Genomic DNA, 139,757 nt, shown 5'->3' with positions numbered 1-139,757 from the left:
ATACAACACTAGAATAAGTGGAAACAAAGTATCTCTTCGTTCTTTTATCAATGGAAATAACACTGGCGTTTAGATAAAGGAAGTTTAACCATTTAAAGACAAAACCTTTTTCTGACATTTGTTGCTTGCAAGTAAAAAAATCATTTTCTGCTAGAAAATTACTTGGAACACCCAAACATGAGATATATATCTTTTGTTTTTAACATAGACCCTAGAGAATAAAATGGTGGTTGTTGCAATATTTTATGTCGCACTGTATTTGCGAATTGTAAAAAAACTAAACTGCAAAGTTAGCCCAATTTTTTTGTATAATGTGAAAAAAGATGTTACACTGCGAGAATCGTGATCTTTATTCTAAGCAAACAAATTGTGATTCTCATTTTAGCCAGAATCGTGCAGCTCTAGTTCAAATGGTGTGCAAAAAAAAAAAAGCAGCAAAACCGCGCAAATGTACGTCACATGCGTCTGTTAAATATGCCCAGCAGCCGGGGGGGGGTAGTATGGGTTGCACTTTTGCCTGGCAGCAATAGGGCACTAGGCTTGACTCCAAATTGAAACACTGTCTGCCTTATAATTGTATGATCTCCCCGTGTTTTGTGTGACTTCCCCTCTTGCAGCCCATAAATATCTTGCTAGATTAATTTTCTACCCTGCACTGGCTAGTCCCAAAACCTAAAAGAGGGTAAAGCTGGGTGCACACAGATCAGATTCCTGCATCCACACAAGCGAGGTGTATGCAGGGATCCCCCTGCAGGGACTCCCGGCTGTCAAAGTACAGTGATCAGTATTGCAGTGCTGCAGGCAATGATTCAATCGTTATCAATTCGAGAGAGGCTGAACTAACATTTGGCTTCTGGGAAAGGATGGCTGCACAGATCAAAATTCATCTGGCCCCTGCTGAATTTTGATCCGCGTTTACCCAGCTTATGGCACTAATGTACAGGACTGTGAAATGGCTTTAAAGCTGCACAAAAAACGTTTTTTTATATACCTTCATAGACACAAAGGATATAAATGCATTTGCAAACTGAGAGATTACCTTACAAATGTATTAGTGCAATGATCACTGTGTTGTGCAGAGAACAGAGCTGTAGGAGGGATCCTACAGGTCTAGCCATTACAGGTTGCCTGCAGAAAACGGGAGGGGGTGGATTCCAGACTGGTCGCTGCACCAAAGGCGGATCCAGAGTCTAGTCTCGGGAGGGGCACTGCCAGAAAATAAAGTGTTGCTTACAGAACTGTGATAGTCTCAGAGGTCCGTTTAAAGCGCAGAGAGCATCATGAAGAACAAGGAACACACCAGGCAGGTCCGAGATACTGTTGTGGAGAAGTTTAAAGCCAGATTTGGATACAAAAAGATTTCCCAAGCGTTAAACATCCCAAGGAGCACTGTGCAAGCGATTAATATTGAAATGGAAGGATTATCAGACCACTGCAAATCTACGAAGACCTGGCCGTCCCTCTAAACTTTCAGCTCATACAAGGAGAAGACTGATCAGAGATGCAGCCAAGAGGCCCATGATCACTCTGGATGAACTGCAGAGATCTACAGCTGAGGTGGGAGACTCTGTCCATAGGACAACAATCAGTCCCTGTATACTGCACAAATCTGGCCTTTATGGAAGAGTGGCAAGAAGAAAGCCATTTCTTAAAGATATCCATAAAAAGTGTCGTTTAAAGTTTGCCACAAGCCGCCTGGGAGACACACCAAACATGTGGAAGAAGGTGCTCTGGTCAGATGAAACCAAAATCAAACTTTTTGGCAACAATGCAAAACGTTATGTTTGGCGTAAAAGCAACACAGCTCATCACCCTGAACACACCATCCCCATTGTCAAACATGGTGGTGGCAGCATCATGGTTTGGGCCTGCTTTTCTTCAGCAGGGACAGGGAAGATGGTTAAAATTGGTGGGAAGATGGATGGAGCCAAATACAGGACCATTCTGGAAGAAAACCTGATGGAGTCTGCAAAAGACCTGAGACTGGGACAGAGATTTGTCTTCCAACAAGACAATGATCCAAAACAAAAAGCAAAATCTACAATGGAATGGTTCACAAATAAACATATCCAGGTGTTAGAATGGCCAAGTCAAAGTCCAGACCTAAATCCAATTGATAATCTGTGGAAAGAACTGAAAACTGCTGTTCACAAACGCTCTCCATCCAACCTCACTGAGCTTGAGGTGTTTTGCAAGGAGGAATGGGCAAAAATTTCAGTTTCTCGATGTGTAAAACTGATAGAGACATACCCCAAGCAACTTACAGCTGTAATCGCAGCAAAAGGTGGCGCTACAAAGTATTAACTTAAGGGGGCTGAATAATTTTGCACGCCCAATTTTTCAGTTTTTTATTTGTTAAAGTTTGAAATATCCAATACATTTCGTTCCACTTCATGATTGTGTCCCACTTGTTGATTCTTAAATTTTTATTACAGTTTTATATCTTTGTTTGAAGCCTGAAATGTGGCAAAAGGTCGCAAAGTTCAAGTGGGCCGAATACTTTCGCAAGGCACTATATATGTATTTAAGATCTAAGTACTAGAATTATAAAATCTCTAAAGTGCCTATGCAATGAGATCTATAAAAAAAAAAAAAAGGGGGAGGAAGTAAATATAATTTAAAATGTGTATAAAATATAGGTCCTGACTGTTAGAGTCAAGAGTCCATTGTAATAATGATGATTAGAGTTTAATTACTTAAAGTGGAGGTTCACCCAAAAAATCTATGTTTAACATTAGATTGAGGCTAATTTTACTAAGCAGAATCGTTTTTTTTTTTTTGTTTTTTTAAATCAATGCAGTACTTACCGTTTTAGAGATAGATGTTCTCCGCGTCTTCCGGGTATGGGCTGCGGGACAGGGCCTTCCTGTTTGATTGACAGCCTTCCGATGGTGCGTCACGAGTTCCCGAAAGTAGCCGGTTGTCGGTGCGCAGGCGCTGTATAGAGCCGCACCGACGTTCGGCAACTCGTGATGCGCTGTATGCGACCGTCGGAAGGCTGTCAATCAAATAGGAACGCCCAGTCCCGAAGATCATACCCGGAAGCCACGGAGAACATCTATCTCTAAAACGGTAAGTACTGCATTGATTTAAAAAAAAAACACCCGATTCCGCTTGGTAAAATTAGCCTCAATCTAATGTTAAATTTTTTTTTTTCGGGTGAACCCCTGTGTTCCTTGAAACAACTTTCAAGTGTTTGTATTTATATAACTTATATGTTTTATCCTATTTATTAGTCCCACACCTATTGTGGTCGTAATTTAAGTAAACTGACGAAAAAAGGGGGATGGGGAGCCTCATTCCCCGATACCCACCACCCTCCTAATGGCTCAAAATATTTGTAAAAATTTGTTTCCCTAAACTCTCTCCACCCTCTCCATGTCTTCTCAAATCTTGGCCTACATTCATTTTGGATTGACAATAGCTCCTCCATAACTCCGATTTTACCCACCTCCCTGATCCACTCACCCACCGATGGAGCATTTTCTTTTTTCCAATTTCTTGGTATAACTGCCTTAGCTCCATTCAATAGGTGAGGGACCAGGGACAATCTATATTTTTTCCTTGATATCCCCATGCCATGGAACAGGCACATCCAGGGGTCCCATTTCACCTCTATACCACTTATCTTTTTTTATCAAGCCTAGGACCTCTCTCCAGAATATCTGTATCAGTGGACACTGCCACCAAATGTGGGCGTGGGTTCCCTCCAGCTCACATCCACGCCAACAAAGAGGGGACGTCTCCCTGTCTATTCTGTGAAGTCTCCATGGGACAAAGTACCATCTAGTCAAAAGCTTGCAGGTCATCTCTTATATTTTGGCGTCTATAGAGGAGGAGTGAACATAGTCAGGGGCGTACCTAGAGCATTTGGCACCCGGGGCGGATCCAATATCTGGCACCCCCACACAATAAAATGTAAAAACACCCCACTGTGCCCCCTGCATACCTCTGCATCCTTCAATATCTTTTTGTTACTACTGTGTACCCCTCTCCACAACTGCACCTCTGGACTTCTTTACATTACACAGCACCCTGCATCACTGGACCCCTTTACATTACACAGCCCCCTGCATCACTGGACCCCTTTACATTACACAGCCGCCTGCACCTCTGCACCCCTTTACATCACATAGCCCCCTGCACCTCTGGACCCTTTTACACTACACAGCCCTCTGCACCCCTTTACATTACACAGCACCCTGCACCTCTGGACCCTTTTACATTACAAAGCCACCTGCACCTCTGGACCCCTTTACATTACACAGCACTCTGCATCACTGCACCCCTTTTACATTACACAGCACCCTGCATCACTGGACCCCTTTACATTACACAGCACCCTGCATCACTGCACCCCTTTTACATTACACAGCCCCCTGCACCTCTGCACCCCTTTACATCACATAGCCCCCTGCACCTCTGGACCCTTTTACACTACACAGCCCTCTGCACCCCTTTACATTACACAGCACCCTGCACCTCTGGACCCTTTTACATTACACAGCCACCTGCACCTCTGGACCCCTTTACATTACACAGCACCCTGCATCACTGCACCCCTTTTACATTACACAGCACCCTGCATCACTGGCCCCCTTTACATCTCATAGCCCCCTGCACCTCTGGACCCCTTTACATTACACAGCACCCTGCATCACTGCACCCCTTTTACATTACACAGCACCCTGCATCACTGGCCCCCTTTACATCTCATAGCCCCCTGCACCTCTGAACCCTTTTACATTACACAACACCCTGCATCACTGCACCCCTTTTACATTACACAGCCGCCTGCACCTCTGCACCCCTTAACATCACATAGCCCCCTGCACCTCTGGACCCTTTTACACTACACAGCCCTCTGCACCCCTTTACATTACACAGCACCCTGCACCTCTGGACCCTTTTACATTACACAGCCACCTGCACCTCTGGACCCCTTTACATTACACAGCACCCTGCATCACTGCACCCCTTTTACATTACACAGCACCCTGCATCACTGGACCCCTTTACATTACACAGCACCCTGCATCACTGCACCCCTTTTACATTACACAGCACCCTGCATCACTAGCCCCCTTTACATCTCATAGCCCCCTGCACCTCTGGACCCTTTTACATTACACAACACCCTGCATCACTGCACCCCTTTTACATTACACAGCCACCTGCACCTCTGGTCATGTCAGCTAAAAAAATCGGGATGGTGTCACCCCTCTAGTGGGTGTCACCCGGTGCAGCCCGCACCCCCTGCACCCCCCTAGCAACGCCACTGAACATAGTCCAGGATTTGTCTTTTCTTGTCCTCTGTTAGATTTTGTTTTAGTTCTAATTCCCAAGCCCTCACTGATTTCAGCGCCTCCAATCCTCTCGTCGGGGTCAGTATGCCATATATTTTCGATATCTCTTGTCCACCCAAACCCCTCCGGTCTATGAGCTTCTCCCATGGGTTCCGCTTATTCAAGGCGCACAGGGGCTTCGGTAGGGAGTCAACGAAGTGCTGGACCTGTCTGTACCGCCAGTCGTCACCTATGGCAGCTCCGAATCTTTCTTGCAATTCTAGCAAGGGACACAAGGTGTCCCCTTTTCAATATGTCCCCTAGTTTCAGTGTGTCCGCAGCTGCCCATCTCAGGAATCGGGCCCCCTCCTTACCTGGCAGGAAGTAGTCCGTTCCCGTGAGGGGCAACTGAGGGCTGTTGTAGGGCCACTTTTTGACTTTACATACTCTATCCCATATTCTAAAGGCTTCTTTAGTTTTATGGTGGGGTATCCCTAGAGAGACCCCTATATTGTTTTGGAATCCATATTCTTTTTCCCAGGTCTTTTCCACTCAGGTTTTCCTCTATACCCACCCATCTTTTCCTTTTGACCTTCCTCTTGAAACCAGTCGGTTATCCTTTTTAGTACCGCTGCCTCATGGTATCTTTTAAAATCTGGTAGATATAGTCCTCCCTCACTTCTAGGTCTGGACAGGGTCTCCGCTGAAAGGCAAGATTTCTTATTTTTCCATATATATCTCATTATTTTCCCCAGTGTTTTAAAATAAACCTCTGGGATTTTAATTGGGAGTACTTGAAATATATACAGAACTTTAGGCAATATCATCATTTAATAGTATTTATTCTCCCAAACCACAATATTTTATCTATCCGATATCCTTTAAGTTCTACTTTAATTTTATTTAACAGGGAGATATAGTTATCTACATATAGGTCCCTTTCTGAGTTTGACAATAATACCCCTAAGTACATAGCCTTGTGTTTTTTTTTTTTTTTTTTTTTTCAAATAACCGTTTTTTATTTATTTAAAACTGTTCACAAGATGCAGTAAAATGCAGGCATTAAAAGATCAAAGCAGATATTTATCCAGGAAAGTAATTATTTTCCGTGCCCACAGTGGGCAAAAAGGGAGTTAAGCTCTCGGCCAATAGGGCCCAGTTCCTAGAACTGGCTTCTCCAACAGTCATGTCAATAAACATGGCGTATCGAACCGTTTTCTATACTCTAGGGCAGGGGTCTCCATACTTTTAAAGCAAAGGGCCAGTTTACGGTCTTTCCGACTTCAGGGGGGCCGGATTCTGACCAGCTGGGGTAGAAAATGCCCAAGGGCCGAGCATCAGTGAGAATAAACATGGCCCCAGTGTTGGTGGGCAGTAGGAGGAGGAATAGTGCTACATCATTGCTATTAGTCTAAGAAATAGTGCCCCATTGGGAGGAATAGTGCCTCATATCATTGGGAGCAATACTGCCTCAAGAGCCGGATGAAGGCCAGCAAAGGGCAACATCCGGCCCTTGGGCCGCAGTTTGGAGACCCCTGCTCTAGGGTCACAAGTGACAGCAAAACAATAGTTTGTAAGAAAGGAAAGGGGAATCAAAGAGAGAAAAGAAAGAAAAAAAAAAAAGAAGTCCAGAACAGAAAGGGGATTTAGGTTACCACGTCTGCTTCCTCGCCCGCTCCCGGCGTGTCCTCCCGCTGATGCCACTTACTCCATACCTCGTTGTGGGCGTCCATGCCATCGCGTATCCTGGCTGTCATCCGTTCTATCAGCTCCACGTCCTTGACCCTTGCATAGAGGGCTTCCTGGGATGGGGGTGTGGATTTCTTCCAATTAAAGGCTATCAAGCACCTAGCTGCCGTTAAAATGTGCCTAAGTAGGTTTTTGTATGGCTTGGCAAGTCGGGGTTGGGAGATGCCTAGCAAAAATAGTTTAGGGGTCAGGGGGATTGGTGTCCCAAAAAGACGGGTAAGTAATTGTTGCATGGACTGCCAAAACGGGGTAATAAGGGGGCACACCCAATAAATGTGGAAGAGAGAGCCTCTGTCTTGATGGCAGCGCCAACATCTATCGGAAGTGGAGGGGTATATTTTATCGAGTATGTCCGGGGTTTGGTACCAAAAAAAAAAGGATCTTATATGAGTTTTCTTTATACAGGGTACATAGGATTTAGCAGCCTGCCTCCAGACGGCCCGCCAGGCCTCCATCGGCAGTGACTCTCCTAGCTCCCTCTCCCACCTCAACATGTACGCATGCTTCCCCCCCCCCCCCCCCCCCCCCGGCCAATCACACGCATTCAGGAGCTGGTAAATGTCTGTGATCAATCCCCGTCTGTGGCGCCCCTCCAGAACAATACGTTCAAATGGGGACGGTTGTGAGAATTGGAGCCTTGGGGCTATGGTTTGGGCATAGTGTCTTATCTGTAGGTAGCTGTAGAATACCTGTCTGGGCAAATCGTGTTTCGCCTGGAGCTCCGAGAATGTCAGCAGCTTACGGGACCTAGGGTTGACTAAGTGCCCAAAGTGGAATAAATCCCGAGAGGCCCAGGGCCAGGACATCTGGTGAGTTAGGCTGTCTGGTATTTTGGGGTTGCAGACAAAAGAATTCAGCACTCGGACTTGAGCACCACCTCTTGGGACATCTTGCGCCAGAGCCCCCGAAGTAAAGACATCGAGCCCAGCATTCTGTCAGGTTCTACCTCCACATTTGCATCCCACAAGAGGCTATTTGGGTGGACCGGGGCTAACCATATTTTTTCTATTTCCGTCCACTTATTAAAGGACCTCTGGGGGAACCAAGAGACTATCGCGCGCAGCTGGGTGGCTTGGTGGTATCTAACGAGGTTAGGGAATGCCAGACCTCCGTCCCCCCGCGATGCTGTCATGACCGACCCGTGGATCCTATGTTTCTTGTGGTTCCAGACAAACTTCAACATGTCACTCTGGAGTCTACGAAGGTGGGCATATGGGATCGGGATGGGTAACGTCTGGAACAAATAGAGGAGCTTGGGAAGAATGACCATTTTAATGGCCGCTACGCGGCCCAGGAGTGAGATGTGATGTGCCTTCCACTTTTGGAGAAGGCCTCTAAACGTTCGGTAGAGGGGGGGGGGGAGTTAGCCTGGTAAAGGGAGCCGAAGGATGGTGTTGTATGCACCCCCAGGTATTTAAGGGATGAACTCTCCCAAGTGTAGGGGAAGTTCGACTGCAGATGCTGGACTTCAGCCTCCGGGATGTTGGGAGGGCCGCTGACTTTGAAACGTTGGTCTTATATCCTGACAATATCCCGTATTTATCTAGTTCGGCATGCAGGTTAGGTAGGGAGATTCTGGGTTGGGTCAGGATGAGAATGATGTCATCTGCAAATAGAGATGTTTTAAATTCCGTTCCCCTCACCAAAATACCCCTAATATCCGGGTTCCCCCGTATGGATGCTGCCAGGGGCTCAACACAAAGGGCAAAGAGCAGGGGTGAAAGTGGGCATCCCTGGCGCGTGCCATTCGCTATCTGAAAGGGGGAAGATGTGGCAAAGGGTCCGGTCATTAATTATTAGGCCACAGTTCTTTCTCTATACTCATTCCTGTCCTTAAAGGCCCATTAACTGAAGCCTTCTTGGCCCTCTGATGGAGCAAAAAAAAAACAGGAAAAAAATCAATCTGTCCGTTTATAATGAAGTATGATGAGATACAGCAGAATGCAGTAGATTGAAGAAAGTGGGTATATATTATGTTTCCAACTCAATTTATGTTCATCGTATATACTCCTTACAGCATTAAATTATTTACTGAGTCCACAAGCAGTCTCCTTATTCCTTAATTTTATTTTATTTCCTGGGACTTTCACTTTTAGAGAAGGAGAAAAAAAAAAAGTCTGACCCACCTGCTACCTGCAACCTGCCCCCTGTCTGAAAGTCCTCCAGACCCATACGTCCGCTTAGCTGCTCCTACGGTCCGTGGGAGACCGGCTCCATCCAGCTCCGGCCAGCCTGTATAGAGAGACGGCGGTGGTGGCAGCCTATTCTTTAGCCCCTTCTAGAGACCTTCCAAGACCGGATGAAAGGGGGGAGGGCTGCAGCTACGGAGTGCTCCCCCGCCTTAACACAGGAGCCAAAGCTGACTGCAAGCACCGCCGACCCTTCTCTCGTCGGGGCCCCGGACCTCGATCCTCTTCTCCAAGCCGGACCGCTAGGTTCCACTGCTGCCTTCCAGCACCCTTTAGCTACGAGCGCCTGGGTGCCTCCTTCTCGGCTCCTCACTCCTTTGGGTTCTCCGGTCCCGGTATTATACTCCTGAGCTGCCCCGAGCTGGCTGTGACACACGTGTCGGCTAACTATCCTGCATAGGAGCTCCAACGTAAGAGCCCGCCGCTTCGTCCTCCACGTTCAGCCACCGGAAACCTCAACCCTTCACAGGACACTCAGCGCTAAAAGGATCAGTCGTTCATCTGGCGTTTTTTATCCTTCTCATTTTGGGCATATTAGGCACATTAGGCTGTGGACATCCATCCGCTGCCTTCTTAGGAAAGATCCCTGGGGAGGTACAAGGGGCCCGGAGCTCAGAGCTGACACAGCCCTACGCCGCCATGTTGCTAGCCACAAAGACTTAAGGCAGTTCTGAAGGCAAAAAGGAGGTCCAACCCGGAACTAGCAAAGTGTACCTAATAAAGTGGCCAGTGAATGTATGTCTCCAAAGCTAAATGAAACTCCTTTTTACACAACACACTCCTGTTTTCAAAATATTGGTTCTTGGAGCCTACCTTGTACAGTCACTGGCCTCACGTGGAAAAAATCTTCATCCCTCTAAAACACTTTGTTTGACAATACCTTGTTAAAGAGGGGTGCTGTGCCTTTTGATAGACATCACCTGTTTGGCAACTCCTTGGATGCTTACATCAAGGGAAGGGGAAAAAGCGTACCCTCTTACCCCAGAAGAAGCGGATTAATGCCCCTGCAGGAAATAAAGCTCCCGAGGTAAGAAAAGCTCATTTCATTTATCTCAGGCAGGGCCGTCATCAGGGAGGTACAGCTGATACAAATGTAAGGGGCCTCGGGGTTTGCGGCCAGAAGAAGGCAGGATGGGTGAAGGGGAGCCATGTTGTGCACTATAGAAACAAGCTTCTCCTGCTCTCTGTGTCATTGAGCTCAGACATCAAGCTCTTTACTGCCACCTCTGGCTACTATGTGCATGTGCACCCCTCATGTGAGTTGTCTGTACTGTGCTCCTCTGTGAGAGCAACATATTAGCTTTGTGAAAACGAGCTAGGACCAGGTAGGATGATTTCCTTTACAAGAAGGGGCTGTGAAGAAAATAGAGGGGGCTGTTTGTGTACATGGAGGGGCCAGAGGCTTGTGTGTTTACAAATGTGTGTATGTGTAGGGCGGACATATATACACAGGTTTGTGTGGGGGGCTGGCATATATAGAGGTGTGGGAGTGGAGCTGGCATATATAGAGGTGTGGGGGGGTTGACATATATACAGGTGTGAGGGGGCTGACATATATACAGTGGTGGGTCTGACCTGACATATATACAGGTGTGAAGGGGCCTGGCATATATTCAGGGGGGGCTGGCATATATACAGGATTGAGGGGAGGCTGAGTGCGTACAGGTGAGGTGACCAGTGTGTGATTCGGTAGGATGGCCCGTGGGCAAGCCCTGGGGAATGTTAGTGGTCAGGGTCGGGGGGGCCCAGGCCTAAAGCTGTGTAAGGGACCCAAACATTTCTGATGGCTGCCCTGATCTCAGGCATCAAGCCCAGCTCACAGTTTTGATGCAGTTTGAAACCAACCACACTAAGCCTGGGAACAACTCTTCCCCATATTGAGGGGAGACTGTCTCTTGCCATAGTGTGTGGGGCCGTGTTCAGTCACTTGTCAGCCTTCTCAGCTCAAGTTAGGCTGATTTCACAATGAGGCGTCCAGCCGCGGTGACGGTATAGCCACGCTATTTGTAGCGTGGCTATACAGTCGTATTTACCGTGATATTTGGGCACTAGCGGTGAGGTTTTAACCGTTGCGGGCGGTATTACCGCGCTTTCCCATTGATTTCAATGGGAAGGCGCGGTATAGGAGCGGTGAACAGGACATTAAAATGCAATAATGTGCAATGATATGCAATAATAATGAACAATCTTCCTATGACTGTCCAAATATATATATATTTTGGGTGTGGGTATGTTTTTTCTATTGCCTCTTATTTTATTAGTTGCACCCTTTGATAGATAATTTTCTTCAAATCATTTTTTAATTATTTCATCACATTATTTTATTCAATTGAATATAATTTTTTTTGCAAGTTCACTCACACACACCTAATTTAATAATAAAAAAAAAATAATAATTATAAAAATAAAACAAACAAAAACAAAATATAAAATGAATAAAATAATAAAAACACCACAAAAACAAGATAGGAACATTGGTTAAGTTGCTGGACCTGTGTACAAGCACTGCTCCCAAGACACAGAGATTGATAATACTATTTTAGACATTTAATTGATACCTCCCATATTATTGGTTCTAGCGAATATCATAAAATTAATTATTTACATATAAACACACTCATATATATTATACACACACACACCAAAATGTTGGTTATAATAAATTCCATTAAATTAAGTACTATACACATACAACAAACCAATGTCATTCGACCATGTGCATTCACCCCTGTATCAGCTACAAGATCATAAAATATAACAACTATATTAACCAGAGACCGCACTGTCATTGACAGACAGAGATTGCAAAGCCATTATTGATCTGTTTTCAGCATCCCCTGGGCTATAGTAGAATAACAGTAATTTTTAAATCTTGTAATATAGAAAACTGTGGGTGCCCTTCCATCTCCCTTGGTTCATTCCCCAGTCCAAATAGGGGGTGACTTCTTGTAAGTGATGTGAAGGCGGGGGCTCGTCCATGGACGAGCCCCCGCCTTCACATCACTTACAAGAAGTCCAACATTTTGGTGTGTGTGTATAATATATATATGAGTGTGTTTATATGTAAATAATTAATTTAATGATATTCGCTAGAACCAATAATATGGGAGGTATCAATTAAATGTCTAAAATAGTATTATCAATCTCATTGTCTTGGGAGCAGTGCTTGTACACATGTCCAGCAACTTAACCAATGTTCCTATCTTGTTTTTGTGGTGTTTTTATTATTTTATTCATTTTATATTTTGTTTTTGTTTGTTTTCTTTTTATAATTATTATTTTTTTTTTATTATTAAATTAGGTGTGTGTGAGTGAACTTGCAAAAAAAATTATATTCAATTGAATAAAATAATGTGATGAAATAATTAAAAAAATGATTTGAAGAAAATTATCTATCAAAGGGTGCAACTAATAAAATAAGAGGCAATAGAAAAAACATACCCAAACCGGTGTTGGTGTGACCAAGTGCAATTAAATAAAATAAAATAAATACAAAAAGTTTTTTAACCTTAGAACATTTGAATTGTTAGCACAGCCAACATAAGGCAGTGTGTGTTATATTGAAACAATGGAAGAAAGTTCATAAACTTCTGTGTTTGTTAAACTTCAGAAAGGGAGCTCTATTTAGTACAAGGCAGATTGTGCAGGATTAAAAGACAGATAAACGGGACATACAAATTACGGTACAAATAAACAAAAAGAAAAAATACTGCGCTATCTCATAAAGGTATTATGAATAAATAAAGCCGCTAACACAGCAAAAGAGATCAAACGTTGCTAGTAAAACATATGTGGAAAAAGTGTAGCGCTAACAGTGAATCAATTGTGATAAAACAATCTAAATTGTATCGTGCAACCCCACATGTGAACTAATGGTATCGGTGATAATTAAAGTCCATAAATCCTTGACTGGATAAATGAATTAAATCCAAATATGTTGAAAGACGTTCAATAACTGGATAAATAAACAAAATCCAACGGTGAGAAGTGAGAAGTCCACCACCACTTATGACAAGGGGCTTACCGGATGGATTAGACCCAGAAAGGCATATACCTACTAGGCCAATCAAGCTTTGTTAAAGATGATACACTGAAGAGGGTACACCATACACGTCTTGCGATTCGGTATTATTGAAAAAGAGACCTCAGGCAGACAATTCAGGAGTGGTTCCCAGCAAGCAGCGATATTCAACAGATCACAAGGAGGGCATATCGATTATTCAACCGATGAGTATGTAAAAGAAAAAGTGGGGCGCACATAGCATAATTCCGTAAAAATCAATATTTATTTAAAAAAAAGAGTAACTCACATTTTGCAGTGATAAACCAAGCTCATAATGATAACTCTCATATTGAGGCTTGGTGGTGCGATCATGTGACCGCAATCCACCAATGAGGACCTGGAGCACTCAGCCGTTTCCCTGATATGAGAATGAGGCTTGGTTTCTAGTTCATGTGTTTGGTGGTGCGATCATGTGACTGCAATCCACACATGAGAACTTGGAACGCTTAGCCGTTTCCTCAATATGAGAATGAGGCTTGGTTTCTGGATCTTGTGAAGTGTTGTGACGCGCGTCAGCGGCGCGGAACATAGGGGACTTTATCATGATAGACTAATATAATGGCATATTGTATTTTACTGGCTGAAGCCAGCAGCGATTTAAGCCCTATTGACTTACTGCTCTAGCTTTTGGCAAATTGATTCATTTTTTGGTTTGTTTATTATTTATTTATTTTTCCCTCACTGACACACTTCCGGTAGAAGAAAGAAAGTCACCGCTCCAGGTGGGTCTACTATACGGTCACACACTGTTGCAGGATTCCAAGGGTGCTGGCGGTGCACTAGGCAAGCATAAAAGATAGATGAAGGATGGATGGCCGCACTCCAAAAACCGTACAGGTTGTCTTTTATTAAATGAACAGCAGATACATCACCAGATCAAAACAACAGAAACAGCCGACGTTTCGCCCAAAATCCATGCTTATTCATGGCTGAATAAGCACTGATTTTGTGCGAAACATCGGCTGTTCCCCTGTTCCTGTTGTTTTGATCTGGTGATGTATCTGCTGTTCATGGAGTGCGGCCATCCATCCTTCATCTATCTTTTATGACACACTTCCGGTATTGAAAGTGAGGCTTGACCCACACGCCACAGTCTCCATTTTTTCACTAACCAGGAAGTGATATGTGATTACTACCAGCTTCCTATTGGAGCCATGATGTGAACATGAGGGTCTTCTGATGTATTTAAGGGTAAGTGTAGCAAGATGACAGCACCCCAGATGAAGTTCTTATTGTAACGAAACATGTCGGGATGGACTGCTGTTGTTCCTGCTACCCTAATTTTATGAGCTCGGTTTATCATTGCAAATTTGCAAAATGTGAGTTACTCTTTTTTTTAAATAAATATTGATTTTTACAGAATTATGCTATGTGCGCCCCACTTTTTCTTTTACATACTCATCGGTTGAATAATCGATATGCCCTCCTTGTGATCTGTTGAATATCGCTGCTTGCTGGGAACCAATCCTGAATTGTCTGCCTGAGGTCTCTTTTTTAATAATACCGAGTCGCAAGACGTCTATGGTGTACCCTCTTCAGTGTATCATCTTTAACTAGTAGCCGACCGCGCACCGTCATTATACGGCGGCAGGTCGGCTCTCCTGGGCGAGAGCCCGTAGCTATACGTCCTATCGTATAGCCGCCACTAGGGGGCGCGTGCGCGCCGCCGGAGGCGCGCGCGTGCGCTCCCCGCTCGCCCCCGACTCCCGTGCGTGTGCCCGGCGGGCGCGATCGCCGCCGGGCACACGCGATCGCTCGGTACAGAGCGGGGAACGGGAGCTGTGTGTGTAAACACACAGCTCTCGTTCCTGTCAGCAGGGGAAATGCTGATTTTCTGTTCATACAATGTATGAACAGAAAATCAGTGTTTCCCCTAGTGAGGCCACCCCCCCCCCACAGTAAGAACACACCCAGGCATACTTAACCCCTTCCCCGCCCCCCTAGTGTTAACCCCTTCACTGCCAGTGGCATTTTTATAGTAATCTAATGCATTTTTATAGCACTGATCGCTATAAAAATGCCAATGGTCCCAAAAATGTGTCAAAAATGTCCGAAGTGTCCGCCATAATGTCGCAATACCGAAAAAAAAATCGCTGATCGCCGCCATTACTAGTAAAAAAAATATTAATAAAAATGCCATAAAAATACCCCCTATTTTGTAAACGCTATAACTTTTGCGCAAACCAATCAATAAACGCTTATTGCGATTTTTTTTACGAAAAATATGTAGAAGAATACGTATCGGCCTAAACTGAGGAAAAAAAATGTTTTTTTATATATTTTTGGGGGATATTTATTACAGCAAAAAGTAAAAAATATTCATTTTTTTCAAAATTGTCGCTCTATTTTTGTTTATAGCGCAAAAAATAAAAAACGCAGAGGTGATCAAATACCACCAAAAGAAAGCTCTATTTGTGGGAAAAAAAGGACGCCAATTTTGTTTGGGAGCCACGTCGCACGACCGCGCAATTGTCTGTTAAAGCGACGCAGTCCCGAATCGCAAAAAGTACTCTGGTCTTTAGGCAGCAATATGTTCCGGGGGGTAAGTGGTTAACAAAGCTTGATTGGCCTAGTAGGTATATGCCTTTCTGGGTCCAATCCATCCGGTAAGCCCCTTGTCATAAGTGGTGGTGGACTTCTCACTTCTCACCGTTGGATTTTGTTTATTTATCCAGTTATTGAACGTCTTTCAACATAGTTGGATTTAATTCATTTATCCAGTCAAGGATTTATGGACTTTAATTATCACCGATACCATTAGTTCACATGTGGTGTTGCACGATACAATTTAGATTGTTTTATCACAATTGATTCACTGTTAGCGCTACACTTTTTCCACACATACAAATTACGGTAGTCTGTTGATAACACTTACCATATAGCAAAGCAATATTTGTAAGACTAGCAAAGTTTTAACAGCCATCCAGGGATCACTCTAGGATCCAAATGAAAGCTGTGGTATTTTGTAGAGTTTCATGTAGGGCTGCAACTAACGATTATTTTCATAATCGATTAGTTGGCCGATTATTGTTTCGATTAATCGGATAAATTTGAAATTTTTTTTGGGCCAATTTGTTGTTGGGCAGATTACAAAACACAAATTGCCGCAAAAAAACACATTACATGCTTTTCTGCAGCTTCTCCATTGAAGTATATTGAACCCAAAAAAACAAAATAGCACCGTTTTGCTTGCCCTTTCCAAATACGCAGCAGCTGAAAAAAAATCATGGATGTGAACGTGTCCCATAGGAAAACATGTGAATGAACTGTAGTGTGTTTCTGCAAAAAGCACCAAAAAACAGAGGTGTGAACCCAGGCCTGAGATGTTTAGTAACATAATGGGGTTAAAAAAAAAATAAGTAAAAAAAGAGCAAATAATCGCTACTGTAAGGGGTTCATTTTTTTACTGTGGGACAGTGAAAGTAATATTTACAGTAGCGATTTGCTTTTTTGTACTATAAAGGACTAATTTTAGTTTTTTTTAACCCCATTATGTTACTGGCCGATTAATCGATTATGAAAATTGTAATCGATTAATTTCATAATCGATTAGTTGTCGATTAATCGATTAGTTGTTTCAGCCTTAGTTTCATGATTGAGCTGATGAGAATCAGCTGAGTCAGTGCTCCTAACCCACTCCCCCATGTCCTAGGAGGGTTAACCCCAACAGCTGCCATCATCACTGTGGCAACAGCGTGACGCTCTGACGTCACGCGCATGCGAGATGAATCACAGGTGCGTGCGACATTCGTGGCGTCCAGAGACTATCACGGGACGCTGCTGGCACACCAAGGCTCCATCTAGCGGCGTATAGATGGAATGCGCCACTCGGAGCTGTAAGAGGAGAATCGCTGGAATAAAGAGGAGGTTGGAATAAAATTGGTTCTGGAGATTGTACCCACTCGGGCCTTGCTAAGAAGTGAAGGGCGAATTCCTGTCAGTGTGCAGAATGTCAGTAGCTATCCGACCAGCCTAAAGCCTCAAATGGTGATCGGGAAAGTGAGTGCTGCCACTCCGCTGGCAGGGAAAGAGGTAGCCCAGAAGGGAGATGGAGGAAGCACCACTGTCCACTGCCCAAATCTTCCTCCTGCCTGGGAAGAAAGGATTCAAACTCAGCTCGATGGGAGAAAATGTTCTCCAAGAATGACTTTGATGTGGGCTGTGCTAAGAGCGCTCAACATCAAATTCGACTTACTGAAGATAAGCCATTTCGAGAGAGGGCAAGGCAAGTCCCCTTGTGTGACTTGGAGGATCAAGAGCAACTGGCTGAACTCAAACTTTGAATAGAAAGACTATCCCAGATCAATACACAACTCCTCGCATAGAAGAAGTTTTACAATGCTTATCTGGGGCCGAATGGTTGTGTGTTGAATCTAAAGAGTGGATACTACCAGATTCCTATGCACCCAGAAGACAGTGAGAAGATGACTTTTATTAGCCCATTGGGGTTTTTCGAGTTTGATCAGATGCTACGTGGATTAACTGGAGCTCCTATCACTTTCCAGCAACTGATGGAGAACACGGTAGGTGATATGAACTTGGTAGAATCATTAGTCTACCTAAACGATAACAATATCATGTTTGGCCGAACGTTAGAAGAGCATGGGGTCCGATTAGAGAGAGTTTCCCAGTGACTACATGATGAGGGGTTGAAGCTGTCGTTTGAGAACTGTCAATTATACCAGACTTCAGTCGCATACCTAGGACACCTGGTATATGCCAAAGGGAGATAGCCACTGACCCCCAAAAGCTGGAGGCGGTCACTTCTTGGCCTCGTTTAACTACCGTCACCGAACTGAGGTCATTCTTGGGCTTCTGCTCCTACTATAGATGATTTGTGAAGAAGTTCTCAATGATTGCTCGACCGTTGAATGAGATGTTACAGAAGCAATCAGTAGGGGAACAGCAGAAAACCCAGAAAGGGGGAACCAGGAAGACTCAAATCTATTCAGGAACAATGGACATTGAAGTGTGAGAGGTCCTTTGAGCGGTTGAAGGAGAGCCTAGTTGAAGCCCCGGTGCTGGCCTATGCTGATTCCGTGAAGCCATATGAATTACATGTGCATGCCAGTAAAGATGTTATTGGTGGAGTGTTGTACCAAGAGTCAGAGAAGAGAATTTGTCTAGTGGTCTATGTGACCACTAGACAAAGAACTATCCTGTGCACAAGTTGGAGTTCTTGGCTCTTAAGTGGGCTGTAGTGGATAAACCATGAGACTATCTGTACAGAACCACCTTTGTGGTGAAGACTAATAATCCCCTGACTTATTTATACTTATATCAACCGGGAGTGGGAAATAGAGACCCTCACGCTCTTTCCTGAAGATCTCACTTCACCCAGAATAGCTAGAAAAGTTGGGTTCATTTACCTCTTGAAGGAGTACAGGCTGTATGTCAGGGAGTGGAATTTAAACAAAGAGGAGCCATAGGGGCTAAAGCAGTGGGAGTCCAAAAGTACTACTGCAATCTGACCCAAGTATGCAGCCAAGAACTGCCTTAATTGACCAAGGAGGACATGAGAAGTGATCAGCGGGAAGATCCATTAGGGAATCTAATAAAGAAGTCGTTGTCAACCAAAGACCCTCAAATATTTGATAAATAGCCCCATTGAGGGAGCCAAGGTGATTCATAGAGAATGGAAACAAATGAAGTCGGAGGAGAGGATCATATATCGAAGAGGTCCCTTTGAAGAGGCAGAAGGTGTGAGCAAGCTGTTCCTTCCTGCTTATAAGAAAGTCAAGGAAGCTTCCACCATCAGAGAACAAAGGAGTAAGCTGGCGCTGCTGTCAATCACATCCGATGATGCGGCGTGCCGGGGGCGGGGCCGAGTGATACAGTCGGCGGCTATGCCCGCCCCTGTATCACGGGAGCGTGCCCGCAAAAGCTTTCCACCATGTGAGCTCGCTCGCATGAAGGTAGAAAGCTTTTGCGAGGAGGAGCCGAGACAGCCGCCGAGGGACCCCAGAAGACCGGATTCGGGGACACTCTGTGCAAAACGAGCTGCACAGTGGAGGTAAGTATAACATGTTTGTTATTTAAAAAAAAAAAAATCTGCCTTTAGTGTTCCTTTAATCTCTTGCTCGGAGAGACCGAGGGTCAGAAGTAACTGTCCACCTGCACTTCCGGAAGAAGAGAGTGCCGATGATGAATTAACGATGGATTGGCTATGGGTTCTCTCTTTGGAAAATGATTCCATTGTTCCTGATGCTGAAGAAGAAGGCTGTCCAGGGATCGGCTCCAAGTTGCCACTACTCCACGTCCCAGTCAAGCACTTGCCTCCTTTACTGAGCCTTTAGCCAGCGGATCAGTATGACAACCAGACAACCTAAAATTACACCGGGAAAATGATGTCATCTGTAACCAGTCTCCACTCCCCCCAACAATCACTCAGACTATGCATTGTAGCTTTCCAGTAAGCCGGCTAAAATAGGTATGTAAATATACATTTTCCTGATGTAATTTTAGGTTGTCTGGTCGTCATACTGATCCGCTGGCTTCAACGTTTTCTGATCACAAGACTGCAGATCAGATGTCCTAGTTTCACCCTGACCCCATTAGCGTGATTATTCCAGTCAAGAACCCCCAACCAACTGCAGTGGAAATGTAAAAATCAGGAATTTCCTTTTATCGGATGGCTGTAGTGAAAACAACTTAAAGCGGGAGTTCACCCATTTCTAAAAAAAAAATTTTCTTCCCCTAGATTCCTGCTCGTTCGGTCTAGGGGAATCGGCTATTTGTATTAAAATATGAGCCGTACTTACCCGTTTTCGAGCTGCATCTTCTTCCGTCGCTTCCGGGTATGGGTCTTCGGGAGCGGGCGTTCCTTCTTGATTGACATTCTTCCGAGAGGCTTCCGACGGTCGCATCCATCGCGTCACTCGTAGCCGAAAGAAGCCAAACGTCGGTGCGGCTCTATACTGCGCCAGCGCACCGACGTTCGGCTTCTTTAGGAAAATCGTGACGCGATGGATGCGACCGTCGGAAGCCTCTCGGAAGACTGTCAATCAAGAAGGAACGCCCATTCCCGAAGCCCATACCCGGAAGCGACGGAAGAAGATGCAGCTCGAAAACGGGTAAGTACTGCACATATTTTAATACAAATAGCCGATTCCCCTAGAGAAAACGAGCAGGAATCTAAGGGGAAAAAGTGCCCTCTAAGGGTGAACCCCCGCTTTAACTGAACTAAGGGAAAGCTGAAAGCAAGTCAGATTCAGGCTATGCATTGGCGAATCTGAGGACTCTGTTATTGGGACGATCCATTGCTCCATGCTGTATACAGCCCCTCTGCTTTATCCGATCCTTAGGGATCAAGGGCTCTGATCGCATCAAGATACAGGCCTCCTTTGCAGTTCATGTGTTTGGCTACTTGCTCTTTCCGATCCGTTAGGATCTTTCATTGCGGTAAGGGTCAGCAATATCAGTGAGCGGTGATCCCAGATTATTATTTTCACCTATGTAGTAGTGCGCTACTACACAGATTTGATACATTGTTGGACTTCATCTATATTTATTTTTTGTCACTTATTGGACTATTATATTTATATTCATGGTCCTTTCACATATGTTTATATGACCTGTGAAGGCATATTCATTTTCTAGCGCAACTCCACCTTTTGTCAAAAAAAAATATTAACTGCACTTTTTTTTTATTATTAATCAATATGGGTGTATTTATTTGCAAAAGGTGGCCTTTAACAAGTATATTGTGCCTCCCTCTATATGTCCTGCTCTGAAAACATCCAAAGGTTTGCAAGGCCGCCATCTGGTCTTCAGTTTACACATATGTTGAAGCAGTTGTAAACCGCGGTTGTGTGGCTTGTGGAAAAAAAAAAACAACACCTGCAAGGCAATGGCATAAAGCGCTAGTATGCATTGCATACTAGGACATTATGAAATACTCACCTTGGAACTAAGCCCTCCAGCGCTGTACTGTCACCGTTGAGCGGGTTCCCCTCGTCTTTTTTCCCGGGTTTGCGTGCTTCAGCTATGTAATTGCCCAGAGCCACGATTACGTCACTCCTGCACATGCGCGCAGGAGCCCTCAGTTCCAGGCATGAAGCTTTAGAGTGCATGTGCCGGTGACTTTCTGGCTGCATCCAGGGTGAATATCTCCTAAATGGTGATCGTTAGGAAATATTCATTTTACCTACAGGTATGCCTTGTTATAAACTTACCTGTAGGTAAAAACAACCAAGCAGGGTTTACTACCGCATTAAGTTGTACCAGGTTGATGTTCAGGCCCCTTCTGATGCCAGTTTTGGCCATAAAGTGTTTCTGGCTGTTCTGAGATTTTAAGCCTCTCTTTGCTAGTTTTTTTCCTGGGTTTGTTAGCATTAGTTGCTGTGTTGCCCACTCTCAATTGCATTGATTTTGGACTCAATTGTACAATTAGGCTGCATTCACACCTCAGCGTTTCAAAGTTGCGTGTTTTTGACTGCAATTTTGTTTAGGTCACCAATGTAGAAGGCAGAAAAATGCTTGTAATCTGCCCCAAAAAAGCTTGTTCTTTTTTGAGCTTAGGGCTTTTTTCAGGCGTTTTTGCTTCAGGTGACAAAACTCTCAGATGTGAACAGACGCCAATGAAATGAATGGGATTTTTCTTGTTGGGCGTTTTTGAGGGGTTTTTTGGGCGTTTTACGAGTGTTTTATGAGCTGAAAGCGCAGCCTAAAGGCCCGTACACACGATCCAATTTTATGACAATAATTGTCTGATGGACGTGTTGTGTCGGATAATCCAACCGTGTGTATGCTCCATCAGACAATTGTTGGCGGAATTAATGACAACAAATGATGACTGCTCATGCTCCCCAACTGTCTGTCAAATCTGTTAAGACGGATTATCCGATCGTGTGTACACAATTCCGTCCAACTAAATTCCAAAGTACAAACACGCATGCACGGGACCAATGCTAAACATCAGACAACAATAGCAGAAGTTGCCTAAAGGGTGGAGGTATAGAGCTTAAAAACCATGTGGTTTGGTGAATGTTAGATGAAAATGTTGGGCCTTGTGTATGCATACCAAGTTCATGGCCAACGCCCTTCGGACCAAAATCCACGGAAAAGTCTGATGGAAGTCCGATCGTGTGTACGAGGCTTTAAAGTCCCCCACAAAAAAAATTAGGTCAACAGCTACAAATGCTGTAGTTGCTGACTTTTAATAAAAGGACACTTACCTGTCCAGGGATCCAACGCTGTCTCCACCCAGGCCAGTTTTGCCAGTCTTTCGGTACCCGGTGCCGCCATATCTAGTGTGGAAAGCTGGCTATGATAAGAAGGTGTAGACGAATCCCCTCTCAATGATGTTTTTTCACTTAAAGGGGATGTGCCATGAAAAAGAAATATTAAAAGTCAGCAGCTACAAATACTGCAGCTGCTGACTTTTAATATTAGGACACTTACCTGTCCTGGAGTCCAGCGCCGTCCGCAGCAGAGGACGAGCGATCGCTCGTCACTCTGCTGCTCCCCCCGCCATCCTCAGTGAGGGAACCAGGAAGTGAAGCGCTCCGGCTTCACTACCCGGTTCCCTACGGCGCATGCGCGAGTTGCCCTGCGCCGCTGATTGGCTCCCGATGTGCTCTGGGAGCCGAGTGTTCCCAGAGCACAACGGGGGGAGGACGGGAGGTGACGTCATGCCCGCAGTTTTCCCGAAACTGTGTGGCCGGAAGTGGGTGCAAATAGTCTTTAGACAGGTATCTGCACCCCCCTCCCCCTGAAAGGTATCAAATGTGACACCGGAGGGGGGGAGGGTTCTGATCAGCGTGAGTTCCACTTTAGGGTGGAGCTCCGCTTTAAGTTTTACAATTTACATTCTAGGGTGTTGCAGTAATGTGCCTTACCGAAAAGGAATGTAAACATACACTATGAACACTGTCATTCACTTTAAATAGCTTCTCAATGCACTGACGAAGTAGCTGTGCATGCCAAGAAACGCGTTACCACCCACAACGTTCACCTGCTGTCACATCGCCGCGTGCATTCCAGCTTGGTTCCAGAACCCGGGCCACCTCATCGCATCTTCACCTCCTCACCAATCCACATCACCAGGGACAGCTGCAGGATGGCTCTCTCTCTCCCCGGGACAGACAAGGATTACAGCGATCCGCATGAGGGCAAATCATTATATGTCTATGACCTCTTACTATCTTGTAAGTGTTTTTAATCCCATTGTGCCTGTAATAAATCTTTTACCCACTGCACTTAGAGGCGCCTTTCTCTTTCCTTTATTTAGGAGCTGTCTGTTTGGGGTGCTAGTAAGTCATGAGCAAGGTCTTTATGGCGGAAACGCGTTGACTGTTTGTGCTGTATACACCGATGTCTAATAAAGCCGGTGTCTTGCTGCATTTGACCATGATGCCAGTGATTTTTTTTTTTTATATACAGTCTATTTAACACCCTGGCTCCTAGGTTTGGCATGCATTTTACGCATGGCTAGAGTCCACTGACCCATGTCAGGGACAGTCTTAGCGACAGGGAGAGGTTCCAGTTGAGTAGGGAAAGTGTAGGGACCATACTTCCAGGTGAAGCCTCAGTCTGTGGGAGGGGTGCAACGTGTAGGTCCACAGGTTGTTTCCATCTCAGCTATGTTGATCACCTGCCAGCATCAGTGAATCCATGTTGGCATGCATCTCCACTCAAAAGAGAAAGGTTCAAGGTATCCACACAGTGCTATACAGCTGTCTGGGAATCTGCAAGGAAGCAAATGCTTTGGAAGAACTACAACTATCAGCGTTCAGCATCTAAAATCAGACTTCTCTTATATCGTGGAGATTCATTTACAGCCACAAGTAATTGTAGGAAGTGGTGAGTGGCCGACAATGGAGAGTGTTGGGACAAGCGGACTTTCACTGTCAATTGCAGACTGGAAATATCTCTTACACCCTAGAATTTATGGACTCAGCCAACACTTTAACTATTTTAATCTGGGATCATTTTAGATGCAGTGCATTTACTAGGAAGACCTACACATGCAGATATATGTCCAATCTCAATTTTTCCTGAGCACCACCCCCTGATTTGAGGTCAATCAGCTGTTCAATGCTCACACAGCACAAGCAGATATTGCATAACAGACTGGACTAAACAGGAGGGAGGACAAGCATATTGAGAGATACAAGTTTGTTTGGAATAATGGGCAAGCATAGTATGCTGTTAAATTTTGATTGCAACTTTGTAGTCCTATACAGTATGTCAATCTGTGGTTTTCATTTCCAACAATCCACATGTACACACTACGGGGAAGTCCCTACACATGCAGATGGTTGGTTATAGATCCCTAATTAGCACCATCTCCCTGTGAAAGTCAATCAGCTGCTGAGTGATATCTGACATCGATGCTCAGCAGACTGGACCAAAAGGGAGTCAATGGAAGCATGTATGAGAACTATATTTATGGGATTACCAATCAGCATGGTATGAAAGGACACCAACCCATATATGTACACTTTGGATGACAAACCAATACTATCGTTTATTGTGATGCACGCTCATCACCCCAACCAACGAGTCTTTAATCCTGCCAATATCTCCATTGATATATGAAGCTGCGGCCCCTTGTAGTCCATTTACAACTCCCATTTGTCGTGGTTCACGTTAACATTGGTTTGAGTGGGTTGGACACGGTTTCACTTGCAGATGGTCGAACCAGGTGAATAAGCAGGCAGACTTACTTTCATTACAGACATTTAGCCATCCAGTCTACATAGATCACTTCATACAGATAACTGATACAACCAGACCTTTTACCATCAGAAGGGGGAGCATATTCACTTGAGTGGGACATAGAGAGATGGCAGTGATTTTGGGGGCTAGAATCTCAGGAGATTAGAGTGGGGTGGGTTGTGTTGGGTGGGGGGCCAGGGGTGTGTGGTAGGGGTTTCCCATCTTTGCCATGGTTGCTTTTTACATGTATGTCCAATAATTACAATAGTTTTTTGGAAAGCGTAGAGACATGCCATCCTACATGGAAGCTTCCCCACTTGTGTATGGACCAGTGGTGGCTGGTGCTCAACATTTTTTGGGGGGCGCAAACAAACTGAAAAAAAAAAACCATCAAGTGCAGCCACTGTGCCCATAAATTGCAGCTACTGTACCCATCAATTGCCGCTAGTGTGCCCATTAATTGCTGCCAGTGTGATCATCAATTGCTGCCAGTGTGCCCCATCAATTACTGCCAGTGTGACCCATCAATTTCCGCCAGTGTGCCCCATAGAGCCTATGGCTCTAATCAGGATGCCTATTAGAGCCGACGTGTGGACTTCGACTTTGCCGCTCCCCCCCTCCCCCCTGGTGAAGACAGTGAGAGAAGTCCTAAGATGGAAGGAACAGGTAGTATCCCCTCCTAAGCAGAAATTTTTTTTTCAAGCAACTAAACAAGGAGCACCTACATTTTCCGTATCTTGATGAATTGGGAGAAGTCCTCATGGATGAGTGGAGCAAAGTAGAGACGAAAAACTTTATCCCTTCAAGGAAGATGTTAAGCACCTAGAGTCAGTGCCTCTCATGGATGCAGCCGTGATGAGGCTGGTCAGAAATGTGACCCTTCAGCTGGAAGAAACCACTTATTTCAAGGACACCCTGAAGAGACGGGTCAACACAGACCTTAAGAAGATTTACCTAATGGCAGGCATGGCCTGCAAGCCAGCCCTAGCCGCAATGCCCAAAGCAATGGAAATTTAGACAGTCAGTGTGGATGAGACTCTGAAGAATGTCTCAGAAGAGGTGGCCAGAGGTTAGCCCATTCAGGAGCTGAGACTGGCGTCAGCCTTTTTGGGGGAGGCTTCCATTGACGTCAGCCACCTGGTGGCTTGGGTTATGCTTTCTGCTGTTACTGACAAATATGCACTGTGGCTCTGGCCATGGTTGGCTGACCCTGCTTCCAAACAGGTGGGGTGCCAGGTTCCCTTTCAGGGCTCGTCCCTCTTTGGCAATAAGTTAGATAGCACCATAGTCTGGGTCATGGGAGGTAAGTCAGGGTTCCTCCCCCAGGACCGGCACCTGCAGAACCAGAGACGGGCTTAACCAAGGAAAATGAATCCGAAGTTGAGGCAGCCTTCTTTCAGGAAGCCCGCCAAGGGCGGATCCACTGGTAACTGGGAGGCCACCAAGTCTTTTTGAGATTGGGCCTGCTCAGACATGCCAGGTGGGGGCTCAGCTTCTACGCTAGCAGCATGTCTGGGCGGTCTCAATCCAGGACTTCTGGACCATCCGAACGGTCTCTTCAGGCCATGCCTGGGTCTTCAGCAATGCTCCTAGGCTCAAGTTTGTCCCCACATCCTTTCTGCTCTCAGAAGAAAAAAGGCAGATGCTGTTGGCCTACGTTGGCTCTCTGGTGGAACAAGGTGCCGCTATACCCATCCCAGTCAACAAACGTGGCCAGGGGATCTACTCTCCTCTCTTCATGGTACAGAAGAGGAATGACTCATGGAGGCCCGTCATAGATCTGACCCATCTGAACTGCTTTATCATGAAAGAGAGGTTCAAAATGGAGACACTGTCCATGATCCAGCAGTCGGTCCAGCCAGGAGACTGGCTGGTGTCTATAGATTTAAAAGACGCTTACTTCCATGTTCTGGTAGCAGTAGGCTTTCAACAGTTTCTCAGTTTTTCCATAGGTCAGCTTCACCTACAGTTCACCTGTCCCCCCCCCCCCCCTTTGGGCATTCAACATCTCCTCGCATATTTTCAAAAGTCTTATTGGCTGATGTAGCCCTATTAAGAATTAGAGGTATTTGTTTACACCATTACTTGGACGATCTCCTCCTGTTGGCACAAGACAGAAGACAACTTCTGGAAAACAGGGGTCAGGCCATCTCCACTCTCCAAGAGCTCAGGTGGCTCCTGAACATAGCGAAGAGTCGCTTGGAGCCCACATAGTCCCTTGTGTTTCTCAAAGCCCACTTCGACTCCGTGAGGTGCACCATCTCTCTGCCTGAGGAGAAGGTTTCGGTGGTGTGAGACAGAATACTACGTCCGACACTCTCTTCGTCTCATCTTCGTGCCCTACAGTGTCTGAGGATTATCGGCACAATGGTTGCCATGATACCCATGGTGAAATGGGTGCAATGGAGAATGCGACCTTTCCAGAAGGGTTTCCTCCAACAAAGGCTCAATGCATCTACTTAACACAGTCTATGAGGGAATGCCTCCCTTGGTGACTTCAACAAAGGAATCTACTCAATTGTCACTCCATTCCCCCCATTACATGGGTCACAATAACGACAGATGCCAGTAATGTGGGCTGGGGTGCCCACTGCCTAATCGAAGTGGCGCAGGGCAGATGGGACTTCCCCTCTCAAGGGATAGTAGCAAACATTCTTGGGCTCCAAGCACTACAGGTGTTCCGCCAACTAATGACAGGATCCTCAGTGATGTTTAGATTAGACAACACAACAGCAGTGACCTACATAAGGAGACAGGGTGGAACCTGCATCCAGTTCCTGCTATGAGAAGTAGAGCCGATCATGACCTGGTCTCAGAAGAATTTGCCCAACATATCAGCAACCTATCTACCCAGAGTCCAGAATTTTTAAGCAGACTTTATCTCTTGAGTTCAGCTGGACAACAAGGAGTGGGCTCTCCACAAGGAGGTATTCAAGTGGGTCCTGACCCTGGGGATTTCTCCAGAAGTCGACCTCTTTGCATCTTAATGCAACAACAAACTGGTAAAATATTACTCAAAGTTCAGAGACCCCCAGGCCTATGGGGTAGATGCCCTCACGGATCAGTGGAGGTTTCGCAGGGCCTACGCCTTTTCTCTGATCCCAGTCATTCTCCAGTTCCTAAGGAGACTCAGAACAGAGAAGGTGAAAATAGTAGTGATAATCCCATACTGGCTCATCAGGCCATAGTTTCCCCTACTGTCACTACTCAGTTACTGGGATCCGATTCCCCTGCCTCTCAGACCAGACCTGCTGTCTCAGGGCACTGCCCTATATTTTTGCCCAGCTCACCTGCACTTGAAAGCCTGGTTCTTGAGAGGGGAAGGCTCGAGGCTCTAAGCTGTCCAGAGGAAGTCATCCCTATACTCTTGAGCGCTAGGAGGAAAAGCACCAACAGTGTCTATGAAAGAATATGGTCAAAATTCACGGACCATATGCGCTCCTGACCCGTTCGGGAACAGTGCCACAGCAGTCCGGGATATCCTAAGCTTCTTACAGTCGGGCCTAGACCTGGCCCTGTTGGTCAGCTCTCTTCAAGTGCAGGTGTCTGCTATATCAGCTTTCACTGGAGTCTCATGAGCCAGGCATATGCTGGTTTGCCTATTCTTCAAGGGGCAGTCAGTCTCAGGCCCCAAGGGAAGCCTAGATTCCCCAAGTGGGATCTTTCGTTGGTCCTCGACTTCACAGCTCGGGTCAGAACCTGGCAAGCCACTCGATCAAACAGCTTGTTCTCAAAACTACCTTTTTGGTGACCATCACATTAGCAAAAAGAATATACGAAATCCGAGACCTAGGCTCAAAGGAGCCTTACCTAACCTTCTTCCTGGACAGAGAAGTTCTAATTCCTATGCTGGGGTCGAACCCCAAAGTTACCTCAGACTTCCATGAAAACCAGGAAATTATGCTTCCCACCTTTAGATCAGCTGAAAATTCTGTCCATCCTCTTGATGTGGGAGACACCTTGAAACAATATCTGAAGGCTATATCTCCTTTTCATCAGTCTGAATACCTTTTTGTCCTTTTCCACAGGAAAAACAAGGGGTGCATGCCTCAGATAGATCCATTGCTGCATGGATCGTTTAGTCTATCCAGCGCATTCATCCAGAACAGTCTCAGCATCGTGGGCAGCCTCGAGACACGTTGCCCCCAAAGTGATCTGCAGGGCAGCCTCGTGGTTTTCAATTAACACATTCATGTCTCATTATTGCGTCGAACCGGCTGCTCTATCTTCTGTTAATTTTGGTTTACAAATCCTGTTGGTTGATGGTGTTAATTAAATCTTTTTTTACTCAGCAATTGCCCACCCGGGTGTGTATGGCAAATTATTTCTCATGTGTTTTGAATCATTGTTATGTTGGAAAAGTGCACGACGACCAAGGGCACGGAGTGATGGTAGCATCTTCTATAATCAACTGTCTGCTGGACACCTGTTTAATGAATAGTCTCACCTGTAGTTGAATTCTCGTTAATTAGGATTTTGTTGTCTAAAATTTAGCTTTGCTACTAAAGGCTTGTACACCCGATAAGAAAATTGGGCAAATATTTTCATCCAAAGAATTTTTGTACAATTTTCATATAGTGTGTACACAACTTTCGACAGACGATTTTAGATGTTTCGATGGAAAATTCCAGAAGGGACAAACTCCAAAATGTTTCTTGTACGGGAACAGAACAAATGATTTTCATTTAACCTCTTCCATACAGGGCTTTTATACACACCTCCATACCAGGCCTATTCTGGCACTTCTCTCCTACATGTACAAATCATAATTTTTTTGCTAGAAAATTACGCAGAACCCCCAAACATTATATATGTTTTTTTAGCAGACACCCTAGGGAATAAAACGACGGTCATTGAAACATTTTATCTTGCACGGTATTTGCGCAATAATTTTTCAAACGCCTTTTTTTTTTTATTTATTTTTTTATGAATTAAAAAAATAACAAAACAGTAAAGTTAACCCAATTTTTTTGTAAAATATGAAAGGTGATGTTACACCGAGTAAATAGATACCTAACATGTCACGCTTTAAAATTGCGCACACTCATGGAATGGCGCCACACTTCGGTACATAAAAATCTCCATAGGCAACGCTTTGAAAATGTTTACAGGTTACCAGTTTAGATTTACAGAGGAGATCTAGTGCTAGAATTGTTGCTGGCACTCTAACGCACGCGGCGATACCTCACATATGTGGTTTAAACGGCGTTTACATACGTCGGTGGGACTTGCGTGTGCGTTCGCTTCTGCGCGCAAGCTACTGGGGACACGGGCGTTAAAAAATTTTTTTTTTTTTTTTTTACATATTTATTTATTTTTTTACACTTTTTTTTATTATCACTTTTATTCCTATTACAAGGAATGTAAACATCCCTTGTAATAGGAATGTGTGTGACAGGTACTCTTTATAGAGAGATGCGGGGTCAATAAGACCCCACATCTCTCCTCCAGGCTGGAAAGCATGAAATTGGTGAAAAAAAATTCACCGATCTCATGCGTACTGTTGCTTAGCAGCCGCAATTGCGGCTTTGTTTACTTACGGGGACCCGGGCGTGACGTCATCACATCGCGCCCGGGTCCTCCGATGGTCATAGAGATGACTGGTGACCATCTGGTCACCAGTCATCTCTATGCTTCCTGCGAGCGCCGGACGATTCGTTCTCCGGGCCCCCGATGGCACGGGAGAGCCCGGAGAAGCACCGGATGGCGGCGGGAGGGGGGGGATGTCCCCTCCCGCCGCCTGTAAGAACGATCTAGCGCCGCTATGATCGTTCTTACGTTGTGCAGAATCGCCGGCAGAAGAGAAGGATATCTGAATGATGCCTCTAGCTGCAGGCATCATTCAGATATCCACCCGCAAATCCCAGGACGTCATATGACGTCCACTCTGAACGGTAGAGGTTCTTTGTGGACGTCATTTTACAATGGGCCGGTATTGAAGTGGTTAATGTGTACTATTTTCATACAATTTTCGTACAAGAAAAATCAGAAAAGAAAGACTGCATGATCAGAAAAAATAAAACAAAAAAAAAAAAAGAATTCGTCATACGAGAATTTTCGTTTATCAGTTTTGATTTGCTGTGAAACAACGAGGAAAATAGGAAGAGTGTCACACTCGTCCAATTTTCCTTGTTGTTTCGCAGCAAATCAAAACTGATAAACGAAAATTTGTACGAAAATTCTCGTATGACAAATTTATTTTTTGGTTTATTTTTTCTGATCATGCGCAGTCTTTCTTTTCTGATTTATCTTGTACGAAAATTGTATGAAAACGGTACACATTAAATGAAAATCGTTCGTTCGTTGAGGTGTATTTATTTTTACAACATGGTCTTGAATGAATTTGTTAGAAAAAAAAAAAATTGTGTGTGCAAATTAACAAATCTTAGTTGCAATTATTGGCCCGCATTTATGGGAGTATTTTGTGGTATAGCGTCCCAAGGAAAAAGTTGATTCTGAAAGGAAAGTAAACGTTTTCTGACAAATCTGGTGGGGTGTACTCATTTATGCTGAGAACTGTATATATTTACATTTATTATTATTATACAGGATTTATAAAGCGCCAAATGTTTGCGCAGCACTTTACAACACGAGGGCAGACAGTACAGTTACAATACAATTCAATACAGGAGGAATCAGAGGGCCCTGCTTGTTCAAGCTTACAATCTTGGAGGGAGGGTCAAGTAAAACAAAAGGTAATAGCTGTGGGGGATGATCTGATGGAGAAAATAAAAGTACAGTTGTTAGGGGGGGGGGGGGCCGGATCGGCTTGTGAATGGAATCAAGGCATGTGAATGGAGGCACGGAGGGATGCTGCACTGAGGCCCTCCATACCGCACACTCTGTCCTTAGTGCATGTTCAGCCCCAAGGCTGTTATGGTGCAGGGAAGCTGCCTGCACCATAACAACCACTGATCCTGTCCAAAAAAATGCCTCTCTGTGTACATTCAGACACCCCAAGTCTCCTGCCATGTGCGGGAGTCTCCCACATTTGGTAGCAGGCTCCCGGAAACACCCACGAGTGCCCTGCGATCTCTCGGCTGATCCTGGGCGGCAATGGTGTCATCCATGTGTCCCCCTCCGTTCTCCCCTGGCCTGCTGTCCTTCTCTGCATTCCCCTCAGTTCTCCTCCAGCCCACTGTCGTCCTCCGCTCCACCTTCCGTTCTCCTCTGGACCGCTGTCCACAGTCGGCTCTCTCCTCTCCTGCCGGCTGCGGGGGGTAAGTGTCAGGATGGAGAGAGGAGGAAGGAGCCAGTAAATATGTCATTTACCGCCCCCTTCCTGTTATGAATTGGACAAAGTGAGCAGGGAAAACCGCATCCAATTCGCATGATCGGCAAGTGTGACCGGCTCTCAATGGAGCCGGTTCACATGTGTTTGGGTCCATGTTTAGGTGTGAATTTAGGCAACAATTTGGACCTGAATCACACCTGAACCGGTGAACAGAAACACACCAGACCCCAAGGCACAAACTCACGGCCGCACATGTGTGGACCCGGCCTGAGTTCACACTGGTAAACACAGTGCAAGACAGTGCATTACCCTGGGTTACGGTGCGCTACACAAAAAAATAGTGCATGTCGCTCTTTTTGATGCGATAGCAACATACATTTACGCACTGCGGCACTGTAAATGCAGCCATATTGGCCAACTCCAGCCAAAACTGTTCATTTCATTTTGGACACAGTGATTTGCCTTTAATGTCTCCAATGAGAGTTCACTTTACTTCCAGTCAAAAAAGGAATAAATAGGAAGTTTCCCAATGGGGACTCACAAATGAAAAAAAAAAAAGTTTAGTAAATAGATGGAAAGGGTTGGAATAACTGATTTATTTGTTTGTCTGGCTTCTTGTTCTGGTGACACCTATGTCCCCATTTCTTGTAGGGTGTCACAGAAAGAGAAAGTGAGGGAACATTATCGAACCCAAAACTTGGGTTGGAGTTAGACTTTAACATGCAGAGTGTGTGTGACATTGGCATAATAGGAATGTTTTTAGAATACTATATACACAGGCCTCTGTGTGTGACATTGGCATAAGAGGAATGTTTTTATAATACTATATACACAGGCCTCTCTGTGTGGACCAGAGCTGGAGATGCATCAGTGTTGTCCACAGTAACCATGTATTTTGTATCCTTTGTTGCACTAACATTCCCACCGTCTTGTATTAACCTTTTACTTCACAGGAGGAAATATGAGCATAATTCTGCAGCTACCGCTTATTTACAGTGCAGCCAATATATAAATATCACCTTTGCACCGTCGGGTGCTGCACCACACATCGAATGAATGAGGCGCCATTACACGCTAACAACGAACAAGATGGCGGCTCGTCACCTCCTCACGCCTTCTGGCTTTAGCAAAAGGCAACCAATCCCAGAACAGGCGTGCCTGTTATTGGCGTCTGCTTCCACCAATCAAATCGCGATCTTTTCCAGCCCGCCTCTTCTCGTTTACTTTGATATGATTGGCTCGGGTATCGGAGTCGCATGCCATAGTAAGCCAATAGGAAGAGGTCTTTAGGGACCGGTGTTATTGCGGACCTATCGGGATAGAGTAAGTAGGCGGGGTATGGAGGGTTTTTGCCCCGGCGCCATGTTACGGGATTCTCAGTCCCGGCGGATCTCTGAAGATGGCGGCAGCTGCAGCGGTGGGAGGAAGGTCAGCTTATTACGGGACGGAGGGCGGACGAGCCCCGAAGAGACTGAAGACTGACGGGACGGACGACAACGTGGCGGCCAGTGCGGTAAGCGAGGGGGTCGCGCGGAGGCTGAGCGAGCTCTATTGTGCCTTATGTGGAGGACTACGAATCCCAGCATGCACTGCGTGCCTTTTGTCCAGGTGGGAGGTTGCAGTTCTCTGCACAATGGAAGGCCTCACCGGGATTTTCAATATCATCTCCCGCAATATGTACTCATCACTTCTACTAGTGCTGCCGCTCATACCTGATGGGAGAATGAATGGCTGGACCAGTGCAGGCTCTGCTATTATTCTCACCGTCCGGGAGTTCAGGGCTGATGTGTGAATTGCCCCGAGGCCTCAGGGGGCACTGGAGGGCCCTCAATCAGTGTGATCAGTGCCCCAGGTTGCTGCTGCTGGGGGGGGGGGGGGGCGTGATCCGTACCCCAGTCCTCAAGGACTGGTGCTCAATCCTTCGGGGCCATGATCAGTGCCCCAGTCGGGGGTGGGGTGAGTGGTGCCCCAGTTAGGGGGGGGGTCATGATCAGTGCCCCAGTCGGTTGGGGGGGGCGGCATAGGAGAGTGCCCAATCCTCAGGGGGGAGTGATCGGTGCCTCAGGGGGTGCTCAATCCTTGGGGGGGGGGGGGGGGGTGATTGGTGCCACAGTCGGGTCCTGGAGGCATGATGGTGCCCCAGTCCTCAGGGGGGTGCTAAATTCTCGGTCATGATCAGTGCCCCAGTCATGGAGTGCGTAGGGGGGGGGGATGTTCGGTACCCCACCCTCCGGGGCACAGGAGGGTGTTTAATCCGCAGGCGGGTACTGGGGGGGGGGGTGATCGGTGCCCCAGTCCCCAGGGGGGGTGGTCCTCAGATGGGATGATCTCCAGGAGTGTGCTCTGGGGGTATGATCAGTGCCCCAGTCCTCGGGGCACAACAGGGTAGTTGGGCCCAGTGAAGTTCAGTAGGATGTCACCGGTGATTGGTACCGCAGTCCTTGGGCACTGCAGGGTGGTCAGGGCCGATGAAGATCGTTACCCCAGTCCCCGGGATAGGAGGGGTGATGGGCACAACAGGGTATTCAGGGTTGTTGACTGGCACCATAGTCCTGTGAAGACACAGGAGGATAATCGGGGCTGATGTGAATTGTTCTGTAGTCCTCAGGAGGTTGTTCAGGGGTAATAATTGGTACCCCAGTCCTGAGAAGACACGGGAAGATGGCCAGGGCTGATGAAAATGGGCCCCATCCAGTCCCGCGGGGATGATGCTTATTGGATTTGGTTGATGTCCTTGGGGGGGGGGGGGGCACACAGGGTGATGTAAATCTGCACCCAGGCTTAGCCAAGACTCACACCTGAGAGATTTGGGGATAGACCTGCAGATTTGGTCTTCAGTGGGGGAGCATCGTTGTAACATGTGTTTTGCAAGGTTTCCATTGACTAAAAATAAAGCCATGTGCACAAAAATAGCTTGAAGCAGTTAGCGTGGGAACCCAGTGCACTCATTCACACTTCTGCATAAGATTTGAGTGTATTTGTGGGTGGGTTTGTAGGTTTTGGGTGTTTTTTAGGCTTGAGCATTTGTTTTAGGCCATTGATGATAAGCTACTGGGGGGAGGAAAGGCAAGTAATTGTGGAAAAACATGTGCTATTGATGTCTCTACATGACTGTCCCAAAGAAGTTCAGGTACTTTCCTGAGATATAAACAGCTGCACATGTATGGATGCCGCAGAGCTCAAGAGGGAAACATACAATCACAGTATAGGAAAGACGCGTCTTGGAACATTTTTTTTTTGCAAGAGGTCGCACAAAATCAATCCCTCAATTGTTTTGCATCTCGCAGTAGTATAAATTGGCACCATGGCACCAGGGGTGTCACTCGGTTTCATCGTGGGCCGCATCAGCATTATGGGGCCGGTTGTATCTGTAAGATTAGATGTCCAATGCATCCCCTCCCTTACATTAGACGTCAAGAGTCACCCCACCATCAGAAGTTGAGTCCCCCACTCTCCCTTACATTACAGTGCACCCCCCTTTCCTTATGCTGCTGCTGGGAAGAAGCTGGATACATTGCTTGAAAGTAAGGGTCCGGAGCTCCCCTGCGGCAGCAGGGCCACATGCAATGGCCTGGAGGGCCAGATTTGGCCCCTGGGCCTTGTGTGACACACCTGTGATGTACCGGTAATCTGTTTTAATAGCCTGGGTTTGTTGGCAAGTTTTACTTGATTCACACTTGGGACTGAGGCTAGTTTAGTTCTATAGAGAAATAGCCTAGTTTCTGGACAGATGGTGTAAGGGTTGTGCACGTACCTTCTGGCTATCAAATGATCTGCATACTCAATGTGCATTGTTGACTCAGCTGTGCAGGTCTTGTGGAGACGTCTTCACACCCGTACCTTGGAGGGACAATGGCAATCTAATGTTTCCTAAGTGGGCTTGCCCAGTGGCAGCTGCTGGTACTCGGTGTATCTGAATATTGATCTTAGGCAGGCTGTACATTCAAGCTGTATGTTTGTTTGTTTTTTTCTCCACATCAGCACAGTCGATGTTGATGATCTGCTGGCGGGAAGGTCCCCCCTCCCCAACCGGCAAAATAAAAAATGTATTGCTGGCTATAGCCAACAGCACTAATCATTTGGGGGGGACATGGTTGTACGCAAGTCGATCAATGGTTTAACTTGTGTACAGCCAGGGTTGCCCATACTTGGATCAAAATTCTGCCGGTCCCTGTTGAACCAAGGAATTTTGATCGGCTTTACCGATCCAGCCAACAGCAATTTAGGAGATGATGTAGGTGTTTTATCTCCCCTGCATAAGTAGTAAGGATTGCATTCATTGTTGGTATTATACAACCATTTTCTGTATCTTCTTTGAATGTGGGTCCTGCCCATTCTTATCATTTTAACTGTAAAACATCTGACTCTGTTCTGCTAGAGAGGTAGGCACTTTTCAAATTGTGGTTTCCTTAAAGAACTGCAGTCTGCTCACATAATTTGTAATAAAATAAAAAAACCTTTGCCATTCTGAAGCTTCCCTCTAACCACTTTGCATATTTTATATATGCTCCACTGAGTCTGGCTGCAACCATTTTAACTGTGGGCACACTATCTGGATTTACACACACCTGCAGCTCTTATGACTCGCCCCCCTCCCTCCTGGCAAAATCACGAGAGATGTGCATGTCATAAGCCTAGGCTTTTTACCATGCAAAGGGGAAGTGGCCCGTATACGGTATTTACTGACAGAAAAAAATTATATTTTTACTATCCAAAGTTAAAGCGGGGGTTCACCCAAAAAAAAAAATTCTTGGTCTACCATCCATTCCAGCATACTAGCGTCAGCTATAGTATGCCTTTATTTTATTTTTTGGCGCTGTACTTAGTTTAATCCTTTAGTTTAGTTTCAGACTCCCGCGGAGAGTAGGCGTTCCTATGAAGAGGGGAACATGATTGACGGCCAGCTATGGCGCGTCACGCGTTACGAAAATAGCCGAAATAGGACTCGGATCTATACGGCGCCTGCGCAGTCAGCTCCTAGTCTGTGCGCAGGCGCCGTATAGAGCCGAGTCCTACTCCGGCTATTTTCGTGACGCGCCATAGCCGGCTATCAATTGTGTTCCCCTCTTCATAGGAACGCCTACTCTCCGCGGGAGTCTGAAACTAAACTAAAGGATTAAACTGTAAGTACAGCGCAAAAAAAGGCATACTGTAGCTGACTCTAGTATGCTGTATGGCATGGTACATAGTTGTTTTTTAGGATGAACCTCCGCTTTAAAACAAGGGCAGGGGATTTCATAGATGGGGGGGGGGGGGGGGGGGGATTGACTGAAGTTCCACTTTAATCCTAATTTCTGTAAAAAAACATAAGCGTTCTCCTCATGGCGGTACCCAAAAATTACTTTATAGCATCAGTCTGTAAATAGGAGAGAGCAGTTAGGAGAAGTAAGGGATTTGTTTTAAATTACCTTTTCTAGTTGGATGCTGCATTGGTTCCCTGCTGGCTCTAACACTGAGAACCGACCAATCAAATACTGCTGATCACTCCCCCACAGCTTTGTGAGGAGAGAGCTGGTGACTTGGCAGTCACCAGCTCTCTGCACCCGCCGCACTCACTGGAGCTGGGGGGATGTCCTGTTTAGGTTTAGCTGCTTCCTGAGGGGCTGAGCCGGGTACCAGTGAAGGCGCAGGAAAGATTGAGGCCATATGGTCTTGATCAACCCACATGCCTGGACCGATCCAGACTGACGTCGGCAGACAACGGGCTTCGGTTCAGTATATTTTGGGAAGGAATAGAATAAAGGAAAATGCACACTATTGTTTTTAGGCTGTACTACATGTACATACAATAAATAACATACACTTGGAATCGCTGCAATCGGTAGGAGAATTTTATTTTGAGGGATTTATTGGCAAGTTTTAAGAGAAGGAAATGTACAGCTACCGGTAGATTGAAAAGAAAATTGTACTATCTTGGGCCAGTATTTCTTTTGGGGGGGGGGGGGGGTTGGAAGATCAGGAGCATTTACCACCAAATGAAATCCTAAGGCCCCTTTCAGACGTCCGCTCCGTCTGTCCGTTCATTACAAGTCCGTTAACGGACTTGTAATGAATCCCTATGGGGACGCGTCCGTTAGCGGATGGAGCATCCGCGTCAGTCGTGATCCGCTTTTCCGAACGGAAGAAACCCTATTTTTCTTCCGTTCGGCGGAGCGGAACTGATGCAGACGGACAGACGGTCCGTCTGCATCAGGTTCCCCATAGGGGACAGCGGAGCAGAGACAGGGCGGTCCCTGCACTGTGTGCGGGGACCGCTCTATCTGCCGAGCTGAGCCGACGGAGACACACGGAGCGGAAACGGTCCGCTCCGTGTGAAAGAGCCCTAATTTGTCTTGGAGGAAGAGGTATAATTCACCTAGATATACTAAGTGATTGTGGTGATATGTACAGTTTTATGAACACATGTCCAAATTTGCTAAATTGGGTCTGGTTAAGGTTTACTCTTGGTCATGAAGGGGTTAATAACAGCCTAGTTGACATCTTGCAGAGGCCTCATAGCACATTGAATCACCACAGTGTGAATGGGGCCCAAAGACTAAGATCCATTTCTTTGGCCCAACTGTAACATTGACAACTTTTCTTTCTGCATGAGTAAACTACCAGGAAGCTCATACGAGTTTTACAAAAGATCCCATTGTTTGAAACTGGTCATGAGTTTTTTTTTTCCTCCACTCTGATTTTGAAGCGTAAGCTTTCTCTTTTGATTGTGCGCTAAACATTTTTGATTTGCTGCTTAACCACTTACGAACCACCTCCCACTGTGGATATACGTTGTTGCATAGTCAGGTTGAAAAAAGACATGAGTCCGTTAAAAACGTATGTATGTACACATACACACGTTATGGCAGAAGCTAGCTGCTATAATGCCGGTATAACTTTTTTACAGTGGCCGATCCTTTCGCATAAAAATGATCCTAGTGGATTTGCTGCGAGATTACTTTTATGCTTCCTGGTAATTTTCCGCCGCTTATCGGAGAGATAGGCAGAAACGATTCGAGCCATGGTGGTGGGCAGGAAGTCAAGTGAGAGCAAAATGGCCCCTACTTGACTCTATGCTCTTGTCTTTTGACAGTGTAAAAATAAAGTAATGAGCAGAAAAAATGTAAAGCAACCCTGTCCCTCTGAGCTTGCGCGCAGAAGCGAATGCATACACAAGTCACGCCCACATATGTAAACTGTAATCAAACCACACGTGAGGTATTGCCACGATTGTTAGAGCGAGAGTAATAATTCTATCCTAAGGCCTCCTCTGTAAAACCTTTCACACTGGGGCGGTTTGCAGGTGCTATTGTGCTAAAAATGGCGTCTGCAAACTGACCTGAAACGGCGGCTGCTGTCTCCAGTGTGAAAGCCCTTGGTGCGCTTGTAGGACTGCGCCAAAAGTCCTGCTAGCCGCATCTTTGGAGCGCTGTGTTTACCGCTCCTTCCCATTGAAAGCAATGGGAAACCACAGGTATACCAGAAGAAAAGGCAGCCTCTGCACTCTTCCCAGAGCTATACTCTGCTGTACTTTATCCCATTAAATCTCACATTCTGCCTTTTTGTTTTTCAGGAAGGCTACGAGGACCCTCACAAGACCCCGGCTTCCCCGGTGGTCCACGTGAGGGGACTAGTCGATGGTGTGGTAGAAGCTGATCTTGCAGAGGCACTTCAGGAGTTTGGAACTATAAGGTATTATGTTCATGAAATGGATGATGGCATGATCTTTCACTGTTTCTGCAGTGAGGAAATGCCTTATTGTGTTCTTGGTAATGTTCTCCACTATTTGGTGGAAAATGCATAGGGAAAAAAAACTGTTAATGTGTGTGCATGATAAATGGCTGATTGTAAAACCTTCATTCACACCATGTACAAGGCTGCATAAAAGTGACCTTTTGAGTCAGCCCTTGAAATGCAGCCTCTGCTTAAAGCAGGGGGTCCTCAAACTACGGCCCTCCAGTTGTTCAGGAACTACAATTCCCATCATGCCTAGTCATGTCTGTGAATGTCAGTTTTACAATGCCTCATGGGATGTGTAGTTCTGCAACAGCTGGAGGGCCGTAGTTTGAAGATCCCTGGCTTAAAGGGTACTGTCCTTTGTGCACTTGCTTTCCGGGTTGATGTAAGACTGTCACCCACTGTGTAAAACCTCTTTAACTTGGTTGTAAACCCACTGTTACAATTTGCACCTACAGGGTAAGCCTAGATTAAGGCTTGCTTGTAGGTGCAAGAAATATCTCCTTAACCTATACGGCTAAGGAGATATTTTCACAAAAACGGGCAGCGCTGTCTAGGTTGCATGCGCGCCCTAGACAACGGCGCACTGAGCGGTGCCGTTTTTTGTGAATGCCGTGTTTTCAGGCATGCGCAGGGATCTGCAGGTCCCGCGCGCATGCGCCGGAGTGATGTCATCGCCGCTCCGGCCAATCACAGCGCTGGAGCGGCAGACACAAGGAAGAAGCTCCAGGGGACATGGCGGTGGATGGGACCGAGGCATACTTCAGGGGCTTTGTTCTTGGGGAAGTGACACATAATGAGCTAGTATGCTGTGCATACTAGCTCATTATGCCTTTCTCTTGCAGGTGTATTTGTAAAAAAATATATATATATTATATATATATATATATATATATATATATATATTTATTATTATTTATTTATTACAGAGGGTTTACTTCCTCTTTAAATGCCATGTGCTGGTGTGGAGTATTGGTGCATTCAGCTTTGCCAGTAAAGTGACCCTAAAAATGTCATCTTTGATTCTAGCACAGATTTTTGGTTCTGACTTTTTACCCACCTTCTTGGGCATAGAAGGCATGAATAGTTTGCACCAGAAGCCGTTCACTAAATTAGTTTGTGAATATTGGTAAAAAGATGAGGGATGGACAGCCGCACTCCAAACCAGACAGGTTGTCTTTATTCAAATCAACAGCAAGAACACAGCAGATCACAGCAATAGGAACAGGAGTATTCTCCTGTTCCTATTGCTGTGATCTGCTGTGTTCTTGCTGTTGATTTGAATAAAGACAACCTGTCTGGTTTGGAGTGCGGCTGTCCATCCCTCATCTTTTTACCAATATTTGCCTTAGTGCATTGCCTGCACCCTTGGAGTCCTATATTTTTGAAACGACCCTACAATAGACCTACCTTGAGCGGTGATCTTCTCTCTAAATTAGTTTGTGGCTTTCCTGGTGAAAGCATGGACAAATGTAATGAATGCACCCACAGTACTAAAAGTGCACTTTTCTAAAGGTTGGCATTGAAGCTTGCATTGCAACCACGATTAATGCATCACAGGGGACAATGAGCAGCCTCCTGCAGACTGTTTTTTTTTATTTGCTGTCTGTCCCCTTTGAGGAGACTCTCCCTCTTTGTCCTGTTGACCATTATTAAAAAGAAAATCCCAAATTTTGGGTTGCCATCAGAACAATAGAGGGGAAATCTTCCAGTGGGGACACTAGCTCTGGTGAATCTGACACCCTGGGATTCCCTCACTCTGGAGAGATTTCCCCTCACTTCCTGTTTTGGCTATGGGAAATCTCCTCCACAATGGCAAAAAACTTGTGGGTAGAACCCTCACTTTATCCAAAATGGAGGGGGGGGCAATGTTACCTCAACATTTCATATTCCTGATATGTCTGCTGTACGCTGATTTACATCCGGCTCGCTTTTTGTATTGCTTCCTTTTTAAATTTAAAGACTTGTAATGAGCTGGGCATTTTATAGTGTGTTTTTTTTTCTCTCACTAAATTATGATTTTCTTATAGCTATGTGGTGGTGATGCCAAAGAAGAGGCAGGCACTGGTAGAATTTGAGGATATTCTAGGAGCTTGCAATGCTGTAAACTACGCTGCAGACAACCAGATCTATGTGGGTGGGCATCCTGCCTTTATTAATTACTCCACCAGTCAGAAGATATCTCGCCCTGTGGATACAGGAGATGATTCCAGAGGAGTCAACAACATCCTTCTGTTCACCATCTTAAACCCAATCTATTCAATCACTACAGTAAGTTAAAAAGCAGTCCTTCCCACTTATTTTGCCGTAGTCTTTCATTTTTATTCTTCGCCAAAAAAACTTGCCAACTGCCTGTGAAAATGTCATGACTTTGAAGGTAAATACTGGGGTTGTGGCTGCAGCTAGATGCCATAACCCTGGTATTTTTTCCCTTAGACGGCTGGCTTTCAGATAAACTGTCCTGGGGATCACGTTTAGACCCTAGATCTCTCCCTAAAGAGGGCCTGTCCTGCTGTTTTTTTTTTGCAAGGGATGTTTACATTCCTTGCGATGGCAATTAAAGTGATCACGGCTTGAAAAGTAAAAATATTTTAAAAAATAAAAACAAAGCATGCTTGCGCGCTGCTGTAGTGAACGCATATGTAAGTTGAACCACACGTGGGGGTATCGCCGCAAACTGAGCGAGAGAAATAATTTGAACGCTAAATGGGTAACCTGTAGAAATGAAGTAACCTGGTTTGGTGTAGTCTGCCGCGATCCTGGGAAAAGGCTGCGGACTAGGCCGAAGCCGCGGCCTTGCTTAGAAAATCCTGCTCGCCGCGATCCTGGGAAAAGGCAGCGAGGCTTCGGCCTTGCGGCCTTTTCCCAGGATCGCTGCGGGCAGGATTTTTTAGGAGAGGCCATGGCTTCGGCCTCTCCTAAAGCCCCGGTCATATGGGGGGGGGGGGGGGAATCGTTTTGGTCAAAATCTGAATCGATTTGACCTCCCAACTCGATTAAAACTTTTTTTTTTTTTTTTTTTTTCCCAGCCCTACTTTACAATTGTACAAAAAAATGGGGTGTATATGTTGTGCGTGTTTCCCCCCCCCCCCCCAAATTGCGTTTGAAAAACTCAAAAACCATGTAACATAAAAAAAAATATTATCCAGGGTCTCTGCTAAGTGTTTTTTGGGGGGTTCTAAAGTAATTTTCTATCAAATCGTTAAAAAAATTTTTTTATACTTGTAAGCAAATGTCAGGGTCCTTAAATGGTTGAATAAGACCATGCCGTCTTTTAAAGTATTTAACTGGCATTGATACAGCGTATTTCTTTCCTATAGGATGTGCTCTACACTATCTGTAATCCATGTGGACCAGTACAGCGAATTGTGATCTTCAGGAAGAATGGTGTCCAATCTATGGTGGAATATCCTTTTTAATGTGTTCTGCTCAATAAATGTAATGCATCATGCACTTTGCACCTAGAGTGTCTGTCTTGACAAAGCTGGTAAACCTTGATTGATAAATCCATAGGTTTAGACGCTTATGTCTGAATAAATTGTAAAATTGTGGTATGGTGGGAAATGAAATTTCCCAACAAGCTGACATCTGACTTCCTGACTGTTCTTCCTTGAGGAATACTGGCAGCTTTAAATTGTAAGCTTTGTAGGACAAGTTTGGCAGCTCATTGAAGCTGATGTCATTGTTCACTTTTTGCTCTGATGTGGGAGCTTCTATATACTGCATTGTAACATTAAGGAACTCATAAGGTAACACATCTCTCTTGGTACATTCAAGTATTTACTTTAAGGAATATAACTGATTTAACATTGGATGGCTGTGGTATCTCGGCATGCTCTTCATAAATAGATGGGTAAACACTGGGCAGTATCAATTAATGCTGACCTTCTGTTAATGCCTGTGGGATACTACTGGTCAACACTATGTAATTACACACTCCTGTCAGACTTGGTGTTGCAGAGACATTTCAGTGACGCTTAGCAGTTAGAATTGGTCTTTACCATTTGTGCTGCAATACTTTGGTTGTATGGAACATGCAAAGCAATGTAAAGCCTGCTGTTACAGGGCAGACATTACTGCAGCTATGCCAGAGACTGAATTGACAAATGTAAATAAATGCAAAAGGAAACATTGTCTATTTTTGCAACTTGTCTTTTCCTTTACTTTCTGTACATTCGACTCTGTTCAGAGTGCTCAACGTGCTAAGGCCTCCCTTAATGGGGCTGACATCTATTCTGGGTGCTGCACACTAAAGATTGAATATGCCAAGGTAAGCAGCTCACTTTTATTTTTTGTTATTCCTGGCCAGAGACAGATTAGGGGAGAAATAATTAATTGGGACCCGTTTGGATGCAACTCCTAAACACATAAAAGTTTTTAGTAGGCCTGGTTCAATGAAATATCTATGATGCATTTATTCTCAAATAGGCTGTTGGCCACCAATGTGGTATCTTTGCACACCATGGGAGACGTTATAAACTTCCATGCCAGAGTTGGATTTCTATAATTGCACTGAGGATTTTTCAGTCCACATGCAAAAATTACTAAGCTCGGCTGTTTGGGCCACATGAATACCCCTTGCTAGTAACATTCACCAATTGGTGAGTAATGGACACATACATCATGCTTTGGTTAAAGCGAAGTTCCACCCAAAAGTGGAACTTCCGCTTTAAGCACTCCTTGCCCCCGACATGCCACATTTGTCTTTTTGTGTGTGTGTGTGTGTGTATATATATATATATATATAATTTTATTTTTGGGGGGGGGGGGGGTCCTCTCCCACTTCCTCCTTACTGTCCTCAGCCACCTAGGCAGCCCCTCCCTGCCAGAGATCTTCTGGGACACAACACTGGTCCCAGAAGATTAACTGGCCAATGGCAGCGTGACTCGCCCGGTCGCAAAGCTGTAAGCCGTTACGGCCGGGTGCCCACAATAAATAGATATGGCAGGGCTCCGTGGGGGCAGGTAAGTGTCTGTTTGTTAAAAATTAGTAGCTATGCTTTTTGTAGCTGCGGACTTTTTTTTTAATAAACTAAAAACGGGTGGAACTCTGCTTTAAAGGAAAGTGGGGAATTCAGGGTTGCAGCACGGAGGGTGTTAATTGTCCATAGTTAAATGTTTATATTTGGTTAAAACTTTGGTGCCAGCTAACATTTTTTTTTTTTTTCTCTCTAAGCCTACCAGGCTGAATGTCTTTAAAAATGACCAGGACACTTGGGACTACACTAACCCGGCATTGAGTGGACAAGGTAAAAACTCGTCTTGTATATGTCTATCTATACATGCTTTATTCACTAGTCTGATAAAATGCACCAGACTGGCACGTCACACTTTGTAATGTCACCGACTTGTCTCTTGGTCATCAAGAAACTTGGTTGCTTTACCAAAGCAAGTCAGACAGCTTAAGTATATTGCCTGTTGGTAAGGGCACCTACAGAATACTGTCTGTCTGCAGTCACGTTCAGATAACATTTGCCCTGTCTGAAGGATTACACTGATTTATTTTTTGAATTGTTTAGCACCAGGCAGTTTCTCCCTAGAGCAAACGGTGGCATTACAAGAGCAAAGCTAACACATTTCTTTTCCAAGATACATATACTAGAATGTATGTGCAGGGGCCAGTTCAGTGCTGCATATCATGAGGGCATTGTCTCCAGCTGACCCAAGAGATGGTGATGTTGGCTTTTTTTTTTAAGCCTCCCTCTAGTGGGAGGTTTTTTCCCAGCTCCCTCTTGTGGTCCAGGACTGAAGGCCCCCGTCTGCACATTGTTAAATAAACACACAGTGTAGTGAGTCACCACGGAGACATGCATCGCAGAGCTTACCAGGCCTTCTGCAGAGGTCACACACGACGAACATCACATGGTGATCCAAGAACAAGTCGCTGAATCTGGGGCTTCAACACGTCACAAGTACAAAGATGCTCCCCAACACGCTGCAGGCATGACCAGTACAGAGAATGATCTCAACATTACAACAGACATCTTTTTAGAAGTACAGTGAACTTGAGTGCCACATGCCATAGCAGTGTATTTTCACAGTGAACACAGTCATGTAATGGGCACAGAAGTGGGTCGGCACACGCCACGGCAGGCAAGGACGGGACATGCTACAACATTAACACAACGCGATGCTCAAAAACTCTCCATACTACAAAAACAGTTCCTTCTCACCTCAACCAAGTCCAGAAGAGGCGAACATAAGCTCACACCCCCAACAAGATACAGGACGTGTGACGGGGTCAGACACCAGCTAGCAGCATCACCACCACCACAAGAGACCACACAAAGCACATGGAGCACACAGAACATGGAGAAACATGTTAGCAACATGTGATCCTTTTACAGAATGCCAATTGTTGCGTTGTCTTTGCCCTTCGATGTAACTCATGACTGAAACCATGTGATGCAGGGTCGCTGCGTGTGTGTGGCGGGGCGGCACCTTTCAGAGCTCTGCTTACGCACAAATGAGGTACCAAATGGTAAGAAATGTTTTTGTCAATGGGACTCAGCAGTAAGTAAATTCTTTTCTCAATCTTTGTGCTCAATCTTTCCAATGATATGTCTTTGGGCTCAGTAAGGGTTGGTGTTTTGATTGGGGGAGGGATCTGTATATCAAGGACTATTTGTGGTAGAACGTGGTAGGGTTTGTAGCTTGGGGAGGTGGTATAGGATGGGAATCTCGCTAGAATTTGGCTTTGTCTAGTAATGGGGAGTACTTTAAAAGCCTTGATACACAGTTCTTTTAATCAGTATATTGGGGAGGGGGCTGTACTTTCACTTTCTTTGATTAGCCAGTGGGGATTTGACGCGGCACTCCATAGGGTACTCATTGCTCCTTTATTTTCGAATATTTTAGTTGATGCTGGAGGTAACCCTAACAAACGCCAGAGGAACCCACCGTTGTTGGGAGACCACCCTGCAGAGTATGGTAAGGAAATCCAATCTGGATGGCATATTCCAAATTCTCATAAATTAACCAGAAGTGCCCCTGGGGGTGCATGTGCCACTGGTTGAGAATCTTTGTTATGTAGAATGTGTTAGTGGGAGCGCTTTTGGTTCCTCTTTGGGCTCCCTTACCATAAACTGACTGGTTAATCCTGTCTTGATGGTGATGTAAACACTCTCTAAACTTCATAAAAACTTCATTATATTTCCTTGCAGGTGGTGGTGGTCCTCATAGTGGATACCATGGTGGACCCTATCATGAGGATGCATATGGCCCTCCACCCCCACACTATGAAGGACGTAGGATGGGTCCTCCTCCAGTTGGAGCTCCCCGCAGAGGTCCAGGACGCTATCCGCCACAGTATGGCCACCCTCCACCTCCCCCTCCAGAATATGGTCCTCATGCTGATAGTCCAGTGTTGATGGTATATGGTCTCGACCCCAGCAAAATGAATTGTGACCGAGTGTTTAATGTATTCTGTCTGTATGGCAATGTAGAGAAGGTAAGCTGCATATTTCTGGAGAAGACTACTGGGATACAACAAGCTATAGGCTTCCGCTAAATATACAATAATGCTTTTTTTTAGGTCAAGTTCATGAAGAGCAAGCCTGGGGCCTGTATGGTGGAAATGGGTGATGGATATGCGGTTGACAGAGCTCTTACCCATCTGAACAACAATTATATGTTTGGGCAGAAACTTAGTGTGTGGTAAGCTACTTTTATTTAAAAAAAAAAAAGACCTTTTTCGTTTGCTTTGTTCTCTTACGATGTAAGAGTTAACTTTAGCTGCCTCCTTTAAATCTTCTAGTGTATCAAAGCAGCCGTCTATTGTGCCTGGTCAGTCCTATGGCTTGGAGGATGGATCCTGCAGTTTTAAGGTGTTTAGCGGCTCCAGAAACAACCGTTTCACTTCTCCAGAACAAGCTGCAAAGAATCGCATTCAGCAGCCTAGCAATGTGTTGCATTTCTTCAATGCTCCTCCAGAGGTGACTGAGGATAACTTCTTTGAGGTAAGAGTTATGGTCATGGTTTAATTCATGGTCTTTAACATTCCCGGCTTTCTAAAATCTTGAAATATTAGTGGTGTGAAGCGTGGAAGGCCGTCTCATGACACTAGGGGGTTTATTTACTAAAGCCTGGAGCGTGCAAAATCGGGCTCCCTTCTCGAGTCTGTCTTTGCTGCTCCTGGCCCCTCCTGCCTGTCAAGTGCCCCCACAGCAAGCGGCTTAGTTCCAGATGGCCGAGGGACTTGTGGCTAGAGATATGGGGGGCTGTTGCACACAAGGTGTTTGTTATATATATTTCCTCTACAACCCCTTAAGGCATGGGTCCTCAAACTATGGCCCTCCAGGTGTTCAGGGACTACAATTCCCATCATGCTCAGTCATGTCTGTGAATGTCAGAGGTTTACAATGCCTCATGGGATTTGTAGTTCCGCAACAGCTGGAGGGCCATAGTTTGAGGATCCCTGCCTTAAGGCCTCAGTTTATGCCCCACTCAAATTGTTTTCTTTGTAGCTGTGAGCATCATCCATGGACAGCGAGCTGGACACCTGTGCTCTTAAAATATTCAACTCCGACAATAGCTGTTCTTTAAGTAAAGCCGGCAACTCGGTGTGCTTTCAAAAAAAAAAAAATTAAAAATATTGTCTATCTATATAAAGACACACATCCTATATCTATAGTGTCAAACAAAAGTGAGTACACCCCCTTACATTTTTGTTAATATTTTATATCTTCACATGACAACACTGAAGAAATTACTTTGTAACAATGTAAAGTAGTGATTGTACAGCTCGTATAACTGTAAATTTGCTGTTCCCTCAAAATAACGTTATAGTCATTAATGTCTAAACTGCTGGCAACAAAAGTGAGTACACAGCTAAGTGTAAATTTCAAAATTAAGCCCAAGGCGTCATCTTCCGTTTTTGAGGATGCTCCACAGATGCTCACTAGGGTTTTGGTCTGGAGACCTGTTTGGCCAGTCCATCACCTTTACCCTCAGCTTCTTTAGCGAGGTGTGTTTGGGGTCGTTGTGTTGGAATACTGCCCTGCAGCCCAGTCTCCAAAGGCAGGGGATCATGCTCTGCTTCAGTATGTTGCAGTACATGTTGGCATTCATGGTTCCCTCAATCTAGTCAGCAGCACTCGTGCAGCCCCAGACCATGACACTCGCACTACCATGCTTGACTGTAGGCAAGACACACTTGTCTTTGTACACCTCACCTGGTTGCCGCCACACACGCTTGACACCGTCTAAACCAAATACTCTTCCCCGCTTGACACCATCTGAACAAAATAAGTTTATCTTGGTCTCTTCAGACCACCACAGTACATGGTGGTCTGACCTCTGCAGCAATACTGGCAGCACTCGAACGTTTATTTCCAAAAGACAACCTCTGGATATGACGCTGAGTACTTGCGCTCAACTCTGGTCGACCATGGCGAGACCTATCCTGTTAAACCGCTGTATGGTCTTGGCCGCCATAGTATACTGCAGCTCAGTTTTAGGGTCTTGCCAATCTTATAGCCTAGGCCATCTTTATGTAGGGCAACAATTCTTTATTTCAGATCCTCAGTTCTTTGCCATGAGGTGCCATATTGAACTTCCAGTGACCAGTATGAGAGAGCATTGACATCAAATTTAACACACCTGCTCCCCATTCACACCTGAGACCTTAACACGAACGAGTCGCATGACACCGGGGAGGGAAAAGGCTAATTGGGCCCAATTTAGACATTTTCACTTGGTGTACTCTTGTTACTAGTGGTTTAGACATTAATGACTTATTTTGAGGGGACAACAAATTGACACCGTTATACAAGCTGTACACTCGCTACTTTGTAGCAAAGTGTCATTACTTCACTGCTGTCACATGAAAATATATTTACAAAAATGTGAGGGGTGTACTTTTGTGAGATGCTGTAGATAGTATAGAACAGGGATATGCAATTGGTGGACCTCCAGCTGTTGCAGAACTACAAGTCCCATCATGCCTCTGGGTGTCATGCTTGTGGCTGTCAGTCTTGCTATGTCTCATGGGACTTGTTCTGCAACAGCTGGAGGGCCACTAATTGCATATCCCTGGTATAGAATGTAGATGTGTTTTTATATACATACACATATATATATATATATATATATATATATATATATATATATATATATATATATATATATATATATATATATATATATATATATATATATATATATATATATATATATATATATATATATATATATATATATATACACATCGTTTATAGATGTAGCCAATAAAGGATTTATTTTGAAAGCGCACTCTGAGTTGCCGGCTTTACTTGCTGACAATTGGCTATTGTTGGAGTTGAACACTTTAGTCAGAGCACTGGTGTCCAGCTGCTGGACTTTAAATAATGATGGTAGAGCTTGGGTTCATTTTCCATGGTTCTAGTTCAGCAAACCTACCCCCTGAAAACATGGTATTGGTTAGCTTCCCTACCTGGCTGCTATATAGATTGGGCAGTAAATAAGCAACACAACAGAGGTGAGCTCGCCTATAAGCCAATTTTAAACGTTTTTATTTAGGGGAGCAACACTAGGAAGCGTGCCAGTGGGTTTACTGAGGGTTAAGCACTGGAAAGTTGGTTGGGACAGAGGCGGCTATACATTTTTTAAAGTTCTACCTGTCGAGGGGTAATTTTGTACCAGTTTATTTTAATTAAGCTGGATGTGTGTTAACTTTCATACAATAGTGTGTGTATTTTAATCTGTACAGTTGCTTTTTAAATTGGTTTCCACAGTCAACTTAAACTGTTTTGTCTTTTTTAGATCTGCGAAGAACTGGGTTTGAAGAAACCATCTTCTGTTAAAGTGTTTTCTGGCAAAAGTAAGTCTTGTGCAATAACAAAACTTCACTTTCTACACAATGTAAGGTAGCAGAATAGTCTGCGGTCAGCCATGGATGGGGCAGCATGACCTTAACACAGCATTTCTTCTTTTATATCAGCCACAGGAGTAGATTTACTAAAGCTGGTGCAGCTGTACATGGCCTATCGGCTTCTAACCTCAGCTTGTTCAATTTAGGTTTGGCAATAAAACCTGGAAGCTGATTGGTTTCTATGCAGAAGTGAGCCTGATTTTGCGCACTCCGGCTTTAGAAAATAAACCCCACGGTTCTGTTGTCCCACTTGATCACATGCTGTGGAATTGCAAACTTTAACCGATTGCCAACCGTATAAACTAGATGTACCTAGTACATGATCTGACACTTCCGGGTAGGGGGCTTGACCCGGCCGTGCTGTGATTTCGACACAGCTGATGTTGCTCACCAGGTGCTGGCCAACGGATTACTGCCGGCGATCGTCATTAATTTACACAGGACACGTCTCTGCTTATGTAAACAAGGCCCCCCAATAGTGAAAGCACCACAAACTAGCTAGGCACACGTGTAACCTTTTTGATTGCACTAGATGTTTAACCCTTTTCCCTGTGTTATTAGTACAGTGCATAGTTTTAGCAATGGTTCCCAAAATGTCAGTGTCCGAATGTCTGCTGCAATATTGCAGTCCCGCTAGAAGTTCCTTGATCGCATTTGCTAGTAAAAAAAATTGAATACAAATTCCAGTATATATCCCATAGTATACGCTTATATGGGGGGGGGGGGTGATCGGGCGCAATGGTGATCATTTACCACCAAAATAGCTTAATTTGTGTGTGGGGGGGGGGGGGGGGTAATTTAGATACAATGTTGCACAACTGCGCAATTGTCGGTTAATGTAATGTCATTTAGTGAAAAATGGACTGGTCGTGAGGGGGGTAAATCTTCCAGAGATCAGGGGATTCAAGGAGAACTTCACTTTTTTAATGCACAACTTTGCCCAAAAAATTGTTGCATTCTCATGTTTGTTTATTTTGTTTGTATTGGTATGACACACAAAATGGAGAAACAAAATGGCAAATCTGACACCTGCCATGCAAAACTCGAAAAATGGATAGACCATTTTATTGGCACCCTCAATTTTATTTGGTAGCGTACCCCCCTTGGAGAATGAAATCAATCGCTACCTGTAACCACCAATGAGTTCTACACCTCCTGGAATTCTAGATCACTTTCGCCAACTGCTCCAGGTCTTAGATTGGAAGGGTTTATTTTCCCAGCTGCTGTTTTGATGTCTCTGCACAGGTGCTTCTAAGGAATTTAGGTCTGGACTCATTGCTGGCCAGTTCAGTGCTTTGTCTTAAACCATTTCTTGGTGCTTTTTGACGTGTGCTGTGGGTCATTGTCCTGCTGTAAGACCCCATGAGCTCTGATGGAGAACCAACTTTCTGACACTGGGCCCTACATTGCACCCCATAAATCTTTGGTAGTCTTCAGATTTCATAATGCCACGCACACGGTCAAGATATCAATGTCTGAAGCAGCAAAGCAAGCCCAAAACATCAGTGAAACCCGTCCACCATGTTTGATTGTAGGGACTGTATTCTATACTTTAAAGGCCTAGTTTTTCTTCTTCTGAAAATTACCAAAAAGCTATAATTTTTGTTTCGTCTGTCCACAGCACATACTCCCAAAAGGATGTCGTCTTCCTCAGGTGGTAAGTCTTTTTTTTTTTTTTTTTGGCATACTTTAGCTGGCTTTTTTTTATTTTTTGTGTAAGCAGTGGGGGTCCTCCTGGGTCTCCTACCATAGCATCCCCTTTTAATCAGATGGTGACGTATAGTGAAAGCTGACAGTTGTACCCTGTGCCTGAAGGTCAGCTAGAATTTGGAATTTGATTTGAGCTTCTTTGGCCACCATTCAAACAATCCTTTTGTTGCAACCTTTGACCAACCCTTTTTTTTTGGGGTCCAGGTAGATTGGCTACAGTGCCATGGGTTGTAAACTTCTTGACCAAGTTGTGCACGATGGATACAGGAACACTAAAATCTCTGGAGATGGACTTGTAATTTTAAGATTCTCCATGCTTTCCCACAATTTTTTTGTTCTCCAATCCTCAGTCAAGTCTCTGCTTTTTTTTTGTGTCATACCAAAAAAAAAAAAAACGCAAGATTGCCTAAACATTTGTAATTGCAACGATTTTCTGGACTTAGTGGTGCATTATCTGACCAATGCAGGGGGTATATGTGTGTGTGTGTGTGTGTGTGTGTGTGTGTGTGTCTCCTGAACACTGTCGGTTGTCTGCTCGTACATTGTACAGCCAGGCCGTTGTTTAATACTGATGTGAAGACTCGATGAACTACCATAGTGCTGTAGTACATAGAGAACTATAAGCCGACAGCCACAAGGGATGTTGGGACTTGTAGTTCATACACAGAAATTTTGTGTATTATGCAGCCACGTGTTTGGTTGGAGTCCCGCATGGCTGTGCTGTTTTCAGAAAGTGACCGCTAGTATGGGAAACTTTTCCTTGTGCTACTGTCACAAGGAAAGTTGGGAAGCCAAATACAGCTGCAGCAGTGGGAACGTGTTGCATGTTCCACCCTAAGGCTCCATTCACACCTAAGCAGACAAATTTGCGGCGTTTTGTCGCCGCAAATCGCGGTACAAATAGCGGAGTTTTGTACCACAATTTGTGGCGACAAAACGCCGGTATTGTCCGCCTAGATGTGCCCCAGATTGACCCCCTCTATGGAGATGGTTGCCATCTCCTAGCCGAAAGCCGCCTGAAAAAAAGGTCCGGGACCTTTTTTTCAGGCGGCAGGCGTCCGGTGTCCAGCGTGGAGATGTGAACCATCTCCATAGAAGGACATGTTTTCATCCCTCTGGCGGCAGCGGCGTAGCACTACAGGCGTAAAAACGCCTAGGTGTGAATGGGGGCTAAAACCAGGTGACCATGTAACTCCCAAAGGTGTTTGAACGTAACCTTTAACTTGTAATCAGGTATTTTATGGAAGTGATTGTAATGTGTTAGCCAGAGTTTTGAAATCCGTTTTTTAAAGGTTTGCATTTACATCATCTCTGTAGGTGAGAGGAGCTCCTCTGGTTTGCTTGAATGGGAATCTAAGAGCGATGCCCTTGAAACACTCGGCCTTCTGAATCACTTCCAGATGAAGAATCCTAGTAAGTACTCTTGTGGTTTTAGATGGGATAACATGCAAATGGCTTGTAATTTTAAGAAGGGGAAAACTACTTCTGATTTGGGGAGGGATGTTGTTGGTTTAGCCCACACTGCCATAAGTTGACAATTCTTCTTTGGTAGCCCTACTTCATTAACCCAAATAGGCTTATACAGCTGTATTCACTTTGGCTTTATGGGCCCATTAATCTTTTTATGCCATTAACCAGATATTCTGGGTGAAATTTCTATAGCAATTTAATGGTCTGCATGGTTCCACTGTCATAAGTACTTGTATAGTCAACCCACCATGCATTTGTCACTTGACAGATGGTTTCAATCGCATTTGTTCTTTATAGGTATAAAATCTTTAGGCTGTGTGTACATGAAACCACCTTTGACTGCGGCAAAATCGTCTCTTCTGCATTCAGGGGAGGGAGGTTGAGGCTCCCCTAACCGCAACGCTCCTAAACTCTGCTAAATGCCTAATGTGTACCACCTATTTCAAGGGGGAGCTGACTTGTATAGAAATGCAAAACCAGCTTAAAACAAAGGGTATCTGTCAACACAGGCTCTTCAACTGTTGTGATTTTATAATTTGCATGGCAGAACTTGTTTAATAGCTCTACATGTGAGACAATGTGACACCTTTATGTCCTTTCTACTTTCAGGTGGGCCATACCCATACACCTTGAAGCTGTGCTTCTCTACTGCCCAGCATGCATCGTAACATCAAGACTTGGCAAGATAATTCCCTTCCTGCAGTTCCTGTTTAGTACAAGTTGAGCTTCTTGTGCTAGTTTTTATTTTTTGAAAACCTTTTTTTTTTTTTTTTTTTACGTGTTTGGTTGTGTGCGCCTTGTTTTTAGCACATGTTTAATAAAATGTTTTGAACATGGGTTTTGTTCCCCTTTTTTTTTTTGTTTCTTGTTACTATAGTTTCAAAATGTAGCATAAGCAACTTTTATGCTCATGTGATTAGTTGAAAAAGTTCATGGACTCATTTTTAGAACATGTACCTCCCCTAAAACGATGCCTTGTCTGGAAATGGTTAAGCATTCTATAATGCTGCATCAGATGTGTGGGAAGTATGGCTGAGCAATGCAGTGTTGGATAATACAGACATTAGTCAGTGGGAAAAAAAAAAAAAAAATGCAGTATATAGCTGCGCAATATGTTAACACATCAATGGTTTTTTGCCTTTTTTATAAAAGGCCTTGCGAGTACAGAAAAATACTGGTTGATCCTGGCATCATTGCCTCTTACTGGTTCCCTAGGGCACAGAACCATGTGCGCTCGCAGGCTCCTCTAATCCAATGACCATTTCAGCAGAATGCTGCTGCAGCAGCCTCTTGTATAAGTGCCTGGCACAGCAGGTATTTATGGACACTGGGGTGACATGCCACACAGGTGTTCTGGCTTAGGCTGACACTCCCCCGCTGGCTGGTCCTTTACAGGCCTATTGACCACTGGTCACTTAAACCCCCTTCCTAATCAGACCAATTTTCAGCTTTCGCTCACAATTTAAAAATTGGTCATGCACACTGTAACCATATGGTGTGTGTGTGTGTGTGTGTGTGTGTGTGTGTGTGTGTGTGTGTGTGTTTTTTTTTTTTTTTCACACAAAGCTTTTTTTTTTTTTGTGGTATTTTATCACTGCTGGGTTTATTTTCTGCGCTATAAAAGATTGAAAATTCTGTAAAAAAAAAGTTTGTTATAAAAATTTAGCAAATTTGTAATTTTCATAAATTTTGCCCAGCATTTATATACTGCTACATATCTGGTAAAAAAATAACCCAAATTGATATTTGATCTTTGTGAAAGTTCACAAGCTATGGTGACAATCTGAAAATTCATCACACCTGAAGTACTGATGGCCTATCATTTCTTGAGACCCTAACAAGCCAGGAAAGTACCCCCTTTTGGAAAGTAGACATCCAATGTATATTAGAACCCTGCAAGTGCAGCAACTGATAATTATAAAGTTATTTTACATTTTGCCCATGGACACAGACCAACAGCAGAAGTGACCACTAGAGTCCCACATTACCTCTGGGGGTGGCCATCAGTATTCCCCCTTTATATCCAGGGTTTCCCATCAAAGTTCCCACTTACATTCAGAAGTGCCCACCAGAGTACTCCCTTACACTCTGGACTGTCCATAAAAGTCCCCCATTACATCCAGGAGAGCCCATCAGAATCCCCCTTCAATACAGAAATGCCCTGCAGAGAAATTCCAGAGTACTCCTTGCATTCAAGGGTGCTCATCAGAGTTTCCCTTTATATCAAGGGGTGCCAACAAAGTACACATTTACATCCAGAAGTGCCCACCAATGTCCCCCTTTAAATCCAGGAGTGGCCATCAAAATCCCTTCCTATATCCAAGAGTGCCCTCTCACAGCGCTCCATCATACAGAGGTGGCGAACCCCCTTACATCCAGGAGTGCCCATAAATCCCCCTGGTGTGTCGAGTTGCTGTGAGGAATACTCACCATGTTCAGCTGTCTTTACACTATTACTGGCTAGTCTTATTACTTCTGGGGCGTATCACTGCGATTTCCTGCATAATGAGATGTTATATGTAAATAGAATAATACAAATCCATGCCTGCCAACATAGGAAAACGCTATAAAAAGTAGTTACTGAATGAATGACTTGTATAGCGCAACGCATGCGAACTGAATCGCCTCTGGGCGCTTTTTCCAGCCAGTATCTGCTTGGCTTGTGCGGTCATTTTTACCCCGTAGGATCATGATACGCTAGGGACACAGTCGTACACACATATATACTGGGCCAATTTTGGACGAGATCCAATTTACCTACCAGCATGTCTTTGGAGTGTGGGAGGAAACCGGAGTACCCGGAGGAAACCCACCCAGACACAGGGAGAACATGCAAACTCCAGGCAGATGGTGTCGTGGTTGGGATTCGTACCAGCGAACCTTTTTTGCTGCTAGGCGAAAGTGCTACTCACTGTGCTGCCCTGTGCAGTTACTGAGTCACTGGGCGGGGGTAGGGTGAGGAGGTGGAGATTACAAGGAGTAAAGATGATGGGGTGGGCATAGGAGCTGCAAGGAATAAAGATGACATGAGTGTTGGGGTTACAAGGAGTAAAGAAGATGAGTGGGAGGTGGTAGGAGTTGCAAGGAGTAAAGGTGACGGGAGAGTAGGGCTTACGAGAAGTAAATATGGGGGGCGGGGGGGGGGGAATAAGAGGTTGCAAGGCCTAAAGATGACTAGGGGAGTTGGGGGTTAAAAGCAGTAAAGATGATGTGGGATGTAGGGGCTTCAAGGAGTAAAGATGACAGGGGGTAGAGGGTACAAGCAGTAAAGATGGCGGGGGTTACAGGAAGTAAAGATGACGGGGGTAGGGTTTACAAGGAGTGAAGATGGGGGGGGGGGGGTACAAGGAATGAAGATGAGGGGGTATCGAGAGTACAGATGACAGGGTGCAAGGAGGACAGGTGACTAGGTCGTTCAAGAGATATTAATAAACAGATACACAATGATAGATGGATTTGTATTTGTGTTCAGTAAAGATCTCTGTGCACTGGTAGAATTTCTTTGGAAAATGTTTGTTCAAAAAACGTTTGTTCAATTTTCTAACACCCTTGTCTTGTGATTTTTGGATATCGGTCACATGACAAGTCATATCTCATTTTTTCCTATTTTGCAAGTTAAAGTTGCAGCGACTTCAAAGTACTTCATGCACTACTTTGGTCTGACTTTCATGCAACTTGAGGGCAGTAGACTAAAATTTTAACCCTCAAAATCTGCATGAAAGACATACCTGAATGTTTTACATACAACAGTGGGTCTAGCTTTGCAGAGGCACAAAAAGTCACATCCAAGTCGCACCCATCCAAAGATGCACCAAGCTTTAGCTCCAAAGTCCCTTCAGCTTTGGAGTCGTAAGCCCCTTAATTCCTCCTCTGCATTTAAAAGCATTCTAAAGATCTTTTTTTTTTTTTTTTTTTTTTTTTTATATATAATGCATTTCATTATTTGAAAATGGCGCTGAAAACATCCACGTAAACCGGAAATGACGACATGTTATCCCAGGTTACCATTACGGACAGCCCATCACAGCCGATATCGGCTTTGTTGGGCTAACCATCCTAACTTTAGAGACAATGTTCATAATGGCTACTATGTCCCTAGAGAATCTCAGCCACATCTGAATTCTTCAGAACAGAGGGGAGAAGTTAGAGGCACCTGGCATTTTAGACCTCATCCCTATAATTCCACCAATTCAGTTAATGATTCCAGAGACTATCATACAGATCCACGGGATCGCTGGAACCTCAAACCAGCAATACAGGGATATAGGGATCAAAGAGCTGAAGGAAGAAATCAAACTCCAGGATGCATTCCCCTCGAAAACCGCTTTGCTGCACTCTCCAACCATCAATTGGATACATATGAAGATAATTATGTTATTACTCAGCATCCGGAATATCAAAATAGCCTCCCAGTTCAGAGAGACTACTATATTGAATCTCCACGGGAGTATGGGATTACTAGTCCTCCTCGTTTTTTTCCCATGACACGGAGTCAGAGCATAAAGGAGTACGACGACAGAGAGGCATCAGAGGGGGGAGGCGAATTCGGGCCAAAGAGAGGAAAACCACGGACCTAGCTGGTATTTTTAATCTTAGCTCAGCCTCATTAACAGTCGGCGAGCAAAATGTTTTGAGTCACGGTCTTAAATATGCCCCCCCACATCAACTCAATAAATTTGAGACCTTTATTGATGTTAACAAATTCATCCGCAAGATGAATATTAAAAGACATTTCATTTTAAATCCAATTGGAAATGGCACTCAGGTTATCCATAGGATTCCCCCATCTTCTATTCGACGATCTGGAGTCAATTCAGACGACGTTCCACCTACCATTTGTGCTCCTATTCAACATAGCAATCTGAGGAATGCATCACTATTCAATCCACCAGGCTTTGTTGCTCCTGCGATACAAGTATTTAAAGAACTGGTTACAAAAGATCTTCTGTCTCTTAAAATTACTAAACCTAGAGGTGTTTTCCCTATTCAGACTAACATCAAGAAGATCTGTCAGCGGAATGAGATAGTAATTAGACCTGCAGACAAAGGGGGGGGGATTGTCATTTTAGACAAGTCCCAGTATGTTGAAGAAATGAATCGACAATTGTCTGATAGTTCAACATACACCCCCCTACCTTCGAATCCTACAGTAAAATATAGGAAGTTGTTATCCAATCTTGTGGATCAAGGCCTACATAAGGGGATTCTTAACAAAAAAGAACATGCCCATCTCATACCCATCACACCGCGAGTACCGGTGATATACTATTTACCTAAACTTCATAAAAGTTTAGTTAAACCCCCTGGCCGTCCAATTATAAGCGGAATAGATTCCGTCACGGCCAGGATAGGTAAATATGTAGATAGTTTTTTACAACCCTTAGTGAAATCGACTCCTGCTTTCCTTAGAGACACCACTGAAGTCTTGAATTTATTAAAAGAGGTCCAATGGAAGGATGGCTATATCCTTGCCACTGCTGATGTGGCTTCTTTATACACGGTTATCTCACATCAACATGGTCTGCAGGCAGTGGACTTTTACCTCCAGCAAGAATCTGATATACCACCCTTACAGAAGGAGTTTATTTTGGAGTTGTTAAGATTTGCAACTACACATAACTATTTTTGGTTCGGTGGTACCTTTTTTCTTCAGATCTGTGGCATGGCGATGGGGGCTAAATTCGCCCCCAGCCTAGCCAATTTATTTATGGCTCATTGGGAACGAGAAGCTATTGATGATCAACCACCCTCACAATTACGACTTTGGAAACGCTATATAGATGACGTGTTAGTCATATGGGAGGGAGACACAACATCACTTGAGGAATTCTTTTTTAAATTAAATTCCAATACGAGGGGTATTTCTCTTCAATATGATATTAGCACCTCCCACATCCATTTTTTGGATCTAAACATTTATGTAAAAGAAGATAAACTGATTACCAACACGTTCTTCAAAGAGACAGATAGGAACGCTTTTATTCCTGTCACAAGCTGTCATCATAGCTCATGGTTAGCCGCAGTACCTAAAGGTCAATTTCAACGCATAAGGAGGAACTGCACTGATATTAAGGACTACCATGAACAAGCACACGTTCTGAAACAAAGATTTTTGACTAAAGGATATCAAGAAGTTTTGATTAACGAAACCATGAGAAAGGTGGAACAGATGGATAGAGAATCCTTATTGGTAAAAAAACAGTAGTAAGAACCCTATTCCTTCAGAAAAATTTAGCTGGTCCCTAACTACCAAATATTCAAATCAGCATTTTTCAATTAAAAAAATCTTAAAAAAGCATTGGGACATTCTTAAAAGTGATAAGATTATTGGATCACTTATCCCTGATAATCCAATCGTGATTTTTAAGGGGGCACCTGCTTTAAGGCTAAAAATTGCACCAAATGCTATAGATCCACCAAGAACTATGTCATTTTTCCAGTCCCTTAAAGGTTTTTTCCCATGTCGCAGATGTAATATCTGCAAGGTGAATTCCTTTAGGGAACGGAAATGTACTAATTTTCAATCAACAGCTACTGGTACAATTTATGACATAGATTCATTTATGACTTGCTCAACAAAATACGTTGTTTACATGATTCAATGTCCATGCTCAAAGCAATATATCGGCCGTACTAAGAGAGAACTGCATATACGTCTTAGTGAGCATGTGGGCAGGATCAAAAGCGGGTTCCCTAAACATAACCTCTCGAAACATTACGATAAATTCCATGGGAGACAATTAAAGGGGACAAGTTTTTTTGCCATAGATAACATTCGTCCTCATTGGCGTGGTACTAATATGGTTCGGGCCATATCTAGGCTCGAAACTCGCTGGATTTTTTCTATGAAATCTTTTATTCCGTTCGGACTTAACGTAGATTGGGATATAAACTGCTTTTTAAATAATTCATAATAATTTTTTTTTTTTTTTTTATTATTATTAATTTTTTATTCCAATTTTAATTATCATAATCATTATCAAAATTTAAATTAATTTATAGATCTTCTCTAATTAAATATAGATGATTTTTATGATATAGATCTTTTCTAATTAAATATAGATTGATTTTTATGATTATGCAAATTTATGATACAATCTTTTTACATATATTGTTAACCTCCGATCTTATTTTCATTATTCGATGCTCCGCTACCAGTTATTAAACACCCCCGCGTTCTGTACTAATATATATCGTTATTTAATCTGATACGTTATGTACAACATGATTAGAACACTTTTCCATTTCTCGCTACTCAATTATTTTGCCCTCAGTCACTATGAGGACTCTCCCCGAGTTTTCCAGTATCAAACATGGAACCCGTGGGTATTTAAACACCTAGCGCGCTGACGTCAACATCCGGCTTACTCCCCCGTTGAAGTCCATTAGCGACGAAACGATCGTAGGGTGCCGTGACGTCATCGCGTTCCGTCCTGAACGCCGGTTGTGTTTTCCTGACCGAGTAGCGAGAAGCATCGGAACAAGAGATCGGAGACGTTTTGCTATCCATGCTGTATTTATATTGCCTAATTGTAAGTGCAATTTTTATTAAACCCTCTTCTATTTTCAAACGTTATACGCTATGAGAGGTCCTTCTTCTTTTTTTTGGTTTATGACTCTTCGGATTGTATGCTGAGCTATACCGTGGTTATCTTGACGGCTAAGGTATTGGGAGACCAGACTTCCCACAGGCCCTATTAGACTGATGCAAAACAGTCTTTTCATCTGGTAAGCAGGCAATCTTATCCTTCCTCACGGGTGTATTGGTGACAGCTTACCTCACATCAATCAAGAGTCTTTCACATTGTCTGCACAATCCACTTCTCTTTCACAAGGAAAATTACTGGATAGAGTCATATGAACTTTGTTTCGTGGCTTTTTAAGACTTTTTCTTCATATATCCATCTGCATTTTTATGTTTTTTCCTATTCTGGCTATATTTTCAGTTTATTCCAGAATGACTTTTTTTGTTTATTATTAATTTATATGAGCACAATATCACTCACTAGCGCTGCACTGTTTTTTTCTTTTCTTTTTTATGTAACCAGCCGGCAGGCATGCCGACTGGTTGCCTGGTTCTCACGGTGGGTCAAGATTGTTGCGGAAGGCAGAGGGGATATCCTCTCCCGCTGCTTGTAACGGCAATTGGGCAACTAGTTAGCCACCCCAGTTGCTATTAGGGTTGCACCGATACCACTTTCTCTTCCGTTAATGGAAGGACACAGCAGCAATTGACCTTAGGGTATTATCCTCCCTTTTAGGAGATTGACTAGGCAGAAAAACAGCATGTTAAGTGTTAAAACACTCCACACAGTACAGTACCTCCCAGGGGGCGGATCCCCCGGGTACATCCCTCTCTGCATCATGCAGCCTCAGTTTTTTTTTTTTTTTTCTGCCTAGCAAAAGGAGATGACATGGCTCTTCTGGGCCCATGTGCTCTGGAGATTTTTTTGCAATTTTCTCGCTTTTTTCTTTTTTTGGATCCTGGGATCTACAATCAACTGCCGACTGGGTGACGGGCTGGATCCTCGATCCTGGTAGTCCCCCCTCATGTTCGGCCATCGAGCGTGTGCCGGCCTTTAGCTACGCGCTGGGCCGTCCACGACATGCCCCGTTGCTCCAGGGGTGGCCGGTGAGCTATACGCTCCAGGGCACACATATGACCGGGCTCTGTCCGTGTCAGTGTGCCGGGTCGACAGCCATGCCGTAACTGCACGGACGTTGGTTCTGCCCGGGATGTCTCCAGCCGGTGGTCACAGGACGGGTAAGTAGCAGTCCCCCTTGCCTTGGCATGGTGGGGAGGCTGGTGCATTCCTGGGGAGGTCGATCGGGGGTCCGCCCTGCTTTCCTCTCTCCATTCCTCTCCCTCCTTCCCTGCATTTTGGGGGCTCCGTCCTGCGGCTGTGTGGGCTTATTGTTGCCGTGTGTGCGGGGGGGGCCTTACTTACTAAAACTCCTGGGTGTTTTACTCCCCCCCCCCCCCCTGTCCCAGATCTGTCAGGATGGAGAGGAAGGAGGTATCAGGGCTCTGTTTAGACCCCTGACATCTCACCAAACACTGTTTCTCTCTCTGCCTCACCCCCCCCCCCCCCCCCGCCCCACCAAAAAAAAGAAGAGCATTGAAAAAAAAAAAAAACAACAATGAAATAATATAAATTGTAAAGTAAAATTGCTGCCTCCCTGTGCCCCATCAAATGCTGCCTCCCTGTGCCCCAATAGAGTTGGAGACACTACCTGCTCCTCGCCTCTGTGACGTTGTTCCCCTACTAAAGGTAGCAGGAGAAGCAACACTATCTCCCTCTCTCTCTGCAGTCTGGGAGTTGTAGTCTCTGCAGTGCACAGGCACCAGATGGCCAAATTGAAGTCTGTGCTCTGTGGGAGAACTACAACTCCCGCCATGCACTGGGGCTGCCATCGCCGACTTTTGGGGAAAGGCAGTGGAGCCTACTATTGCACGCAGGCAGCCTGAGCCATGCCCACCTCCATCCATGATCGATTGTAAGTATTCTCCCTCGTCGACCGCGGGGCGGTGGCTCTGCTCAGTCTGCGGCTGTGTGCTGCGCGCCCGCCGCTTGCGAGTCCCACAACACCTGAAAGGCAAATCGTGAGGCCCTTTCTGTGGGCGAGGCCTAAGGTGATTGCCTAATTAAAGAGCCGCCTCTGACTATTTGCGCAGTGGTTTTTTGATAAGCTTCAGCCATAATCATAGTAAACCACAAAGCATATACAGGTATTGCAGTCGGCAAGTGATTAAATAAAAACTCTTAAAAATATGTCCCCTAATTCCACTTTACAAGCTAATCTGAACAATTTCATGCTGCCTGCAGAGTCCGATGTACAAACCTGCTCCAAGGTAACAACTAGAAAGGTATGCTGTGTGAATGAGAACATAATATAACAAACATACAGCGGGGGTTTTCAAATTCGACTGCAACCGTGCAATACATCTTAAGAGTTTAGCAGAACAAATGCATCTCTGGGTGCTTAAAAGAGAAGCATGGGTATTGGTTTTTTTTTTTTGTCAGAATCATAATTACCTAGATGGATGCTGCATCGGTGCCCTCCTAACTCTAATGCCGCGTATACACGATTGGATATTCCTTGGATGGTTTTTCCGACAGAATTACGCTCAAGCTTGGCTTGCATACACACGGTCACACAAAAGTTCTCTGAACTTTCAACTGTCAAGAACGCGGTGACGTACAACATTACGACGAGCTGAGAAAACGAAGTTCAATGCTTCCGAGCATGTGTCGGATTTTCTGCATGTCGGAATTGCTACAGACGTTTGGATTTTCCGATCCAGCTCTCTATCTTTTGTTGGTGGAAATTCCGACAGCAAAAGTCCGATGGAGCCTACACACGGTCGAAATCTCTGTTCAAAAGCTCACATCGGACTTTTGCTGTCGGAATTTCCGATCGTGTGTATGGGGCATAACACTGAAAATCAAACATCGCCGATCGCTCAGTTCTCAGGCCTCCCTGAGCAGAGAGCTAGTGACCGTCAGTCACTGCTCTCTGCTCAGCACCTCTACACCCCCCCCCACGGTCGTGGGAGCGCTGGGCTGTGGAGGGGGCAGGAGCGGCCAGCTCAGGCTCTCAGTGGCTCGCTGAGAGGCTGAGCTGGTCCAGGCATGTGAGCGGATCCTGACTTCATTGTTGCGACCTTGCCCGAGCTTGGACCGGTTTTGTGACATCAAAAACAGCGGGCTTCAGCCTGTTTAGTGAAAACGGATCACAGGAGTGCAGAACAAACTGTACTCCTGTGATCTACAGGAGAAGTACACACAAAGGAGCTATGGCTGTACTTCTCCTTTAAGGCTAAGAATTTATGTCCATGAATTTTGCATATTCTTGAGTGTGCCTGCAGAGGGAGCACTTGCTGCATTTCTTCCCTTACACATCCGTGTGTTGTATCTGAGGTACTGTATGACATTGCTTCATCTCTAAAAAGTTACTATCCCATGATTTCTTCAACAGGTTATAGAACTTCATCCCAATTACTCAAAGATAAGAAAAGATGTTCTTGACAAATCCAGAGCTGCCTTAAGAGCTTAAACACAATACCAAAGATAATTATGACAGCTGAATACGGTACCCAGGCAGTAGGAATTGTGAGTACTAGGCACAGCCTGGCACACAGCACCATGGCCAGCTAAAGCAATTTCCTGGGAACTTGTCCATTTATTGTACAAAGCAAGAATAAATGACCACCGCCTTGTTTACTCATGAACACCAGGCTAATAGAAAAGGATATTGTTTTGAAAGGAGGAGTAGTTGACGTCACTATTGAGACAGCTAACAATTTCATTTACTTGCCTTGAATTGTGGGTGCAGCCAATATGCTGTTAAGGGGCTGACACTGAAAGATTCTGTATGTGTGCCTGCACCATCCACTACATCAGGGGTAGGCAACCTTGAAGTGATTGTAAAGGTTTAATTTTTTTTTTTTTTTTTAAATAACAAACATGTCATACTTACCTCCACTGTGCAGTTCGTTTTGCACAGAGTGGCCCCGAAATGTCCTCCCTCGGCGGCTCTCTCAGCTCCTTCCCGCAATAGCTAACCCCCTCTGGGAAGCTCTATCCCGAGGGGGTTAGCTTGCGGCCGCTCTCCCTGTCATACTTGCTGCGTCCATAGATACAGAGTGTATGACTCGGTCCTGCCCCCCAGCGGCCACATCATTGGATTTGATTGACAGCAACAGGAGCCAATGGCTGCGCTGCTATCAATCTATCCAATCAACACAGAGAAGCAGTTGAGAAGAGGACGCCCGGGGACACGCACAGCAGATAAGTAAAACGGGGGGCCCGTGAGAGTGAGGTTTTTTTTTTCACCTTAATGCATAGGATGCATTAAGGTGAAAAAACACAAATTTTTACAACCCCTTTAAAGCCCCTTTCACACTTATACCACGATTTTGGACTGCAAAATCGCATGACAAGTCATTCCCCATGATTTTAAATGAATACCATTCATATTGGCACAACTTTAAGTCGCGCCAACATCAAAGTAGTTCCTGCACCAGACCGAATGCTCATAAAAGAGGAGTGGAGTGGAGTTCCCCCTAATTATTGGGGGATCAAAGTCGCGTCCCTGGTCATTGAAGTCGTACGGCAAAGTCGGATCCACAGTCGTATCGCGGCAAATCGCGCGACTTTGGAGTGGCACAAGTGTGAAAGGAGCCTAAAGAGGTAGAGATCTACCTGAACAACATGGAGAAGTCAAAGATCACAGAGCACAGTGTCGCCTCCTCAAACCTGATTTAAAAACTTTAATTGCAGTCATGGGCGTCCACTCCATAGGGCAGGGGGGGGGGGGGAATTGAACCCACCTGGAAAATCGAGAATGTGTTGAAGAGTCTTGCAGCTGCAGGCTGTCTGAGCAGTCCCGGGCCGGATGTCACACAGGCACAGCATGCAGAGTGAAGCCACCTCCCCCTCCAGTGTTTAGGGGGAGGGAACCTGCTGCCTGTGCCGCACTGATGGCTGATCTGAGATACTGAATGGGAGGGGGGTTCCGTCTGTGCTGAAGGGGGGGTTTGTGCTGAATGGGGGGGTCCATCTGTGCTGAAGGGGGGGTCTGTACTGGAGGGGTATGTGCTGAAGAGAGGGGTCCATCTGTGCTGAAGGGGGGTCTGTACTGAAGGAGAAGCGGTGCAAGATGCGGACGAAAAGACCCAAGAAAGAAGCAGAGGAAGAAGAAGACGGAGGAAGAAAGCCGAATGAAAGCAGAAAAGAAGAAGATGGAAGAAGGAAGAAGAAGAAGCGCGGAAAGAAGATATTAATAAAAGAATTGTCAAAAACCGGCTTTTTTACATTTTTTTTAGCCCCCTATAAAGCTGCTTTCACACTGATGTACTGTAGTTTAGCTGCCCCATGGGTGCAGCACCATGCATTTGTGACTTTCCTGGGTTACCTCCACTTTGCCATAGACTTCTATTATATCTTGTAGGTGTGGTTTGCTTTCAGGAAGTGTTCAAAACCTGCAGGATATAACAGAAGTCTATGGCTAAGCGTAGCAAACCTGCAGGAAAGCTGTAGGTACAATGCACTGCACTCAGGGCAGGACTTAGGGTGGTGGGGGCCCCTGGGCTTGAGTGTTGAAGGGGCCCCCTGGAGCCGAGAATTGGGGGGGATCGAAGTTGTTGAGCGGGGGGGGGGCGAATTGAAGTTGTTGAGCGGGGGGGGGGGCGAATTGAAGTTGTTGAGCGGGGGGGAGCGCATTAAAGTTGTTGAGCGGGGGGGGATTTTGCAGTTGTTGAGGGGGGGAGTGCCTCTCACCTGTGCCAACAACCGGGGCCACAGACTGTCATTAGCCCGGCTGTCGGCTTTCTTCCCTTCAGCAGCCACAGTCCTCCACACACCACTCCGGTTCCTCCTGCTTCCGTGCTGCCTCCTCCTCTTGCAGTGCGGGAAAATTAACCCTTTTGCGGGACTGCGGGAAGAAGCTGTCTGTGCGGGAAAGTCCCACAGAATCCGTGCGTGTTGGGAGGTATGCGCAGGGCCGCCATCAGGAATTTTGGGGCCCCTTGCACAGCTTAAGGCATGGGCCCCCTGAAGCAGAGAACCTAGGGGGGGTGGGGGTGCTGCCGCCTGAAATTGAGAAGCGTGGGGGCTGCCGCAAATTGAGAAGCGGGGGGCCTTTCCAAAAAAAAGAAGAAATAAAGAAGAAAACAAATATATATAAATATATGTAGCCATCCGGGGCCCTGGGGACCTCTGGGCCTTTTAATAAAAAGAAAAAATAAACCTCTGGGCCCTTTAATAATAAAAAAAAAAACATTTATAAAAAATACATAAAAAAAGGGAGGTTGCCAAACCCGGGGGCCCTGGGGACCTCTGGGCCTTTTAATAAAAAATAAAAAAATAAACAAAAATAAAAAAATAAACAAAAATAAAAAAAATAAAAAAGGGGGGGTTGCCACATGGGGCCCTGGGGACCTCTGAGCCCTTTAATAAAAAAAAAAATATATATATATATATATATATATAAAAAAATGTAATTTTTTTTATAAAAAAATAAAAAAGGTGGGTTGCCATCCGGGGGCCCTGGAGACCCCTGGGCCCTTTAATAATAATAATAAAATATATATATATATATATATATATATATATATATATATATATATATATATATATATATATATATATATATATATATATATATATATATATATATATATATAATATTATATATATAAAAATAAAAAATATATAAAAAAAAACATTTTTTTACAAAAAATAAATAAAAAAAAGGGGGGTTGCCGTCCGGGGCCCTGGGGGCCTCCGGGCCCCTGGGGACCTCCGGACCCCTAAAAAAAAAAAAAAAAAAAAAGTTTTTTTTTTTTTTTTTTTTTTTTTTTAAAGGGGGCCCCCTATTGGGTGGGGCCCCTGGGCTTGAGCCCAGTCAAGGCCAATGGTAAGTCCGGCCCTGACTGCACTGGTGTGGGGAAACAGCAGCATATCAGTGTGAATGTACTAGGGCGAGCTACTGGTAGATCATGATCTACTGGTTGCAGACCCCCGCACTACATCAATCCAGCTCAGCTCACACAGAGCACGGTTAAGCACAGTTAAGGAGATACTTACAAGAAAGATGGCGCAGATGTCTACCGCGCATATGTCGTAGACAACGGCGCGCAGGCGCACTGAGCGTGCCGCTAGTGGCGGATCCCGTGCACATGCGCGGAAGTGACATCACCGCTGCTCCGGCCAGTCACAGCGCCGGAGCAGCGATACCCGGAAGTCACTCCGGGTATCATGGCAGAGGAGGTGTCCGAGGACTGCTGCGGGGGCTTCGTTCTCGGGTAAGTAATTATTATTGTTATTATACAGGTTTTATATAGCGCCAGGGGCGTACCTAGAGAATTTGGCACCCGGGGCGGATCCAATATCTGGCACCCCCCCACGTTAAAATGTAAAAACACCCCACTGTGCCCCCTGCATACCTCTGCATCCTTCAATATCTTTTTGTTACTACTGTGTACCCCTCTCCACAACTGCACCTCTGGACCACTTTACATTGCACAGCACCCCGCACCTCTGGACCACTTTAACATTGCACAGCACCCTGCATCACTGGACCCCTTTACATTACACAGCACCCTGCACCTCTGGACCTCTTTACATTACACAGCCCCCTGCATCACTGGACCCCTTTAAAATTACACAGTACCCTGCATCACTGGACCCCTTTAAAATTACACAGCACCCTGCATCACTGGACCCCTTTACATCTCACAGCCCCCTTCACCTCTGAACCCTTTTACATTACACAGCACCCTGCACCTCTGGGCCCCTTTACATTACACAACACCCTGCACCTCTTTACATTACACAGCACCCTTCATCACTGGATCCCTTTACATTACACAGCACCCTGCACCACTGGACCCCTTTACATCACATAGCCCCCTGCACCTCTGGACCCCTTTACATTACACAGCACCCTGCACCTCTTTACATTACACAGCACCCTTCATCACTGGATCCCTTTACATTACACAGCACCCTGCATCACTGGACCCCTTTACATCTCATAGCACCCTGCATCTCTGGACCCTTTTACATTACACAGCCCCCTGCATCACTGCACCCCTTTTACATTACACAGCCGCCTGCACCCCTTTACATCACATAGCCCCCTGCACCTCTGGATAATGTCGCAGTTACGAAAAAAAAAAAACGCTGATTGCTGCCATTAGTAGTAAAAAAAAAAATTATTAATAAAAATGCCATAAAACTATCCCCTATTTTGTAAACGCTATAGATTTTGCGCAAACCAATCAATATACGCTTATTGCAATTTTTTTTACCAAAAATATGTAGAAGAATACGTATCGGCCTAAACTGAGGAAAATAATGTTTTATATATATTTTTGGGGATATTTATTATAGCAAAAAGTTAAAAATTTTGTTTTTTTTAAAAAAATTGGCGCTCTATTTTTGTTTATAGTGCAAAAAATAAAAACTGCAGAGGTGATCAAATACCACCAAAGGAAAGCTCTATTTATGGGAAAAAAAGGATGCCAATTTTGTTTGGGAGCCACGTCGCACGACCGCGCAATTGTCAGTTAAAGTGACGCAGTGCCAAATCGCAAAAAATGGCCAAGTCGTTTACCTGCATATTGGTCCGGGTCTTAAGTGGTTAAGAATAATATACTTGTGCGCTGATAAATATATTGTGTGAAATATAAATATGTGACGAACTGCTGAAACCACTGATCAAGTGCACTCAGACAATAATAAAAAAATAGGATTTTTTCACGTATGAGAGAAACTTGCCTGGATGGTTAAAAGTGCTTTGTTAAAGAGGAACTGTAGTCTGCTCACATAATTTGTAATAAAAACATCTTTGCCATTCTGAAGCTTCACTCCAACCACTTTGCATATTATTTTACATATACTGTGATTCTGTACTGAAGCAACTGAACAACATTGGGCAGAAGATTTAATAGATGGAAAGAAATGCATGCTGATCAGGCATATGAATAGATCCCGAGAATTACCTCCAGCATACAGAAGATGGTTCAGTATTGTGCAATCTCAGCGTCTCAATCCTCCCACCCTCCAATCACTGGACAATGTCCTCCTTGGAATCGCTCTGTATGGCTGTCAGTGAGAGGTAGATCCACCTTCCAACCCCAAGATGGCGGCGCCCGGGCAGTGACCCGGAAGTGCTTCTAGCTGGTACAGCGAGCGGTCATGGCTGTGCTCAGGTGTTTCCTTCGTAGAGGTGGGTTACTATGAGTCAGGGTGGACGGTGTTTGCAGAACTTGTGGACTTCTTTCTACACTTATTACTGCCTGGAAAGGTCGTCACTGCCGCTGTAGAAGGGAGAGTGCCCACCTCGTGTGTCAGAGCTGTAGAAAAGGAGCAGAAAGTGTACCTGTCGGCTGCGCCTGCGCAATTGATAGGCTAGGAAGCCCACCTGACAGATAAGCTTGCTGTAAATTGAAGGCTGCCTTAATAGAATACCTATCTAAGGCTTAAAGTGCAACTAAAGTTACAAAATAAAAAAAATCTGTGGACAAGCAGGGTTTGTATTGCAGAAATGACATGCAGTAAAATACTATGGGGTAGATTCAGGTAGGGACCGCGTATTTTTGTGCGGGCGTAACGTATCCTATTTACGTTACGCCTCCGCAACTTTGACAGGCAAGTGCAGTATTCACCAAGCAAAGTTGCGGCGGCGTAGCGTAAATAGGCCGGCGTAAGCCCGCCTTTTTCAAATGTGGAACATGTGGGGGCGTGTATTATGTAAATGTATTGTGACCCCACGTAATTGACGCTTTTTCCGAACGGCGCATGCGCCGTCCGTGAAAGTATCCCAGTGCGCATGCTCCAAATTAACCCGCAAAAAGCCTATGCTTTCAAAGTGAACGTAAATTACGTCCAGCCCTATTCGCGAACGACTTACGCAAACGACGGAAAATTTGACGCGGTCCCGACGTCCATACTTAACATTGGCTGCGCCTCATATAGCAGGGGTAACTTTACGCCGGAAAAAGCCTAACGTAAACGGCGTATCTGTACTGCGTCGGCCGGGCGTACGTTCGTGAATAGGCGTATCTAGCTGATTTGCATGTGCTAGGCGTAAATCAGCGTGCATGCCCCTAGCGGCCAGTGTAAATATGCAGTTTAGATACGACGGCGTAGGAGACTTACGCCGGTCGTATCTTAGCAATATTTAAGCGTATCTCAGTTTGAGAATACGCTTAAATATACGACGGCGGGGATTCGGACTAACAACGGCGTATCTACTGATACGCCCGTCGTAAGTCTCTATGAATCTACCCCTATGTTTGCAAACCCCCTTGGGAATGTACACTGAGCTGCGCATGCATAGCCCAGTTTACGGGTTGACTGAACTCCTGTGCACATACGGGAGTGACGCCATCCCACGGCAGCCAATCAAGACGACCGAAGACTGCAACCGGAAGAAGCCAGAGAGAAGATGCCGGTGAGGGACTTGGCGGGCATTGGAAACAGAGGTAAGTATTTTTGTCTTTGATTTTGCTTTAAAACGGAACTGAAGGGTTTATTCTTACCTATGGTTCCCCACTGGCATCTTCCTCTGAGTGCCGGTGTTTTGCAGAGAAAGGTCCCCCAGCGGATAATGCCCGCCCTGTACTGCGCAGTACGGAGCACAATTGAGCCGCCGAAAGTCTCCGAACATAAACGGCTGTACACGGCTCCTGCGCACAGCAGACGACTTTGTGCCACTCGCTCTCGATGCTCGTGCAACTCTGCAAGGGGCGGATGTATTACTATTATATCGTGTAAGGGGTGGATGGCTAAAGAAGAGGCCGCATTTAGAATTGATGGGCAGAGCTGATAAGTTGGTGGTGGTTTTATCAATAAATGACACGTCTTTGCGGGGCCTGTTTCAACACGTGAAGGACGGGTTTTGCAATGTTGATGGACGGGTTTAGCCATTGCACAGCGCCGTGTACAGCTGATTCGCAAGTGTTCATCTTCGGCGGCTCCCTTGTGCGCAAGTAATGCCCGCAGTACAGGGTGGGCATTATCCGCCGGGGGACCTTTCTCGGCAGGACATCAGTCTTTGGGCCTCTTCATTGAATGATGTCACTCCTCCGCATTGGCAGAAGGCTGTCATCCCGACACTCAGACTGGCCTGGTGGTGTGCAGCTCAGTTTACAGTGCCGGAGAAGACAGTGAGCGGGCAGATAAGGGCATTTTATTGCAATTATTATTCTCTAATAATATCCTGTCTGCAAAAATTTTATAACCACATGGAAACTTCCACTGTGGGGGAGCGGGTACCTGCTTTTAACAGGTACCTGTTTCAGGGTAGAGGTCGACCGATATGGGTTTTTCTCTGGCCGATGTCGATATTTAGAAATTGCGGCGGCCGATATATGACGCTGATTTTTTGGGCCGAAATGTTGGGCCAATTAAAAAAAAAAAAATCCCCTTCATCTCCATCTCATAAAATCTAAGGCCCCTTTCACACTGGGGCGGGAGGCACGGTGGCGGTATAGCGCCGCTAAAAATAGCAGCGCGATACCGTCGGAAATGGCCGCGGGGTTCGTCCGCTAGAGGTGTGGTATTAACCCCCGCTAGCGGCTGATAAAGGGTTAATACCGCCTGCAATGCGCCACTGCAGAGGCGCATTGCGGGCGGTATTACCGCGGTTTCCCATTGTTTTAAATGGGAAGGAGCAGTATACATACCGCTCCAAAGATGCTGCTTGCAGGAGATTTTTTTCTCTCTTGCCAGCGCATCGCTCAGTGTGAAAGCCCTCAGGCTTTCACATTGAGAAGGCTGGACAGAAGTTTTTCAGGCGGTATAGCAGCGCTATTTTTGGCGCTGTACCACCTGAAAAACTCCTCAGTGTGAAAGAGGCCTAACACTGGGGGGGTTTTCAGACACTTTTGGGCTAAAAAATAGCGCCTGTAATGTGCCTGCAAAACGGCTCCCCTGCAGTCTCAGTGTGAAAGCCCAAGTGCTTTCACACTGAGGCGGTGCGCTGGCAGGGCGTTACAAAAAAAAAGTCCTGCAAGCAGCATCTTTGGAGCAGTGTGTACTGCTCCTCCACCACTTCTACCCATTGAAATGAATGGGCACTGCTGCCGAAGTGCCTGCAAATGGCTTCTGCAGCGGTGCTACACGGGCGCATTTAACCTCTTCATCGGCCGCTAGCTAGGTTATAAGCGCCCCGCTAGCAGCCGAATAGCGCCGCTAAAATGATGCTAAAGCGCCGCTAAAACTAGCTGTGTTTTGCCATCAACGCCTGTCCGCTCCAGTGTGTAAGCAGCTGAGTTCCGCCGAAAAAAATAAATATATATATTAAAAGTCAGCAGCTACAAATACTGCAGCTGCTGACTTTTAATATATGGACACTTACCTGTTCTGGGCGCCCGCAATGTCGGCACCCGAAGCTGATCTCTCCATCGGCTCTTGGGTGCTGCCCCCACCATCTTCGGTAAGGGAATCAGGAAGCAGGCACAAAAACAGGTAATCAAAACTTTTGGACGAAGAAAAAAAAAAAAAACTGGCTAACTTTACTGTTTATTTTTTTTTTAATTCATTAAAGTGTATTTTTTCCCCAAAAATTGCGTTGGAAAGACCGCTGCGCAAATACCATGTGTCATAAAATATTGCAACAAAAAAATACAGGATTTTTACGTGTAAGCAACAATCGTCAGAAAAGATTTAGGGCCGGATTCAGAAAGAATTTACGTCGACGTATCTATTGATACGCCGCGTAAGTTCTAGGATGCGCCGGCGTATCTTTTTTTCTGTATTCAGAAAGCAAGATACGCCGAAATTTGGCTAAGATATGACCGACGTAAGTCTCTTACGCCATCGTATCTTAGTTGCATATTTCCGCTGGCCGCCAGGTGGCGCTTCCATTGATTTCCGCGTTGAATATGCAAATGAGCTAGATACGCCGATTCAGAAACGTACGTGCACCCGGCGGATTTTTTTACGTCGTTTACGTAAGGCTTTTTCCGGCGTAAATTTACCCCTGCTATATGAGGCGTAGCCAATGTTAAGTATGGACGTCGGCACAGCGTCTAATTTTACGTCGTTTGTGTAAGTCGTACGCGAATAGGGCTGTGCGTAACTTACGTACACGTTGTAGGCAGTGTTCAGCGTATCTCTAGACGACGTGATTTTGACGCATGCGCACTGGGATACGTCCACGTATCCCAGAGCGCATGCTCCGTGCGTTCGGCGCTTCATTTACATGGGGTCACGGATCATTATACTAAAACACGCCCACCTCCTTCCTATTTTGAATTAGGCGGGCTTACGCCGGCCCATATACGATACGCCGCCGTAACTAAAGGCGCAAGTTCTTTCAGAATACAGTACTCGCCTTGCTAAGTTACGGCGGCGTAGCGCATATGAGATGCGCTACGCCCGCTTAAAGATACACAAATGTATCTGAATCTGGCCCTTAGTCTTTAAATGGTTAAACTGAGAACTTCTACACACAGAGTTCAGTTCATTCATAAGTAGAAACATTTTCTCTTTTCTCACACTTGGCAGCTATTTGCAAGTAGCGCTGAAGTTTTCCATCAGCTTTTTTTTTTTTTTTTAAACAATCGGCCAATGCCGAATTATTAAAAAGTGCCAAAAATCGGCTGATATATCGGTCGACCTCTATTTCTATGGCTCCAAAATGTTGCTCTTTTTTGTACTGTGATCTTTGTTCAATAAAAATAACCTGACTTATTTGAAGAGCCGTGGTGTGCTGGCGAATATTCATACCGTGATGTGCATGCTGTACGACGCATGTACGATGGGAATATGGACAGTTCTAATAGGAACAGGCCCATCGGCCACATTCCTTTAACATTAAAGAGTCTTAGCAAGTATACCCCCCCCCCCCCAAAAAAAAAAAAACTTCTCTGCAGGAGATGCTTGTAATTTGACTTCAGGCTTTTTAGAACCAGGAAATAAAGCTTCTTGCTGTTTTCCATACACAGGTGATGTGCAGCATGCCTCTGGTTTGTCACATTACATGGGAGAAACATTTGAAGGCCTGTTCACATGTATGTGTTGTGACATTCGCATAGAAACACAACTGCTCCATATGTGGTGCATTGCAATACCATTCGTTGTGCATGCATTCGAGCAAATTTTCTCAACCTTCTTTTTTTTTTTTTCTATTGTTTCGGTAACCTTTAAAAGTATTCAAAATCTTGAGGCACCCCAGTTTTAAAGCGGTTGTAAAGAAAAAAATAAAATAAACATGTTATACTTACCTCCACTGTGCAGCTCGTTTTGCACAGAGTGGCCCGATCCTCGTCTTCTGGGGTACCTCGGCGTCTGTCTCTGGTCCTCCCCGCAAGAACTCCACACATTCATGCGAGCGAGCTCGCATAGTACCTGCCGGGGTACTCGCACAGCGTGGGTGCGGAAGTGCACCACTCTAAAACAGGCCCGTAATGATGTACAGAGATCGGGATATGGTAAAGTCCTCTTTAGCCTCACACAGACACTCCTGCTGTCCTGTCCCCTCCCCTACGTGTCTCTATACAGGGGGTGTCTTATCTTTTTAAGGGGGACATTTTGTATAGTCATTAGGGATGTCCCGATACTAGTATCGGTATCGATCCCAAGCATTTCCTGAGTACTTGTACTCGGGGGGGAAATGCTCCGATGCTTCACCCGATACCTGGGCAGTCAGGCATTGGGTGGTGGGGGGAGTTACAAGTCTTCTCCGTGCTTGCTGTCTTGTCCCCCCGTGCTGTCTTGTCCACCCTCCGTGCCGCTCTCCCCCCTTAATTTGTCAGGATGGAGAGCGGAGGTAGGAGCCGCTAAACCCGGCTCCTACCTTTTCCGAATGGACAGAGTCAGTGATCTCTGACTCTGTCCATTTACATAACAGAGCATCGTAACCTGTGTTTACGATGCTTCAGTTTATGAATGGAGAGAAGCTTCTCTCCATTCATTTCAGCTGAGACTGCAGAGAAAGGGACTGGGGAATCTGTGTCCTTAGTCCCTTTCTCTGTCTTAAAGGGGAGAAGTCAGAGGTCTGTTAAGACCCCTGATATCTCACCAAAGCCCCCCCAACAGGGCTGATAAAAAAAAAAAATTTAAATAAATAATTTAAAAAATTTAAATAATAATAAAAAAAAAAACACTGACAATCCACTACCCCGTCTAAAAAATAAAAAAGTTGTAAAAAATTAAAAAAAATACTGCCGCTGTCACATGACATTAAAAAAAGTATCGGTATTCGGTATCGGCGAGTACTTGGAAAAAGTCCTAACAGACCGGTGACATCTAGCCCTCGCTATCCACGCCAGGAGGGCAACGAACAACGCTGCTTCCGGTGCAAACAGCTGGGTCACTTCAAGCAGAATTGCCCCATGAATGACAACACCAGGTCAAATTGGTCTCAACCTGGGTACCGCCCACCAGCAGCAGCCCATTGTGTAGACTCGGCTTGGGATCCCCAGGAGCTGGGTCAGGAAGAACCATTGGGCACCCCTTACGAAGCCCTCATGGTACAATCTGTTATTACGGACAACAGGGAACACCATTGTCAGCTGGTCATGGGCGACAGCCCTGAGCCGGAGGGGCCCTGGAGGGAGCTGGGCAGAAAGAGGCACCGCCAGCTACCTTCCAAGAAGAAGAGGTCCTGGAAGTCATATAACCAGCGGACCTGGGAGGAGAAGAAGCGACTGGAGGAGATGGAATCGCAGCGGGCGCCCCAGATGCGGGCCGAGATGTTCGCCAAGGGCCCACCGGTGGCCCCTTACACCACCACCCAGTTCCTGATGATGAAGGACCACGTGGAGAGCCTGCAGGACATGAGCAAGCAGGATCTGATCCGTGAGTACATAGAGCTGGAGGAGTGCATAAGCCACATGGAGGAGGAGAACAACCACCTGAGGTCACAGCAGGCTGACCCCCCCCAGGCTCCATGAACTGGAGATGGAGCTGGAGAAGCTCCAAGAGGAGAACCGGCGGCTGCGGAGGTGGCTGACCTTATGGGGCTCTGATTCCCCTCCCCCCCCCCGGACTCTGAGCACCAGTGCTACAGCATTTCAACAAATATAACTTTTTCTTTTTATGAATCTCCTGGGATTGTCACTTCAGAGCCATAACCTGCCCCCTCCCATAGCGGGACACCTAGACGGCGGCGCACAGACCCATTCGCTGTCTTCACACTGACTTCTGGTGACTTTGCAGATCGCACAAAGACTTGGGGACTGACCGGCGTGTGATCTGACGACCCGGTGACATACCTGAGTCTGAAGCAGTTGCCAAGGGAGGTCAGTCATGCCAAACGGAGTTAATCTCGAACTAAAAGCTCTGAACCCGTCAACCCTACTGGACCAGGGAAGGTCCAACCGGGTTTGCCGGAGCAGGGAGCAAAAGGGGGGCCATTGTGATACATTTGCCTATATGTCTCAGTTTACTGCTCCCTGCTAGCCATATGGGTAGAGGTAGAAAGGAATTTCATGTGATTCATTCCTCTGACAGGTTATTGACGTGCTAATGTCCCCTCACTATTTCTAAAGGTTAATTGATCTATTGTGTTGTGTGAAGGAGAGCTGTGTTTAAGTGGCTTGTGTTAATTATTCTGATTGCTTCATTGTGGTAATTATCTCTCCATATGCGGGGTCGAGCGGTCTGGTTGATGTATTCAGTACAGCTAGTGCTCAGCGTCATTGATGTCATTGTCTAAAGAAAATGTGTTTTCAGCATCGGCCCCGTCGTGTCTACCTAGTCATCTGTATGGAAGCCCCAGTGTGAGGGGGGCGGAGATTTGTCATTGTAACAGTTTTGGAAATGACATATAAGCTGTGTGATATAACATTAAAGTCTGTGTTGTTCAAGCAGTAAGCTTGTCTCATGTGTGGCTTTCTGGGCGATTCCAGGGATATCCCTCCTCGTGGAATATTGGGGTGATTTTCGTTATGGGAAGAAGGGAACGTTGACGGGGATATCATACCGATACCGTCACAAGTGTCATTGGTGACTGGCTGTCTCACACTGACATTTCGCAATCAGACTTATTTAATATACAACCTGGCACTCTGACCTCTTCTCTGCTTCCTACACTGAACTTTAGTCGAGGGACGCGCTTGGCTCGTTAACTGTACAAATACCGACATTCGTCTGATCCAGCAGCCACTAACAAGGAGAACGGTAAACCTCTTTCTTCATGCAGGCACCTCAATATATCATATGAAGTACTATATCCTGTTATGCTTACACCTGTAGATAGATCTATCCTAGATCTAGGGCTGCAACTAACGATTATTTTCATAATCGATTAGTTGGCCGATTTAATGTTTCGATTAATCGGTTAATTACCTTAAAAAAAGTGTGGTGTATAATTTAGTTAATATGTAAACTTAAAAAAAAAAAAGGCAATTTATTCTTAAATATCTCTATGCAATGGTAAATATAAATAACCAACTATATGGTTATGGAGCAAAATCTTTAATCCACTCTGAGAATAATTGACAAATTAGATATACTGTAATTACTATTAGAGGGTGAGTCTGGTAAATATCATCAGATATTATTAGTAGAAATAATAGAAAACTTGGTGAAAGGAATTTTCAAACAGTGGATCGGGTTTTTGTTCAGAAATTACATTATAGGGGTTGTAAAGGTACAATATTTTTTCCTAAATGGCTTCCTTTACCTTTAGTGCAGTCCTCCTTCACTTACCTCATCCTTCCATTTTGCTTTTAAATGTCCTTATTTCTTCCGATAAATCCTCACTTCCTGTTCTTCTGTCTGTAACTCCACACGGTAATGCAAGGCTTTCTCCCTGGTCATGCTCGCCCCCTCCCTTGGAGAGTCAGGACGCTTTTTACGTTGCAGAAAGAAGCTGTGTGTTAGTGGGCGTCCTGACTCTCCTGTAGTCCAAGGGAGGGGGCGAGCACAACACTCCACTTCACACTAAAAGACAGCTTTAGCGGAATTCTGTCGGAAAAAACATCCGAGTTTATTCCAACGGAAAAACCGGTCGTGTGTTTAGTAACATAATGTATTTAAAAAAACAAAAATTACTGTATTTATTGGCGTATAACACATTTTTTTACCCTGAAAATAGAGGGTAAACTGTGCCTGCGTGTTATACGCAGGGGGCTGTGGAAAGTTTTTTTTCCTGAAACTTCCCTCTTAAAGTTAGGGTGCGTTTTATACCCCTGTGCGTGTTATACGCCGATAAATACGGTATCCCTTTTATAATACAAAAAGAGCAAATCTCTACTGTATTTTTTTTTACTGTGGTACAGTGACAGTAATACTTACAGTAGTGATTTGCTCTTTTTGTACTATAAAGGGCTTATTTATTTTTATTTTTTTACCCCATTATGTTACTGGCTGATTAATCTATTATGAAAATAGTAATCGATTAATTTCATAATCGATTAGTTGTTTCGGCCCTACTTAGATCCTTACTGTTTTAGAACCCATTAATGTGTGTGTTTGTATTGTTGTAAATTTGATAAAGTTACAGAACAGATGATCTTTGCACTGTGTGATTTCCAGTATATACGAAATCCAGCGTAAAGGTGGAAATGTTCCAATCGGGTTCCTTGTTTTTGCTGAAGTTTAGGCTTGGCAGTTTTTACATATTTACATCAAGTACCCGCTAGCCAAAATCATAGGATTCTGCTCGCCCCAATATTATACACAAAATGAAACACAATTTCTCCCAAGGTCTTTAATGCCCCGTACACATGATCAGAATTTATGTCGGGATAAACTCAGACGGATTTTTCAGACGGAATTCCGTTCAAGCTGTCTTGCATACACACTGTAACACCAAAGTCCGACCGTCTAAAAGGCGGTGACGTACAACACGACGACAAGCCGAGAAAAATGAAGTTCAATGCTTCAGAGCATGCGTCGACTTGATTCTGAGCATGCATGTTTTTTTCTCTGTCTGAGTTCCATACAGACGAACGGAATTTCCGATAGAATTTTTTTTCACTGGAACATGTTCTCTTTCTAAAGCCTCGTACACACGATTCGGACATCCGTCAAACTTTCCCTTGGATTTTTGTCCGAAGTGAGTTGTCCGGTCACACCCATAGCATACACACGCTCGGACTTTTCTGCAAACTTTTCTAAAACTTTCCCAACATCACGTGTCTTTTCTGCTCTTTATCGCCACCCTTTGGTTAACTTCTGCTATTGTTGGTTGATTTTAACATTAGTTCTGGGCATGCGTGTTTGTACTTCGGACAAAAGTCCGATGGCTTTGGTGTACACACAGTCGGACTAGGCACCATCGGACTTTTGTTGTCGTAAAGTTTGTCCGTTTGCAGACCAAACTTTTTGTCCGACGAAACCCGAAAAAGTTGGTCCGATGGAGCATACACAAGGTCGGACAAATGTGAAAACTTGCAGATTTTGAAGTTTGTTGGACGAAAGTCCGACCGTGTGTACGGGCCTTTAGTCTATCTGAATTTCCGATGGAAAAACTCAGATGGGGTCCACTCACGGTCGGAATATCTGATGAAAAAATTCCGTTTGACTTTTTCCATCGGAAGTTCCGATCGTGTGCACGGGGCATAATGCAAAAGAGATTCAGAACAGTACATCAAAGGTTATTTAAAAAAAAAGTTATTTTATTGATGCAAAACATAAAAATTCCAAAACATTGTTTAAAATATGAGCTCTGGTATATATAACCCCAAATACTACCAATGATGCCCTTAAATAGTGGCAGGTGAAAAAAAACGTATGTGCGAATTTCCAAATTACTTTTCATGCCCAAAAAGCCCCCTTTTTGGGCAGGAAAATTCATATGTAAATTTCTGCATGAAAAGTTTTCACCTGTCACTATTCATGGACATCATTGGTTGTATTTGGGGTTATATATACCAGAGCTCATATTTTAAACAATGTTTTGGAATTTGAATGTTTTGTATCAATAAAAATATTTTGTTTTAATAACTTTTGGTGTTATGTTCTGAATCTCTTTTCTGCTGCATTAAACTTTTTACTGTTATTATTTGCTTATCAACAAATAGCGCTGGCTGCTTTCATCGTGATTCTTTAATCACAAATATTATTTTCAGTAGCACAGATACCTACCTGCTTATATTCTGCTGCATTAAAGTGGATGTAAACAAGGAGTCTCCAAACTTTTTAAACAAAGGGACAGTTTAGTGTCCTTCAGACTGTAGGGGGGCCAGATGTTGGTGTCAGTAGGAGGAATAGTACCCCATTATTGGTATCGGTGGAAAGAATAGTACCCCATCATTGGTGTCAGTAAGAAGAATGGTGCCCCAAAGTTGGTGTTAGTGAGATGAATAGTGTCTTGTACCAGTATGAGGAATAGTGCCCCAAGGGCCGGATAAAGGCACGCAAAGGGCCGCATCTGGCCTCCAGGCCGCAGTTTGGACACCACTGATATAAACCCACTCTCATCCTTTCTAAACTACCGCCATAGTGCTTATCTATAAGGATATAGATGCTTCCTGCATGTATCCTTACCTGTCAAATGTCGTCTCCCCTCCGTTTGTTATAAGAACTGAAAAACTGCAGATTCTGTGGGTGGGTCTGTTGTCTGGAGCTCGGTGGGTGGAGTTGTGATGTCAGTAGACTCCCCACCCACCTCTTCACTCCCCTTGTTAACGTGCATTTTTTTCCTGTGTATTCCTTACACTAAATTCTGCTATGATCACTAATATCCAGTCAAAATCCAGAAAAGTAACCATATGACTTCAGAAAAGGAGTGGGGGTGGGAATTAAAAAATAATGCCTGTCTCCAGGCTAGTGCATGCGACATGTAAATAACCTGTCACTCACAGCAAGGGGGCGGAACGGACTAAGGTTTTTTGTAAGTCTGTATTTTTATTTCACTGAACAATAAAAGATGATTGCTCAGAGTTGGATTAACTCTGTGTGCCAAGACTGGGCACAGATGATAGGAAATCTTATACTGTACATTGTGACCTAAAAAAATAAATAAATACATTTTCGGGTTTACATCCACTTTAAAGACCTTGGGAGAAAGTTTTGTTTCATTTTTTGTTTACATATTTACATTCAAATTGGACGTCTGTGTAATTATATATGTGCCATACCTGTAGGATCCCCATGGAAGCTGAAAATTAGTAAAGACTGCTACTACAGTGGTTGCTGCTAGTTTCTATGTCCCATGCCCTGCTCCTTACTGAACAAATGGGGTCACTTGCCTGGCACGGGCGCCATACAGAAAACACTTTGCGCCATACAGAGAACACTTTGCATTTACTCAACGAATGCAAAGTGTTGTCTCATTGGAGGTGGGTGGTGGAGATTGTCGCATCATCACGCTACCTCTCTGCCTCGTCCAATCAGAGAACTCTTTACAATAATTACCCGTGTTGAGCAAGCAGCCTTCTCTGTTTGAAATGCAGCTGCTTGGAACAGGACCCGGAAGCTAGTGGAGATCACTGTAATAATCATGTCTATTACAATGATTCAAGCTTCTTTGGGGATCCCACATACATACGTACATTGGTACAAGCTGAAGATACTGTAACAATGTAAAAATATCTGTACCTGGAATTCATAAAGAGTAAACGTTATCGGTAATTTAGACCCACAGTTATATGGCCCCATTCAGTAAAGAGTCTTTGGTAAAACTTGGTAACTCTTATGCTTGGTAATTCTTAAAAGACAGGATATGTCTTTTTCCTCAGCTGACCAATTGACAGTGACCAGGATTGGGATAAACTCTATAGAACTGTGTATGCTGCTCACCCTTTATTTGCATGGTTTAATAAAAAAAAAATTCCTAATGCCGCGTACACATGGTCAGAATTTCCGATGGAAAAAGTCAGATGGGAGCTTTTCATCGGATATTCCGACCGCGTGTATGCCCCATCGGACTTTTTCTGTCGGACTTGGAGAGCAGGTTCTCAATTTTTCAGACGGAAAAAAATTCTTGCTCGTAAAGCATTTTTTTCGGCTCGTTGTAGTGTTGAACGTTACCGCGTTCTTGACGGTCGGAATTTGGTGTGACTGTGTGTATGCAAGCCAAGCTTGAGCGGAATTCTGTCGGGAAAAACCATCCTTTTTTTTTTTTTTCAACGGAAAATCAGTTCGTGTGAATGTGGCATTACAGTGTTATGGCTTATATTGTCACTGTAATAAAGCATGTAAAATGGTCTTTAGAGGACATACTGGCATAGAAATGTGGGCAGCACAGTGGCTTAGTGGTTGGTGCTTTCTCCTGGCAGCACTAGTGTCGGGTTGTTGGCTTTGAATCCCAACCATGACACTACCTGCACAGAGTTTGTTCTCCCTGTGCCTGCGTGGGTTTCCTCCCACACTCTAAAGATATGCTGGTAGGTTAATTGGCTCCTGTCTTAATTGGTCCTGTGTACGTGAGAATGTGAGTTAGGGACCTTTAGATGGTAAGCTCCTTGAATGTAAAATAAATATGTAAAGCTCTGTGTAAATTGTTGGCGCTATATAAGTACCTGTAATAACAATAGTAATACAAATGGTCCCAGGCGGCATAGCATGGAATGCTTTTGCCTGTTACACTGATTAGAGGCTGGACTGTGACCAGTAGGGGTACAAAGAATAAAAAACACCCTAACTGTAGGAGGTCAATGGAAGTAAATTAGGTTACATCCACAAGGGTCAGTGGTAGTAAAAAATTCCCCAATGTCAGTGATTGGTTGGAGTTATAAATGCCCTCATGTCAGTAGGAGGATTTGTGCCCCATCATTGGTGTACGTGGGAGGAATGTAGTGCGCCATTATTGGTGGTCAATAATTAGTAGGAGTTATGTGCACCATCATTGGTGGTCAGTGGAAGTAATAGTGTCCCATCATTGGCATTCAATGGGAGAAATGGTGTCCAATCAGTGGTGGTCAGTGGAAGAAATATAGTGCCCCATCTCTTGTTTTCAGTGGTTTTTACAGCAGAATATCGTTCCCCATCATTGGTGTACAGTTAAAGGACTAGTGTGCCATCATTGGTGTTCAGAAGCACTTACCATTGGGAAACTCAATGTCCTTGTGATGACATCACAGCTGAGAGTGTGCAGGTGCCATTAGGCAGGCAATCACTCCACCCAATAGTGCCTGTGGCATTCCGGCACTTAGCATGTTCCAACACTTGCTGCCCACTCTGCAAATCGGTAGCTCTCTGCCTCCAGTTTGCAATGAGAAAACCCTGAAGACAGGGTCTCATTGCAGGGGCCAGGTTTACAGCACCCAACTGGCCTTAAGCAGCTCACCAGCCGAAATTTGGGGAGTAATGTTTTATAGGAAGTGGCAGGCTGAGAATGAAAGCATTCTCTGATTTTATGATATGGGGTAAGCTTGCTTTCACACCTAGGCATACAAAATCGCGGTCTTTTGTCCCGCGAATTGCGGCGACAAGTTGCGGTCTTTTGTCCCGCGAATTGTGGCGACAAATTGCGGCGTTTTGTACCGCGATTTGCGGCGACAAAACGCTGCGATTGTGAATGCAGCCTCACCCCCTCTATGGAGATGGTTCACATCTCCTATGCAGAACGCCGAAAGCCGCCTGAAAAAAAGGTCCGGGACTTTTTTTTCAGGCGGCAGGCGTTCGGCGTGGAGATGTGAACCATCTCCATAGAGGGCAATGTGTTTTCATCCCTCCAGCGTCTCGGGGCTGCTGCCGCGTCACACTACATGGGGGCTAAGGGGTCTTGAGATGACCAGACACAGTCTGATTGTACATTCTCTTTTTGATTTGTCTACAACTATGTAGTGCAAGTATCTACCTAATTGGATACAAATTAAATGGCGTGTCTAGGTAGGCCATCACACTACGTAGTCCTTTGTAAAGGGGATTGTACCGTCGGCCTGTAATATGCATGGGAAAGTTTCGTTTTCATTTGATCTAAATATTGTTCTGTTTCGGATTCTCAGATTTGCACAAGGCGGTTCTGGGACTGCGGAACATGTCGTCTGAGGCGGGGCCTGCATCCTATGACTATGAGACACTGAAAGTCACAACACCAAAAGATAACATCTTCCACGTGGAAATAAACCGTCCTGAGAAAAGAAATGCCATGAACAAAGCTTTCTGGAGGTAAGATAATCTACACATCCTCTTCACCAAGGCCACACAGCAGGCTGTGGTATTTTAACAGGATTACTGTAGCCATGAAATTAAAGGATCATGGACATATCAAGTGACGGGTGTCAAAACCCGCTTCCTAATTGGCCTGGAGGAGGATCAGTGTTACAACAGCAAATATTGATTCGCTGTTGTAACACACCTGGGTGGGCTCGGAGCGCACTCTCTGCGACCCAAGCCCACCCTATATTGGAGCCTCTGGCTCTAATCGGTGCTTCAAAAAAACAGCCCTTCCACATTGGAATTCATGCACCAGTGTCCTGAAAGGGGCCGGACGCATGGATGGAGGGGGAGGCAGAGCTTGTGTGCCCTTAATGGACAGGCCGCCCTGATAGAAAAATTGACGTCCGAAAAAGACTGAGTAGTCCATGGAGTCTGCCCATTATGTCTAAATATAGACTTATGTTTATCCCAAGCATGTTTTGAAGCCGTTTACTGTTGACTGTGTCACTACCTCTGTTGGTAGTTTATTCCAATCATCAACCACTCTTTCAGTAAAATAATACTTTCTAAGATTACTTTTAAAAATTTCCTCCAGTTAGTTTGAGGTCATGTCCCCGTGTTCTTGATTTTGGTTTCATATTGAAAAGACTGCCCTCCTGAACCTTATTTACCCCCTTAATGTATTTAAAGGCTTCAATCATGTTTCCGCTTTCCCTTTTTTCCTCCAGACTGTACATATTACGTTCCTGAAGTCGCTCTCGATATGTTTTATCCCCCAAACCTTTAACCATTTTTGTTACCGATCTCTGGACTCATTCTATCCTATCAATATCTTTTTGTAACTGAGGTCTCCAGAAATGGGACACCTAATTCTAAAGGTCTGAGGTCTCACTAAAGAGCTATAGAGGGGAATCGGAAGCTCCTTCCTCCTGCTGGTGATCCCTCTAGTGATGCATCCTAGAATTCTATTTTCTTTCCCCACTGTCTGGCCACACTGTTTTCTGATTTTTTTTCAATCATCTAAAATAAGCACCCCCCAAATCTTTTTCTCCTGTAGTGCTGGCCAACACTGTACCCCCAATGTTGTATGCTCTCAGTGGATTATTTTTCCCTTGTGCTGATTGTTCGTGTTTTAGGAGAAATTCCCATATTTCCTAATCCCCCCATCATTGACAAAACAGGTTTTCACTTTAGTTCTGCTTTAGGGGCCTTTCACACGGACAGATAAAATGGTGCTTTTAGCTGCGGATTTTCTAGTTTTCTACCACAGCTAAAAGCACACAATGCTTTCCTATGGCCCCATTCACACACAACGTTTAGCTGCGATTTTGTTGCATGCGGTTTGGTGCGAATATAAAAATAAGAATTGAATGCGTCCTGGTGCGATTTAGTGCAGCTATATGCACTTAACCGCAGGTAATCGCAGTCTTTTGTGTCAACTGCGGATAGCAGCGTGAGAAAAAAAAAAGAACAGGAAGCACATCATAATCAAAAAAAATAAAAAGGGTTTCTATGGAAATGACTACCGCAGCTAAACGCGGCCGCATGTAACCACACGTAATCGCAATGTACAAATGCAGCTAATAGCAGTGCCCAGATCCTTGAATTTCACTGAAAATGTACATGCTTTTAATTGCGGCAAAACTGCCGTCCGTCTGAAAGGGGCCTTAGAGTCGAGCCGGTAATTAGCATTTTTAAAAGTAGATGTGGCTCGTATTTTTCTCAAAACTGGTGTACCCTGAAGCCTTTTTGACTTTTCAGTCTATTGTCGGATATACCTTTCCATTTAAACAATGAGCCTGACTCTCACCTGAGTGTCTGTGCTACAAATATCCATATAAAGACATTCCTCCTACAGATTGCTGCTCTCTCTGTTTTCATTCCAAACTATTTAATTACTGCTTCTCATTTCCTTCGCTTTCTGTATTTTACAAAACAATGGGATTGATTTACTAAAACTGGAGCGTGCAAAATCTGGTGCAGCTCTGCTAAGAAACCAATCGGCTTCCAGTTTTTTTGTGAAAGCCTAATTGAACAAGCTGAAGTTAGAAGCTGATTGGCTACCAGGCACAGCTGCATCAGATTTTGCACTCTCCAGTTTTATTATTATTTAGGTACTTATATAGCGTTGCCAATTTACGCAGCACTTTACATATACATTGTACATTCACATCGGTCCCTACCCTCAAGGAGCTTAAAGCGGGGGTTCACCCCAAAATCTGCATTTTTTATTTTATTTTATCCCCGTGCATACCGCATTTTCACTGCCGCTTCCGGGTATGTCTTCTGCGGGACTGGGCATTCCTAATTGATTGACAGGCTTCCGACCGTCGCATACTACGCGTCACGAGTTGCCAAAAGGAGCCGAACATCGGTGCCGCTCTATACGGCGCCTGCGCACCGACGTTCGGCTTCTTTCGGCAACTCGTGACGCGCAGTATGCGACAGTCGGAAGCCTGTCAATCAATTAGGAATGCCAAGTCCCGCCGAAGACATACCCGGAAGCGGCGGTGAAAATACGATATGTACGGGGATAAAATTAAAAAAAAACAGCCGATTGTCATTATGACAACTCGGCTGAATGTAATGTTACATTTTTTTTTTTTTTTTTTGGGTGAACCTCCACTTTAAAATCTAAGGTCCCTAACTCACATTCATATACTAGGGCCATTTTTTTTTTTTTTTTTAAGGGTAAATCAACTCCAGATTCTGCTTGATCATCTCTTGCAAAAAATGGAATAAACATATTCTATAGTATTTATATAGTGCCAACAGCATGCACAATGCTTTACAAAATAAAGGCAGTTTCCGTATCAGACAAAGGGGTTAGAAAGGCTTATGAGAACTTAAAACCTAAAGAAGGGGAAGTGGTACAAAAAGTTGTAACACTGTCGGGAGAAGTTGTTCAAGAAAGTAAAATTCAGTTGTTATCTAGAAGGTGGGATAGGCTTCAGGGGTCATCTAAAAGCAGAGTAGGAGATAACCAGACGGATTGGGGTAAGGAGTTTCAGAGGATGGGAGAGGCTCTGGAGAAATTCTGGAGACACAGATGGGAGGAGATGGGAAAGGAGCATGAGTTCTTGGGAGTATAGTTTGGTTGAGATGAGTCTGGTGATGTAGCTGGGGGCAGAGCTGTGGATGCCTATGTAAGTTGCTAGTATTTTTTTATTCTATTTGTTGGTCAATCGGAAGCCAGTGGAGGGATTGGCAGAGAGGAATGGCAGACACTGAGTGGTTGGTAAGATAATCAGTTAAGGTTGTAATTGGTATAGGCCAGAAGCCCTTTTATATGCATAGTGGTTCTGGGTTTGTGACGCAATATCAGAGGGGTCAGTGTGACAGCCAGACATCTAGCATTTCCAGAAAGAAGACAGCAGTCGTGGCCCTTTTTTGTTTCATTTGATTCCCTTGTTTGTTGTGAAGCAGACTCAATAAGTCTGTGGTTACTTTTAAACTATGGCAAATGTAGCATCATGGAGAATGCTACAACTCTGATGAAACGAATATTATAATTCCTGAAATGCCAGATAATCTCTAAGGGATATGTACTTTTCTTTCTTCTCACAGGGAGATGGTTCTCTGCTTCCGTGCCTTATCAGACGACACTGATTGTAGAGCAGTCGTTATTTCTGGTGCTGGTAAAATGTTCACGTCAGGTAAGTCTATCTATATAACACTAAGGGCCCTTTCACACGTACGGACAAACGGTCCGTTTTTTACAAGTCCGTAAACGGACTTGTAATGCTTCCCTATGGGATTGCAGACGTTAGCGGATGATGCATCCGCTAACGTCCGTAAACGTCCGCAAAGATCCGATTTTGCGGACGGAAGAAAACCCTATTTTTCTTCCGTCTGGCGGAATGGATCAGATGAATATGGACACACAGTCCGTATTCATCCGATTCCCCATAGGGGAGAGCGGAGGAAAGACAGGGCGGTCTCTGCACAGTGTGCGGGGACTGCCCTGTCCGCCGACAGCTCAGCGGGGATTTACGGATGATCCCCGATGAGCCGACGGACACACACAGGGCGGATCAATACGGATCCGCTCCGTGTGAAAGGGCCCTAAGGGGTTGATTTACTAAAACTAGAGAATGCAAAATCTGGTGCAGCTGTGCATGGTAGCCAATCGGCTTCTAATTTAAGAGTGTTAAATTAAGCTTTAACAAAAAAAAAAAAACATGGGAGCTGATTGGTTTCTATGCAGAGCTGCACCAGAAGTTGAACTCTCCAGTTTTGGTAAATCAACCTCTTTCTGACTCTCTCTTGCTAAAACCACAAGATAGGTTATCTGGCACAGGTAAGGCTCCTGGATTCTGGGGAAAAATTCAGTAGCGTATTTAGGTTTTGTGCTGCCCTAGGCCTGACTAAGCTCGTGCACCCCCTAATTTAAATATGACCCACCCCTTCCTGTCAAGGCCACACCCTTTTCTGTTTAAGACCCACCCTGAAAATTTTGAGTGGCGACACTAGTTCTTAGGTCCTGGGGGCAATGGATTCCCTTAATTTGCATATATTTCCTCTCACTTCAGGGATAGGCATGGTAAAAAATAAACTGACAGAGGCTATAACCCTCCCTTACTCTATCCAAAATAAAAGTGCTGCCTATAGTTCTACTTTAAGCACAAATTTCTGATAATTTTATGGAGAGGACTAAGAAGATATAACCATGCCAATGGTGCAGCAGAAAACATAGTACAGTGAGGAAGGTTTGTGGTCCAGGATGATAGGACAGTCAAAATTAGAAGCATCTAGAAGTGAATATTACTTTTTACAAAACATATTGGGGTTGATTTACTAAAACTGGATAGTGCAAAATCTGGTGCAGCTCTGCATAGAAACTAACCAGCTTCCAGGTTTTAGCCCTGGTTCACACTGGTGCGGCTTTGAAATTACGCCACTTCAGCACAATTTGCACTGCTAAATTCATTGTGGCTTGTGACTTCATTTAACAGAAGTCTATGCAAGTTGCAATGAAATGGGTAAAAAGAAATGCAGGAACCTTTTCCCTAATCGCTGCGACATGAGTCGCAGCGATATGAACAGTTCCATTGCCGGCAGTGACTGACAGTTTGTCATGAGATTTGGAACTGTCAAATCGCATGACAAGTCGCATCGGTATGAACGAGGGCCTGTCAAAGCTTAATTGAACAAGCTAAAGTTAGAAGCTGGCTACCATGCGCAACTGCACTAGATTTTGCACACCCCAGTTTTAGTAAATCAACTCCACTGTGTATTTACTGGCCATATGTGTTCTTACAATCGGCCAACATGCAAGTTCACTGCCAAATGCTGATGGTCATATCTCCACAGGAGGTGCTTTGCTTAGGAGCATTCAGAAGTAGAATAGAAGTACAGGCACAAAATCTAGAGAGAGTGGGTGCTAATTTACATTTGTCACCTACCTCTGGCTCTCAAAGGAAACCAAAATGGAGGCAGTCATGGTACTGTAACATCCGTGTGCAGATTCCCGAGAGGAAAGTATTTTGAACAGTGCACTTATATTTTCAGGGTACTTATGTACAGTTATTGCCATTATGGCAGAAACTGGTATTTTTATGATTTGGCCATTTTTTTTTTTTTTAGTTTGGGTAAGTAGGGTGGTTAAAGGTTAGAGGAACTTCACTCCCTCTGTAAATGTTTTCCTTCCCCCCCCCCCCCCCCCCCCCCCTCTTACCTTGTCCACTGGGTTGTCCTCAAAAAAATATACTCACACATTCATCAAATCTAGCGCTCTGATGTAATCTGTAATCTGCTGCTCCGTTGCCACATGCTGGATCCTGCTCCCCCATCTTTTCTTACATCATCAGGGGCCTGGTTGTCTCTTCCTGGTTCTTGCAGTTGCCCCCCTGATAACGTGGTATGGTGCATGTACTGTGTGTGGTGGAGATTGCTGTACTGGAATGCAAAATGTGATAAATATTGTTCCTGTTATTACTGGATCTATCTATAATTTTTATTTTATTTTTACAAGACTCACACATCTTTTACCAAGAGTCATAATTTTATTTTTTTTAAATAAATTCTATAAAAAAACAAATTATTTTGGAAAAAATTGTGAATCCTGGGTGAAAGTTGTATAGTGGAACCTCGGATTACGAGTAATGTGGTTAACGAGCGTTTTGCAATAAGAGCACTGTATTTTTTAAAATCGTAACTCGGTTTGTGAGTGTTGTCCCAGGAAACGAGCAGGATTCAGGCCAAAGCGGTTTGTAGTACCGCGTTGGCCTGAGGTGGGGGGTGCCAGTGCCGAATGGTGTTGTTTGGAAATGCTCAGAAAGACACGGAAATACTCTGTGCATAAATATACTTTAAAATGAGTATATATTTATTGGTAAGTTAAAAAAAAAATTTTATGTTTATTCTTTACATAGGTATTGACCTTTCAGACCTTGCCGGTGATTTTTTACAACATGAGGAAACTGACACTGCAAGAATTGCCTGGAACGTGCGCAAGAAGATAAAAGATTATCAGGAATCTTTTAGTGCTATTGAGAAGGTATATATACGAATGGTATATCCAACTTATTCAGGGGGAGGAAATAGAAGGTCATAATGGTGATGTAGAGTGGGATAGTATGTTGGCTTATGATAGAGAATATGGGAACTGATGGTGAAGGGGTTGAGATAAGCAAAGAATGCATTAAAACCTCTTCTTGAGGTGATGCAGCTCAGTGGGTACATGAAATTAGGGTTGGGATGAAACAGTGAATGGAAGATGTACAAAGAGTGGATTTTAATGGGAATTTGGAAGTGAAGAGATTGGCAGGAGATGGGCCTGAACAGCAGAGGACAGTTGGGTTTGCCTTGTGGAGAGCTGGGAGATTAGAGAATGAAATCGGGACATATTAGATGAAGAGTGTTGGAGATGGGGCCTTTGTGATGGAGAGAGCGTCAACTGGACTAAATTGTGGATGAGCAGCAGTGGGTGCACGGAGAAGAACTCTATGCTCAGTACTAGATTGTAGACTGGAAGGTTTAAGAGAGATGTTAGCAAAAGTAGATGAAAACAGGAGCAGATTATGGGCAAATCATCAGAAAAGAACCAGAAAATGGAAGATTGTTTTGGGAAACTATATTTGGGGTCAGGTACCTTAAGACTTCAGATGACTTTTGGCACAGGCAAGGTAAGTAAAGCCAAATTAACAGACAAATATACATTTTTTAATTAATAAGATTGTGTAAATATAAGACTACACTTTCAGATTAGTGCATAATTCCAGTCTTTACCAGTTGTAACGGCACTATTGACCAATTCCGCAGACATTTGCTAGAAAAAGTATAATGCATTCTTTATTGAAGCGTAGTCTTCGGTTGAATGTTCACTTGGCAGTGTGGTCTTCCCAATAAAGATGACATTTGCTGAGTTTTTATATATATAAATAAATAAATAAATCTCTCTCTCTATCTATATCTATATCTATATATAAAAATATCCTCTGTCTGTAAACTTATATTTACTAATTTTTTTTATTGAATGTTTTTATAGTAGCACTACATGGTAATGCATATTAAAAAAAGCACAGTGTATCCAAAATGCTTCAAATACAGCAGGGGTTGCCAAACAAAGGCCAGTTTACTTTTCGTCATAATTTAGAGGGCCAAGGGGAGTAGACAATATCCTTGCTTCAGTGGGAGTAAACAATGCTCTGTTCTTGATGGAAGGAATACTGCCCCATCATTGGTGTCAATAGGAGGAATAGTGCCCCATTTTTGGTGTCAATGGGAGGAATAGTGCCCCATCGTTGGTGTCATATGGGAGGAAAACTGTCTCAAGGACCAGATACAGGCATGCAAAGGGCTGCAGTTTGAAGACCACTGAAATACAGCATAATATGCACAGTAGAAGTACATGTAAGCTCAGACAGCTAAAGACGCAAAAGGTAAATCCACTTTGCACTACAAGTGCTCTTGGAAGTGCAGTCGCTGTAGATCCGAGGGGGACATGCAAGGAAAACATTTTTTTTTTAGCATGCACATGGTTGGATGATAAAATCGGCAGAGCTCATTTCAGATCTACCCCTCAGATTTACAGCGACTGCACTTCCAAGTACACTTAGTGCAAAGTGGATTTGCCTTTCGTAAATAACCCCCAAAGTATGGAGTACACAGCAGGTACAGCTTCTTGTTTAAAAGAGGTAGTCAAACTTGACTGCATAACTTTATAACTGGGGTAAGTGTTTAGATGGGCACCAGTGCCCTAAATGCTAGTATATATTCCCAAAAAAGTGGAATTTGTTGGGCACTTGTAGAGGGAAAAGGTATGCAGGAAGCAAACGGTGAGCAGAATGGGTAATGAGGAAGAGGAGATTGTATAAAATCACCCACGTCTGAGGTAACAGCAGGAGATAGTGGGTGTCAATAGCAGGCGGAGGTGAATATATCAAGTATCAGGGGGTAGGGTGGGGGGTAGGGTTGCCACCTCATCCCTTTTAAACCCGAACACATATTAATTACACAGGTTCTGTGGCTGATTAAGGTGGTAATTAAACTCACCTTGTGCCTTTCCTGCATTAAATTAGCTTCAGAACCTGTGTAATTCATATGTCTTCGGGTTTAAAGGGATGAGGTGGCAACCCCAGGGGGGGGGGGGGGGGGGGGGGGGTTACAAGGGGCCTTGATGGGAGTAGAAAGAAATGCGGGTAGGGGCAGAACTATGGGGGAAGGTTCTGTATTGTCTGAGTTCCAGAATAATATGAACTCTGGGGAGGAGAAGAACTCTATTCAACTAAGCTGGGTTTTTGTGTCCATGCTCTTGGTGAGGGAGCTAGTCGGGTCTTCCATGGATTTAATGTTCCCCTATCCAGACAGTATTTCAACACTCGGGTAGGGATGGAGGGACAGGGTGGGGGGTTCTTTACAAATAGTTGGTATACAAGTACAGGCAGCATTTACTATATGGACTATGACTGACATTTTCTAAGATTTTAAGGGAATGGAATTATGGTAAAGCACAAAAATGTCTGTTTGGAGATTGGAAAGTCTGTACATTTCTGGGTGATAATATGTATCTGATCCCAGACGTGACTTAATTTCGGACAGGACCAGAAGATATGCAGGACTCCTGCAGAAAAGCCACAGTTCCAACATTACTCAGGAAAATTGGGAAACATGGAATGCAGTACTTGAGGGATGCTGTACCACCTGGTCATGAGTTATTTCCTGAATCCCTATATCTATAATTTCTGGGTGGCTTGAAAGATAATGCAAGGAATTTAGATTGTCCCTCCAGTATAAACTATATACATAGGTCCTGTCATTATTTTTAATAAAGGGAGAGGAAGGTACTTGTAGGCTTAAAGGAGTTTATAGCTGAAGGAAGGAGTGTGTTTAGCTGGGCCGGATTGTATGCATTCCTGTTAGAAAGTTGATCAGTCAAAGGCAGAGGCTTTGGGGAGCAAATGTATAAAGTATGCAAGTTGTCTCCACCACCATTGTCCCAAGTGAGCCAGATCTGAGTCCATGGATAGATTGGCATACAAGGGTCAGCCTGTGTATTTCTTGAAGTTTAGAGTTCTGTATTTGCTTACTACCACAAATATTCGAACCTGAATGCCCGAAGGAGAGATTAGTTCCATTAGTTTGTGGTGATTAGTGAGGGGTGTAGCAACACTCTTCTGCTAAAAGTAATTTGAACTATGGTCCATGTAGGCCACATTTCTGGGTGACATTTGAGAAGAGACTGTTTCTCACCAAAGAAATACATTGAGGGGTGCAAAGGGGAAGGTTTGTTCCATAGAAACCCAGGAGTTCGTTTTTTTCATGCCTACACATTTCCTTATCATGGTAAGATGAAAGCGAGCAATGTCCGAGAGGGACATGCCTCCTTCCTATTTGCTGAGACATAATATATTGTGTTTCACCCAATTTGTTTTGAAGGGTTTGGGTAAATTTCACGAAGAATTGTGGAATCTGAATTGACAAGGCCTGTAAAGGGTATCTTCTAGAAAGAATATTCTGTATGAGTATGTACATGTTTCCGTCTATGATAATGTTCCCTTAGGCCAGGTTGTCAGGTCTTTTTTTTTTTTAATAGTCTGGAGAGAAAGGGGGAGTTTAGAATAAAGGCTTGTGTGTGAATCTGAATTGACAAGGCCTGTAAAGGGTATCTTCTAGAAAGAATATTCTGTATGAGTATGTACATGTTTCCGTCTATGATAATGTTCCCTTAGGCCAGGTTGTCGGGTCTTTTTTTTTTTTAATAGTCTGGAGAGAAAGGGGGAGTTTAGAATAAAGGCTTGTGTGTGAGATCCCCAGGGAGGTTGATGCCCAGGTAGATTGATTGGCTCACTTGAAGGGAAAGTTGTGTAGGACCCTGGCCAATATGATCTTTGGTAGGAAGAGGTGCAAGGCTTCGGAACATCTGGGGGTTAATGTGAAAATTCGAAAGAGCCATGCATTTCTTACATGCTGAAAGTTAGTAAGGAATGAACCTGTCTGTAAAGGTTAGTAAGAATAATCTGCATAAACGATGACTTTGTTGATGGGGGGCCCATATGGACACCAGTAATATTATAGTTGGCCCCTACCATGCAGTGAAATGGTCCCCGTTTTAGGATTAAAATGGGGGATAGGGGGCAGCCCTGGCGTGTACAGTTGAGCTTTGGAGAATGCCACAGAGGTGATTGCATTTACTCTTACTCCTGATTGGACTCCTGAATAAAGTGTAAGCAAGAGCAGTCGGCCCCTTTCTCCGAATCGGAAAACAAAATACAAGGGGTGGCCCCCAACAGGGCCAATTGGACAGCATTGAGCTTCTGAGTGGTATTATCTCTGGCTTCTCAAGTTGACATAAATACCACTTAGTCTGGGTAGATGTTGAGGTGGGGTAGTAAGCATTAGTATATATATAAGCGATAGAACCCATGACTCCTTTTATACTTCAGGTTGTTCACATAAATATGGAATACATCAATATATAATATATGTCTATGCCAATCTCTAACTTGACCCAGCAGCTATATTAAATACCTAATGATATTGAGTATGATAGATATGGCATATAGAGTGCTGTATACACTGAGAAAAGCTAACTGTTACATTGTTTAACTATTTTGCCATAATGGCTCATAGAATACTGCTTTATTCTGACCTTTGGAAGAGGTATTCCCATGGTTGGTTGTACTGTACATAATGCTTCATTTTATTACCTGTATGTTTTAAATTGCAGTGTACGAAGCCAGTGATTGCTGCAATCCATAATGGGTGCATTGGAGGAGGTGAGACAGTGCACATTGTCATTTGACTAGATGAGAGATTTGTGTCTTGATGATTAATACTTTGTCTTCCATCAGGGATGAATCTCATCACTGCCTGTGACATCCGTTACTGCTCGCAGGATGCCTGGTTTCAAGTTAAGGTAAAGACATAGAAGCATGGACTTCCGTGGTATGGACTGCAAACTGAACTTTACCTTGAAATGTAGTAAACCTTTGCAATTTTAGGCTGGATTGTTTTAATCATTTGCAATTTATAACCACCTATAATTTTCTAAAGAATAATTTGTGAATTTGAAAACACACTGTATGAAATGGCAATATTCCAAGTCTGAGCTGGTATTGTTTAAATCAAACTTTTCTTTTCGTAAATATTACAATTCAATTACATATGGCTAAAAGTCCAAATCAGAGTAACTTGATGAAGCTGCCAAACACCATGTTGCACCGCGTTACCTGCGTACTTTGAGTTTTTTTTATCATGCCCAATTGTAAAGGTTCTGTAGTGTACAGTGTTCATGCATCTAACCCAATTTACTAAATGCAGGATGGGCAGTCCATGCAAAGTAATGTTTTAGCTATAGGTTGAGTTTAGTGAGTTGAGTCACTACATATTCTTATAGCGAGGTTTCCCTGCTATAGTTCCTAAATTCTCTTTTTGTCCCCCTGGGATTTAGGGGTGTTTTAGTACCTTCCACTGCATTCTACAGAATATAAAATAATAAAGCTTTAACAATGAGAGTGGGAAGCCCTAGTAATAACCACAGCAGGTGTGCAGACCTGGGAATTCAGCATGGAGATCTCACCAAGAGAGTCCCCAAAACAAACCGCTAAGCCTGATACACACCACTATTTTGTTTTGTTTTTTTTTCAACCCGCAAAACTGACAGCTCAGGTCAGAGTCGCTGTACTAACCATTTGATGTTGGTACAACGATCTCCCCTGCTGTGCTATTGTGTTCTGACCCCGCCAGAACACTCCAGTTAGCGCCCTCAGCCATTGGCTGAGAGCGCTGATCAGGAGCTTGTCAATAGAAACTGACGGCTGACATTCGGTCTGTGTGTACTAGGCTTTAGGCAGTTTAAAGGAACGCTGTGATAAAAAGTCGAATAACTACATTACACTGACCAAAGAATCTGCGGGGGGATAGGCGCCTACCCCATTTAGGTGACGTGCTGCAGGCTCCGGTGTCCTCCAGCATGGCGGGCGGACCCCATCTAGGTGGTGGGGGTGCAGGCAGCGGCTCTGGCAGTGCTCTGCGCCCAGAGCCTAAACTTTTTTGAAGCCTATTAGAACCTCTAATCACGTGCTTCAAACCCCACTCCCCCATTGGAGTCCATAGTCCTGCGCCCTGTATATAGATTAGGGGGTCGATGGCATGGATGGGGGGGCACCGTGTGCCTCTAATGAATAGGCTGCCACTGGTGCCTGTGTTCAGGCTTTGTATAGTGCAGGGATAGGAGACACAGCTATGCCCCCTGTGATCCACTGTGCTGGTGACCCCGTGAGCTTTGCCCTCCTGCCTTCCCCTGCTATTTATGACAGGGAGGGAGAGTAAAAAAGAGTGGGAGGAGTGTGCCCAGGGGTAAAGAGGGTCAGTGTATTCAGAGGTGCGGTGTAGAGAGGGTGGGACAGTGTGTATAGAGGTGAATATAATTTGGAGCAATTCTCTAGTTGTGTTTTTGTTGCTTCTAATCGGACAAAAAGCCATGCCTAATATGTAGCATAATTTAGCCACACTGACTTTTTGCCGTGACGCGCTGCAGGAGTCTATCTCCTAGGGCCCCAATGCATTACTTTGCCCGGGAGCACATGATGCTATTAAAATGGCATTTCTGTCATGTAAGGAAGGGTGGAGGACTCTTAACTTCTGGTGGTGGTGGGGGGGCTCTTGACATCTATTGTAAGGGACAGTGGTGTGCTCTGGACATCTTGTCTTGCAGATACAACAATAATGCTGCTGTGGTCTGCGATTAAAAAAGTGAAGAGATCCACTAGCCAGGCAGTCACAGAGGCGCCGGCTTCCCTCCTTGCATCAGTGCTATCGGGCAGCGGGGCGGCCGATGTGCATTCCTCCCTGCATGCACCGAGGGCAGCCCAGTGGGAAGGACTTGCGCCGCGATGCCTTTGGAAACCGAGTGACTCTTCTCTTCCTGGACTTTGAGAGCCAATAGGAGAGAGGCTGCCTGTGCAGGTGCTCGGGCTCTAAAGCTTGACCATGTGGAGGAGTCACTGTGTACATATACAGGTAGGACAGTGCTATGGGAGGGAAGCCAGAGGTCACTGCTATAGGGGAAAGGGTGGGCAGAGGACACTACATTGTGTGTGTATGGGGGAGGTAATGTGAAGGGGGCCGAGGACTCTCTACTGGCCTTCACATCCCCCCCCCCCCCCAATCCCTGTATTCTGAGCGTAACGCATTCCTAAACCCTGTATTCTGAGTGTAACGCACTGTTTTGAAAAAACACAAAAGGGTTTTTTCTGGGCAGAGTTGTTCGTTTTTGGTCCCTTAGGGCTCATTCAGAGGGATAATCAGTCCCATCCTCTGTACAGAGCCGCTTTTAGGTTGAATTCTGTGTTGGCACTTTGAAATAAATAAGTTGGTTTTGTATTGCTGTTTGGGCACTCTGGCACAAAAAGGTTCGCCATCACTGTCCTAGACCATAGCGATGAGCTGAGGTAATTTATCCTCCGCTCATATCTGTTACCAGCCGCCGCAACTGCCGGATCTTTTTTTAGCCATCGATTATCTAACTGATAAAAATGGTCCAATTGGCAGATTTTCCACTGTATCACTTTTAGAAACAAAGAGAGGGGTCGCCCCCCTCTTTCCAGGGGTTCTTGGGCTTGCCTGGCAGATCAGGAAGCTCGAGAACCACGGGGATTCAATATTGAGTTGGCTCACCCTTTGCAGCTATAACAGCTTCAACTCTTCTGGGAAGGCTGACCACAAAGTTTAGGAGTGTGTCTATGGGAATGTTTGACCATTCTTCCAGAAGCACATTTGTGAGGTCAGGCACTGATGTGGACGTGAAGGCCTGGCTAGCAGTCTCCACTCTAATTCATCCCAAAGATGTTCTATTGGATTGAGGTCAGGAATCTGTGCAGGGCTGTCAAGTTCCCCCACCCCAAACTTGCTCTTTCATGTCTTTATGGTCCTTGCTTTCTGCACTGGTGTGCAGTCATGTTCAAACAAGAAGGGTTATCCCCAAACTGTTCCCACAAAGTTGGTAGCATGAAATTGTCTTGGTATGCTGACGCCTAATGCCGCGTACACACAACCGTTTTTCGGGATGTGAAAAATAACGTTTTTTTTATGTCATTAAAAACGATCGTGTGTGGGCTCCAGAACATTTTTCACAACGTAAATTGGTCCAAGTACTATTCAGTACATTTAGTTCTAGCTTTGGATAGAGTGGATATTTTGGAACTCCTGTGGGGTTTCTACTGCTGTTCTTGGCTCTGTTATATTGATTTACCCTCATTTTCTGTCATGGTGACCATATCTGTACCAGACAGAAAGCAAAGAGAAATCTGCAGCAGGGACACAGAAATAAAAATCTGCTTTTGGAAGCAAGGATGCACCAACATATCAGCAGCCCTAAAATAGGGTTATCTGCGTTCTGAAAAAAAAGGTGCCAACAATGGCCGCCGAACTGACCAAGTATGCATCAAAAATATGGCAAGCAGGATTTTTAAAACCGCAGCGGAACAGTGTGAAGACATACATAGAATTTTTAAAGGGATGCATTTTTCTTGAGCTTATTTTGCACTTTTTTTTAACGCTAAAGTGCTTCACAAACTGTTTTTAGCGTAAAAGGTGACGATTATAAGTTCATATTTAAATCTATGATATTAAGAGGAATATAATACACTATATTTTAAAATATATATATATATATATATTTTTAAACTGTCCGTTTCGACCTTCGGCCAAGTGCATCCTGAAGTTTCGGTCAAGAATTTTCATTTCGTTGCAACACTAGTTGGAAGTTAGCACAACAAAAATTGAGGCTACATCTGCCTAACAGAACACCAGATAGCAGTATAAACATGACACGGGTTCTAATCCTCCCACAGTCTACCCAAAACTAAGCAAAAAGGTTTGTCTGGACATATGCTTTAAATGCACTCGGCGTACAAATAATGAATCTGATTGGGGAATTAGATTGTGAGGTCCTTCTCATTCAAAGAGTTTTCTTTATTTTCATGACTATGAAAATTGTAGATTCACACTGAAGGCATCAAAACTATGAATTGACACATGTGGAATTATACATAACAAAAAAGTGTGAAACAACTAAAAATATATTTCATATTCTAGGTTCTTCAAAGTAGCCACCTTTTGCTTTGATTACTGCTTGGCACACTCTTGGCATTCTCTTGATGAGCTTCAAGAGGTAGTCACCTGGCGCAGCACCCCATCACTCTCCTTCTTGGTCAAATAGCCCTTACACAGCCTGGAGGTGTGTTTGGGGTCATTGTCCTGTTGAAAAATAATTGATGGTCCAACTAAACGTAAACTGGATGGAATAGCATGCCGCTGCAAGATGCTGTGGTAGCCATGCTGGTTCAGTATGCCTTCAATTTTGAATAAATCCCCAACAGTGTCACCAGCAAAGCACCCCCACACCATCACACCTCCTCCTCCATGCTTCACGGTGGGAACCAGGCATGTAGAGTCCATCCGTTCACCTTTTCTGCGTCGCACAAAGACACGGGGGTTGGAACCAAAGATCTCAAGTTTGGACTCATCAGACCAAAGCACAGATTTCCACTGGTCTAATGTCCATTCCTTGTGTTCTTTAGCCCAAACAAGTCTCTTCTGCTTGTTGCCTTTCTTTAGCAGTGGTTTCCTAGCAGATATTCTACCATGAAGGCCTGATTCACACAGTCTCCTCTTAACAGTTCTAGAGATGTGTCTGCTGCAAAAGGTGGCTACTTTGAAGAACCTAGAATATGAAATATATTTTCAGTTGTTTCACACTTTTGTTATGTATAATTTCCACATGTGTTAATTCATAGTTTTGATGCCTTCAGTGGGAATCTACAATTTTCATAGTCATGAAAATAAAGAAAACTCTTTGAATGAGAAGGTGTGTCCAAACTTTTGGTCTGTACTGTGTGTGTGTGTGTGTGTGTATGTATGTATGTATGTATGTATGTATGTATGTATGTGTGTATATATATATATATATATATATATATATATATATATAATATATATAATATATTATTGCACATTCACATCAGTCCCTGCCCCAGAGCTTACGATCCGTCCCTAACTCGCCTTCATACATACACATACTAGGGCTTGTTTACTGATATCGTTTTTTTTCTATATTATATAGTGCGCTGCATTATAATATCTCCCCTGTCTCTCTCAGGAAGTGGACGTGGGTCTAGCAGCTGATGTAGGAGCCCTCCAACGTTTGCCAAGCGTCATCGGTAGCAGAAGGTATATTAAAATAATTTATGAACTATCACTGCATATAAATTCTTCTGTCTGAAATGGACTAGGCCTGAGGTTTTTATTTAAGTTCTTTTTATTCATCCAATATTGGCAGACAAGTGTATTTTATTAGTAAAAAAGAGGGCGCACTGGCCTAGGGCATTATCAAACATAACCAATAACATAGGATAGATGAAATGTAGAGCATGCACTTGTATAATATTACATCCAACTACACCTACATCCCTAAATGAAAAAGTTTATACAAATCCCCGATACCGGGGTATGGCGTGGGATTTTATGGATGCATGTTGGAGCATTTAAATGTTATTATTGTAAATATTGTCATTTTAACCAAAACCACAGAAACTATTGAAAAATCACAATTTATAATTAAAAATAAATGTTTATTAATAAATATATTCTATTTTTACATATACACATTTGTTAAAAAACGCAAGAAAGGGGAATTTACAACAATGTGCAACTTTCTTGTGTATCCCATGCTAGTAGTCCTACATGTTTCGCCCTAAAGAGGGCTTCCTCAGGGACGCACGGACATAAAGAAAAATCTATAATAGATACAGAAAGATTTCATAAATAAACAAGGGATTATACCTTGTAACCAAGCATGAGAAAATACACAAACATATCATGTTATCACAAATTCTTGTTACAGAGAGAGAGAGAATAAATAACTGTTCATCCAGGCCTATGGTTAAATTTATATTCTTTTCCCTCTTACAGTCCGCCCCCTCATTGAAGGGGCCACCTGCCTCTCTTATAACTATGATGTCTTCTACCCCTCCTCTAGTATCCCCACTGTTCCTTTTTTCTTTTATATTTTTTCTCATACACTTCACGGCTCATTCCTCTTGCTCCCCTAAGGGCTGGATACCCTTTCCTTTTACCGCCCTCTCTTCTCTTTTCTCTCTCTTCTTCACCACGGATTGATTCAAAGTTACATCTCACCAGCGGCGCTTAGACGCTCACTTCACAGTGGGCATTTGGCGCCTAATTAAGCTCAAAAATCAATCAATCAATCAATCAACATCTGAAACAAGTCACAGTTGTATTATCAATAATTATATTGTTACACAGAGAGGAAACAAAACCGTACCTCCAGGAAAATCACAAGTCCTCCTGTTGAGTAAGGCTATACCTCTTCCCGAATGACAGGTATCACTGCTGTGTCATATCAGACCAGCAGTGCATCGCATATGACCCATATAAGGCTGTGTCCAGCAATAATCCTATTTGGAGAAACATATAGTCTAAGCATCTATCACATGGTATAACAAACCCACAAGTGCATTCCCATAATATGTATAGGTAATTAGATAAATACAAGAAGAGACATCCTATTTGTATCCAAATTGGTCAGTGACCCATATGGAACATAAAATCTACAAAAAAGAAACACTTTTAAAGGGTTACTTGGGGCCACTTACATGTAAGTGTATAGAATGTTTGAGACCTGTATCGCCGGGGAAGCCAACAGGTGCACGGATGAGGTGTGTGCACCTATAGGTGTGTATTACAGAAAGCCGCCAATGATGTGGCTAATCGTCAACCTGTGAATTGCAGTATGCAAAAAGTAAGAGATGAAAAGAAAAATACAAAATAGATGAGAGAGAAAAAGGAAAAAATATGTATATATATGGTGCTAAATTCACTTTGAAATATTGAAGGAATGTTTGCTCGAAGGAGCATATATTCAAAAATTATTATTAAATACCTTCAAAAGGTTCAGACTTCAGAAAAGGGTACTTTGCTCTGCAGACGCCTTGTATAGATAACTATCTACAAATAAATGTGTATGGATGAGACAAGGACACAGCATAATCTCTAGTCAAAAAGATATTCTATTAGGTATGAACCATAAGGGGGCAGCTAAAAAAATGCCCCCATTAATTCTAATCGTTTTTACATTTGCGGCGGCTGTGTTACAACTTGGCTTCCCCAGGCGGGCTTGTGCGGCTGAGGGAGCCCTTTATATATCCCTTCTTAATGCGGTGATGTGGCATTAGCGTGTGACACATCTGGCGTCATACGTGTCTGTGGGTGCAATAAAATGATGTGGGAGGTACGCGACTCCCATCCAAAGAACCCCGCCGCCTACGCGCATGTGACGTGTTGGAACGTCACCGGGGGCGGTGAGTGAGCTGAATGGAACTGCCCACTACTGTAGGTGAGCTCCAAAGGCTCTGGATTGTCAGCACAGGGCAACCACAGCACCTGTGCCTCCGCTAAGGTTCAGCACTGTAATGTTACAATGCTGGTGGTTGCCCCTACGCGCCCACATTGGATACTGAAGATTGCTCAACACAGGCATCTGGGTGATGATGTTCATACAGGGGGTTGCCTTACTAAAAATGTGTCACAAAGTGACTTATGAAATTACTAACTCATGGGACCTAGTAAACTCAGAAATGCTGAGGATGGTATCTAGAGAGGAGATGGGGGGAAAAAAAGAAAAAGAAGGATGCCAGATCACTGAAGAGCAGTATGGTTACATCCAATAACATAGTTAAAAATGTCTACGCACTAACATAAATGTACAATTCGTTCTACAAGCCACATGCGTGGCTGGAGTCTCCCAGAATGTCTGGAACTCGCAGCTGACGTAGGGGAACCTAAACCCAGTTCCCTGCTGGCTAACGCATTTCGAAGGACAAACTTTTTTATTTTATTCACCTTAAAGGCTAAGGTCACTTTTCTTTCTCTAAATTCCAGCTTCCCTATGCACCAATATAGTTCACACACACACACACACACACACATATATATATATATTCTTCTTTTTAATGCTCCAAAACGCCTCCCCACCTCGCTTAAAAAAAAAAAACATGCATTTGTGAATGCGAGGTTGCGCTATACAGAGATGTGAATGGGGCTTGACAGCTGAGTGTTTCTGTCCACTCTCTCCTATGTACTTGTATACAGATGGCCATACACTATGCAATCTGATTGTATATTGTGTATTTAGTGAGTGAGAAGGGTGATCACTGATTGCATTTCATTAAAAAAACACGCAGCTGGGAATTGGAGGGTGGATGATGCAGTGTGTGTGCTAATAAGGTCAGATGGTCAACTCCTTCCTGTGTCATGACCTACAGTCTGTAAGGACGTAAGACAGAAGTAATAGATACGTTTGGAATAATGGATGGAGTACAGTAAAGTAAGTGTCTGTAGATTTTATGGAAAGCTTTGATATTTTTGCAAAAAAAGTACATGAATGCTATATTGGTACATTGGGGAGCTGGAAGTTGGAACAAATAAAAGCCTTTAATCATTGAATAGCACTGATATATTCTGCAGCCTTTTAACCACTTCAATACCCGCGTATATACATATGACGTTCACAAGGTGGCTCTGCCATCCTGGGTGGACGTCATATGATGCCCTCGGGCCTCCCGACTGCTAGGGGGCGCGCACGTGTGCCGATGTGTGTGCCTGGCAGCCGCGATGTCCGTCTGGTACCCATGATCGGCAGTTACAGAACCAAGGATGTGGATCTCTGTGTGTAAACACAGATCCACGTCCTGTCAGGGAGAGGAGACCGATGGTGTGTCCCTTGTACATAGGGACATCGATCGGTCACCTCCCTCAGTCAGTCCCCTCCCCCTACAGTAAGAATCACTCCCTAGGGAACACTTTTAACCCCTTGATTGCCCCCTAGTGTTAACCCCTTCCCTGCCAGTCACATTTATACAGTAATCCGTGCATTTTTATAGCAGTGTTCGCTGTATAAATGTGAATGGTCCCAAAATGGTGTCAGAAGTGTCCGAACTGACCGCCGCAATATTGCAGTCCTGACAAAAATCGCAGATCGCCGCCATTACTAGTAATAAAAATTTATCAGCGCTATAACTTTTGCACAAACCAATCCATATACGCTTATTGCTATTTTTTTTTTTTTTTACCAAGAATATGTAGAAGAATACACATTGGCCTAAACACATTGGCCTAAACACATTGGCCTAAAAATTGGGATATGTATTGTAGCAAAAAGTAAAAAATATTGTTTTTTTTTAAAAAAAATATTCAAAATGGTCAGTCTTTTTGTTTATAGCGCAAAAAATAACCGCAGAGGTGATAAAATACCACAAAAAGAAAGCTCTATTTGTGGGGAAAAAAGGACGTAAATTTTTGTTTGGGAGCCACGTCACATGACGCGCAAATTGTCATTCAAAGCGTGACAGTGCTGAAAGCTGAAAATTGGCCTGGGCAGGATGGGGATGAAAATGCCCGGTATTGAAGTGGTTAAGGAGAAGGTTTACATGATTTTCTGGCACCAAAATAGCTTTATCAAGTTTTAACAAGCAACGTATTGGAGGCGCTGTGGGTATAAGGCGATTTTACCTCCCAGTATCCATTCTTTGCATGATCCTAAAAATTTGACTGTTGCAGTACATGGCATGTAACATACACCAGCCTTAAATTTAGTATAGTGGGAAACTGTTTTAACAATTCTTCATCTTTGTTCTACAAACACCGCAGACTTTTTAAACCCCACTAGTCAATAGAGAATTCATAATCCATGCATCAGTTTTCCTAACTCTTATACATATCCTCCCTATATCAGACTGAGACCTAAACTTTGTTACCTTTTTTCTACCAGAGTACATCTTTACACTGCAGATTGGAGGCCCATTTTTTAACCAGTGTGGTTTATAAATGGCACTGGGTAAGTAGCCGTAAGATGGCCGATCCGCCCGGTAATCTCTGTATAGTGACCTGTCATTAGATGGCGCGGTGCACAGAGACACTGTATCAAGTTGATCCTAGGGGCTGGGGAATCCTGTGATTGGTCATGATGGAAGGTCAACACCAATTTTGTATGGTGTTGAGTATGGTGAGGCAGGAAAGAGAAACCTGGATGACTAACTTAGGAAATGGCAAAAAAAAAAAAACGGGTAATATCAGAGAATCAAGGAAGAAAAGAAAGAGGGGGGGAGAAGACCTTGGGTGAGACCCTGTTACAAAAGCTGCAGGGACATGTCCGGGTCTTTTGGGAGGCGATAGTCCACCCAGGGAAACCATATCTTCTTAAATGTATGGGTCCTCCCAGTTAATATTGCTATCTTTTCATGGATCAGGTAGGTATTTTTTTTACGGAAAGCTGCATTTTTGAAGATATTAAAATAACTTCTGAAATTACATTCTATATCTTTTAGCTGAGAAGCCACTGGATTTTAAAGGTTGCTAGTCTGTGGTATGCTCTTGTCATGATCTTGCAACATGGAAGGTGTAATGGGGTTGATTTACTAAAACTGGAGAGTGCAAAATTTGGTGCATGGTAGCCAATCGGCTTCTGTCTTCAGCTTGTTTAATTAAAGGGGTTGTAAAGGTAATTTTTTTTCTTCCCCAAATAGCATCCTTTACCTTAGTGCAGTCCATCCTTCACTTACCTCATCCTTCCATTTTGCTTTTAAATGTCCTTATTTCTTCTGAGAAATCCTCACTTCCTGTTCTTCTGTCTGTAACTAAACACAGTAATGGGAGGCTTTCTCCCTGGTGTGGAGAAAACCTCTTGAGGGGGGAGGGGACAAGCAGGAATGTCAGGAAGCCCACTAACACACAGCTCCTTTCTCTATCTGCAAAGTAGAGAGCGTCCTGACCCTCCTGCTCGCCCCCTCCCCCCTTAAGAGACTTTCTACATACCAGGGAGAAAGTGTCGCATTACTGTGTGGAGTTACAGACAGAAGAGCAGGAAGTGAGGATTTCTCAGAAGAAATAAGGACATTTAAAAGCAAAATGGAAGGATGAGGTAAGTGAAGGAGGACTGCACTAAGGTAAAGGAAGCTATTTAGGGATTTTTTTTTTTTTTACCTTTACAACCCCTTTAAGCTTTGACAAAACAACCTGGAAGCTGCTTGGTTTCTATGCAGAGCTGCATCTGATTTAGCACTCTCCAGTTTTAGTATTTCGCTACATTTAGTGAGGACATTTCCAGTTGCCACCACTAGGGGGAGACTTGTTGCTGTCCCATATAGTTTCAACCCTGGCAGTTTCTGTGCTTTAATGTAAGAACGATCTATACACCAAAATCCTAATGCTATTGTTTAGCTTTTATTTTGTTTAGTATGTCATACGTATTACAAAGTTCTAACACTTGAAACAGCAGTACAGAAGTGATTGTAGTAGAGGATCTAGTATTCCGATATGCTAGAGATTTGTACACACATTTTTAGTTCTGAGAGTGTTTTTTATATATAGGTCCCTTTTACTGTATTTAATTTTGCTAATTTACATCACAAACTAATAAAACATGTACATCATGCTTTAAAAAAATAAAAACTGCACATGAATTTGATGGTTTGTAGCCTGTCCTAATTGTATATGTTCTTGTAGTGTGTCCTGGAGCGGCCAGAATCTGCTGTAGCAGGCAACCTACTTCAGCCCATTGAATATCATTGAAGACAAATCAAAATCAGATCATCGGCTTAACTGATCCGACTTTGGCATGCGACTTGTGCTCTGAGGATCTTGAAGGGGGACCCTCACGCCAAATAAAATATAAAAACGCCATGGTGTGTCCCCCCAAAATCCATACCAGACCCTTATCCGAGCATGCAGTCAGGAAAGGGGGTGGGGACGAGTGAGCACCCCCTCCCCTGAACCATACCAGGCCACATGCCTTCATCGTGGGGTGGGTGCTTTGGGGTGGGGGGGCCCTGAGTCCAACCCACCGCAAAGCACATTGTCCCAATGTTGATGGGGACAAGGGCCTCTTCCGACAACCCTGGCCGGTGGTCGTCTCGGGGTCTGTTGGCGGGGGGCTTGGCGTAATATGGAAGCCCTCTTTTTAACAAGGAGGTCCCCAGATCCAGGCCCCCCACCCTATGTCAATGAGTAAGGGGTACATTGTACCAATACCGATTCACCTAAAAAAAAAAAAAAAGTATAAAAAATAAACACAGTACACAGGTTTTTGATAAAGTAATTTATTAAATTGGCTCCGACATCCCTTCTGATTTCTTCTCCGTCTTCTGGCATTGTCTTCTCCCTCTGCTGGTTCTCCTCCACTCTCTGCTGATTTTCTTCTAGTCCTCTCCGGTTCTTCTCCTCTCTCCGTTGTCTTTTTCCTCCGATGTTGACTCAGCGCTCTCTCCCAATCGAATGCTGTGTCCGCCGTGTGCTATGACTTGTATAGCAATGGGGCGTGGCCACCCAGTGATGTCACCTGGAGGCCCCACCCCTTATGACATCACAGCTCGGGGCATGATGGGCTGTGACACTTTTTTTTTCTTTTATAGATGAATGGGTAGGGGTACAATCATTATTCACATAGGGTGAGGGGCCGGGATCTGGGGCTCCCCTTGTTAAAGGGGGCTTATAGATTCTTATAAGCCCCCCCTCCCACCAGCCAGGGTTGTCTGGCAGAGGCCCTTGTCGCCATCATGTTCAGGGCATGTGGCCTGGCATGGTTCGGGGGGGGGGTGCTTATTCCCACCCCCTTTCCTGACCTGTTGGGCGGTGTGCAAAACATTGGGCGTGGGGGTTCCCCTTAAAATCCATACCAGGCTGAAGGGCTTGGTATGTGCTTGAAGGAGGAACCCCATTTCGTGTTTTTTTTTTTTTTTTTTTTTTATATATTTGGTGTGGGGTTCCCCTTCAAGATCCTCAGAACACAAGTCGCATATCAAAGTCGGATCACTTAAGACCATGATCTGACTTCAATGATATTCAATGGGCTGAAGTAGGAGCAAAGTTGAACCAAGTAGTGCAGGAACCTTTTTCAAAGTCGGACCAGTTAAGACGGCTCTCATAGGGAACGATTCAATCATATACGTCATGCGACTTGTACTCCCAATGTTGGAGCGTTTGTAGTACAAGCGTGAACTTGGCCTAAATGTCAGAAAGAAGTCACGTTGACCATAGCAGTTGGCTATCGGTTGCCATTTTCCCCACTGAAGATTTAAAAATTAAAGGAAAAGTCAGTTTGCTGTGAACAGAGTTTTTCTTTCACATGTTGCTTTGTGAAATTTGCAGTACAAGCAGCATGTAAAGATACAGTGACGTTGCCCAAAGCAATAAATCGGATACAGTTTTGCATTTAAAGTATGATTGGATGTCATGGGTGAGAGCAGATCCTATTAATCGATGTTTCATAGATCGAGACCTATAATAATTACACCCAGCTACATTAGAGGCTGTCCAGATGGCAGCTCTGCAGATTAGCTCTGAACTTTAGACACTGTACCTATCCCCTCATTTCCAGGTTTCCATCCTAGGCTGTTATATGACAGAGTTTCCCTTACTAGTATTTGGCTTGTCTATATTTTTTTATGATGTGTGTTCCTGTATTTAGTTAATCATTTACGTTTATTTCTTTATTCCATTTTTTGTGGGCAGTAGTATCAGTTTATGACTTTTTTAAACCAAGATCCCACAGGAGACCTAGCTTATCTCTGGTGTATTATAGATCTAAGAATCCTTCGGTCTATTACCACCACTTCCTGTGAACTCCCAGCTCCTGCAGTGGGCTTGGCACATTTGGGAATTTGCAGTGCATAGCAGATATCAGACACATGTTATATGAATTGATCAAGTTGCAGTACAGTTCAAATGAAATCCAGGTCTAGATTAGCGTGAGGTTTCTGCCTGCTTTACATACAGTCTGAATAGGGAAGTGTGCTGTGTTATAACACATGCAGAACAATGGTTAGTCTATATTCATGCACTCTGGTTGTGGGTTTGGTTCCCAGCAAGGACTTGTGTATGTCTTTTGTATGTTCTACCTGTGTGGTTTCCATACCTAGTCTGGAAAAATAGCGAAAGCATCATTAGCTACTACCTGAACTGGCCTTACAGTGTTCATGTTACTGTAGTAACAATGTGGAACTGTAATTCTTACAAAGGTGTGGACCTGTGAATGGTTCTTTGCTCTGTAAAGTGCTGTATATTTTTTTTTTTTCTTCAAAAAAGCATAACTTAAAGTGGAGCTCCATCCAAATAGGGAAGCTCCACTTATCTGCCTCCCCTGCTGCCACATTTATCACCTTTTTGGGGAGGAGTAGGTACCTGGTTCGGCCCCTCCTCCTACAACCCCCCACGCACAGCCGGCCTATTGAGAAAACCGGCTGTGAAGCTGCAAGACTTCTGCCAAAAACTTCAACTCGCCAAAATCTACAACCACATAACTTCCGGTGACTCTCCAGCAGCAATAATTGGATATTTCGACGAATTGGCTGTTTTTACAGAACACCGGCAGCGTATACGCTATGGTATATGACGAGTTGGCTGTTTTGACAGAACACTGGGTAAGGAGGAAAAATGTTGGTCCCTCCTTGGAGGCAGCCATGTTGTTGGTTGCTAGTGGACCAACTAACAATGTCCACTCATTATATTGTGTATTGTAGTGTATACACTGCCAGTGTTCAGTGAAAACAGCCAACTTGTCCAAATCTCCAATTACTGGAAGCGACATGGTTGGAGATTTTGGTGAGTTGGAGTTTTCAGCAGAACACCGGTTTCCCTTAGCCTAGATAGCGGCAGCGGCACCTGCGAGCCAGTTCAAGAATCGGCCTGGACGAGGACACCGCTGGATGCCTGGACAGTTATACATATATTCCAATGGGAGAAAAAAAAAACGCCCCTGCCTGCCATGCTAGCCTTATTCTACAACTATCAATCAGTTCTTTTACACATGGGGAATGCCACTGTGTCTCCCTTTGTACTTCTGTTCCCACTCGCATGTAAGTGGGTGGCCCTTTTCTGCCTGTGGAATCTTCTGTAATACTGGTGATTTTTCTGTGCTGGGAGTTGGGCTTTAAATAAATGTGGCAGCGGTATCCTGAAACTTGGAAAAAGCGTTGCTCCCTGCTTGTTCTACAAGCACTGGTTAGTATTTCAGACAGCGCATGGGATTTGTTTTTTTTTATGAACTGAATGCATGCAGATTAATGAGGGGCTGACCGATGTCTGCACATGAACTGATAACAGAGGGTAACATTTAATTTTCTGCTTTCCTTGCAGCCTGGTCAGTGAGCTGGCCTTAACCGCTAGGAAAATGATGTCGGATGAAGCCTTGAGCAGCGGCTTAGTCAGGTATGTATTTGTATTCAATATGGCAAAAAAGTAGTATTCCAGTGATCTATAACTGCTGAAAAATTTGATTTTTTATCATCCATTGAGGGACACAAAGTCTTTATAAAGTGTTACTAAACCCACAACAGTAAAATCAGTCTGTGTATGCAGTAAAGCATGCTTGTTATACTCACTGTGGAACCTAAGGGGTTAATCCTCTGCATTGTGTAAAAAGGCTGTTCAATCCTGTCTTCTCTAATCCTCTCCTTCCACTGTCTCCAAAAAATAACCTGATATTTACAGAGCCAGGGGACAGGCTGCACATGCTCAGTTTGGTGCGTATTGCTAGACAGATTTTTATTCTTGGGAGAGTGTATGTGATCAGGGCCAATTAGCACTGTCCAGACAAAGGGCCAAGGGGTCCTGCATTCTCATAGGACAATTGTGGGAGAATGAAAACTCCTCCTACAAGCTTTAACCAGACACTCATATAAGTAACCAAACTGCTCTAACTGCTGATGAGAAAAGATATTTATCAGTTTATATTTACTAAAATAATTGCATTTCCATGTTCTGTGTACTGTGGGAGACCAGATATAGTGAATGCAGGGTCCTGGGTTTAGTAACACTTTCTGATTATATTGCTGCCTATGGGACAGTTTGACACTGGCAAACAAAAGAACTGTAGCACAGTGAAGAATAACCACTCCCACCACTTGCATGCCTCCATTTTTAGCTAACGCCTTAAGAGGATGGGTGTCTTTTGTTTAACTCTATGTCAAAGATTAACTTATTTTTACTAGCACCTTTTTCTTTATTGTTCCAGAATTGTTTTCCTCAGTTAAAGCGGAGGTTCACCCATAGAGAACACATTTTCCCCTTAGATGAATGCTCGTTTCGTCTAGGGGAATCGGCTAGTTGTTTTAAAATATGAGCTGTACTTACCATTTACGAGATGCATCTTCTCCGCCGCTTCCGGGTATGGGCTGCGGGACTGGGCGTTCCTTCTTGATTGACAGTCTTCCGAGAGGCTTCCGACGGTCGCATCCATCGCGTCACGATTTTCCGAAAGAAGCCGAACGTCGGTGCGCAGGCGCAGTATAGAGCCGCACCGACGTTCGGCTTCTTTCGGCTACGAGTGACGCGATGGATGCGACCGTCGGAAGCCTCTCGGAAGACTGTCAATCAAGAAGGAACGCCCGCTCCCGAAGACCCATACCCGGAAGCGACGGAGAAGATGCATCTCGTAAACGGTAAGTACAGCTCATATTTTAAAACTAGCCGATTCCCCTAGACAAAACGAGCATGCATCTAAGGGGAAAGGAGAAAAAAAAAACTAATTGGGTGAACTCCCGCTTTAAGACTCAATAACCAATAAGTTACAAAAATTCTCATACAACAGAATACAACTTCGGAAGTGATGTAAGGTTTTGTATTGTAATGTATTCTTTAGTCTCTGAGCATACGTGGTCTTGGTCACACAATTTTTTTTTTGTGCACGTACTATACCAATTAAAAGAAAATCGTTTGTTCTTTTATCATGTGTGAAAAATTTCACACCGAAACTCCGAAAGTGTTACTTTTCATCCAATTTTCTCATCGTTGGTACTAAGCATTAATCACTGCTAGAGCGTTATTTCTTCCATTGCAGATATCTGGTGCTGCGTCTTCAGCCTGTTTTTTGGAGTGCGGGACCCCGCTGAACTGCAATTTGCAGGGATAGCCTGGAAGTGAACTTCAGGCACTAGATTCTGCATAGGGCACTTTCTAGACCATTTTCTAGTAGAAAGTTAACTGCGGAGCACTTTTCAGGTCCAGAGCCACTGGCATTGCCTCAGCGCTTGCCCTGTCTCTAAAGACTAAGTTTATACCTGATGCACTTGTGTTTTTTTCAGCCTCACTTACTACAGTGTCTTGAAAAAGTATTCACCACATTTTTCGTGTTTTGTTGCCTCAACCTGGAATTAACATGGATTGTTTTGAGGATTTACATCATTTAATTTACAGAACATGCCCACAACTTTTTTTTTAAATTGTAAAGCAAACAACAAATAAGACCAAATAACAGAAAAAGTCAACGTGCATAACTATTTGCCCCCCTAAAGTCAATACTTTGTAGAGCCACCTTTTGCGGCTATCACAGCTCCAAGTCACTTTGGATAAGTCTCTATGACCTTACCACATCTTACCACTGGGATTTTTGCCCATTCCTCCTTGCAAAACTGCATTAGCTCCTTCAAGTTGGATGGTTTGCGCTTGTGAACAGCAATCTTTAAGTTTAACCACAGATTTTCTATTGAATTGAGGTCTGGGCTTTGACTAGGCCAGTCCAACACATTTAAATGTTTCCCCTTAAACCACTTAAGTCTTGCTTTAGCAGTGTGTTTGGGGTCATTGTCCTGCTGGAAGGTGAACCTCCATTCTAGCCTCAAATCACACACCGAGTGGTACAGGTTTTGCTCAAGAATATCCCTGTATTTAGCACCATCCATCTTTCCTTCAACTAGTTTCCCAGTCCCGACTGCTGAAAAACATCCATGGTGTTTTTTGGGTGATGTGATGTGTTGGGTTTGCATCCGACATAACGTTTTTTCTTTGATGGCCAAAAAGTTCAAATTTTAGTCTCATCAGACCAAAGCACCTTCCTCCATACATTTTGGAAGTCTCCCACATGCCTTTTCGCAAACTCAAAACGTGCCATTTTGTTTTTTTGCTGAAAGTAATGGCTTTCTTCTGGCCACTCTGCCATAAAGCCCAACTCTATGGAGCGTAAGGCTTATTGTCGTCCTATGTACAGATACTCCAGTCTCTGCTGTGGAACTCTGCAGCTCCTCCAGGGTTACCTTAGGTCTCTGTGCTGCCTCTCTGATTAATGCCCTCCTTGCCCGGTCCGTGAGTTTTGGTGTGCTGTCGTCTCTTGGCAGGTTTACTGTTGTGCCATGTTCTTTCCATTTTGTTATCAATATCATATATTTGATGGTGCTCCTAGGGATCATCAAAGATTTAGAAAGATCTATATATATATATATATATATATATATATATATATCTCTATCTATTTTTATAACCTAACCCTGACTTGTACTTGTCAACAACATTGTCCCTTACTTGTTTGGAGAGTTCATTGGTCTTCATGGCAGTGTTTGGTTAGTGGTGCTTCTTGCTTAGGTGTCGCAGCCTCTGGGGCCTTTCAAAAAGGTGTGTATATGTAATGACAGATCATGTGACCCTTAAGTTGCACACAGGTGGACATCATTTCACTAATTATGTGACTTCTGAAGGTAATTGGTTGCACCAGAGCTTTTTATGGGCTTCATAAAAAAGGGGGTGCCAATTATCCTTTTTTTATTTCTGAAAAATAGTTTAATGTACATATTTTTCTAATTTTACTTCACCAACTTAGACTATTGTGTTCTGATCCCTCACATATAATTCAGATTAAAAAAACATTGAACTAAAGGCTGTAATGTAACAAAATGCTTAAAAAGCCAAGGGGGTGAATACTTTTGCAAGGCACTGTATGTAATGATGTAGTAAGCAGTTGTGCTGAGCATTGGGCGCTACCTCAGGAACCTAGGAAGCTGTCTGCCTTTTAAAAATTCACTGTTTTATGCCAATTTCCACAGCTGAGGGAGTAACCAGTGTGCAAATTAGTGCTGACATCACCTGCTGGGTGGAGTGTCGCACTCTCATTCTGCATCGAGGAAGCATCCTCCCGCTGTTCTTGCTGCTTGCAAAGAACCTTGTCGAACCTAGATCTTCGATCCCTTCCTGCTGCTGACCTACAGTGACTGCTACCAGCTCTCTAGATTTTGTTAGTATCTGACGCCTTTCTGTGTACCCTGTGCCCTAAGTTTGCCACATGTCTGAATTTGGACTCTGAGCTGGACAGTCCCACTGGTGCCCACAGCTCACACTACAAACAGCTCCAGGGTTTTGCAGCCTGCCTCCTGATAGTGCTAACATCTGCAATCTGGAATCATATTGCCCTCTGCTCCTATAGTAATTCTTATCATCTGAGTCCTTTTTAACTCTGTCGAGCGTGGGCGATTCCTCTGCTCTTTTTATTACAGCTATGCAAGAGTTTTATGGCCCAGATCAGCGATTTATTTGCTGATCAGGACTTTACAGGCATTGCAACTACGTGATGATGTAAAAAAAAAAAATACAAATGTAGCGCTACCCCCTCAGGAGCCGCTGATTGTTTTGGGATCGGCGTATTAAGTTACCTCTATGTGTTGTCTAGGGGTGAAGGTAGTGAGTAGAGCAATAAGTGAATGTCTAATTCGTAGATGAGGTTTTCTGAATGCTTTATTTCCTGGCCCAACACGACCAACATCAACTTGAGGTAGACATGAAAGGTTGATGAAGTAGAGGAACTTTGCGGTATCAGGCTTTGGATAGAAGGAAAGCAATCCTGCTTTCTATAGTAGTACAGTTCGTCGCCACTCTAGCCAGAATGGGTGAAGTGCCCCCGGACAGACCTCTGCCACAGGCCTGGCAGCCGGAGCGTCACTTTAAGATTGCTGGGAGGAACAAGTCTCTGTCACCGACTTGGCTCTGATTAGATTAGGATGCCAGATGAAACCTCTGCCACAGGCCCAATGCTGACAATGTGAACAGCAGAGCGAATCCTCCCAATAGATCACGCCAGGGTCTCCGGTTGACAGTGCAAGTGTACCTGTCAATGTCCGGTCACCAGATCCCCGATGGTTCGTTCAAGCCCTTTTGGATAACCTGCCTCTGGGTTCTCCTCAAGCCGATCCCCCACCGAACGGCATACAGCCTGGGATCTCCTCAGTAGAAGTGGGGACCCAGTCAGTCACTGGGGCCCCTCCGTGGCATCAGTGACTCCAGGCCAGGAGGGCCCAGAGTCTGGAACTCTGCGTGGCGCACGACCCCAGGCCAGGTAGGCCATAGTGGTGGGGCCTGCGATGTGCGCACACCCTAAAGGTGGGTGCCGCACCTGGAACCAGGAACTGGCGAAGAACCCAGAACGGCCTACTCCACAGAAATACCCCCTCCCAGCATGCACAGCGAGGCTCAACTCCTCTCATTGGCTGCTGGGAAGAAGCGGCTCCGCCTGGATCCCTCTGGCGCCATCTGCCGTCCAGAGATGAGACCATATCTCTGGACGCACAGACTGACCCACAGGACAATCCAGGATTTGGCGACAGACAAATTTAACAAAATTTAGAATGGGAGCTACTTACCTCTCTCATCCTCCTACTAACTTTAGCGTAGTGCCCTTACTGAAAGTAAAGGGGGCGCTACACAAATGTTATTTATCACATCATTTAATACATTCAAAATAGTATGAAAAATTGTCTTAACATATATTTGATCATAATATGGTTTGAATGCACATTTCTGGTATTCCAAGTGTTTCTAGGGATTCTTTTCTTCAAGGAAACTAAGAAAGTACAGAACAGAAACTATAAAATATGCAAAGAGCATCATCACAATTAATCCTCATATATAAAATGCATGTAATCATTAGAACAGCTACATTTTACACTTACAACCCAGTAGATCACATAGCAGGCAGACAATAAAAACATGAGAAAAATATAAATTCTGAGCTTTTTCCACATTTAATGTGACCTATAAACTGTACAACAAACTGATATCTTTTAGGTGGAAGGAAGGAAAAAATCAAAACAATAAAATCATATGGTTGCATAAGTGTGCACACCATTAAACTAATACTTTGTTGAAGCACCTTTTGATTTTATTACAGCACTCTTTTTGGGTATGAGTCTATCAGCATGGCACATCTTGACATGGCAATATTTGCCCAAAACATTCCAAATCTGTCAGATTGCGAGGGGATCTCCTGTGCACAGCCCTCTTCAAATCACTCCACAGATTTTCAATGGGATTCAGGTCTGGGCTCTGGCTGGGCCATTCCAAAACTTTAATCTTCTGGTGAAGCCATTTCTTTGTTGATTTGGATGTATGCTTTGGGTCGTTGTCATGCTGAAAGATGAAGTTCCTCTTCATATTCAGCTTTCTAGCAAAAGCCTGAAGGTTTGGTGCCAATATTGACTGATATTTGGAACTGTTCATAATTCCGTCTACCTTGACTAAGGTCCCTGTTCCAGCTGAAGAAAAACAGCGCCAAAGCATGATGCTGCCACCACCATGCTTCACTGTGGGTATGGTGTTCTTTTGGTGATGTGCAGAGTTTTTGCACCAAACATCTCTCTTGGAATTATGGCCAAACAATTCATCCTTGGTTGTATCAGACCATACACACTTTCCCACATGCTTTTGGGAGACTTCAGATGTGTTTTTGCAAAATTTAGCCGGGCTTGGATGTTTTTCTTCATAAGAAAAGGCTTCCATCTTGCCACTCTACCCCATAGCCCAGACATATAAAGAATACAGGGGATGGTTCTGACATGTACCACACAGCCAGTTCCTGCAGCTCCTTTTTTAGCCACTTGATGATGACTGTCTTTACTGTGTTCCATGTTTTATCTAATGCCTTGGAAATTCTTTTGTACCCTTCTCCTGACTAATACCCTTTAACAATTATATTCCTCTGATGCTTTGGAAGCTCTCTGCGGACCATGGCTTTTGCTGTAGGATGCAACTAAGAAAATGTCAGAAAAGGCCTACTAGAACAGTTGATCTTTATTTGGGGTTAGGGCCCTTTCACACGGGGGCGGATCAGTAATGAATCGCCCCGTGGACCCCTGCTTGCTCAGCGGGGATCACTCCGTTGATCCCCGCTGAGACGGCGGATGACAGGGCGGTCCCCGCACACTGTGCAGGAAACGCCCAGTCTTTTCTCCGCTCTCCAATGTATGTCCCTTTTTCATCCGTACACGGATGGATAAAAAAAGCAGACATACGGTCTGCATATGTGAAAGGGGCCTTATTCGGAGGCCCTTTAAATGGATGGCAGGTGCGTAATGACTCCTATTTAACCACTTCAATACCAGGCACTTTTGCACCTTCTTGCCCAGGCCAATTTTCATGCTACACTGTACCCAAACAAATTTTTTATCATTTTGTTCCCACAAATAGAGCTTTCTTTTGGTGGTATTTGATCACCTCTGCGGTTTTAATTTTTTGCTAAACTAATAGAAAAAGACCAGAAATTTTAAAAACAAATATTTTTTCTTTGTTTTTTTTTATAAAATTTTGTAAATATGTACGTTTTTCTCCTTCACTGATTGGCACTCATTGGTGGCACTGGTGAGCAATCAGAAATATCACTTATTTTTTGGTTAGAAGTTGCCTTCAAAGTCCTATAAAGAGCATTTTTTACAGATATATCTTTAGAAAATGTAAGTTCTGCAGGCCTTCTATCACTCCCTGAGTCAGTAACTGGGAACATCTGTGTAGATCTAGCAGGTCAGTGGCTGAGAAAAAAATCTAAATTACAGACAACCAGACAGCTAGAATTCTCAGAACTCAGGAATGACTTCCTCCAATCTTCTTTCAGTGCAGATCTTTTTAGCACTACCATAAATTGCAGAGTCACTGTAGGAATGAATATTCAATATTTTTTTTAGTTTTGGAGAGCGGAGAAGGATTAGAACCCCTGTCAGCTTTCATTGGCGTCTGCCTCAGGGAGATTCAACCTCTCTAATTGTCCTGTTTACCATATCATTGAAAGTAAAAGAAAATCCCACATTTTGGGTTGACATCAGAACAGTAATATAGGGGAAATTTTCCAACGGGGACACTAATTCTGGTGATCCTGGTGACATCCCAGGATTCTCTCACTTTCTCAAATTTCCTCTATGGGACACAGGTGGCAATACAAACTGACATGGGTTATAACTCTCCCTTACTTTATCCAAAAAATGTGTTACATTTTAAGGGCAGTTGGTAAAGCTCTATAGGAGCTGCATTTGGCCCGTAGTCCACAAGTTGCAACTGATTTTGCTCTTCTCTTTCCCTCTCCTCAAGCCGTGTGTTTCCTGATAAATCTTCCCTCATGCTTGCTTCCTTTGATCTGGCCTCCGAGATTGCCAGCAGGAGCCCCGTGGCTGTTCAGGGAACCAAAATCAACCTTATATATTCTCGAGATCACTCGGTGCAGGAGAGTTTGGATTACATGGTGAGTACTAATCTCAGGATAAAACTCCCTGGGGCGATTCTTTTATCAGACCCACCAACATGATGTGTTTTTCTCTCTATCATAGGCTAACTGGAACATGAGCATGCTGCAGACTGAGGACATCTTGAAGTCTGCACAGGCTGTCTTACAAAAGAAGAGCCCAAAAGACGTTACTTTTTCCAAACTGTAATGGAAGCCCATTACTGCCGACTAAAACTGTAATAATCGTCCGATGGACCCCTATGATTGGAACAACAGTCAGTCATGATTTAATATATTTGCACCAAAAAGCTGAAGTTTAAAAATTGTCCTTTCAAAAAGCACCTGGAGTGACAGGAATGAAAAAAAAAAAAACATGAGCTAAGTAATCAATTTTTATGTAGTGCAGATGAGAAAATGAGAAGTAATATGAGTGGTTAATGTGCAACAGACACTTTCTTTAGCCTTTAAAAATGTCTCTTCCGCCTTTCCTGTTCAAAACTAAATGTATTAATTCAGTGATCAGCCATGTGTGTCTGTTGCATTTATATGGAAGGCTCTGTTGGTAAAGAAACGAACAATTGTCCATTTAGACGGGCATCTTTTCACGTATTCAGATTTGATATGTCTCCGATAATACATAATTTCAAAGGTTTCTTGAAAACTTTGGAACAAATTATGATTGTTTTTGCTACTAGTTATAAAAAATTCAGTGTGAATTATGTCTGTTCAAGTTATAAACTTTTTTTTTTTGTTGTTTTTTTTACTCAAATTACTTGGATTGATCAAGTCCACTGTCTAATGCAGAAAGAGATTAAATGGGGGGAAAAAAGGTTGTTTGTGTTTGTCACTTTTTTATACTGTACATCGGTTTTGGACTCTTTTGGCATCAGTAGACTCCCTTATATGGACAAGTGGAAAAGGATCTGAGCACCACTCTTGACCATACAGAATGGACAGACATATGACAAATGCTCGCTCAATATTCTAGTCCAATATTCTAGTCTAAGAAAATGCTTATAAGTTTCACTTTGGTACATGATCTCTGACCCTGATCCAGATTTGTCCCTAATGCCTCCCTGATTTGCTTTCAGGGTTGCAATGACCACTGTACTCTCCTGCAAATCTGGTATTCGTGCCACTTTGGATATAAGTTTATAATATACTTCAGCTGGTTTTACATACTAACCTCACCCATGACCAATGTAAAGCCCAATTACATAAGCCTGTACTGCACCTTGATTAACATCAGAAAAATCTGCTAGGATTTCTGGAGACAACAATCAATAAACTTTGCCAGGGTCAAATGAAGGCTCATGGGGACAATAATACTTGTGAAGCTAACCTCCATATTCCCCTATACCCATACAAAATATTTGAAGGTAGTTTGGGGTCCATGGTTGGACTATAGCACCCGCCCACATTTTGATTGTTTCCTCCTTTTGCTGTGCTTGACCACATAGAGCTAGACGGTACTGTTATTGTTTGGACAGGATCTCCCTCGCCTACCCCCTTCCTCCCTTCTCTCTGCACTAACACAGATTTCCTTCTCTTTCTGTTGTTCACAATTTTCCTCCTCCTCTTTTTCTCACTCTTGTTTCCTTCTTCCACCACCTTGTCAACCTCACCCTAACGAGTTATCTGCTCGCCAACTTCCTTGTACAATTTATACAGTGACATTTGTTGGTCTTGTCAATGAGGAACTAAATGTCCCTTGTCCAAGAGCTATATATAATATATACATATATATTTTGTGAATTTTCCAGATTAGAGTCCTTATCTGTTTTTATGCCCATGTAAGTTGCTTGCAAAACTCAATAAATCCTTTGTGACACACAGAGAACTAAATAAAAATTATTTGAACATGTTGGGGGGGATATATATATAATATATATATATATATATATATATATATATATATATATATATATATAATCACAAATACACTCCTCAAAAAAAAAAAAGAACACTTTGAAAACATCAGATCTCAAGGGGCAAAAATGTCATGCTGGATATCTATACTGATATGAACTGGGTAATGTGTTAGGAATGAAAGGATGGCACATCATTTGATGGAAATGAAAATTATTCACCCACAGAGGGCTGAATTCAAAGACACCCCGAAAATCAAAGTGAAAAAATTATGCAGCAAGCTAGTCCAGTTTTGCTGAAATTTCATTGCAACAGCTCAAAATGGTCCTCAGTAGTTTGTATGGCCCCCAAGTGCTTGTATGCATGCCTGACAACATCAGGGCATGCTCCTAATGAGACGACAGATGGTGTCCTGGGGTATTTCCTCCCAGATCTGGACCAGAGTATCACTGAGCTCCTAAACAGACTGAGGTGCAACCTGGCGGCACCGGATGGACCGAAACATAATGTCACAGAGTTGTTCTTTTGGATTTAGGTCAGGTGAGCGTGGGGGCCATTCAATGGTATCAATTTCTTCATCCTCCAGGCATTGGCTGCATGCACTTGACACATGAGCCTGGGCATTGTCGTGCACCAGGAGGAACTCAAGACCCACTGCACCAGCGTAGGGTCTGACAATGGGTCCAAGGATTTCCTTCCAATACCTAATGGCAGTCAGGGCGCCATTGTGTAGCCTATAGAGGTCTGTGCGTCCCTCCATGGATATGCCTCCCCAGACCATCACTGACCCACCACCAAACCTGTCATGCTGAACGATGTTACAGGCAGCATAAAGTTCTCAGCGGCTTCTCCATACCATTTCACGTCTGTTACATATGCTCAGGGTGAACCTGCTCTCATCTGTGAAAAGCATGGGGCATCAGTGGTGAACCTGACAATTCTGGTGTTCAATGGAAAATGTTGATCAAGTTCCACAGTGTCCGGCAGTGAGCACAGAGCACACTAGAGGACGTTGGGCCCCCAGGCCACCCCCATGAAGTCTGTTTCTGATTGTTTGGTCAGAGACATTCACACCAGTGGCCTGCTGGAGGTCATTTTGTAGGGCTCTGGCAGTGCTCATCCTGTTCCCCCTTGTACAAAGGAGCAGATACCGGTCCTGCTGATGGGTTAAGAACCTTCTACGGCTCTGTCCAGCTCTCCTAGAGTAACTGTCTGTCTCCTGGAATCTCCTCCCTGCTCTTGAGACGGTGCTGGGTGACACGGCAAACCTTCTGGCAATGACACGTATTAATGTGCCATCCTGTAGGAGTTGGACTGCCTGTGAACCTTTTATAGGGTCCAAGTATCGCCTTAAAAGTGGAACTTCCGCTTATCTGTCCCCCCCCCCCCCCCCCCCCCCCCTTGGTGCCACATTTGGCAACTTTCAGGGGGAAGAAGGGAGTGGGTACCCTGTCCCCACTTCCGTCTAACCTTCCCCTACTATCGGGTCAATAGGAGAGCACAGCTTCACATTGCGCATGCGCAGTAGGGACCCGGCTGTGAAGCCGAAAGGCTTCACGGCCGGGTTCCCTTACTGGCAATGGCGACAGGAGCACCCAACAGCCGATGGAAATATCAGCTGTGGTGCCAACATACATACATTTATTTTTTATTTTTTTCCACTGGCCACAACTGCTAAAAGCTCTACTGACTGTACAGTATATCCAAAAAGTAAAGAAAAAATGTATTCTGAACCTCAACATGCTATTTCGAACATTGTACGACATTGCCAGACACCTCTCTCACCTTAGAAATAGTGTCCTCCTGTATATACAGTACACAAAGTTTAAGTAAAACATTAACATTGTAATCAATAATGGATCAACAGCTCTGGGAGCCACTCAATGTGTGTTTAACCACCCTGACCAATTTCTATCAAACTTTTGGAGACAACCCCCTTTAGTTGATATGCAAGCCTTTACAACCTAAAACTGGTCACACACTATAAAATCTGATTGCACAAACACTTTTATATTTAACTATATACGGGTCTGCGCGAAACATTCTTTTAATGATTATGCTGCCTGCTACTGTGAATGAAGAGGAGTCTAATCAGCCACATGATTCTCTCCCCCATTCACAGATTATGATAATGCTCTTTCTGACAGGCAGCTATTGCGGTTCGTTTAATTCCGAATTGAAATTCTGACAAATTTTTCATTATTTGGAAAGTTGAATGTGTCCGGCTTTCCAAATTACAATAGTAACAAATTTAAACAAATCCGAAATAACAAATCAAAATTTTGGTCAAACGTTTTATTTGAATAGTTTTCTAATTGAATTTAAATTGTTTTTGAATCAAATTCAAATTTCCAAAGAGAATAAAATAGAATAGAAAATAAAGGAATAGAATAGAAAATAAAAGAATAGAATAGATTCCTCTCCATCAATCCCTCCACTGGCTCCTGCTTATCCAACAAATGAAATAATTACTGTAAATTCAAAATACTAACAACAACCTACAAAGCCATCCACCATTTAGCCCCCAGCTACATCACTAGCCTAGTCTCAAAATACCAACCTAATCGTTCTCTTTGTTCCCCTAAAGGCCTCTTGCTCTCTAGCTCCCTTGTCACCTCCTCCTTTGCTCACCTCCAAGACTTTTCCAGAGCCTCTCAAATCCTATGGAACTCCTTACCCCAACCTGTCCAATTATCTCCTACTCTATTAGCTTTTAGACGATCCCTGAATACCCTCCTCTTCAGAGTAGCCTATCCGGCCCCCACCTAACAACTGCATTTTAATTTTCTCCATCTGATCATCCCCCCACAGCTATTGCCTTTTTTATCACTTGACCCTCCCTTCTAGATTGTAAGATCCAACGAGCAGGGCCCTCTCATTCCTCCTGTATTGAATTGTATCTGTACTGTCTATCCTCAAGTTGTAAAGTGCTGCGCAAACTTTTGGCGCTATAAAAATCCAGTATAATAATATAATAGAGTGAAACAGAACAGAATACAAAATAATACAAAAAAATTGAATAGAAAGAAAATTGATGGAGGGAGGAGCGTGATGGGAGAGCTGAGTTCGAGAGAGGGAGGGACGCGCGGCGGCTGCTCATGCTGAGCGTGTCCTAACCGCTCTGACCACCCAGCGGTATGAAGATCTAGTGCCGACAGTCTGTCCAGATCTTGTCCGCTCCCCGAACTCCCCGAGATGTTCCGCAGCAGCCGCGTTCACCACGGGGGAGACATGCGACGCGATGGAGGGGATTTGATCCGTCCCAGCTGATACCGCCGTCACACCGCCCTTCACACCGCCCGTCATACCGCCCGTCTTACCGCCCGCCCGCCCGCATGTAAGATCCCAGCGTGCAGCACACTGTCTCATGAAGCAGGTCTGAAGCAGGACTCAGGTACTCTGTATCCCCTTTCTATGTATTAAGTTGCTGGAATGCTGAATGCTGGAACATTGCTTTATTACTGTTTTGCCACACTGTTATGCTGCCATATTCTGCTACTCTAATAGCGTGCAGCGTGCAGCACACTGTCTCATGAAGCAGGTCTGAAGCAGGACTCAGGTACTCTGTATCCCCATTCTATGTATTAAGTTGCTGGAATGCTGAATGCTGGAACATTGTTTTATTACTGTTTTGCCACACTGTTATGCTGCCACACTCTGCTACTCTAATACTCTAATAAGGACTGACTGATAGATCTCACAGGCAGCCTTAGGCAGCTTTAGATCCGCCATAGACCCTACTATAGAACAACCAGAAGACTTCTTATACGCAGGTATATGCGATTCCTACCCGCCCCCCACATTATTTGACCCAATCGAATACATAGGTGTCCACCCTGTTTACCTCCTACTTGAGACCCCCAAAAAAAAAAAAAAAAAAACGCAGCAGAGAGGGGAATGATAGGGCCGGGTTGGGGATAGCAGGGATTAGGTGCACGGATTTTCTCCCCCCTATGGGAGATCCTGGAATACCTGCGGTTTATTCATCATACCTGGCGATTTCTTATCTTTCTTCCCTCCTCTACCATATTTCTATAACATGCACGCTGCTACACTGGGACAGCTGGAGCTTTACCCTGCTTACTCATGGAGATCTTTTCTAGATGGAAAGCATCACAGAACACTATAATTGCAGGCTGCTAGTACTGTTTATGACTTTCTTTTGCTTCTAGCTCTTTTTCTGGATGAGGGGTGATAATTAAAACCTGCTATACTACTGTTTTAGGATATTACGAACAATATTACTAACAATTTGATTAACAACCATCAACCATTAACCTTCTCGGCCACATTGACCCCGCTTAAAAACTGTCAGTTTAAGTGTTACTGCTTGTTCTAAACTAGCATACACTGATGTAGATCAGTGCAGCGGTTAAGTGGTAGATTTAGGCGGATACCAGGTGGTCAATTGATACAATAGCTATAGAGCTAAAGAGGGTCTTGCTGGTTACAGCTCTAATTAACAGTGAGTGGTGGAGGGAATAAAATTGTTGGGTTGATCGTCTGGTACCCATCTTGCGCTCATGAAAGTATTTTCCCGCGACAGTTCGGAGACGCTGCCACGGATATTATCAGTGGTATTTTCCACAGTCCCGTCTATACTGTAACACGCCACCCGGCCCCTGGAGGGGTGCTGGGAATTTAAGATATGGTCCCATACAGGTGTCTTTAAACGTCCCTGACAGTTTCTGAGGTGAAACTAGAGCATATAGAACGTATCCAGGATTGATTTAGCTCAACATTAATACTACCTGCTAAGTAAGCACTCCCTCGGCTGTACCTCAGGTCCCCCAGGAAGGAGCACATATAGGGAGCCGCTCTCCATGAACTCAAAGATGAAGGGTAGATCAGGGAGAGGAGCGATCGCAAACATTCCAAGAGTAAGCGCAAGTCCCGGATCCATAAGAAAATATATAATACAGGAAGGAGGAAAAGCCAGCCCTATTAATAAAGCGAGTACTAAAACAAATTCTGACTCTACCAGCCTGCTGAGAGAAGAACTAGAGGAAGAAGGAGAAATGGAAACTAGACAAAAAAAGCAACAACTAACGAAAGGGGACTTAGCAGAGATGCTAGCAAGCATGGAACTAAGACTAGAGTCCTCTATAAAAGGAGAAATAAATATCCTGAGGGAGGACATGAAACACATGCTGCAAAGAGTGGAGGAAGTAGAAGAAAGAATGGATTGCCATAGTTTAGAATTAAAAGGTTTAAAGAAACAAGTGGAAGAAATATCTAGAGAACAGAGATACATGAGGTACAAAATGGAGGACCAGGAGAATAGGAATAGAAGAAAGAACATAAGGATTAGAGGCCTACCGGAACAATCAGGGGAAGACAACCTACAAGAACAAATGGACGAGATCTTCGGTCATATGTTGGGTACAAAAGATGTCACAGACAAAATCAAGTTTGAAAGGATACACCGGATTAGAAAACCACCAGAAGTAGGGGCAGAGGTTCCAAGAGACGTTATAGCTAGATTTCATAACTATCAAGACAAGGAATTGATAAATAGATATATGAAAGCTAACCAACCGCCCAAATATAGAGAGACTAGTTTACAGGTCTTTCCAGATCTATCAGGGGAAACGTTATCTCGGAGAAGAACTTTAAAACCACTACTGGATGTACTTAAATCACAAAATATCCAGTACACATGGGGTTTCCCGGCTTGTTTGACAGGCCGCAAAGATGGCCGCGCAGCAACACTAAGATTCCCAGAGGAGACCCCAAATTTCTGTAGAAGACTGGACATAGACCTAATCGAGATCCCAGGATGGTGGGAGAGATTAGAGCAAACAGATAGTCCAGAAGAAGCTCAGGCTTGGCAACCGGTTTGGAAAAGACCACCGGGAAGAAAGAAATGGTAGAGAGACCGAAAGAGGGGGAGGTATATAAGAGAAGTGGGAGGTTGGTAAAAGAGAGAAATGAACTAGAGGGAGGAAAGGGACAAAGAAATTGTAAAAAGAAAAAAAAAAAAAAAAAAAAAATGAGGGGATGAAAGAATATTGCACCCGGTTAGTGATGAGAAAGGTGGGGGGACGGACATGAGGGGAGATTCGGGGGGGGATAGAGCTGGATGGGGTGAATACGGGTGGACAGATCACTCGATCTCTGTATCCTATCAGAGCTCAACCTCAAGGAGGATGAGCTGGGGGCCGGGAAAAGGAAAGGAGGGCCACAGCCAAGGGCCTCAGAGAGGCCAGTATTTCCTCCAAGGGATAGGGGAGAGGGAAGGGAGGGGGGGTAGGGGGGGTGGGAAGGAGATAGAGGGGGGTAGAGAAGATAGGGAGGGGGAGGGAATAGTAGAAAGGAAGGGGGGACTCCAGAAGGCCGCTAATATATTTAGAAGGATACTCATAAAAAAATGCCTATGATAAACATAATATCTTATAATGTCAGGGGCCTAAATGCACCCATAAAGCGCGCAAATGTAATGAAGGAGCTTAGCTTATTAAAGAGTGATGTGATTATGCTACAGGAGACTCATCTCACCGTAGAGACAAACCGCAAAAATATGACGCAATTTCACCCGTTATGGTATTTTGGGGACTCTCCAATAAGTCGAGCGAAAGGGGTCGCTATAGGCTTTGCCAAAGAGATCAAGTTTATAGTAGAGGATAAAAAGGTAGATCCAGAGGGTAGATATTTGTTCCTTAGAGGAAAATTGAATGGAACGGAAATCTCATTTGCAAATATATACTGCCCAAATAAGAACCCCATCCGCTATGTAATAAAAATGATAACAGATTTTATGGAGTTCAAACGGGGAATAGCTATAATAGGAGGGGACTTTAATTTCCATATGGATCCGGATACGGATAGTACGTCTCGTGCACAGGGGACTGGAATGGCCTGGAGAAACAAATTGAAAAAAAAACTCCATCAGTCTCAATTAGTAGATGTATGGAGGATACAACATAACAAACAGCGGGATTATACATTCCGCTCCCCTGTACACGAGACCTACTCAAGGATCGATTTTTTTTTAGTGGAGCATAGGTATTTAGAAAAAATAAATAACTCTAGCATAGGAATAGTAACCTTCTCTGACCACGCGCCAGTCTCACTGCAACTAAAAATAGGGGAGAGACAGGAAAATAATAGGAAGTGGAGGCTCAATGAAGAACTCCTGCATGATAAAGAAATAGAAATTAGATTAAAAACAGAACTGGAGGAGTTTTTCGAAATAAACTTAACAGGAGATGTCTCGGAAGCCATAGTCTGGGAGACTCACAAGGCGTTTATGCGCGGAGTATTAATCAAGATGGGGGCGGAAAAAAAAAGGAAGGATAAGGATATCAGAACAACACTCATAAAAGAAATTCATAAGCTAGAACAACAACATAAACATGAAAGAACTAAAGAAATTTTATTAAATTTAAATATCAAAAGAGAGGAGTTAAGAGAGCAAATAGAACAAGAAACAAGAAGTACGTTTAATCAAGTGAAGAAAGAGAGGTATCTCTGGGACAATAAACCAGGGAAACACTTAGCAAATTTATTAAAAAAAAAAAAAAGCCTAAACTATATAGAGAAAATACAAACAAGTCGAGGGGAAGTAGTTCACAAAACCAGTGAAATACTAGAGAGTTTTAAAGAATATTATGAAAAACTATATTCAATCAAGAATCAGGAGACAATGGAAGAACTAGGATTAAGGGAAAAAAATATATACACATTTTTAAAGGAAATAGAATGGGAGGTAATATCAGAGGAGAATTTTAATAAGCTCGAAGCCCCGATCTCAGAAAATGAAATTAGAGAAACAATCAAAAATGCCCCAAACGGTAAAAGTCCAGGACCGGATGGCCTAACTGTTCTTTATTATAAAAAGTTTATAGATATTTTGGCCCCGAAAATGTGCTCGTATATGAATGGCCTAGGCGAGAAGTGGAACATGGGTAAAGAAGCCATTGAAGCTACCATTACTTTAATTTTGAAAGAGGGGAAGGATAGTACACTTTGCTCGAATTATAGACCGATCTCTCTTTTGAACTGCGATACCAAGATTTTTTCTAAAATAATAGCAGAGCGGATGAAGGGAATGATGAAGGATCTGATCCACCCCGACCAGGTTGGTTTTGTACCAGGACGGGAGGGGAGAGATAATGGGATCAGAACACTGCTAGCCATTCAGAAAATCAGCGATAGTGGAGCTCCAGGTCTACTCTTATCAGTAGATGCGGAAAAAGCGTTTGATCGAGTAGACTGGAGCTTCATATATAAGACTTTAGAAAGAATTGGATTAGGCCAAAAGATGATGTCCTGGATTAAGGTATTATATAATAAACCCAGGGCAAGAGTAAAAATTAACGGGACCCTTTCAGGAGACTTTGAACTACACAACGGTACAAGACAGGGTTGCCCCCTTTCCCCATTATTATTTATCCTAGCATTAGAACCATTGTTAAGGAAAATAAGGAAGAATCCTGATATTAAGGGCATAGAAGTCGGACGGGAGGAACATAAACTTGCGGCATATGCGGATGATATCTTGTTCTACTTAACATCCCCGAGAACAACGTTACCAAATTTAATAAAACTATTGAAACAATATGGAGAGCTCTCCAACTACAAAATGAATCCATTCAAGTCCGAAACCTTATGTATTAACATAGTTAAGAAAGACCAAATAGCTTACCAAAAAGAGTTCCCTTTTGTGTGGGGGAAAAAAGAAATAAAATATTTAGGGGTAAAAATAGCAATCTCTAAAGAGAGGATATATAAAGTAAATTTTGTTTCTATGTTGGAAGATATCAAAACAGAACTTAGTAGACTCACTACAGGACAGATATCCTGGGGTGGGAGAATGAATATTTTTAAGATGGTGATCCTGCCCAAAATCATGTATAAGATACAGATGCTACCGATCGCTCTACCCCAGAAGTACTTTAAGACTTTACAAACGATCTTATTAAATTTTGTTTGGCAGGGTAAAAAAGCTCGTATTAGTTGGGCAACGCTGAAAAAAAATAAGACACAAGGGGGATGGGGAGCACCAGATATAAGAGGTTACTACGAAGCAGTAATTCTCACAAGAGTGATGGATTGGATTAGGGACACTAAACAAAAAAGGTGGGTAAGCATGGAATTTCAGATGAGCAATGCCCTTTTAGGGAGCATCATCTGGATCCCAGATAAATATAGGGAGTTAGGTAGACAATCACATAGCATCACTCGTCATGCTATAAAAATATGGGATAAAGTTCACAAGAGGGAAAAATGGGATTTTAATTCTCCACTAATGCCAATAAAAGATTCATATTATTTTACACCGGGGTTAGAAAAGATATCCGGTAATTGGATAAAAAAAAAGAATGCTCAGCTGAAGGACGTCATGACGAGAGACAAATTAAATACCTATGAAGAATTGAAGGAAAAAGGAGAGATAATAGAGATAAACGAATGGCGGTATGCCCAGTTAAAACATTTTTTTGAGGCTCTCCCACAGCCGCATAGATCAGCAGAAAACTTACGCCCACTCGAGAGAATTAGTCAAGGACAAACAGGGAAAGGAGTTATCTCCAAGATCTATAAGAATTTCATAGAAGTTGATTGTTTGGACACTCCACCATGTATTAAAAAGTGGGAGGAGGAATTGGGATATTCGTTAAATATTCAAGAATTAAAACAAATATGGAGAAGAGTGCACACCACATCAGTAAATAGTAAAACAACTGAGTTAAACTATAAATGCCTAATCCGATGGTACATCACACCAGATAAGGCCCACAAATATAAGAAAGAAGCCTCAGAGATGTGCTGGCGCGGATGTGGGCAGATCGGAAACATGGCCCATATATGGTGGCAGTGTCCAAAGATCAAAGTGTATTGGAGAAGAATTAGACAATTAATTACGGAAATTACGAATATAGAGATTCCAGATGACCCCTGGGGATGTTTGCATCAGAGGATAAGATTACCCACGAAACAATACCAGAAAAGTCTCTTACCCCACATGTTAACGGCAGCTAAAAATATGATAGCCAGTCATTGGCAAGAAAGGGAAAGTCCTCCCATTAAAGAATGGTGCAACAAAATGAATTATATTCAAAACTTAGAATTTCTAAGGCTAAGTGATTCAGATAGTTTAGAGGAATTTGAAAAGATATGGTCTAAGTGGATGGAGTTTAAAAATTCCATGACATTCGCGGAGCTTATGGGTGCATAGGCCATATTACCCGATAAAATATCTTCGGACTTAAAAAAAAAAAAAAAAAAAAAAAAGAAGTCAGAGAGGCAACTGGAGTCCCAGGGGATGGGGTGGGGGGGAGGTGGAAAACGGAGGGATAAGAGTGACAAGAATTAAAGGTAAAATGTTTAAAAACATGATAAAATACACACGATAGAAGTAAAAAAAAAAAAAAAAAAAAAAAAAAAAAAATTCCACATATGATGCGAAACCAGGAAGGAGATATGGCGGGCAAATGAAAGGCGGGTTAAACTCGCGACCTTCCTCCGTAAATGGTTATGTCTGAGGTGGAAAAAAAAAAAAAAAAAAAAAAAAAAAAAAAAAAAAAAAAAAAAGAAAGAAAATTGACGGAATACACAATAATTTTTTTTAGTAAAACAGAACAAAATAAAACAGAACAGAAAATAAAGGAATAGAATAGGATACCCATCTTCTGAAATTTAGAATTTGAATAGAATAGATTTAAATAGAATAGAAAATAGAAAAGTATAGAATAAACAACAGAAAATAATGGAATAAGATAGAAAGAATATAACAACATAACCATTTTTCGAAGTTTGAATAGAATACATTTGAATAGAATAGAAAAGAACAGAATAGAAAAGAAAAAAATAGAATAGAAAAAACAATAGAATAGAATGCAATAAAAAACATAACCATCGTCCAAAATTCTAAAAGAATAAATTTGATTTCCAATGGAAATTGAATCGATTCGAATATGAATAAACTAAATGAATTCCTGAGCCTAGGTTCACACTGCTGCGAATTCAAAATCGCGGTAAAAATTACTGCGATTTTTACCGCGATTTCGCGGCTGCGATTTTGCCGCGATTTCGGCCGCAATTTAATGTAAATCGCGGCCCGAAATCGCAAAAAGTAGTACAGGAACTACTTTTTGAAATCGCAGATCCGGTGTCGCACTGATTAGGACAGTGCCATTGCCGACAATTGCCGCCGATTTGAGATGCGATTTGACATGTCAAATCGCATCTCAAATCGTTCCAAATCGTACCCAGTGTGAACCAGGGCAAAAACAAATTTAATGAAACAAATTTATGTAAATAAGGAAACAAATGTTTTCATTCTGCACATGTTTACAGGCAGCCAGTAGGGTGGTAAAAACGGTCGGCTGAACCACGGTTACGCCGCTCCCCAACTGGTCCAATAAAGCTGGACGGGGCTGTACAGATACCACTTGGGGTGCAGAGTTTTACAGGTGGTACTGCCTGTCAAACTCACCCATTGATTTTAATGAGGCCAAGCCACAACCAGGTGCACTGCAGACAATTTCTGGGTGCATTATAACACCTCCTCGCCGCCTGTCAAATACCCTCTGAATGCAGATCACTCCTGTGAGGGTACTGCACTCCACAGTGTGTGAAAGAGAAGTGTAATCTGTGCCCTGATTACATACCTAGATGTCCTCTGCGAGGAGATGCTTCTGATTGCCTCTCCTCTCACTCTGTCAGTGTGAGGCGAGGAGTGCCAATTACCGGCATCTCTGTGTTTACATTTAACTGCCTGTGATTGGACACAGCCGATTACATGGCTAAAGAGCCACGGCCGCAGCTCTTTACAGAAATGGGGGTCGCGCCGTGGCATAGCAACGTGTTCTGGGAAGCTGTCATATGACTTCCACCCAGAACGAGAGTCACACCGCCTGCCGTCATTTGACGATGGGCGGGAGGCAAGTGGTTAAAGGTAAGACCCCTTTTACACTGGGGGGGGGGCATTGGCGGTAGAGTGCCGCTAGTTTTAGGAAAGGGTTAATAGCGCCCGAAAAGTGCTGCTGCCAAAACGCTTTGCAGGCGCTTCGGCAGCGTTGCCCATTCACTTCAATGGGCTGGGGAGGTAAAGGAGCAGTGTATGGCTCCTGCACCGCCCCAAAGATGCTGCTTTCGACTTTTTTTCCCATCCTGCAAGCGCACCGCCCCCAGTGTAAAAGCACTCGGGCTCTCACACTGGGGCTGCAGAAGAGGCAGTTTACAGGCGCTTTTCAACGCCTCAGTGTTAGATTTTGCCTGAACTTTCACTTTAACTTATTCTGGCCATTGGAATGAATGCTCAAGTTAAGTGTTAGGCCTCGTACACACGTCCGAGAATCTCGTCAGGAAAAACCTGTCGAGATTCTTGGCAAAAAAATCTTGCCGCAGGAGTGTACTGACTTTCATTTCAAAAGAACCGTGGTTCTCTTGAAAGGAATGAACGCCGTGACGTCATCGCATATGATGGCCGTCGCCGCCATCTTGCTTCATCCTACCTATGCCGTGGAAGCTACCGCGCAAGTCATTTCGAGCATGCGCAGGTTTCCACGGCGACAGGTAAGTATAAACGCACTCGGGTTTCTCGTCTGGAAACAGGCAAACGAGAATCTCGACGAGAAAAAAGAGAGCAGGTTCTCTTTTTTTCTCGTCGAGATTCTTGCCTGATTTCCAGACAAGAAACCTGAATGCCTCGTACACATATATATATATATATATATATATATATATATATATTTTTTTTTTTTTTGTGTTAAGACGCATTTGCGTGCACCATGCTGGGTTTTTTTCTGCTCAAAAGCTCCTTTACTGAATGCGCTGTTTTTTTTTTTTTTTTTTCTGTTTTTTTTTTCTTCAGTTGTCACCAGTGACAGGATCTCAAGTGTGACGTGGCAAATAGAAAACTCCACCGGAAGGTGACAGCTTACGTGTAGTCACCACGTTCACTATGAAGATGGTACGTTATGGTACAGTTCTGTCACACAGTAAATGTCATTCATTAATTTTTGCCTTATGTACCTCACTGCTGGGTCCCTTTATTGTGGGGATTTTCTGGCCTCTCCCAGCTGATAAGACTAGTTAATAATAACTTATATAACAGCCCTGCCCTATGTAACACACCTAAGTCGATTTAATTACTCTGTGGTCAAAGGGAACTGCTCCTTATCTCTTGTCTCCATCTATCACACACCGTACAACTTACTGTTAGAGAATGACGTGTTGAAAGTGTAATCAATGACTCTGTCATCAGATGGTCAACAAAGAGAGCAGGTCATTTATCAGAACTGAGATTTAAGGTGATATTAAAGCTTTGGATTTTTTTTTTTTTTTTTACATTAAAATAACAACCATGTTATACTTACCTGCTTTGCAATGGTTTTGCACAGAGCAGCCCAGATCCTCTTCTTCTCAGGTCCCCCACCAATGCTCCTTGCCCCCTCCCTCCTGCCAAGTGCCCCTACAGCAAGCAGCTTGCTATGGGGGCACCCAGGCAGACTCATTTCAGAGCCGCTGCTCTGCATGTCTATTCGCACACAGAGCCTTGCCCCTCCTTTTGCTCATTGGCTCACTGACTGTGTTTAACAGCAGTGGGTGCCAATGGCTCCCGCTGCTGTCTCAGCCAATGGGGAGGGAAATTCCCCCCGGAAAGCCGAGGTTCTCGTGCACAGCGCTGGAGTTAGATCGGGCTCAGTAAGTATTAGCGGGAACTTCTGCACCGAGAAGGTTATTTACCTTCATGCACAGAATGCATGAAGGGAAAAAACCTTGAGCCTTTAGAACCACTTAAAAGTGATACTAAAGTCTATTTTTTATTTATTTTTTGTTAACCACTTGCTTACCAGCCACAGTCATTATATGGTAGCAGGTTGGCTCTATTGCGCAAATCGCCGTAGCTGTACTTCAGTTTGTGCAATAGATACAGTGGGCATCGGAGCTGATGCACGTGACCAGGGGGCGCGATGTCCACAGAGAGCCAGAATGGGGGATCTGTCAATGTAAACACACAGATCCCTGTTCTGACAGGGGAGTAGAGAGAGATCGTCTGTTGCTAGTGATCAGGAACAGCGATCTCTCTCCTCCCCCAGTCAGTACACTCCCCCCACAGTTAGAAACAACTCCCAGGGAACACATTTAACCCCTTGATCACCATTAGTGTTAACCCCTTCCCTGCCAGTGTCATTTATACAACAATCGGTGCATTTTTATAGCAGTGGTCTCAAAAAAGTGTCAAAGGTGTCCGATCTGTCCACCGCAGTCCCGCTAAAAATGATAACCACCATTACTAGTTAAAAAAAAAAAAATAATAAAAATGCCATAAATCTATCCCCTATTTTGTAGATGCTATAACTTTTGAGTAAACCAATCAATGTACACTTTTTTTTTTTTTTTTTTTAACAAAAATATGTAGAAGAATACATATCAACCTAAACTTAGGAAGAATATTTATTTTAATATATATATTTATGGGATATTTACTATAGCAAAAGTAAAAAATATTGCTTTTAAAAAAAAAAAAATGTTTATATAACAAAAAATAAAAACAACAGAGGTGATCAAATACCACCAAAAGAAAGCTCTAATTGTGGGAAAAAAAGGACATCAATTTTATTTGGGTACAACGTCGCACGACCGCGCAAATTGTCAAGTTAAGGCGACGCAGTGCGGTAGCGCAAAAAATGGCCTGGTCATTAAAGGGGTAAATCCTTCCGGTCCTTAAGTGGTTAAAAATAGCAAACATGATATGTTTGTGCAATGGTTTTGCACAGAGCAGCCTACATCCTCCTCTTCTCAAGTCCCTCTTCAGTGCTTCTGGCCCCTCCCTCCTGTTGAGTGCTCCCACAGCAAGCAGCTTGTTATGGGGGCACACAAGCAGAGACACAGCTTCCTCTGTCCATTCAGACATGGAGCATCTCTCTTCTCATTGGCTCACTGACTTTGACAGCAACGGGAGCCAATGGCACTCAGTCTCAGCCAATGGTTAAGGAGCGTCCCGGACAGCTGAATCTCTTATGCAACATTGCTGGATCCAGATAGGCTCAGGTAAGTATGACGGGGGGCTACTGTACACAGAAGGTTTTTTATCTAATCTTTTTTATTAATAAAAAAACCTTCTGCCTTTACATCCACTTTAAGCTGGCCACACACATTACAACCTCCTTTTAGGCTCCATTCCCATTTGTGCGACCTGTCATTTGACTTTGGACACATAAAGTCGCATGAGTCACAGCCCGTGTATTTCAATGGAAGCCGTTGAAATCTATACAACTTAAAGTTGGTAGCTGCATGACTTTTATACGACCTGAGTGCCGTAGACTGCAATGTAAACTCTCAAAAGTCACGTGAAAGTTGCATACTGATGTGATCAATGCGACAGTTGTGCAACAGTCTACAGGCAAAATCGTTTCCATTCAAAGTTGCATCAAAAAAAGGAAAAAGGAACAGAGGGTGCACCAGCCTTGCGCAATTACCTTCGCAACATTTTAATATATTAAAGAAAAAATGCATACTCACAAACGAGTAATAAAATCAAGCATTTTGTGTAAAGTCCATTATTTGCATCATCCAGCAAGATCTGCTGGCCAGTAACAGTGAGTGAGTCAGTAACTTGTATAGCGATACAAATGCAAACTAAATCGCCTCAAGGCGCTGTATCCAATGTGGTCGTCCAGCCATGCTTCAGAATAGATAGGTCTTAAGTTTTTTTTCTGAAGGCCCAATGGTCTTCCTCCATCCGAATGTCTGAAGGTAGAGCGTTCCATAACCGTGGTCCTTGGACAGCGAATCTTCGTTCTCCTTTTGTTTTGTAGCGAGATTTGGGGATGTGGAGGAGGTTCTGATTAGTTGATCGTAGGGCCCGATTTGGGGTGTAGTGTTTTATTTGCTCACATAAGTATTGCGGCGCGTTTCCTTGCGTGCATTTGTGGGTGAGGCAGAGGGTCTTGAATGTCACCCGATCCTTTGCGGCTAGCCAGTGGAGGGTCCTCATGACCGGGGAGATTGGTTCCCACGTTTCTTTTACCCGCTACCAGTCTGGCTGCAGTGTTCTGGACGACTTGTAGACGAGCAATCTGGTATTTGGGTAGTCCTAGGTGGAGGGAATTTGCGTAGTCGAGTCTGGAATTGATTAGTGTTCCAACAATGGTCTGATGTATAATCAAAAAGAAACCTGACGCGTTTCGAGGGTGTCCCCTTTTCATTCAGAGCCAAGTTTCACATCCATATCCATCCCATCACCATCAAATGAGAGTGAGTACCCATACATTGATCTACTATGATCAGATGCAGTGGGTGGTGCTTAAAGCTATAGAGCAGTAAGTGTCAGTTTATCTGATTTTAATTCTATTTTATTTTCGTATATGATTTTTAACTGGGATTCTTTTTTTTTTTTATAAACTTATGCATAAAAGTGTATATATATCTGTTTCTAATAAGGAATGGTGTACAGCATCTCACAAAAGTGAGTACACCCCTCACATTTTTGCAAATATTTTAATATATCTTTTAATGTGACAACACTGAAGAAATGACACTTTGCTACAATGTAAAGTAGTGAGTGTACAGCTTGTATAACAGTGTAAATTTGCTGTCCCCTCAAAATAACAACACACAGCTATTAATGTCTAAACTGCTGGCAACAAAAGTGAGTACACCCCTAAGTGAATATGTCCAAATTGGGCCCAATTATCCATTTTCCCTCCCCGTGTCATGTGACCATGTGTTACAAGGTCTCAGGTGTAAATGGGAAGCAGGTGTGTTAAATTTGGTGTTATCGCTCTCACTCTCTCATACTGGTCACTGGAAGTTTAACATGGCACCTCACGGCAAAGAACTCTCTGAGGATCTGAAAAAAAAAAAGACTTGTTGCTCTACATAAAGATGGTATAGGCCAGTGATGGCGAACCTTGGCACCCCAGATGTTTTGGAACTACATTTCCCATGATGCTCATGCACTCTTCAGAGTAGCTGAGCATCATGGGAAATGTAGTTCCAAAACATCTGGGGTGCCAAGGTTCGCCATCACTGGTATAGGCTATAAGAAGTGTGTCAAGACCCTAAAACTGAGCTGCAGCACGGTGGCCAAGACCATACAGCGGTCTAACAAGACAGATTCCACTTAGAACAGGCCTTCGCTATGGTCGACCAAAGAAGTTGGGTGCACATGTTTTTTGCATGTGGCAAACTGTGTTTGCGTCATATCCAGAGGTTGTCTTTTGGAAATAAAAGTATAAGTGCTGCCAGCATTGCTGCAGAGGTTGAAGGGGTTGGGGTCCTCAGACCATACGCCGCACAATGCATCAAATTTGTCTGCATGGCTATCATCCCAGAAGAAAGCCTTTTATAAAGATGATGCACAAGAAAGCCCGCAAACAGTTTGCTGAAGACAAGCAGACATGGATTACTGGAACCATGTCCTGTGGTCTGATGAGTCCAAGATAAACTTATTTGGTTCAGATGGTGTCAAGCGTGTGTGGCGGCAACCAGGTGAGGAGTATGCATATTTTTGCAATGGACTGGAGCTTATCTGAAGGCTTAGAAACAAAGGACACAGTGAGATGTACTTAAAGGCTAAGTTATTTTTCTAAAATCCAGCTCCCCTATGAACCAATATACCATTATTGTGCCTCAGTTGCAGAAAAATAAAAGCTTTCTTTGATTTTGAGAACAAGGTCTTACCCAAGCCCCTGCTGTATTTCTTCGAAAATCT

At 43.8% G+C, this 139,757-nt stretch overlaps 2 protein-coding genes across 5 annotated transcripts; both read left to right on the top strand.

Moving 5' to 3' along the window:
* The first annotated feature begins 33,546 nt into the window (after positions 1-33,546).
* Positions 33,547-54,718, top strand: HNRNPL (heterogeneous nuclear ribonucleoprotein L). Of its 3 annotated transcripts, XM_040323324.1 has the most exons (14): positions 33,548-33,694; positions 39,734-39,852; positions 41,928-42,168; positions 43,218-43,303; positions 44,071-44,167; positions 45,074-45,146; positions 46,756-46,827; positions 47,061-47,347; positions 47,432-47,553; positions 47,654-47,855; positions 50,659-50,716; positions 52,389-52,424; positions 53,795-53,890; positions 54,557-54,718. In XM_040323324.1, exons 1-14 carry the CDS (start codon positions 33,581-33,583, stop codon positions 54,613-54,615), a joined length of 1,662 nt encoding a protein of 553 aa, XP_040179258.1. In that variant the 5' UTR covers positions 33,548-33,580; the 3' UTR covers positions 54,616-54,718. The 3 variants fall into 3 exon arrangements, with proteins under 3 accessions (XP_040179259.1, XP_040179258.1, XP_040179260.1); XM_040323325.1 differs by lacking the exon at positions 52,389-52,424 and having other exon boundaries at positions 33,547-33,694; XM_040323326.1 differs by lacking the exon at positions 46,756-46,827.
* A 15,858-nt stretch (positions 54,719-70,576) lies between these two features.
* On the top strand, positions 70,577-120,595 carry ECH1 (enoyl-CoA hydratase 1). 2 transcript variants are annotated; one of them, XM_040323322.1, is made up of 10 exons: positions 70,577-70,684; positions 85,308-85,470; positions 89,029-89,117; positions 91,836-91,960; positions 96,632-96,680; positions 96,756-96,820; positions 102,065-102,135; positions 112,114-112,185; positions 120,091-120,241; positions 120,327-120,595. In XM_040323322.1, the coding sequence occupies exons 1-10, from the start codon at positions 70,654-70,656 to the stop codon at positions 120,429-120,431; spliced, it is 921 nt and encodes a 306-aa protein (XP_040179256.1). In that variant the 5' UTR covers positions 70,577-70,653; the 3' UTR covers positions 120,432-120,595. The 2 variants fall into 2 exon arrangements, with proteins under 2 accessions (XP_040179256.1, XP_040179257.1); XM_040323323.1 differs by lacking the exon at positions 70,577-70,684 and adding an exon at positions 78,487-78,588.
* The last annotated feature ends 19,162 nt before the right edge of the window (positions 120,596-139,757 follow it).

Source organism: Rana temporaria, chromosome 9, assembly GCF_905171775.1.
Source record: "Rana temporaria chromosome 9, aRanTem1.1, whole genome shotgun sequence".
Lineage (NCBI taxonomy): Eukaryota > Metazoa > Chordata > Amphibia > Anura > Ranidae > Rana > Rana temporaria.
This window is presented reverse-complemented; position numbering and strand designations above follow the sequence as displayed.

What these genes read in the sequence shown, in the direction of transcription:
- HNRNPL (XM_040323324.1), top strand. Translation starts at nt 33,581, where the DNA reads ATGGCGGCAGCTGCAGCGGTGGGAGGAAGGTCAGCTTATTACGGGACG. An exon ending in CTGAGGATAACTTCTTTGAG is followed by an intron (nt 47,856 to 50,658) that starts GTAAGAGTTATG and finishes TGTCTTTTTTAG; the next exon opens with ATCTGCGAAGAACTGGGTTT. An exon ending in GATGTCGTCTTCCTCAGGTG is followed by an intron (nt 52,425 to 53,794) that starts GTAAGTCTTTTT and finishes TCATCTCTGTAG; the next exon opens with GTGAGAGGAGCTCCTCTGGT.
- ECH1 (XM_040323322.1), top strand. Translation starts at nt 70,654, where the DNA reads ATGGCTGTGCTCAGGTGTTTCCTTCGTAGAG. An exon ending in AGCGTCATCGGTAGCAGAAG is followed by an intron (nt 102,136 to 112,113) that starts GTATATTAAAAT and finishes CTTTCCTTGCAG; the next exon opens with CCTGGTCAGTGAGCTGGCCT. An exon ending in AGGAGAGTTTGGATTACATG is followed by an intron (nt 120,242 to 120,326) that starts GTGAGTACTAAT and finishes TCTCTATCATAG; the next exon opens with GCTAACTGGAACATGAGCAT.